The sequence below is a fragment of the Oncorhynchus masou genome, chromosome 12, assembly GCF_036934945.1.
Source record: "Oncorhynchus masou masou isolate Uvic2021 chromosome 12, UVic_Omas_1.1, whole genome shotgun sequence".
Taxonomy (NCBI): domain Eukaryota; kingdom Metazoa; phylum Chordata; class Actinopteri; order Salmoniformes; family Salmonidae; genus Oncorhynchus; species Oncorhynchus masou.
Window position 1 is genome coordinate 3,433,160 of NC_088223.1, and position 144,179 is coordinate 3,577,338.

Consider the following 144,179-nt stretch of genomic DNA (forward strand, 5'->3'; position numbering starts at 1 on the left):
CTCCTCTCCATTTCCTCTCTCTCCACTCATTCCTCTCTCCTCTTTCTCCACTCATTCCTCTCTCCTCTCCATTCATTCTTCTCTCTCCTCTCTCTCCTCTGTCTCTTCACTCTCTCCTCTCTCCTCTCCATTTCCGCTCTCTACTCTCTCTCCACTCATTCCTATCTCCTTTCCGTTGCCGCTCTCTCCACTCTCTCCTGTCTCCTCCCTCTCCATTCATTCTTCTCTCTCCTCTCTCTCATCTGTCTCTCCACTCTCTCCTCTCTACTCTCTCTCCACTCATTCCTCTCTCCTCTTTCTCCTCTCTCTCCTCTGTCTCCTCTCTCTCCTCTCTCTCCACTTATTCCTCTCTCCTCTCTCTCCTCCGTCTCCACACTCTCCTCTCTCTCCACTCATTCCTCTCTCCCCTCTCTCTCTCTCTGTCTCTTCACTCTCCGCTTCCTTTGGTTGTCTGTGGGCTACAATAACACATCTACAGATTAGACTTTAGTCTCATAAAAAAAGTGTTTATTGTATATCAGTTTTTCTTCTTCCACTGAAGCTAGTATTTGGGTTTAATTTTGTTCTCCTATTGTTGTGTGGTAGTGGGGCTGCATCAAAGTTAATCTAATGTACTGCTCCAACTGTGCAGACACAGTACAAACACACACAGAGGGGATTGGATGGAGAGATGGATGGATGAAAGAAAGACAGAGAGGGAGAGATGGAGGGAGGGGGAAGTGAGAAAGAGAGAGAGTGACAGAAAATTTGAGAATTGGAAAGAGAGAGAGAACGAGACAGAATAAGAGAGAGAGAATGAAGGGAGAGAGGTATAGAGAGAATGAGAACGATGGAATGAGAGAGAGAGAATGAAGGGAGAGAGGTATAGAGAGAAAGAGAATGATGGAATGAGAGAGAATAAGAGACAGAGAAAACGAGAGTCAGAGAGAATAAGAGAAAGATGGATGACGAATGATAGTTTAACATGGCCTCTATCCCTTCTCCTTCCCCTCCTCTCCCTCATCTTTCTCCTCTCTCCTCCTCATTTCCTCTCTCCCTCCATCCTGTGTGTGTTGTTCTTCTTGTGTTTGTTTTGACATGTTAGGGGGATGGCTGATGGACTGAAGCTCTGATCTAGGTGGAGAAGGTCGTGGGGTCACGGGGTCGAGAGGACGAGTAAAGTAGCCACCCTTTGCCTTGATGACAGCATTGCACACTCTTGGCATTCTCTCAACCAGCTTCACCTGGAATGCTTTTCCAAAAGTCTTGAAGGAGTTCCCACATATGCTGAGCACTTGTTGGCTGCTTTTCCTTCACTCTGTGGTGCGACTCATTCCAAAATATCTCAATTTGGTTGAGGACGGGTGATTGTGGAGGCCAGGTCATCTGATGCAGCACTCCATCACTCTCCTTCTTGGTCAAATAGCTCTAACACAGCCTGGAGGTGTGTTGGGTCATTGTCCTGTTTAAAAACAAATGATAGTCCCACTAAGCCCAAACCAGATGGGATGGCGTATCACTGCAGAATGCTGTGGTAGCCATGCTGGTTAACCTGTTAACCGGAAGGTTGCAAGTTCAAACCCCCGAGCTGACAACGTACAAATCTGTCGTTCTGCCCCTGAACAAGGCAGTTAACCCACTGTTCCTAGACCGTCATTGAAAATAAGAATTTGTTCTGAACTGACAGAGAGAGAGAGAGAGAGAGAGAGAGAGAGAGAGAGAGAAACTGGTTAAATAAGTGCCTAGTTAAATAAATGAAAAATATATATAATTTTTAGTTAAATATTATAAAGGTAAAAAAAATATTATTATTATTATTTTTTTTTAAATGTCTTCAGTGTTTAAAGCACAGCCATTTTCCAGTGAGATATAGCATTCACGAAAAGCAGAAATAGAGATAAAATTAATCACTAACCTTGAATTATCTTCATCAGATGATACTCATAGGACTTCATGTTACACAATATATGCATGTTTTGTTTGATAAAGTTCATATTTATATAAAAAAAATCAAAGTTTACATTGGCATATTAGAATCACCAGTTCCAAAAACATTAAGTGATTTTGCATAGCCACGTTTCAACAGAAATACTCATCATAAATGTAGATGATAATACAAGTTATACCCATGGCATTATAGATATACCTCTCCTTAATGCAACCGCTGTGTCAGATTTAATTTTTTTTTTACGGAGCTCAGAACAGAAGCCAAATTAGCCGCCGTGTTGGAGTCAACAGAAACCAGAAAATACATGATAATGGTTCCTTACCTTTGATGAACTTCATCAGAATGCAGTCCTAGGAATCCCAGGTCCACAATAAATGCTTGATTTGTTCGAAAATGTCCGTTATTTATGTCCAATTAGCTACTTTGGTTAGCGCGTTTGGTAAACAATTCCAAAGGCATAAAGCGGGTCGACTATAATGTGATGAAACGTCCAAAAGTTCCGTAACAGTCAGTAGAAACATGTCAAACAATGTACTGAATCAATCTTTAGAATGTTGTTTTACATATAGCTTGAATGACATTCCAACCAGAGAATTAGAATGACTTCAGATGACCGGTGGAACGCAGACAAAGTTCTATTGACTGTTGACATCTAGGGGAAGGCGTAGGAAGTGAAAACATATCCATTACTCATCCATATCTCGCTGTAATTTCTGAGACTGGGGAGCAGGCCGTTTACAATGGGCACCTTTTCATCCAAGCTACTCAATACTGCCCTGCAGCCAAAAATAGTTAAGTGTACCTTGAAATCGAAATAAATCACAGACAATGTCACCAGCAAAGCACCCCCACTCCATCGCACCTCCTTCTCCATGCATTACGGTGGGAACCCCACCTAAAATCTCCAATTTGGACTCATCAGACCAAAGGACAAATTTCCACCAGTCTAATGTCCATTGCTCGTGTTTCTTGGCCCAAGCAAGTCTCTTCTTCTTATTGGTGTCCTTTTGTAGTGGTTTCTTTGCAGTTTCTTTGAAGCAATTCAACCATGAATTCACTCAGTCTCCTCTGAACAGTGGATGTTGAGATGTTGTCTGTTACTTGAACTCTGTGAGCATTTATTTGGGCTGTAATTTCTGAGGCTGGTAAATCTAAAGTACTTACCCTCTGCAACAGAGGTAACTCTGGGTCTTCCTTTCCTGTGGTGGTCCTCATGAGAGCCAGTTTCAGCATAGAGCTTAATGTTTTTTTTTGTGACTGCACTTGAAGAAACATTCAAAGTTCTTGAAATGTTCTGTATTGACTGACCTTCATGGCTTGAAGTAATGATGGACTGTCGTTTCTTTTATCACATTTCAGCTGTTCTTGCCATAATATGGACTTGGTCTTTTACCAAATATATCTTCTGTATACCACACATACCTTGTCACGACACAACTGATTGACTCAAATGCATTAAGAAGGAAAGAAATCAACAAATCAACTTTTAAGAAAAAAGGAAGGGCTTGGATCGTAAAACCAGTTAGTATGTCGTGTGACACTCATGCAGCAAACCAACATTCTTTGGTTCCAAACCCTCAGTTGTCATGAGTAGTCTGGGTCTACTGATAGAGTCTATGCCTTCTACTGTAGTCTGCTCAGACCATCCTATATTGACATTCTTGCAGTCAGCAAGCTTATTACACTATAATCTATAGTAGTAACCATTGAGACCGAATGTAAATTAATTTCCAGGTGATTTTCAATCACATTGATTTGATTTCACACTACACTTATTAAATATATGTTCATGCCTGAGGCATGAAAACAGTAGACATACAACATAGACTGAACCAGCAGACCTCTCTCTCTCTCTGTCTCTCTCAATTCAATTCAAGGGCTTTATTGGCATGGGAAACATGTGTTAACATTGCCAAAGCAAGTAAGGTAGATAATATATAAAGTGAAATAAACAATAAAAATGAACAGTAGACATCACACATACAGAAGTTTCAAAACAATAAAGACGTTACAAATGTCATATTATATATATATATATATATATATATATACAGTGTTTTAACAATGTACAAATGGTAAAGGACACAAGATAAAATAAATAAGCATAGATATGGGTTGTATTTACAATGGTGCTTGTTCTTCACTGGTTGCCCTTTTCTCGTGGCAACAGGTCACAAATCTTGCTGCTTTGATGGCACACTGTGGAATTTCACCCAGTAGATATGGGAGTTTTTCAAAATTGGATTTGTTTTTGAATTCTTTGTGGATCTGTGTAATCTGAGGGAAATATGTCTCTCTAATATGGTCATACATTGGGCAGGAGGTTAGGAAGTGCAGCTCAGTTTCCACCTCATTTTGTGGGCAGTGAGCACATAGCCTGTCTTCTCTTGAGAGCCATGTCTGCCTACGGCGGCCTTTCTCAATAGCAAGGCTATGCTCGCTGAGTCTGTACATAGTCAAAGCTTTCCTTAATTTTTGGTCAGTCACAGTGGTCAGGTATTCTGCCGCTGTGTACTCTCTGTGTAGGGCCAAATAGCATTCTAGTTTGCTCTGTTTTTTTGTTAATTCTTTCCAATGTGTCAAGTAATTCTATTTTTGTTTTCTCATGATTTGGTTGGGTCTAATTGGGCTGCTGTCCTGGGGCTCTGTAGGGTGTGTTTGTGAACAGAGCCCCAGGACCAGCTTGCTTAGGGGACTCTTCTCCAGGTTCATCTCTTTGTAGGTGATGGCTTTGTTGTGGAAGGTTTGTGAATCGCTTCCTTTTAGGTGGTTATAGAATTTAACAGCTCTTTTCTGGATTTTGATAATTAGTGGGTATCGGCCTAATTCTGCTCTGCATGCATTATTTGGTGTTCTAAGTTGTACACGGAGGATATTTTTGCAGAATTCTGCGTGCAGAGTCTCAATTTGGTGTTTGTCCCATTTTGTGAAGTCTTGGTTGGTGAGCGTTCCCCAGACCTCACAACCATAAAGGGAAATGGGCTCTATGACTGATTCAAGTATTTTTAGCCAGATCCTAATTGGTATGTTGAAATTTATGTTCCTTTTGATGGCATAGAATGCCCTTCTTGCCTTGTCTCTCAGATCGTTTACAGCTTTGTGGAAGTTACCTGTGGCGCTGATGTTTAGGCCAAGGTATGTATAGTTTTTTTTTGTGCTCTAGGGAAACAGTGTCTAGATGGAATTTGTATTTGTGGTCCTGGTGACTGGACCTTTTTGGAACACCATTATTTTGGTCTTACTGAGATTTACTGTCAGGTCCCAGTTCTGACAGAATCTGTGCATAAGATCTAGGTGCTGCTGTAGGCCCTCCTTGGTTGGTGACAGAAGAACCAGATCATCAGCAAACAGCAGACATTTGACTTCGGATTCTAGTAGGGTGAGGCCGGGTGCTGCAGACTTTTCTAATCCCAGCGCCAGTTCGTTGATATATATGTTGAAGAGGGTGGGGCTTAAGCTGCATCCCTGTTTAACCCCACAACCCTGTGTGAAGAAATTTGTGTTTTTTGCCAATTTTAACCGCACACTTGTTGTTTGTGTACATGGATTTTATGATGTCGTATGTTTTACCCCCAACACCACTTTCCATCAGTTTGTATAGCAGACCCTCATGCCAAATTGAGTCGAAGGCTTTTTTGAAATCAACAAAGCATGAGAAGACTTTGCCTTTGTTTTGGTTTGTTTGGTTGCCAATTAGGGTGTGCAGGGTGAATACATGGTCTGTTGTACGGTAATTTGGTAAAAAGCCAATTTGACATTTGCTCAGTACATTGTTTTCAATGAGGAAGTGTACGAGTCTGCTGTTAATGATAATGCAGAGGATTTTCCCAAGGTTACTGTTGACGCATATTCCACGGTAGTTATTGGGGTCAAATTTGTCTCCATTTTTGTGGATTGGGGTGATCAGTCCTTGGTTCCAAATATTGGGGAAGATGCCAGAGCTAAGGATGATGTTAAAGAGTTTTAGTATAGCCAATTGAAATTTGTTGTCTGTATATTTGATCATTTCATTGAGGATACCATCAACACCACAGGCCTTTTTGGGTTGGAGGGTTTTTATTTTGTCCTGTATAACTCATTCAATGTAATTGGAGAATCCAGTGTGTTCTGGTAGTCTTTAATAGTTGATTCTAAGATCTGTATTTGATCATGTATATGTTTTTGCTCTTTATTCTTTGTTATAGAGCCAAAAAGATTGGAGAAGTGGTTTACCCATACATCTCCATTTTGGATAGATACTTCTTCGTGTTGTTGTTTGTTTAGTGTTTTCCAATTTTCCCAGAAGTGGTTAGAGTCTATGGATTCTTCAATTACATTGAGCTGATTTCTGACCTGCTGTTCCTTCTTTTTCCGTAGTGTATTTCTGTATTGTTTTAGTGATTCACCATAGTGAAGGCGTAGACTCAGGTTTTCCGGGTCTCTATGTTTTTGGTTGGACAGGTTTTTTTTTTGCATTCTTCATCAAACCATTTGTCATTTTTGTTAATTTTCTTCGGTTTTCTTTTTGAGATTTTTAGATTTGATAGGGAAGCTGAGAGGTCAAATATACTGTTAAAATTTTCTACTGCCAAGTTTACACCTTCACTATTACAGTGGAACGTTTTACCCAGGATATTGTCTAAAGGGGATTGAATTTGTTGTTGCCTAATTGTTTTTTGGTAGGTTTCCAAACTGCATTCCTTCCATCTATAGCATTTCTTAATGTTACTCAGTTCCTTTGGCTTTGATGCCTCATGATTGAGTATTGCTCTGTTTAGGTAGACTGTGATTTTGCTGTGGTCTGATAGGGGTGTCAGTGGGCTGACTGTGAACACTCTGAGAGACTCTGGGTTGAGGTCAGTGATAAAGTAGTCTACAGTACTACTGCCAAGAGATGAGCTATAGGTGTACCTACCATAGGAGTCCCCTCGAAGCCTACCATTGACTATGTACATACCCAGCATGCAACAGAGCTGCAGTTGTTGTTGGTTATGTTGTCATAGTTGTGCCTAGGGGGGCATATGTGGGAGGGAATGCTGTCACCTCCAGGCAGGTGTTTGTCCCCCTGTGTGCTGAGGGTGTCAGGTTCTTGTCCGGTTCTGGCATTTAGGTCGCCACAGACTAGTACTAGTACTCTCTGTCTCTCTCTCTCTCCACCTCCCTCCCTCCCTCCCTCCCTCCCTCCCTCCCTCCCTCCCTCCCTCCCTCCCTCCCTCCCTCCCTCCCTCCCTCCCTCCCTCCCTCCCTCCCTCCCTCCCTCCCTCCCTCTCCCCCTCCCTCTCCCCTCTCCCTCTCCCTCTCCCTCTCCCTCTCCCTCTCCCTCTCCCTCTCCCTCCCTCCCTCTCTCTCCCTCTCCCTCTCCCTCTGCCTCCCTCTCCCTCTCCCTCCCTCTCCCTCTCCTCTCTCTATCCCTCTTGCTCCCTCTCTCTCTCCCTCTCCCTCTCCCTCCCTCTCCCTTTCCCTTTCCCTTTCCCTCTCCCTCCCTCCCTCTCCCTCTCCCTCTCCCTCTCCCTCTCCCTCTCCCTCTCCCTTTCCCTCTCCCTCTCCCTCTCCCTCTCCCTCCCCCTCTCTCTCTCTCTGAAATATGTATGTATCTGTAACAGCACAGCTGTGTCTCAGTCTGTGTCTGTAAAGAGATATATTTTATACTGTGTGGAGAAACTGTAGTGTGACAAGATTCATCCTCCTCTGTAATTATTTATTTGTGTTAAGATCACTGTTCTGATGAAATAGAGGGGATCAAAGCACGGTGCTTATCGCTGGTGTTCCTCTCTGATGTGAGAGCAGGGAGATAGAAATCATCTGTAATTCACCGCCTGGTATTTCCTACCACACACTAGAGGAGAGAGGTATATGTGGAGAGGGAGGGAGAAGGAGAGAGCTGGTAATGGAAGCACCGCCTGGTATTTCCTACCACACACGAGAGGAGAGAGGGATATGTGGAGAGGGAGGGAGAAGGAGAGAGCTGGTAATGGAAGCACCGCATGCTTCTCCCTATCCTCTACTAACACATTTTCTCAAACAATAATTCCCACCCCTCTCTCTCTCTTTCTATAGGGAATAGGAGGAGAAAGAGGCGGTGCTTTCAGACAGGGATATCAATAGGGAAGAGGAAGAGAGACAGGCGGTGCTTTCAGACAGGGATATCAATAGGGAATAGGAAGAGAGACAGGCGGTGCTTTCAGACAGGGATATCAATAGGGAATAGGAGGAGAGACAGGCGGTGCTTTCAGACAGGGATATCAATAGGGAAGAGGAAGAGAGACAGGCGGTGCTTTCAGACAGGGATATCAATAGGGAATAGGAAGAGAGACAGGCGGTGCTTTCAGACAGGGATATCAATAGGGAAGAGGAAGAGAGACAGGCGGTGCTTTCAGACAGGGATATCAATAGGGAAGAGGAAGAGAGACAGGCCTTGTTTTCAGACAGGGATATCAATAGGGAATAGGAGGAGAGACAGGCGGTGCTTACAGACAGGGATATCAATAGGGAATAGGAAGAGAGACAGGCCTTGTTTTCAGACAGGGATATCAATAGGGAATAGGAGGAGAGACAGGCGGTGCTTTCAGACAGGGATATCAATAGGGAATAGGAAGAGAGACAGGCCTTGTTTTCAGACAGGGATATCAATAGGGAAGAGGAAGAGAGACAGGCGGTGCTTTCAGACAGGGATATCAATAGGGAAGAGGAAGAGAGACAGGCGGTGCTTTCAGACAGGGATATCAATAGGGAATAGGAGGAGAGACAGGCGGTGCTTTCAGACAGGGATATCAATAGGGAATAGGAGGAGAGACAGGCGGTGCTTTCAGACAGGGATATCAATAGGGAATAGGAAGAGAGACAGGCGGTGCTTTCAGACAGGGATATCAATAGGGAATAGGAAGAGAGACAGGCCTTGTTTTCAGACAGGGATATCAATAGGGAATAGGAGGAGAGACAGGCGGTGCTTTCAGACAGGGATATCAATAGGGAATAGGAGGAGAGACAGGCCTTGTTTTCAGACAGGGATATCAATAGGGAATAGGAGGAGAGACAGGCGGTGCTTTCAGACAGGGATATCAATAGGGAATAGGAGGAGAGACAGGCGGTGCTTTCAGACAGGGATATCAATAGGGAATAGGAGGAGAGACAGGCGGTGCTTTCAGACAGGGATATCAATAGGGAATAGGAGGAGAGACAGGCGGTGCTTTCAGACAGGGATATCAATAGGGAATAGGAAGAGAGACAGGCGGTGCTTTCAGACAGGGATATCAATAGGGAATAGGAGGAGAGACAGGCGGTGCTTTCAGACAGGGATATCAATAGGGAAGAGGAAGAGAGACAGGCGGTGCTTTCAGACAGGGATATCAATAGGGAATAGGAAGAGAGACAGGCGGTGCTTTCAGACAGGGATATCAATAGGGAATAGGAGGAGAGACAGGCGGTGCTTTCAGACAGGGATATCAATAGGGAATAGGAGGAGAGACAGGCGGTGCTTTCAGACAGGGATATCAATAGGGAATAGGAGGAGAGACAGGCGGTGCTTTCAGACAGGGATATCAATAGGGAATAGGAGGAGAGACAGGCGGTGCTTTCAGACAGGGATATCAATAGGGAATAGGAAGAGAGACAGGCGGTGCTTTCAGACAGGGATATCAATAGGGAATAGGAAGAGAGACAGGAGGTGCTTTCAGACAGGGATATCAATAGGGAATAGGAAGAGAGACAGGCGGTGCTTTCAGACAGGGATATCAATAGGGAATAGGAAGAGAGACAGGCGGTGCTTTCAGACAGGGATATCAATAGGGAAGAGGAAGAGAGACAGGCCTTGTTTTCAGACAGAGATATCAATAGGGAATAGGAGGAGAGACAGGCGGTGCTTTCAGACAGGGATATCAATAGGGAAGAGGAAGAGAGACAGGCGGTGCTTTCAGACAGGGATATCAATAGGGAATAGGAAGAGAGACAGGCGGTGCTTTCAGACAGAGAGAGAGAAAGAGAGCGAGGGGTGGAGTTATTGTTTGAGAGAATATGTTAATAAGGAATAGGGAGAGGCAGGCAGTGCTTTCATTACCAGCTCTCTCCTTCTCCCTCCCTCTCCACATATCCCTCTCTCCTCTAGTGTGCAGTAGGAAATACCAGGTGGTGAATTACAGATGATTTCTATCTCCCTGCTTTCACATCAGAGAGGAACACCAGCGATTAGCACCATGCTTTGATCCTCTGTATTTCATCAGAACAGTGATCTTGGCCTCCTTAGTGGCTCAGTTGTCTAAGGCTGTGCCTCTACAGATTCTGGGTTCGAGTCCAGGCTCTGTCGCAGCTGGCTGCGACTGGGAGACCAATGAGACGGCGCTCAATTGGCCCAATGTCGTCCGAGTTAGGGGAGGGTTTGGCCGGCAGGGATGACGTTGTCCCATCGTTCACTAGCGACTCCCGTGGCGGGCCTTGCACACTGCAAGCTGACACGGTTGCCAGGTGTACGGTGTTTCCTACAACACATTGGTGAGGCTGGCTTTCAAGTTAAGTGTGTATTGGGTCAAGAAGCAGTGAAGCTTGGTTGGGTTGTGTTTCAGAGGACGCATGGCTCTCGACCTTCACCTCTCCAGAGTCTGTACGGGAATTGCAGCGATGAGACTACCAATTGTATACCACGAGATTGGGGAGAAAAAGGAGTACATTTTTTAAAATCAATAGAACAGTGATTTTAACACAAATAAATCATGTATCTCTTCAGAGACTGAGAAACAGCTATGCAGTTACAGATATATACCTCTTCCAAAGCATTATTCTTTGAGAGAGAGAGAGAGAGAGAGAGAGAGAGAGAGATCCCCAGAGAGAGAGAGAGAGAGATAGATCCCCAGAGAGAGAGAGAGAGATCCACAGAGAGAGAGAGAGATCCACAGAGAGAGAGAGAGATCACAGAGAGAGAGAGAGAGATCCACAGAGAGATCCACAGAGAGAGAGTCAGAGAGATCCACAGAGAGAGAGTCAGAGAGATCCACAGAGAGAAAGAGAGATATAGAGAGAGAGAGTGAGATCAACAGAGAGAGAGAGATAGATCCACAGAGAGATCCACAGAGAGAGAGAGAGAGATCCACAGAGAGATCCACAGAGAGAGAGTCAGAGAGATCCACAGAGAGAGAGATATATCCACAGAGAGAGAGAGTGAGATCAACAGAGAGAGAGAGAGATCCACAGAGAGATCCACAGAGAGAGAGTCAGAGAGATCCACAGAGAGAGAGTCAGAGAGATCCACAGAGAGAAAGAGAGATATAGAGAGAGAGAGTGAGATCAACATAGATAGAGAGATAGATCCACAGAGAGATCCACAGAGAGAGAGAGAGAGATCCACAGAGAGAGAGTCAGAGAGATCCACAGAGAGAAAGAGAGATATCCACAGAGAGAGAGAGTGAGATCAACAGAGAGAGAGAGAGATAGATCCACAGAGAGATCCACAGAGAGAGAGAGACAGAGAGATCCACAGAGAGAAAGAGAGATATCCACAGAGAGAGAGATCCACTGAGAGAGAGCGAGATCGATCCATAGAGAGAGAGAGAGAGAGAGAGAGAGAGAGATAGAGAGAGAGAGAGAGAGAGAGAGAGAGAGAGAGAGAGAGAGAGAGAGAGAGAGATAGAGAGAGAGAGAGCGGTAACACTGACATCCTCCCCTATAGATGTCTCCTTTCCTGGATCGGTAACACTGACATCCTCCCCTATAGATGTCTCCCTGTCCTGGATCGGTAACACTGACATCATCCCCTATAGATGTCTCCCTGTCCTGGATCGGTAACACTGACATCCTCCCCTATAGATGTCTACCTGTCCTGGATCGGTAACACTATCATCCTCCCCTATAGATGTCTCCCTGTCCTGGATCGGTAACACTGACATCCTCCCCTATAGATATCTCCCTGTCCTGGATCGGTAACACTATCATCCTCCCCTATAGATGTCTCCCTGTCCTGGATCGGTAACACTGACATCCTCCCCTATAGATGTCTCCCTGTCCTGGATCGGTAACACTGACATCCTCCCCTATAGATGTCTACCTGTCCTGGATCGGTAACACTATCATCCTCCCCTATAGATGTCTCCCTGTCCTGGATCGGTAACACTATTATCCTCCCCTATAGATGTCTCCCTGTCCTGGATCGGTAACACTGACATCCTCCCCTATAGATGTCTACCTGTCCTGGATCGATAACACTATCATCCTCCCCTATAGATGTCTCCCTGTCCTGGATCGGTAACACTGACATCCTCCCCTATAGATGTCTCCCTGTCCTGGATCGGTAACACTATCATCCTCCCCTATAGATGTCTCCCTGTCCTGGATCGGTAACACTGACATCCTCCCCTATAGATGTCTCCCTGTCCTGGATCGGTAACACTATCATCCTCCCCTATAGATGTCTACCTGTCCTGGATCGGTAACACTATCATCCTCCCCTATAGATGTCTCCCTGTCCTGGATCGGTAACACTATCATCCTCCCCTATAGATGTCTCCCTGTCCTGGATCGGTAACACTGACGTCCTCCCCTATAGATGTCTCCCTGTCCTGGATCGGTAACACTGACATCTTCCCCTATAGATGTCTACCTGTCCTGGATCGGTAACACTATCATCCTCCCCTATAGATGTCCACCTGTCCTGGATCGGTAACACTAACATCCTCCCCTATAGATGTCTCCCTGTCCTGGATCGGTAACACTATCATCCTCCCCTATAGATGTCTCCCTGTCCTGGATTGGTAAAACTATCATCCTCCCCTATAGATGTCTCCCTGTCCTGGATCGGTAACACTGACATCCTCCCTTTTTGATGTCTCCCTGTCCTGGATCGGTAACACTGACATCCTCCCCTATAGATGTCTCCCTGTCCTGGATCGGTAACACTATCATCCTCCCCTATAGATGTCTCCCTGTCCTGGATCGGTAACACTGACATCCTCCCCTATAGATGTCTCCCTGTCCTGGATCGGTAACACTATCATCCTCCCCTATAGATGTCTACCTGTCCTGGATCGGTAACACTATCATCCTCCCCTATAGATGTCTCCCTGTCCTGGATCGGTAACACTGACATCCTCCCCTATAGATGTCTCCCTGTCCTGGATCGGTAACACTATCATCCTCCCCTATAGATGCCTCCCTGTCCTTAATCGGTAACACTATCATCCTCCCCTATAGATGTCTACCTGTCCTGGATCGGTAACACTATCATCCTCCCCTATAGATGTCTCCCTGTACTGGATCGGTAACACTATCATCCTCCCCTATAGATGTCTCCCTGTCCTGGATCGGTAACACTATCATCCTCCCCTATAGATGTCTCCCTGTCCTGGATTGGTAACACTATCATCCTCCCCTATAGATGTCTCCCTGTCCTGGATCGGTAACACTATCATCCTCCCCTATAGATGTCTCCCTGTCCTGGATCGGTAACACTGACATCCTCCCCTATAGATGTCTCCCTGTCTTGGATCGGTAACACTATCATCCTCCCCTATAGATGTCTCCCTGTCCTGGATCGGTAACACTGACATCCTCCCCTATAGATGTCTCCCTGTCTTGGATCGGTAACACTATCATCCTCCCCTATAGATGTCTCCCTGTCCTGGATCGGTAACACTGACATCCTCCCCTATCGATGTCTCCCTGTCCTGGATCGGTAACACTATCATCCTCCCCTATAGATGTCTACCTGTCCTGGATCGGTAACACTGACATCCTCCCCTATAGGTGTCTCCCTGTCCTGGATCGGTAACACTATCATCCTCCCCTATAGATGTCTACCTGTCCTGGATCGGTAACACTGACATCCTCCCCTATAGATGTCTCCCTGTCCTGGATCGGTAACACTGACTGACATCCTCCCCTATAGATGTCTCCCTGTCCTGGATCGGTAACACTGACTGACATCCTCCCCTATAGATGTCTCCCTGTCCTGGATCGGTAACACTATCATCCTCCCCTATAGATGTCTCCCTGTCCTGGATCGGTAACACTATCATCCTCCCCTATAGATGTCTCCCTGTCCTGGATCGGTAACACTATCATCCTCCCCTATAGATGTCTCCCTGTCCTGGATCGGTAACACTGACATCCTCCCCTATAGATGTCTACCTGTCCTGGATCGGTAACACTATCATCCTCCCCTATAGATGTCTACCTGTCCTGGATTGGTAACACTATCATCCTCCCCTATAGATGTCTCCCTGTCCTGGATCGGTAACACTGACATCCTCCCCTATAGATGTCTACCTGTCCTGGATCGGTAACACTATCATCCTCCCCTATAGATGTCTCCCTGTCCTGGATCGGTAACACTATCATCCTCCCCTATAGATGTCTCCCTGTCCTGGATCGGTAACACTGACTTCCTCCCCTATAGATGTCTCCCTGTCCTGGATCGGTAACACTATCATCCTCCCCTATAGATGTCTCCCTGTCCTGGATCGTTAACACTGACATCCTCCCCTATAGATGTCTACCTGTCCTGGATCGGTAACACTATCATCCTCCCCTATAGATGTGTACCTGTCCTGGATCGGTAACACTATCATCCTCCCCTATAGATGTCTCCCTTTCCTGGATCGGTAACACTGACATCCTCCCCTATAGATGTCTCCCTGTCCTGGATTGGTAACACTATCATCCTCCCCTATAGATGTCTACCTGTCCTGGATCGGTAACACTATCATCCTCCCCTATAGATGTCTCCCTGTCCTGGATGGGTAACACTATCATCCTCCCCTATAGATGTCTCCCTGTCCTGGATCGGTAACACTGACATCCTCCCCTATAGATGTCTCCCTGTGCTGGATCGGTAACACTATCATCCTCCCCTATAGATGTCTACCTGTCCTGGATCGGTAACACTGACATCCTCCCCTATAGATGTCTCCCTGTCTTGGATCGGTAACACTATCATCCTCCCCTATAGATGTCTCCCTGTCCTGGATCGGTAACACTGACATCCTCCCCTATAGATGTCTCCCTGTCCTGGATCGGTAACACTGACATCCTCCCCTATAGATGTCTCCCTGTCCTGGATCGGTAACACTATCATCCTCTCCTATAGATGTCTCCCTGTCCTGGATCGGTAACACTATCATCCTCCCCTATAGATGTCTCCCTGTCCTGGATCGGTAACACTATCATCCTCCCCTATAGATGTCTCCCTGTCCTGGATCGGTAACACTATCATCCTCCCCTATAGATGTCTCCCTGTCCTGGATCGGTAACACTGACATCCTCCCCTATAGATGTCTACCTGTCCTGGATCGGTAACACTATCATCCTCCCCTATAGATGTCTACCTGTCCTGGATTGGTAACACTATCATCCTCCCCTATAGATGTCTCCCTGTCCTGGATCGGTAACACTGACATCCTCCCCTATAGATGTCTACCTGTCCTGGATCGGTAACACTATCATCCTCCCCTATAGATGTCTCCCTGTCCTGGATCTGTAACACTGACATCCTCCCCTATAGATGTCTCCCTGTCCTGGATCGGTAACACTATCATCCTCCCCTATAGATGTCTCCCTGTCCTGGATCGGTAACACTGACATCCTCCCCTATAGATGTCTACCTGTCCTGGATCGGTAACACTATCATCCTCCCCTATACATGTCTACCTGTCCTGGATCGGTAACACTATCATCCTCCCCTATAGATGTCTCCCTGTCCTGGATCGGTAACACTGACATCCTCCCCTATAGATGTCTCCCTGTCCTGGATCGGTAACACTATCCTCCTCCCCTATAGATATCTCCCTGTCCTGGATCGGTAACACTGACATCCTCCCCTATAGATGTCTCCCTGTCCTGGATCGGTAACACTGACATCCTCCCCTATAGATGTCTCCCTGTCCTGGATCGGTAACACTATCATCCTCCCCTATAGATGTCTCCCTGTCCTGGATCGGTAACACTGACATCCTCCCCTATAGATGTCTCCCTGTCCTGGATCGGTAACACTGACATCCTCCCCTATAGATGTCTCCCTGTCCTGGATCGGTAACACTATCATCCTCACCTATAGATGTCTACCTGTCCTGGATCGGTAACACTATCATCCTCCCCTATAGATGTCTCCCTGTCCTGGATCGGTAACACTATCATTCTCCCCTATAGATGTCTCCCTGTCCTGGATCGGTAACACTATCATCCTCCCCTATAGATGTCTCCCTGTCCTGGATCGGTAACACTATCATCCTCCCCTATAGATGTCTCCCTGTCCTGGATCGGTAACACTATCATCCTCCCCTATAGATGTCTCCCTGTCCTGGATCGGTAACACTATCATCCTCCCCTATAGATGTCTCCCTGTCCTGGATCGGTAACACTATCATCCTCCCCTATAGATGTCTCCCTGTCCTGGATCGGTAACACTATCATCCTCCCCTATAGATGTCTCCCTGTCCTGGATCGGTAACACTATCATCCTCCCCTATAGATGTCTCCCTGTCCTGGATCGGTAACACTATCATCCTCCCCTATAGATGTCTCCCTGTCCTGGATCGGTAACACTGACATCCTCCCCTATAGATGTCTACCTGTCCTGGATCGGTAACACTATCATCCTCCCCTATAGATGTCTCCCTGTCCTGGATCGGTAACACTATCATCCTCCCCTATAGATGTCTCCCTGTCCTGGATCGGTAACACTATCATCCTCCCCTATAGATGGCTCCCTGTCCTGGATCGGTAACACTATCATCCTCCCCTATAGATGTCTCCCTGTCCTGGATCGGTAACACTATCATCCTCCCCTATAGATGTCTCCCTGTCCTGGATCGGTAACACTATCATCCTCCCCTATAGATGTCTCCCTGTCCTGGATCGGTAACACTATCATCCTCCCCTATAGATGTCTCCCTGTCCTGGATCGGTAACACTGACATCCTCCCCTATAGATGTCTACCTGTCCTGGATCGGTAACACTATCATCCTCCCCTATAGATGTCTCCATGTCCTGGATCGGTAACACTGACATCCTCCCCTATAGATGTCTCCCTGTCCTAGATCGGTAACACTATCATCCTCCCCTATAGATGTCTACCTGTCCTGGATCGGTAACACTATCATCCTTCCCTATAGATGTCTCCCTGTCCTAGATCGGTAACACTATCATCCTCCCCTATAGATGTCTCCCTGTCCTGGATCGGTAACACTGACATCCTCCCCTATAGATGTCTCCCTGTCCTGGATCGGTAACACTGACATCCTCCCCTATAGATGTCTACCTGTCCTGGATCGGTAACACTATCATCCTCCCCTATAGATGTCCACCTGTCCTGGATTGGTAACACTATCATCCTCCCCTATAGATGTCTCCCTGTCCTGGATCGGTAACACTGACATCCTCCCCTTTTGATGTCTCCCTGTCCTGGATCGGTAACACTGACATCCTCCCCTATAGATGTCTCCCTGTCCTGGATCGGTAACACTATCATCCTCCCCTATAGATGTCTCCCTGTCCTGGATCGGTAACACTGACATCCTCCCCTATAGATGTCTCCCTGTCCTGGATCGGTAACACTGACTGACATCCTCCCCTATAGATGTCTCCCTGTCCTGGATCGGTAACACTATCATCCTCCCCTATAGATGTCTCCCTGTCCTGGATCGGTAACACTACCATCCTCCCCTATAGATGTCTCCCTGTCCTGGATCGGTAACACTGACATCCTCCCCTATAGATGTCTCCCTGTCCTGGATCGGTAACACTATCATCCTCCCCTATAGATGTCTACCTGTCCTGGATCGGTAACACTGACATCCTCCCCTATAGATGTCTCCCTGTCCTGGATTGGTAACACTATCATCCTCCCCTATAGATGTCTACCTGTCCTGGATCGGTAACACTGACATCCTCCCCTATAGATGTCTCCCTGTCCTGGATCGGTAACACTGACTGACATCCTCCCCTATAGATGTCTACCTGTTCTGGATCGGTAACACTGACTGACATCCTCCCCTATAGATGTCTCCCTGTCCTGGATCGGTAACACTGACATCCTCCCCTATAGATGTCTACCTGTCCTGGATCAGTAACACTATCATCCTCCCCTATAGATGTCTACCTGTCCTGGATCGGTAACACTGACATCCTCCCCTACAGATGTCTCCCTGTCCTGGATCAGTAACACTATCATCCTCCCCTATAGATGTCTACCTGTCCTGGATTGTTAACACATCCTCCCCTATAGATGTCTCCCTGTCCTGGATCGGTAACACTGACATCCTCCCCTATAGATGTCTACCTGTCCTGGATCGGTAACACTGACGTCCTCCCCTATAGATGTCTCCCTGTCCTCGATCGGTAACACTATCATCCTCCCCTATAGATGTCCACCTGTCCTGGATCGGTAACACCATCATCCTCCCCTATAGATGTCTCCCTGTCCTGGATCGGTAACACTGACATCCTCCCCTATAGATGTCTACCTGTCCTGGATCGGTAACACTGACGTCCTCCCCTATAGATGTCTCCCTGTCCTGGATCGGTAACACCATCATCCTCCCCTATAGATGTCTCCCTGTCCTGGATCGGTAACACTGACATCCTCCCCTATAGACGTCTACCTGTCCTGGATCGGTAACACTGACGTCCTCCCCTATAGATGTCTACCTGTCCTGGATCGGTAACACTGACGTCCTCCCCTATAGATGTCTACCTGTCCTGGATCGGTAACACTGACGTCCTCCCCTATAGATGTCTCCCTGTCCTGGATCGGTAACACTATCATCCTCCCCTATAGATGTCTACCTGTCCTGGATCGGTAACACTGACTGACATCCTCCCCTATAGATGTCTCCCTGTCCTGGATCGGTAACACTGACGTCCTCCCCTATAGATGTCTCCCTGTCCTGGATCGGTAACACTGACATCCTCCCCTATAGATGTCTACCTGTCCTGGATCGGTAACACTTATCATCCTCCCCTATAGATGTCCACCTGTCCTGGATTGGTAACACTTATCATCCTCCCCTATAGATGTCCACCTGTCCTGGATTGGTAACACTATCATCCTCCCCTATAGATGTCTCCCTGTCCTGGATTGGTAACACTATCATCCTCCCCTATAGATGTCTCCCTGTCCTGGATCGGTAACACTGACATCCTCCCTTTTTGATGTCTCCCTGTCCTGGATCGGTAACACTGACATCCTCCCCTATAGATGTCTCCCTGTCCTGGATCGGTAACACTATCATCCTCCCCTATAGATGTCTCCCTGTCCTGGATCGGTAACACTGACATCCTCCCCTATAGATGTCTCCCTGTCCTGGATCGGTAACACTGACTGACATCCTCCCCTATAGATGTCTCCCTGTCCTGGATCGGTAACACTATCATCCTCCCCTATAGATGTCTCCCTGTCCTGGATCGGTAACACTGACATCCTCCCCTATAAATGTCTCCCTGTCCTGGATCGGTAACACTATCATCCTCCCCTATAGATGTCTACCTGTCCTGGATCGGTAACACTGACATCCTCCCCTATAGATGTCTCCCTGTCCTGGATCGGTAACACTATCATCCTCCCCTATAGATGTCTACCTGTCCTGGATCGGTAACACTGACATCCTCCCCTATAGATGTCTCCCTGTCCTGGATCGGTAACACTGACTGACATCCTCCCCTATAGATGTCTCCCTGTCCTGGATCGGTAACACTGACTGACATCCTCCCCTATAGATGTCTCCCTGTCCTGGATCGGTAACACTATCATCCTCCCCTATAGATGTCTCCCTGTCCTGGATCGGTAACACTATCATCCTCCCCTATAGATGTCTACCTGTTCTGGATCGGTAACACTATCATCCTCCCCTATAGATGTCTACCTGTCCTGGATCGGTAACACTGGCGTCCTCCCCTATAGATGTCTCCCTGTCCTGGATCGGTAACACTATCATCCTCCCCTATAGATGTCTCGCTGTCCTGGATCGGTAACACTGACATCCTCCCCTATAGATGTCTACCTGTCCTGGATCGGTAACACTGACATCCTCCCCTATAGATGTCTCCCTGTCCTGGATCAGTAACACTATCATCCTCCCCTATAGATGTCTCCCTGTCCTGGATCGGTAACACTGACATCCTCCCCTATAGATGTCTCCCTGTCCTGGATCAGTAACACTATCATCCTCCCCTATAGATGTCTACCTGTCCTGGATCGGTAACACTGACATCCTCCCCTATAGATGTCTCCCTGTCCTGGATCAGTAACACTATCATCCTCCCCTATAGATGTCTCCCTGTCCTGGATCGGTAACACTATCATCCTCCCCTATAGATGTCTACCTGTTCTGGATCGGTAACACTATCATCCTCCCCTATAGATGTCTCCCTGTCATGGATCGGTAACACTGACTGACATCCTCCCCTATAGATGTCTCCCTGTCCTGGATCGGTAACACTATCATCCTCCCCTATAGATGTCTCCCTGTCCTGGATCGGTAACACTATCATCCTCCCCTATAGATGTCTACCTGTTCTGGATCGGTAACACTATCATCCTCCCCTATAGATGTCTACCTGTCCTGGATCGGTAACACTGACGTCCTCCCCTATAGATGTCTACCTGTCCTGGATCGGTAACACTATCATCCTCCCCTATAGATGTCTACCTGTCCTGGATCGGTAACACTGACGTCCTCCCCTATAGATGTCTCCCTGTCCTGGATCGGTAACACTGACATCCTCCCCTATAGATGTCTACCTGTCCTGGATCGGTAACACTTATCATCCTCCCCTATAGATGTCTCCCTGTCCTGGATTGGTAACACTATCATCCTCCCCTATAGATGTCTCCCTGTCCTGGATCGGTAACACTGACATCCTCCCTTTTTGATGTCTCCCTGTCCTGGATCGGTAACACTGACATCCTCCCCTATAGATGTCTCCCTGTCCTGGATCGGTAACACTATCATCCTCCCCTATAGATGTCTCCCTGTCCTGGATCGGTAACACTGACATCCTCCCCTATAGATGTCTCCCTGTCCTGGATCGGTAACACTGACTGACATCCTCCCCTATAGATGTCTCCCTGTCCTGGATCGGTAACACTATCATCCTCCCCTATAGATGTCTCCCTGTCCTGGATCGGTAACACTATCATCCTCCCCTATAGATGTCTCCCTGTCCTGGATCGGTAACACTGACATCCTCCCCTATAGATGTCTCCCTGTCCTGGATCGGTAACACTATCATCCTCCCCTATAGATGTCTACCTGTCCTGGATCGGTAACACTGACATCCTCCCCTATAGATGTCTCCCTGTCCTGGATCGGTAACACTATCATCCTCCCCTATAGATGTCTACCTGTCCTGGATCTGTAACACTGACATCCTCCCCTATAGATGTCTCCCTGTCCTGGATCGGTAACACTGACTGAAATCCTCCCCTATAGATGTCTCCCTGTCCTGGATCGGTAACACTGACTGACATCCTCCCCTATAGATGTCTCCCTGTCCTGGATCGGTAACACTATCATCCTCCCCTATAGATGTCTCCCTGTCCTGGATCGGTAACACTATCATCCTCCCCTATAGATGTCTCCCTGTCCTGGATCGGTAACACTATCATCCTCCCCTATAGATGTCTCCCTGTCCTGGATCGGTAACACTATCATCCTCCCCTATAGATGTCTACCTGTTCTGGATCGGTAACACTATCATCCTCCCCTATAGATGTCTACCTGTCCTGGATCGGTAACACTGACGTCCTCCCCTATAGATGTCTCCCTGTCCTGGATCGGTAACACTATCATCCTCCCCTATAGATGTCTACCTGTCCTGGATCGGTAACACTATCATCCTCCCCTATAGATGTCTCCCTGTCCTGGATCGGTAACACTGACATCCTCCCCTATAGATGTCTCCCTTTCCTGGATTGGTAACACTGACGTCCTCCCCTATAGATGTCTCCCTGTCCTGGATCGGTAACACTGACATCCTCCCCTATAGATGTCTACCTGTCCTGGATCGGTAACACTGACGTCCTCCCCTATAGATGTCTCCCTGTCCTGGACCGGTAACACTATCATCCTCCCCTATAGATGTCTCCCTGTCCTGGATCGGTAACACTGACATCCTCCCCTATAGATGTCTACCTGTCCTGGATCGGTAACACTGACATCCTCCCCTATAGATGTCTCCCTGTCCTGGATCAGTAACACTATCATCCTCCCCTATAGATGTCTCCCTGTCCTGGATCGGTAACACTGACTGACATCCTCCCCTATAGATGTCTCCCTGTCCTGGATCGGTAACACTGACATCCTCCCCTATAGATGTCTACCTGTCCTGGATCGGTAACACTATCATCCTCCCCTATAGATGTCTCCCTGTCCTGGATCGGTAACACCATCATCCTCCCCTATAGATGTCTACCTGTTCTGGATCGGTAACACCATCATCCTCCCCTATAGATGTCTACCTGTCCTGGATCGGTAACACTATCATCCTCCCCTATAGATGTCTCCCTGTCCTGGATCGGTAACACTGACATCCTCCCCTATAGATGTCTACCTGTCCTGGATCGGTAACACTGACATCCTCCCCTATAGATGTCTCCCTGTCCTGGATCAGTAACACTATCATCCTCCCCTATAGATGTCTCCCTGTCCTGGATCGGTAACACTGACTGACATCCTCCCCTATAGACGTCTCCCTGTCATGGATCGGTAACACTGACTGACATCCTCCCCTATAGATGTCTCCCTGTCCTGGATCGGTAACACTATCATCCTCCCCTATAGATGTCTCCCTGTCCTGGATCGGTAACACCATCATCCTCCCCTATAGATGTCTACCTGTTCTGGATCGGTAACACCATCATCCTCCCCTATAGATGTCTACCTGTCCTGGATCGGTAACACTATCATCCTCCCCTATAGATGTCTCCCTGTCCTGGATCGGTAACACTGACATTCTCCCCTATAGATGTCTCCCTGTCCTGGATCGGTAACACTGACATCCTCCCCTATAGATGTATACCTGTCCTGGATCGGTAACACTGACTGACATCCTCCCCTATAGATGTCTCCCTGTCCTGGATCGGTAACACTGACTGACATCCTCCCCTATAGATGTCTCCCTGTCCTGGATCGGTAACACTGACATCCTCCCCTATAGATGTCTACCTGTCCTGGATCGGTAACACTATCATCCTCCCCTATAGATGTCTCCCTGTCCTGGATTGGTAACACTATCATCCTCCCCTATAGATGTCTCCCTGTCCTGGATTGGTAACACTGACATCCTCCCCTATAGATGTCTACCTGTCCTGGATTGGTAACACTATCATCCTCCCCTATAGATGTCTCCCTGTCCTGGATTGGTAACACTATCATCCTCCCCTATAGATGTCTACCTGTCCTGCAGCGGTAACACTGACTGAGCAACATTCAAATCAAATGTTCATTGTCAAATGCTTTGGAAACAACAGGTGAAATGTCTTCTTACGGGTAATTTTCCAACCATGCAGAGTTAAAGATAAATCTAGAAAATCTCAAATTGAACGAGTGACACGTGGAATGAATACACAGAGAATAACCAATAACAACACCAAGTGAAACAAAATGTACCAGGTATTATACAACAGGTGGTTCTAATCCTGAACGCTGATTTCTTAAAATCGCATTCTCGCCGGTGTCTATTCCACAAGTCACCACCGGCTAATGTTAAAATGCCTATTTACTCTGTTCCATCTGCCTGCGCAATATACCATCTCATCAGCCCAGCCAGGCAATTTATACTTGATCTCCACTATAAAAAGCATCTAGACATTATCTCACATGTCTTTTAGACTAACATTTCGTTTTCAATAGCGGACTTGTCCCATAGTAATGAACGTGTCGTGAGTCGGTGTCACGTTGTATAAATGATTGGAGGCAGGCGCAGGATTTTGTAATTTTGGGGTGTTGATACTCCACCCAAAATGTACAACATGCCATGAAAAGGCACCGGGACGAAGCCCAAAACAAACACGTATTCAAAAACAAAACACAGCGATGTAACCCAAACAAAAGAACGAGGTTAAACAATTAATATCAATACACAGGACGAGACCCGTAATGACAATACACGGGACGAGACCTGAAATGACAATACACGGGACGAGACCCGTAATGACAATACACGGGACGAGATCTGTTATGACAATACACGGGACGAGACCCGAAATGACAATACACGGGACGAGACCCGAAATGACAATACACGGGACGAGACCCGTAATATCAATACACGGGACGAGACCCGAAATGACAATACACGGGACGAGACCCGAAATGACAATACACGGGACGAGACCCGTAATAACAATACACGGGACGAGACCCATAATAACAACACACGGGACGAGACCCGAAATGACAATACACGGGACGAGTCCCATAAGAACAACACAAGGGACGAGCACCGTAAGAACAACACACGGGACGAGATTCGTAATGAGGAGTACACAATACACGCAGCGGGAAATCCTAAACAAGAAAGCACAGGTTCTCAGAAGACCAACGGATATGGGAACAATAACCGACAAGACAATAGTGAACAGAGGACACATATGAACAGTTACTAATTACAGAGAATGGGAACCAGGTGTGCGTAATGAGACAAGACAGTCCGGGGTTGGTGGTAATGAATCCATATCAGTGACGCCTAGAAGGCCGGTGACGTAGATCTCCGGAGATGGTGAACGGAATGAACAGCAGTACCGGGGGAATCCGTGACAGTCGGATGAGACAGACAGACAGACAGACAGACAGACAGACAGACAGACAGACAGACAGACAAGCAACGTTTCTCAGCCAGTCGAAATCATGCATCAGCTGGCATCATTTTTAAAGATACATACAAAAACCGGTAAAACGAAACGAAGTGCAGCTAGTTTGCAGTCTTTCCAGCTTCAGTTTGTTGTGATTGTGTTAGCTGTGTTGTCTTGCCCCTCTGTCCTAGCGAGAGAACACATTCTCTATGCCAGGTGAAATCACTCCTCATTAGCTCCTTCTTATGGATGTATCCAAATGAATGTCACTAGAAAACAGCTTGAACAAATGCAGTTGCAGCTGCTGTTGTTATTCTGGCTGCACTGTTTAACGTGACTGTAAGTTAGCCGTAGTTGGCTAGCTAGCAAAGGATTAGAACGTTGACAGCCAGTATGGAACATTTAGAAGGAACTTCCATTATTACACAGAACAAAAAGACTGAACTGCTGGGTCACGTCTCTTGCAACCAAACCGATGGAATGAACGACCATCCTAGCTTTGTGTCGGGACTATATCTTGTGTTCGGATGAAATAGTATGAATAAATTAATCAAAATAAGGTTAAAAAAAAAATTGGTCAATCATTATTTGAAAATGTTTGCAACCCGATGTAAAAAAGTGATATAGCTCTTGAAGCTGATCTTTGGAGGATATATTGAAACGGTTTGCCTACATTCCATTTCGTCTCAGGCATAACAACACCCGTGCCAATATATCCTCCAAACTCTGGCTTCTCTGGCATTATCACTTAAACAACATGGCTATACGGCAGGGTAGCAGGGTAGCCTAGTGGTTCGAGCGTTGGACTAGTAACCGGAAGATTGCAAGTTCAAACCCAAGAGCTGACAAGGTACAAATCTGTCGTTCTGCCCCTGAACAGGCAGTTAACCCACTGTTCCCAGGCCATCATTGAAAATAAGAATTTGTTCTTAACTGACAGGGAGTACCAGGTAATAACATGGCTATATACAGGGAGTACCAGGTAATAACATGGTTATATACAGGGAGTACCAGGTAATAACATGGGAGTACCAGGTAATAACATGGCTATACACAGGGAGTACCAGGTAATAACATGGTTATATACAGGGAGTACCAGGTAATAACATGGTTATATACAGGGAGTATCAGTTAATATAGTGGTTATATACAGGGATTACCAGGTAATAACATGGCTATATACAGGGAGGTAATAACATGGCTATATACAGGGAGTACCAGGTAATAACGTGGCTATATAGAGGGAGTACCAGGTAATATCATGGCTATATACAGGGAGTACCAGTGAGTAATATCATGGCTATATACAGGGAGTACCAGGTAATAACATGGTTATATACATGGAGTTCCAGGTAATAACATGGCTATATACAGGGAGGTAATAACATGGTTATATACAGGGAGGTAATAACATGGTTATATACAGGGAGTACCAGGTAATATCATGGCTATATACAGGGAGTACCAGGTAATAACATGGTTATATACAGGGAGTACCAGTGAGTAATATCATGGCTATATACAGGGAGTACCAGGTAATAACATGGTTATATACATGGAGTTCCAGGTAATAACATGGTTATATACAGGGAGTACCAGGTAATAACATGGTTATATACATGGAGTTCCAGGTAATAACATGGTTATATACATGGAGTTCCAGGTAATAACATGGTTATATACATGGAGTTCCAGGTAATAACATGGTTATACACAGGGAGTACCAGGTAATAACATGGGAGTACCTGGTAATAACATGGCTATACACAGGGAGTACCAGGTAATAACATGGTTATATACAGGAAGTACCAGGTAATAACATGGTTATATACATGGTTATATACAGGGAGTACCAGGTAATATCATGGCTATATACAGGGAGCACCAGGTAATAACATGGTTATATACAGAAAGTACCAGGTAATAACATGGTTATATACAGGGAGGTAATAACATGGTTATATACAGGGAGTACCAGGTAATAACATGGTTATATACAGGGAGTTCCAGGTAATAACATGATTATATACAGGGAGTTCCAGGTAATAACATGGTTATATACAGGGAGGTAATAACATGGTTATATACAGGGAGTACCAGGTAATAACATGGTTATATACAGAAAGTACCAGGTAATAACATGGTTATATACAGGGTGTACCAGGTAATAACATGGTTATATACAGGGAGCACCAGGTAATAACATGGTTATATACAGAAAGTACCAGGTAATAACATGGTTATATACAGGGTGTACCAGGTAATAACATGGTTATATACAGGGAGTACCAGGTAATAACATGGTTATATACAGAAAGTAACAGGTAATAACATGGTTATATACAGGGTGTACCAGGTAATAACATGGGTATATACAGAAAGTACCAGGTAATAACATGGTTATATACAGGGAGGTAATAACATGGTTATATACAGGGAGGTAATAACATGGTTATATACAGGGAGGTAATAACATGGTTATATACAGGCAGTACCAGGTAATAACATGGTTATATACAGGGAGTACCAGGTAATAACATGGCTTTCTACTGGGGTACCAGGTAATAACATGGTTATATACAGGGAGTACCAGGTAATAACATGGTTATATACAGTGAGTACCAGGTAATAACATGGCTATATACAGGTAGTACCAGGTAATAACATGGCTATATACAGGGGTACCAGGTAATAACATGGTTATATACAGGGAGTACCAGGTAATAACATTTCTATATACAGGGGTACCAGGTAATAACATGGCTATATACAGGGAGTATGAGGCAATAACATGGCTATATACAGGGAGGTAATAACATGGCTATATACAGGGAGGTAATAACATGGCTATATACAGGGAGTACCAGGTAATAACATGGCTATACACAGGGAGTACCAGGTAATAACATGGCTATATACAGGGAGTACCAGGTAATAACATGGTTATATACAGGGAGTACCAGGTAATAACATGGCTATATACAGGGAGGTAATAACATGGCTATATACAGGGAGGTAATAACATGGCTATATACAGGGAGGTAATAACATGGCTATACACAGGGAGTACCAGGTAATAACATGGCTATACACAGGGAGTACCAGGTAATAACATGGTTATATACAGGGAGTACCAGGTAATAACATGGCTATACACAGGGAGTACCAGGTAATAACATGGCTATATACAGGGAGTACCAGGTAATATCATGGCTATATACAAGGAGTACCAGGTAATAACATGGCTATATACAGGGAGTACCAGATTCCAAGAACACAGGAAGAGATGTTACTATCCTTTGTGCAAGCACTTCCAAGAGTTAATGAACAGTGAGTGTGGTGAAATTTGGGGAACGCATCGTCAGTAGTGTACCTTTGGTTCCTAGGGTGTTTCGGCCTTTCACACTATACACCCTCCCCAAAGGCGGCCAGCGACAGGGTGATCAATCCTACTCTTGCGTCCCATTCCCAATTAGTCATAGGAGGTGCCTTGTTGTTGATAGCCAACATCCCATGGGACTATGCATGGCAGGGGCGTCCCTCTCCCTGAGTCAAGCATTGTTGACCGCATACCTCCTGGCCCTCTCACTTCGGGGCCCAGCTGTGGTCTTTCCTCTTCATCCAGAGCCACTGACTGCTGCCTTCTGCTGCCTCTGATACAGCTTTGATTGCCGAACGCTGGCTCTGGCCCTTAATTCCCAGGTCTCTAAGCAGTCTGGTTGTAGATGTTGCCACAAAACCTCTGCAGCCCACCTCCACTGGTCGGACTTCTGTGTTCCAGCCATGATGCCGTGCTTCGGCAGCTAGATCAGCATAGCGCAGATGTTTTCGCTCATAAGCCTCATCTACTGAGGTTCCCAAGTTACTGTGAGCTCAATGATGAAGACCTTATTGAGTGAACGGGACCAGAGCACCATGTCAGGTCTTAGGGTGGTGGTTGCGATCTCCGGAGGAAACACAAGTTGCCGGCCAATGTCAGCTAGCATTTTCCAGTAGCGGGCCAAGCGCAGCTGGTCTCGCTCTAATGGTGTAGAGCCGCTCTAATGGTGTAGAGGTATTAACATGGCTATATACAGGGAGGTAATAACATGGTTATATACATCGATGTTATAACATGGCTATATACAGTGAGGTAATAACATGGTTATATACAGGGAGGTAATAACATGGCTATATACAGGGATGTAATAACATGGTTATATACAGGGAGTACCAGGTAATAACATGGCTATATACAGGGAGTACCAGGTAATAACATGGCTATATACAGGGAGGTAATAACATGATTATATACAGGAGGTAATAACATGGTTATATACAGGGTGTACCAGGTAATAACATGGTTATATACAGAAAGTACCAGGTAATAACATGGTTATATACAGGGAGTACCAGGTAATAACATGGTTATATACAGAAAGTACCAGGTAATAACATGGTTATATACAGGGTATACCAGGTAATAACATGGTTATATACAGGGAGTACCAGGTAATAACATGGTTATATACAGAAAGTACCAGGTAATAACATGGTTATATACAGAAAGTACCAGGTAATAACATGGTTATATACAGGGAGGTAATAACATGGTTATATACAGGGAGGTAATAACATGGTTATATACAGGGTGTACCAGGTAATAACATGGCTATATACAGGGAGGTAATAACATGATTATATACAGGGAGGTAATAACATGGTTATATACAGGGTGTACCAGGTAATAACATGGTTATATACAGAAAGTACCAGGTAATAACATGGTTATATACAGGGAGTACCAGGTAATAACATGGTTATATACAGAAAGTACCAGGTAATAACATGGTTATATACAGGGTATACCAGGTAATAACATGGTTATATACAGGCAGTACCAGGTAATAACATGGCTATACACAGGGAGTACCAGGTAATAACATGGCTATATACAGGAAGTGCCAGGTAATATCATGGTTATATACAGGGAGGTAATAACATGGTTATATACAGGGAGTACCAGGTAATAACATTGTTATAAACAGGGAGTACCAGGTAATAACATGGCTATATACAGGGAGGTAATAACATGGCTATATACAGGGAGGTAATAACATGGCTATATACAGGGAGGTAATAACATGGTTATATACAGGGAGTACCAGGTAATAACATGGCTATATACAGGTAGTGCCAGGTAATAACATGCCTATAAACAGGGAGGTAATAACATGGCTATAAACAGGGAGGTAATAACATGGCTATATACAGGTAGTACCAGGTAATAACATGGTTATATACAGGGAGTACCAGATAATAACATGGTTATATACAGGGAGTACCAGGTAATAACATGGCTATACACAGGGAGTACCAGGTAATAACATGGCTATACACAGGGAGTACCAGGTTATATCATGGCTATACACAGGGAGTACCAGGTAATAACATGGTTATATACAGAAAGTACCAGGTAATAACATGGTTATATACAGGGAGTACCAGGTAATAACATGATTATATACAGGGAGTACCAGGTAATAACATTGTTATATACAGAAAGTACCAGGTAATAACATGGTTATATACAGAAAGTACCAGGTAATAACATGGTTATATACATAAAGTACCAGGTAATAACATGGTTATATACAGGGAGGTAATAACATGGTTATATACAGGGAGGTAATAACATGGTTATATACAGGGAGGTAATAACATGGTTATATACAGGCAGTACCAGGTAATAACATGGTTATATACAGGGAGTACCAGGTAATAACATGGTTATATACAGGGTGTACCAGGTAATAACATGGTTATATACAGGGAGTACCAGGTAATAACATGGTTATATACAGAAAGTACCAGGTAATAACATGGTTATATACAGGGTGTACCAGGTAATAACATGGTTATATACAGGGAGTACCAGGTAATAACATGGTTATATACAGAAAGTAACAGGTAATAACATGGTTATATACAGGGTGTACCAGGTAATAACATGGGTATATACAGAAAGTACCAGGTAATAACATGGTTATATACAGGGAGGTAATAACATGGTTATATACAGGGTGTACCAGGTAATAACATGGCTATATACAGGGAGGTAATAACATGATTATATACAGGGAGGTAATAACATGGTTATATACAGGGTGTACCAGGTAATAACATGGTTATATACAGAAAGTACCAGGTAATAACATGGTTATATACAGGGAGTACCAGGTAATAACATGGTTATATACAGAAAGTACCAGGTAATAACATGGTTATATACAGGGTATACCAGGTAATAACATGGTTATATACAGGCAGTACCAGGTAATAACATGGCTATACACAGGGAGTACCAGGTAATAACATGGCTATATACAGGAAGTGCCAGGTAATATCATGGTTATATACAGGGAGGTAATAACATGGTTATATACAGGGAGTACCAGGTAATAACATTGTTATAAACAGGGAGTACCAGGTAATAACATGGCTATATACAGGGAGGTAATAACATGGCTATATACAGGAGGTAATAACATGGCTATATACAGGGAGGTAATAACATGGTTATATACAGGGAGTACCAGGTAATAACATGGCTATATACAGGTAGTGCCAGGTAATAACATGCCTATAAACAGGGAGGTAATAACATGGCTATAAACAGGGAGGTAATAACATGGCTATATACAGGTAGTACCAGGTAATAACATGGTTATATACAGGGAGTACCAGATAATAACATGGTTATATACAGGGAGTACCAGGTAATAACATGGCTATACACAGGGAGTACCAGGTAATAACATGGCTATACACAGGGAGTACCAGGTTATATCATGGCTATACACAGGGAGTACCAGGTAATAACATGGTTATATACAGAAAGTACCAGGTAATAACATGGTTATATACAGGGAGTACCAGGTAATAACATGATTATATACAGGGAGTACCAGGTAATAACATTGTTATATACAGAAAGTACCAGGTAATAACATGGTTATATACAGAAAGTACCAGGTAATAACATGGTTATATACATAAAGTACCAGGTAATAACATGGTTATATACAGGGAGGTAATAACATGGTTATATACAGGGAGGTAATAACATGGTTATATACAGGGAGGTAATAACATGGTTATATACAGGCAGTACCAGGTAATAACATGGTTATATACAGGGAGTACCAGGTAATAACATGGTTATATACAGGGTGTACCAGGTAATAACATGGTTATATACAGGGAGTACCAGGTAATAACATGGTTATATACAGAAAGTACCAGGTAATAACATGGTTATATACAGGGTGTACCAGGTAATAACATGGTTATATACAGGGAGTACCAGGTAATAACATGGTTATATACAGAAAGTAACAGGTAATAACATGGTTATATACAGGGTGTACCAGGTAATAACATGGGTATATACAGAAAGTACCAGGTAATAACATGGTTATATACAGGGAGGTAATAACATGGTTATATACAGGCAGTACCAGGTAATAACATGGTTATATACAGGGAGTACCAGGTAATAACATGGCTTTCTACTGGGGTACCAGGTAATAACATGGTTATATACAGGGAGTACCAGGTAATAACATGGTTATATACAGTGAGTACCAGGTAATAACATGGCTATATACAGGTAGTACCAGGTAATAACATGGCTATATACAGGGGTACCAGGTAATAACATGGTTATATACAGGGAGTACCAGGTAATAACATTTCTATATACAGGGGTACCAGGTAATAACATGGCTATATACAGGGAGTATGAGGCAATAACATGGCTATATACAGGGAGGTAATAACATGGCTATATACAGTGAGGTAATAACATGGCTATATACAGGGAGTACCAGGTAATAACATGGCTATACACAGGGAGTACCAGGTAATAACATGGCTATATACAGGGAGTACCAGGTAATAACATGGTTATATACAGGGAGTACCAGGTAATAACATGGCTATATACAGGGAGGTAATAACATGGCTATATACAGGGAGGTAATAACATGGCTATATACAAGGAGTACCAGGTAGTAACATGGCTATATACAGGGAGTACCAGATTCCAAGAACACAGGAAGAGATGTTACTATCCTTTGTGCAAGCACTTCCAAGAGTTAATGAACAGTGAGTATGGTGAAATTTGGGGAACGCATCGTCAGTAGTGTACCTTTGGTTCCTAGGGTGTTTCGGCCTTTCACACTATACACCCTCCCCAAAGGCGGCCAGCGACAGGGTGATCAATCCTACTCTTGCGTCCCATTCCCAATTAGTCATAGGAGGTGCCTTGTTGTTGATAGCCAACATCCCATGGGACTATGCATGGCAGGGGCGTCCCTCTCCCTGAGTCAAGCATTGTTGACCGCATACCTCCTGGCCCTCTCACTTCGGGGCCCAGCTGTGGTCTTTCCTCTTCATCCAGAGCCACTGACTGCTGCCTTCTGCTGCCTCTGATACAGCTTTGATTGCCGAACGCTGGCTCTGGCCCTTAATTCCCAGGTCTCTAAGCAGTCTGGTTGTAGATGTTGCCACAAAACCTCTGCAGCCCACCTCCACTGGTCGGACTTCTGTGTTCCAGCCATGATGCCGTGCTTCGGCAGCTAGATCAGCATAGCGCAGATGTTTTCGCTCATAAGCCTCATCTACTGAGTTTTCCCAAGTTACTGTGAGCTCAATGATGAAGACCTTATTGAGTGAACGGGACCAGAGCACCATGTCAGGTCTTAGGGTGGTGGTTGCGATCTCCGGAGGAAACACAAGTTGCCGGCCAATGTCAGCTAGCATTTTCCAGTAGCGGGCCAAGCGCAGCTGGTCTCGCTCTAATGGTGTAGAGCCGCTCTAATGGTGTAGAGGTATTAACATGGCTATATACAGGGAGGTAATAACATGGTTATATACAGCGATGTTATAACATGGCTATATACAGTGAGGTAATAACATGGTTATATACAGGGAGGTAATAACATGGCTATATACAGGGAGGTAATAACATGGTTATATACAGGGAGTACCAGGTAATAACATGGCTATATACAGGGAGTACCAGGTAATAACATGGCTATATACAGGGAGGTAATAACATGATTATATACAGGGAGGTAATAACATGGTTATATACAGGGTGTACCAGGTAATAACATGGTTATATACAGAAAGTACCAGGTAATAACATGGTTATATACAGGGAGTACCAGGTAATAACATGGTTATATACAGAAAGTACCAGGTAATAACATGGTTATATACAGGGTATACCAGGTAATAACATGGTTATATACAGGGAGTACCAGGTAATAACATGGTTATATACAGAAAGTACCAGGTAATAACATGGTTATATACAGAAAGTACCAGGTAATAACATGGTTATATACAGGGAGGTAATAACATGGTTATATACAGGGAGGTAATAACATGGTTATATACAGGCAGTACCAGGTAATAACATGGCTATACACAGGGAGTACCAGGTAATAACATGGCTATATACAGGAAGTGCCAGGTAATATCATGGTTATATACAGGGAGGTAATAACATGGTTATATACAGGGAGTACCAGGTAATAACATTGTTATAAACAGGGAGTACCAGGTAATAACATGGCTATATACAGGGAGGTAATAACATGGCTATATACAGGGAGGTAATAACATGGCTATATACAGGGAGGTAATAACATGATTATATACAGGGAGTACCAGGTAATAACATGGCTATATACAGGTAGTGCCAGGTAATAACATGCCTATAAACAGGGAGGTAATAACATGGCTATAAACAGGGAGGTAATAACATGGCTATATACAGGTAGTACCAGGTAATAACATGGTTATATACAGGGAGTACCAGATAATAACATGGTTATATACAGGGAGTACCAGGTAATAACATGGCTATACACAGGGAGTACCAGGTAATAACATGGCTATACACAGGGAGTACCAGGTTATATCATGGCTATACACAGGGAGTACCAGGTAATAACATGGTTATATACAGAAAGTACCAGGTAATAACATGGTTATATACAGGGAGTACCAGGTAATAACATGATTATATACAGGGAGTACCAGGTAATAACATTGTTATATACAGAAAGTACCAGGTAATAACATGGTTATATACAGAAAGTACCAGGTAATAACATGGTTACATACAGTGAGGTAATAACATGGTTACATACAGTGAGGTAATAACATGGTTATATACAGGGAGGTAATAACATGGTTATATACAGGCAGTACCAGGTAATAACATGGTTATATACAGGGAGTACCAGGTAATAACATGGCTATACACAGGGAGTACCAGGTAATAACATGGCTATATACAGGAAGTACCAGGTAATATCATGGTTATATACAGGGAGGTAATAACATGGTTATATACAGGGAGGTAATAACATGGTTATATACAGGGAGTACCAGGTAATAACATGGCTATATACAGGTAGTACCAGGTAATAACATGCCTATAAACAGGGAGGTAATAACATGGCTATATACAGGTAGTACCAGGTAATAACATGGTTATGTACAGGGCGTACCAGGTAATAACATGGTTATATACAGGGAGTACCAGGTAATAACATGGCTATACACAGGGAATACCAGGCAATAACATGTCTAGACACAGGGAGTACCAGGTAATATCATGGCTATACACAGGGAGTACCAGGTAATAACATGGTTATATACAGAAAGTACCAGGTAATAACATGGTTATATACAGGGAGTACCAGGTAATAACATGGTTATATACAGGGAGTACCAGGTAATAACATGGCTATAAACATCGAGGTAATAACATGGTTATATACAGGGAGGTAATAACATGGTTATATACTTCGAGGTAATAACATGGTTATATACAGGGAGTACCAGGTAATATCATGGCTATATACAGGGAGTACCAGGTAATAACATGACTATATACAGGGAGTACCAGGTAATAACATGGTTATATACAGGGTGTACCAGGTAATAACATGGCTATATACAGGAAGCACCAGGTAATATCATGTCTATATACAGGGTGTACCAGGTAATAACATGGCTATATACAGGGAGTACCAGGTATTAACATGGCTATATACAGGGAGTACCAGGTAATAACATGTCTATATACAGGGTGTACCAGGTAATAACATGGCTATATACAGGGAGTACCAGGTAATAACATGGTTATATACAGGGAGTACCAGGTAATAACATGGCTATATACAGGGAGTACCAGGTAATAGTATCGCTATAAACAGGGAGTACCAGGTAATAACATAACAGGTAATAACATAGCTTGAAAAACGCTGCTCCTTCTTCATGGGACCAAACTCTTTCAAAAACCTTTTTAATTTAAACCTTTTCAAATCTCAAAACATAGAGATCGGCCTGTAAATGGACGCAACTGAAGTATGAATCCCTTCAGGGTGAAAGAGTCAATTGACAGACTTTTTGGGGAATGTTTGGTGAGTAATCTGGCTAGCCTAGGTATGCATTTAGCTGGCTATCTACCTTGAACAGAAACACTCAGTATGGTATGGACCCAACAGAAACACTCATGTAAAGGGTATATATGGTATGGACCCAACAGAAACACTCATGTAAAGGGTATGTATGGTATGGACCCAACAGAAACACTCAAGTTAAAGGGTATGTATGGTATGGACCCAACAGAAACACTCATGTAAAGGGTATGTATGGTATGGACCCAACAGAAACACTCATGTTAAAGGGTATGTATGGTATGGACCCAACAGAAACACTTATGTAAAGGGTATGTATGGTATGGACCCAACAGAAACACTCATGTTAAAGGGTATGTATGGTATGGACCCAACAGAAACACTCAAGTTAAAGGGTATGTATGGTATGGACCCAACAGAAACACTCATGTTAAAGGGTATGTATGGTATAGACCCAACAGAAACACTCATGTTAAAGGGTATGTATGGTATGGACCCAACAGAAACACTCATGTGAAGGGTATGTATGGTATGGACCCAACAGAAACACTCATGTAAAGGGTATGTATGGTATGGACCCAACAGAAACACTCATGTGAAGGGTATGTATGGTATGGACCCAACAGAAACACTCATGTTAAAGGGTATGTATGGTATGGACCCAACAGAAACACTCATGTTAAAGGGTATGTATGGTATGGACCCAACAGAAACACTCATGTTAAAGGGTATGTATGGTATGGACCCAACAGAAACACTCATGTAAAGGGTATGTATGGTATGGACCCAACAGAAACACTCATGTAAAGGGTATGTATGGTATGGACCCAACAGAAACACTCATGTTAAAGGGTATGTATGGTATGGACCCAACAGAAACACTCATGTAAAGGGTATGTATGGTATGGACCCAACAGAAACACTCATGTTAAAGGGTATGTATGGTTTGGACCCAACAGAAACACTCAAGTTAAAGGGTATGTATGGTATGGACCGAACAGAAACAGGGCCTCTGGGGCAGTGGGAACATGTGTAAAGTCTGATGTGATGAAAGCTTACAACATTGAAATTATTTAGATATAGAAGAAATTATTGAACATAGGGAGTCAGATTATTGTTTTGTTGTCTTTTCATGCTATTTGCCACCTGAACAGTCCACATGGGGTAGAGATGCATCCTCCTTCTATAGCCATTTGTTTAGTCAGGTATATCTACACTACCGTTCCAAGGTTTGCGGTCACTCAGAAATGTTCTTGTTTTTTGAAAGAAAAGCAATTTTTCTGTCCATTAAAATAACATCAAAATGATCAGAAATACACTGTAGACGTGGTTCATGTTGTAAATGAATATTGTAGTTGGAAACGGATGATTTTTTATGGAACATCTACATAGATGTACAGAGGCCCATTATCAGCAACCGTCACTCCTGTGTTCCAATGGCACATTGTGTTAGATAATCCAAGTTGATAATTTTAATGGGCTAATTGATCTATAGATAACCCTTTGCAATTATGTAACACAGCTGAAAACTGTTGTTCTGATTAAATAAGCAATAAAACAGGCCTTCTTTAGACTAGTTGAGTATCTGGAGCATCAGAATTTGTGGGTTCGATTACAGGCTCAAATGGCCAGAATCAAAGCACTTTCTTCTGAAACTCGTCAGTCTATTCTTGTTCTGAGAAATGAAGGCTATTCCATGTGAGAAATTGCCAAGAAACGGAAGATCTCGTACAATGCTGTGTACCACTCCCTTCACAGAACAGTGTAAACTGGCTCGAACCAGAATAGAAAGAGGAGTGGGAGGCCCCGGTGCACAACTGAGCAAGAGGACAAGTACATTAGAGTGTCTAGTTCGAGAAACAGACGCCTCACAAGTCCTCAAATGGCAGCTTCATTAAATAGAACCCGCAAAACACCAGTCTCAACATCAACAGTGACGAGGCGATTCCGGGATGCAGATCTTCTAGACAGAGTTGCAAAGAAAAAGCCATATCTCAGACTGGCCAATAAAAATAAAATATTAAGATGGGCAAAAGAATACAGACACTGGACAGAGGAACTCTGCCTCGAAGGCCAGAATCGGGGGGGTCGCCACTTTACTGTTGACGTTGAGACTGGAAGGAGGAACTCTGCCTAGAAGGTCAGAATCCTGGAGTTGCCTCTTCACTATTGACATTGGTTAGAGCCAGTTTGCGCTGCTTCTGTGATAGTGATGGCGCCGGAGGGGAAGGCTGCCGTCTTATCCAACCGTATTCTTTTGTTTGGTTTATTCGTGTTGTTTCGCGTTGTTCGTAACTTGTTTTGTACGTAATGATGCTGCTACCGTCTCTTATGACCAGAAAAGAGCCTCTGGACATTAGAACTGCTCACCTCAAACTGGACGAAGAGTTCTTCAATGAGTCGGACGGGAGGGATATAATACAGACCCCGACCAGGCCCAGATCCGCGTTATTCAGTAGAGAAGGAAACTGAGATTTAATGGAAAAAAGATCAGGGTGCCTTGTGAGGATCAGGTGACGAGTGGCTAATCTGCCCTTGCCTTCTGTCATGCTAGCTAACGTTCAATCTCTGGAAAATACATTTGACGAATCCTACCAACGGCACACTAAAAACTGTAATATCTTATGTTTCTCCCAGTCGTGGCTAAACGACGACATTAAGAACGTACAACTGGTATCCATCGGCAGGACAGAACAGCAGGGGGATTATGAATTTATGGAAACAACATCTAGTGCATGATATCTAAGGAAGTTTCAAGGTTTTGCTCGCTTGAGCTAGAGTATCTCATGATAAGCTGTGGACCACACCATCTACATAAAGAGGTTTCATACTTTTCAGAGCTGTCTACATACCACCACAGACCGATGCTGGCACTAAAACCGCACTCAATGAGCTGTATAACGCCTCCATTACATTACATTCTCCATGACATTACATCCTCAAGGAGCTGTATAAGACCATAAGCAAACAGGAAAACGTTCATCCAGAGGTGGCGCTCCTAGTGGCCGGGGACTTTATTGCAGGGAAACTTAAATCCGTTTTACCTAATTTCTATCATCATGTTAAATGTGCAACCAGAGGGAAACAATTCTACACCACCTTTACTCCACACACAGAGACGCGCCCTCCATTTGGAAAATCTGACCACAATTCTATCCACCTGATTCCTGCTTACAAGCAAAAATTAAAGCAGGAAGCACCAGTGACTCGGTCTACAAAAAAGTGGTCAGAGAAAGCAGGTGCTAAACTACAGGACTGTTTTGCTAGCACAGACTGGAATATGTTCCGGGATTCTTCCGATGGCATTGAGGAGTACACCACATCAGTCACTGGCTTTATCAATAAGTGCATTGAGAACGTCGTCCCCACTGAGACTGTACGTACATATGTACATACCCCAACCATAAGCCATGGATTACAGGCAACATTCGCAATGAGAAAAAGGGTAGAGCTGCTGCTTTCAAGGAGCGGGACTCTAAGCCAGAAGCTTATAAGGACATGCCATCAATCAGGCAAAGCATCAATATAGGACTAAGATCGAATCACACTAACACGGCTCCGACGCTCATCTAATGTGGCAGGGCCTGCAAACTGTTTCAGACAACAAAGGGAAGCACAGCCGAGAGCTGCCCAGTAACACGAGCCTTCCAGACGAGCTAAATAACTTCTATGCTCGCTTCGAGGCAAGTAACACTGAAACATGCATGAGAGAATCAGCATCAGAAATAGCAATAAAATTAATCACTTACCTTTGATGAGCTTCATCTGGTTGCAATCACAAGAGTTCCTGTTAAACAATAAATGTTCGATTAGTTCGATAAAGTTCCTCTTTATGTCCCACAGCAACACCATTATCCCAGAAACCCTAGACCCACTCCAATTTGCATACCTCAGCAAAAGATGATGCACAGATGATGCAATCTCTATTGCACTCCACACTGCCCTTTCCCACCTGGACAAAAGGAACACCTATGTGAGAATGCTATTCATTGACTACGGCTAAGCGTTTAACACCATAGTGCCCACAAAGCTCATCACTAAGCTAAGGGCCCTGGGACTAAACACATCCCTCTGCAACTGGATCCTGGACTTTCTGACGGGCCGACCCCAGGTGGTAAGGAGAGGTAACAACACATCCACCACGCTCATCCTCAACCCAGGGGCCCCTCAGGGATGCATGCTCAGTCCCCTCCTGTACTCCCTGGTCACTCATGACTAAATGGCCAGGCACGACTCCAACACCATCATTACGTTTGCCGATGATAAAACGGTGGTAGGCCTGATAGATAAGTTAACGGAAAAAATGGGTGGAGGAGTTTAATCATAAACCCAAGTTGAGAACCTTTTGTTTGATTCAGGGTGAATTGGTGTGTGAGAGATATATTATGTATAACCTACCTAAAAGCAAGAGATTGCTATGTGCACAGGTACAGGTAAGAACAGGGTTATTGCCACTGCGTATTGAAACAGGTCGAGGTGAAATGGAAGTGGAAAGATGTAACTATTGTGACTTCGAAGAAATAGAGAATGAAACTCATTTCCGTTGCCCTTTACTACCATGATATACACTTGTTCCTATTCCAGATAGACACTGGCTTTATGTTGCTGAGCAATGAGGAGTAACTGAAATGTTTCTTGTTGTTGTCCATTGTGTATTTCCATTTGCGGAACATTTAAATGAAGTTTGGCATAAAAGAAAAAGGGCTACCTATAATTAAATTGTAAATAAACATAGCTTATATTTGGTAAATGGTACGTGTCTTGTCTCCTACATGAGTAGTCTCTATGTGCCAGACTGTTTTCAAATAACCTTCTCTGTCGTTTTTCTGTATCTATTTATCTGTATATGTTGTTTGTACCTATGTACAGTAACAGTCAAAATGTTTGGACACAGCTACTCATTCAATGTTTCTCTCTCTCTCTCTCCCTCTCTCTTTTTCAGCTCCCCTGATAGCTCTCTTGACAACCCCTCCACATTCACGGGGACACACAAAAGCCAGAGATTGTGCTCCTCATTGACTCATTCAAGGCAATAAACTTTTTCTGAAACACGAAGTGGTGCCCAAACACTAGGCATGTCCTGGAGCTGTTGTCAGAGGACAGACTAGAATCACTCAGCCACATCATAATTCACAGAGGCACAATGACCTGAGGGCCAAGAAGGAAAGGGTGGCCACAGCACTCAAGAGAGTGATTGAAAAAGCTTCTTTCACTTTCCACAATGCCCAAGTAGTTATCTCCACCCTGCTTCCAGGAAAATACTTTCCCCCTGCCACCATACAGCAGTGAATGCAAGCATTTCACTAGACTGTACCTCAAAACCTAATGTCTACCTGGCCCACCACTCCACCCTGGACTTGAACAACCTTTACAACCAGGTCCACCTGTACAAGACACCGATACCAACTTTTACCAGGACCCTGAAGGACGTCACCCTCAACCGCAGTCCCAGCACCTCACACAGGAGCAACAGAGCAACGGACACCCAGCCCTGACCAGCGAGACCCCCTCCCAGACCAGCGAGACCCCATCCCAGGCCAGTGAAACCCCCTCCTAGACCTGCAAGAGCCCCTCCTGAAGGAACTGCGCTGATTGAACCCACACCAAGAGGGTCTACACCCAGAACACGGCCACACCCCAACAGCCACAACAGCCACACCCCAACCAGCTAAGACCCTAAACAAACCCTGGTCACATATCAGACCTATGCCTCTTTTGCTCACCCGCTAACCCCCGCTCCTGTGGCAAGGACCTCAACATGACAGCAGGACATATGCACAGGCCGTGAGCAAAGCGGACAGGCCCAACCACTCCATTACACCCGCCCATTCTGCATCCTAAGAGGTATGCATCAGATGGTCAACATGCTCTGCTCACACCTACTGTGATGTTCCGGACCTAAACCACACAACAACAAGACTAGACACTAATACACGAAGTTGTCTGTGTGGGTGGACCATTTCAGTATGTCTGTGATGTGCACGCCAAGGAACTTAAAACTTTCCACCTTCTTCACTACTGTCCGTTCAATATGATGTTGAGTGTGAGGTTATTTTCCTGACACCACACGCCGAGGGCCCTCACCTCCTCCCTGCAGGCTGTCTCATCGTTGTTGGTAATCAAGCCTACCACTGTTGTGTCGTCCGCAAACTTGATGACTGAGTTGGAGGCGTGCGTGGCCACGCAGTCATGGGTGAACAGGGAGTACAGGAGAGGGCTGAGAATGCACCCTTGTGGGGCCCAAGTGTTGAGGATCAACGGGGTGGAAATTTCACTTGTACAGATGGGTTAGGGCAGTGTGCAGTGTGGTTGAGATTGCATCGTCTGTGGACCTATTTGGGCGGTAAGCAAATTGGAGTGGGTCTAGGGTGTCAGGTAGGGTGGAGGTGATATGGTCCTTGACTAGTCTCTCAAAGCACTTCATGATGACGGAAGTGAGTGCTACGGGGCGGTAGTCGTTTAGCTCAGTTACCTTAGCTTTCTTGGGAACAGGAACAATGGTGGCCCTCTTGAAGCATGTGGGAACAGCAGACTGGGATAGGGATAGATTGGATATGTCCGTAAAAACACCAGCCAGCTGGTCCCCGCATGCTCTGAGGGTGCGGCTGGGGATGCCGTCTGGGCTGGAAGACTTGCGACACGTTTAAATGTTTTACTGACGTTGGCTGCGTGTGCTACCTATTTCTCCCCACTAGAATCCCCAGACTTTAATGAAGACAGCTTCTCCATAATGGAGGGGGAGATCAACAATTTCCAGGCGCAGGGACATGTACTAGGTCTGTGTTGACCTAAATGCCAGAACTGGACAAGAACCTGACACCCTCAGCACACAGGGGGACAAACACCTGCCTGGAGGTGACAGCATTCCCTCCACCTTATGCCCCCATAGACACAACTACGACAACATAATCAACAAAAACGGGTCACAACTCCTGCAGCTCTGTCGCACGCTGGGTATGTACATAGTCAATGGTAGGCTTTGAAGGGACTCCTTTGGTAGGTACACCTATAGTTCATCTCTTGGCAGTAGGTCTGTAGACAACTTTTTCACTGACCTCAACCCAGAGTCTCTTAGAGCGTTCACAGTAAGTCCACTGACACACTAAGTACACTGACCTTTCAGATAAGATCACAGCAAAACTCTACTTGAACAGAGCTTTGGTCAATCATGAGGAATCAAAGCCAAAGAAACTGAATAATATTAAGAAATGCAATAGATGGAAGGAGAGTAGTGTGGTAGAACAATTACGCAACAACAAATTCAATCCCTTCAAGAAAATTCAATCGCTTCAAGGTGTAAACTTGGCAGTAGAAAAACTAAGCAGTATATTTGACCTCTCAGCTTTCAAGCAGACAACCTATGAAAATGAACAACATTGACAAATGGTTTCATGAAGAATGCAACAACCTAAGAAAGAAATTGAGAAACCTGTCCAACCAAAAACATAAAGACCCAGAAAAAACAAGTCTACGCCTTCACTATGGTGAATCACTAAAACAATACAGAAATATTCTACAGAAAAAGAAGGAACAGCATGTCAGAAATCAGCTCAATGCAATTGAAGAATCCATAGAATCAAACCACTTCTGGGAAAATTGGAAAACTCTAAACAAACAACAACGCAAACCGTTATCTATCCAAAATGGAGATGTGTGAATAAACCATTTCTCCAATCTTTTTGGCTCTACAACAAAGAACAAACTGAAAAAACACATACTTGATCAAATTTTAATATATATATATTTTTTTAACTTTTTTTAACCAAGCTAGTTGAGAACAAGTTCTCATTTACAACTGCGACCTTGCCAAGATAAAACAAAGCAGTTCGACACAAACAACAACACAGAGTTACACATGGAATAAACAAGTCAATAACACAATAGAAAACAATAAAGTCTATACACATTGTGTGTAAATGGTGTGAGGAGGTAAGGCAATAAATAGGTCATAGTAGCGAAGTAATTACAATGTAGCAGATTAACACTGGAGTGATAGATGTGCAGATGATGATGATGAGCAGATGAGGGTGAGTAGTGAAACTGGTGTGCAAAAGAGCAGCAAAGTAAATAAAAACAATATGGGGATGAGGTAGGTAGATTGGATGGGCTATTTACAGTTGTGCTATGTACAGCTTCAGCGATCGGTTAGCTGCAAATCTTAGAATCAACTATGAAAGTCTACCAGAACCCACTGGATTCTCCAATTACGTTGAATGAACTACAGGACAAAATACAAACCCTCCGACCCAAACAGGGTTGTGGGGTTTGTCACGCCCTGATCTGTTTCACCAGTCCTCGTTATTGTCTCCACCCCCTCAAAGTGTTGCTTGTTTTCCCCAGTGTATTTATCCCTGTGTTTCCTGTCTCTCTGTCCCAGTGTATTTATCCCTGTGTTTCCTGTCTCTCTGTCCCAGTGTATTTATCCTTGTGTTTCCTGTCTCTCTGTCCCAGTGTATTTATCCTTGTGTTTCCTGTCTCTCTGTCCCAGTGTATTTATCCCTGTGTTTCCTGTCTCTCTGTGCCAGTGTATTTATCCCTGTGTTTCCTGTCTCTCTGTGCCAGTGTATTTATCCTTGTGTTTCCTGTCTCTCTGTACCAGTGTATTTATCCTTGTGTTTCCTGTCTCTCTGTCCCAGTGTATTTATCCCTGTGTTTCCTGTCTCTCTGTACCAGTGTATTTATCCCTGTGTTTCCTGTCTCTCTGTACCAGTGTATTTATCCCTGTGTTTCCTGTCTCTCTGTACCAGTGTATTTATCCCTGTGTTTCATGTCTCTCTGTACCAGTGTATTTATCCCTGTGTTTCCTGTCTCTCTGTACCAGTGTATTTATCCCTGTGTTTCCTGTCTCTCTGTGCCAGTGTATTTATCCCTGTGTTTCCTGTCTCTCTGTACCAGTGTATTTATCCCTGTGTTTCCTGTCTCTCTGTACCAGTGTATTTATCCCTGTGTTTCCTGTCTCTCTGTACCAGTGTATTTATCCCTGTGTTTCCTGTCTCTCTGTACCAGTGTATTTATCCATGTGTTTCCTGTCTCTCTTTACCAGTGTATTTATCCCTGTGTTTCCTGTCTCTCTGTACCAGTGTATTTATCCCTGTGTTTCCTGTCTCTCTTTACCAGTGTATTTATCCCTGTGTTTCCTGTCTCTCTTTACCAGTGTATTTATCCATGTGTTTCCTGTCTATCTGTACCAGTGCATTTTCCCCTATGTTTTCTATCTCTCTGTGCCAGTTAGTCTTGTATGTTTCCAAGTCAACCAGTGGTTTTCCCGTTCTCCTGCTTTTTGCATTCTCCTTTTCCAATTGGCTGTACTTAAACTCTTTAACATCATCCTCAGCTCTGGCATCTTCTCCATTACTTGGAACCAAGGACTGATCCTGCCAATCCACAAAAGGGGAGACCAATTTGACCCCAAAAACTACCTTGGGATATGCGTCAACAGCAACCTTGGCGAAAATCCTATGCATTATCATTAACAGCAGACTCTTACATTTCTTCATCGAAAACAATACTGAGCAAATGTCACATTGGATATTTACCATACGACAGACCACGTACTCACCCTGCACACCCGAAAAAAACATTGAAAAACAATAATAATAATATATCCCATTTAGCAGACGCTTTTGTCCAAAGCGACTTACAAGTCGGCTGGGGCCACTACTTTTACATATGGGTGGTCCCAGCGGGAATCGAACCCACGACGCTTGGCGTTGCAAGCGCCATGCTCTACCGACTGAGCCACACAGGACCCAAACAACAAATCCTGAAAAAAAGGCAAAGTCTTCTCATGCTTTGTTGTTTTCAAAACTCTTTCGACTCAATTTGACTTGAGGACCTGCTATGCAAATGTATGGAAAGTGGTATTGTGGGAAAAACATTCAACATTATAAAATCCATGTCCACAAACAACAGGTTAAAATAGGCAAAAAACAAAAACATTTATTTCCACAGGGAGAGTGGTGGTGAGGCTAACTAGAGGAGGGGGAGATTGGTGTTCAGGCTAACTAGAAGAGGGTTAGGGGAGGAGGGGGGGAGTGGTGTTCAGTGTTGGCGGGTGAGACAGTGATGCAGTTTAAGCCCCACACTCTTCAACATATATATCAAAAAATTGGCGAGGGCACTAGAAAAGTCTGCAGCACCTGGCCTCACCTTACTAGAATCTGAAGTCAACTGTCTACTGTTTGCTTCTGTCACCAACCAAGGGCCTAAAGCAGCACCTAGATCTTCTGCACAGGCCCTGACAGACCTGGGCCCTGACAGACCTGGGCCCTGACAGACCCAGTAAGTCTCAGTAAGACAAAAAATAATGATGTTCCAAAAAAAGTCCAATTGCTCGGATCACAGATACAAATTCCATCTAGACACCATTGCCCTAGAGCACACAACAAACAATATATACTTTGGCTGTAACGATCGTCGTTGGAATGAGATCAAAGCGCAGTGTGGAAATTGGTCATATTTAATGTTCACAAAAAACACTCAAACACTCTAACATGACAAATGGAGAAAACGAAAGCGCACAGTTCTGTCTGGGAAACCTAAACCAAAAAAAAAAAAAGGGATCGGTGGTGGCTAGTAGGACGGTGACGACGACCACCGAGCGCCGCCCGAACAGGCAGGGGAGCCAACTTCTAGTTGGCCGGTGACGACGACCGCCGAGCGCCGCCCGAACAGGCAGGGGAGCCAACTTCTAGTAGGACGGTGACGACGACCGCCGAGCGCCGCCCGAACAGGCAGGGGAGCCAACTTCTAGTAGGACGGTGATGACGACCGCCGACCACCGCCCGAACAGGCAGGAGAGCCAACTTCTAGTAGGACGGTGACGACGACCGCCGACCACCGCCCGAACAGGCAGGAGAGCCAACTTCGGCGGAAGTCGTGACAGTACCCCCCAGTACCCCCCGCGAGGCACCTCACCTTCCTAAAAGGGACCAGCAGCCTGAGGAAAGACACATGAAACGAGGGGTTAATACGATAATACCTAGGAAGTTGTAACCTGTAACACACCTTGTTTATTCTCCTCATGACTTTAAATGGCCCCAGCTTCCGGCAGGGTAGGCGGAAGGGCAGGTTTCGGGTCGAGAGCCGGTGCGAACATGGGGGCCTCACTTGCGGTACTGGTCCGCGCTCCTCTTCTGCCGTCCCCCCGCCAGTCTCAGCGACTCCTGGACTGCTTTCCAGGTGTCCTTTGACCGCTGTACCCATTCCTCTACCGCAGGAGCCTCGGTCTGGCTCTGATGCCATGGGGCCAGGACCGGCTGGTAGTCCAACACACACTGAAAAGGGGACATGTTCATTGAGGAGTGGCAGAGGGATTTCTGAGCGAGCTCAGCCCAAGGAACGGCAGGGTAGCTCAGCCCTGGGGCGGCAGGGTAGCCTAGTGGTTAGAGCGTTGGACTTGTACCCGCAAGGTTGCAAGTTCAAGCCCCCGAGCTGATAATCAGTCGTTCTGCCCCTGAACAGGCAGTTAACCCACTGTTCCTAGGCCATCATTGAAAATAAGAATTTGTTCTTAACTGACTTGCCTAGTAAAATAAAGGTAAAATAAAAAAAAAAAAAAAAATACCTCGCCCACTCACCTGGCTGGTCCCGGCAATATGACACCATAACACCAGTACTGCGCTTCTTACGGTAAGCATGAGGAGTGGGCTCAGGTCTCCAACTTGACTCTGCCATACTCCCCGTGTGCCCCCTTCCCAAAATCCCTTGCCTGTCGCGCTGCCGTGCTGCCTCCTCATATCGCCGCCGCTCAGCTTTCGCTGCCTCCAGCTCTGCCTTGGGGCGGCGATATTCCCCAGGCTGTGCCCAGGGTCATTTTCCGTCCAAAATCTCCTCCCATGTCCATGAGTCCGGAGATCGCTGCCCGATACCACGCCGCTTGGTCCTTGGTTGGTGGGTGATTCTGTAACGATCGTCATTGGAATGAGACCAAAAAATACTCAAACAAAATGACAAACGGAGAAAACGAAAGCGCACGGTTCTGTCTGGGAAACAACCTAAACAGAAAACAAAAAAAGGGATCGGTGACGATGACCACCGAGCGCGAACAGGCCAACTTCGGCGGATGTCGTGACATTGGCCTAAATATCGGGGCCACAGTTACCTTCCACAAAGCTGTGAAAGATCTGATAGACAAGACAAGAAGGGCATTCTATGCACCAAAAGGAACATAAAATTCGACATACCAATTAAGATGAGGCTAAAAATACTTGAATCAGTTAAAGAACCCATTGCTCTTTATGGTTGTGAGGTCTGGGGTCCACTCACCAACAAAACAAATCACAAAATGGGACAAACACCAAATTGAGACTGCATGCAGAATTCTGCAAACATTATCCTCAGTGTGCAATGAAAAACACCAAATAATGCATGCAGAGCAGAATTAGGCCGATACACGCTAATGATCAAAATCCGGAAAAGAGCCGTTAAATTCTACATCCACCTAAAAGGAAGTGATTCCCAAGCCTTCCATAACAAGGCCATCATCTACAGAGAAATTAACCTGTAGAAGATTCCCCTATGCAAGCTGGTCCTGGGGGCTCTGTTCACAAACACAAACTGACCCCACAGAGCCCCAGGACATCAACACAATTAGACCCAACCAAATCATGAGAAAACAAAAAGATAATTACTTGACACATTGGGAAAGAATTTACAAAACAACTGAACAAACTAGAATGTTATTTGGCCCTAAACAGAGAGTACACAGTGGCAGAACACCTGACCACTTTGACTGACCCAAAATGAACGAAAGCTTTGACTATGTACAGACTCAGTGAGCATAGCCTTGCTATTGAGAAAGGCAGGTGAAAACAGACTTGGCTTTCAAGAAAAGACAGGCTATGTGCACACTGCCCACAAAATTAGATGGAAACTGAGCTACACATCCTAACCATCCGGCCCAATGTATGACCATGTTGTAGACAAACATTTCCCTCAGATTACACAGACCCAAAAAATAATTAGAAAACAAACCAAATTTGGATAAACTCCCATATATACTGTGTGAAATACCACAGTGTGAATCACAGCAGCAAGATGTGTGACCTGTTGCCACAAGAAAATGGCAACCAGTGAAGAACAATACCATTGTAAATACAACCAATATTTATGCTTATTTATTTTCCCTTTTGTATTTTAACAAGATTTGCGAATTGTGACAACAAAAGGGCAACCAGTGAATAGTGTACATAGTGTAAAAACAACCTATATTTGTTTTTTTATTTTCCTTTTTGTACTTGAGCAATTTGCACATAATATGACATTTGAAATGTCCTTATTCTTTTCAAACTTTGTGAGTGTAATGCTTACTGTAAATTTTGTATTGTTTATTTCACTTTTGTTCATGACCTATTTCACTTGCTTTGGTAATGTAAACATACATTTCCCTTGCCAATGAAGCCCTTTGAAATGCATTGAATTGAGAAAGATGAGGGGAGGAAGAGAGAGCGACCAAGGAGAGCGAGAGAGAAACAAGGGAGAGCGAGAGAATAGGGAGAGAGAGAGAAGGGAGAGCGAGAGAATAGGGAGAGCGAGAGACTAGGGAGAGAGAGACAAGGGAGAGCGAGAGAATAGGGAGAGAGAGAGACTAGGGAGAGAGAGACTAGGGAGAGCGAGAGAATAGGGAGAGAGAGAGACTAGGGAGAGAGAGACTAGGGAGAGCGAGAGATTAGGGAGAGAGAGAGATAGAGAGAGAGAGAGACTAGGGAGAGCGAGAGAATAGGGAGAGAGAGAGATAGAGAGAGAGACTAGGGAGAGCGAGAGAGAGACAAGAGAGAGGGAGAGCGAGAGAATAGGGAGAGAGAGAGAATAGGGAGAGAGAGAGATAGAGAGAGAGAGACTAGGGAGAGCGAGAGAATAGGGAGAGAGAGAGAGAGACAAGGGTGAGAGAGAGAGAGAATAGGGAGAGCGAGAGAGAGACAAGAGAGAGGGAGAGCGAGAGATTAGGGAGAGAGAGAGATAGAGAGAGAGAGACTAGGGAGAGAGAGTGATAGAGAGAGAGAGACTAGGGAGAGATAGACTAGGGAGAGCGAGAAAATAGGGAGAGAGAGAGACTAGGGAGAGAGAGACTAGGGAGAGCGAGAGAATATGGAGAGAGAGATAGAGAGAGAGAGACTAGGGAGAGCGAGAGAATAGGGAGAGAGAGATAGAGAGAGAGAGAGACTAGGCAGAGTGAGAGAATAGGGAGAGAGAGAGATAGAGAGAGAGAGACTAGGGAGAGCGAGAGAATAGGGAGAGAGAGAGATAGAGAGAGAGAGAGACTATTGAGAGAGAGACTAGGGAGAGCATGAGAATAGGGAGAGAGAGAGATAGAGAGAGAGACTAGGGAGAGCGAGAGAATAGGGAGAGGGAGAGATAGAGAGAGAGAGAGATAGAGACTAGGGAGAGAGAGAGAATAGGGAGAGAGAGATAGAGAGAGAGAGACTAGGGAGAGCGAGAGAATAGGGAGAGGGAGAGATAGAGAGAGAGAGAGATAGAGACTAGGGAGAGGGAGAGAATAGGGAGAGCGAGAGAATAGGGAGAGAGAGAGACTAGGGAGTGAGAGAGACTAGGGAGAGAGAGACTAGGGAGAGCGAGAGAATAAGGAGAGAGAGACTAGGGAGAGCGAGAGAATAGAGAGAGAGAGAGATAGAGAGAGAGAGACTAGGGAGAGCGAGAGAATAGGGAGAGCAATAGAATAGGGAGAGAGAGAGAGGTAGAGAGAGAGACTAAGGAGAGCGAGAGACTAGGGAGAGAGAGACTAGGGAGAGCGAGAGAATATTGAGAGAGAGAGACTTAGAGAGAGAGAGAGACTAGGGAGAGAGAGAGACTAGGGAGAGAGACTAGGGAAAGAGGGAGAGAGAGACTAGAGAGACTCGGGAGAGAAAGAGAAAAACTAGGGAGGGAGATAGAGAGACTAGGGAGAGAGGGAGAGTTAGCGCGAGAAAGGGAGGGAGGGAGTGCACTACCATAGGGTGGGCCCTTGTCTAAAGTAGTGCACTACCCTATGGGCCTTGTCTAAAGTAGTGCACTACCCTATGGGCTGCTAATGTTAACATGCATGAAACCAAGGCTATTACGGTTACAGAAGTCATCAAAAGAGAGCGCCTGGGAATAGGAGTGGAACTAGGGACTGCACCTTTACATCACCAGAGGAACAGGGGAGGAGTAGGATATGGGTACGGCTAAAAGCAATGAGAATTGGTCGTCTAGAATGTCTGGAACAAAGAGTAAAAGGAGCAGGTTTCTGGGGGCGATATAATGTACAGACAAAGGTATGGTAGGATGTGAATACAGTGGTAAACCTAGGTATTGAGTGATGATGAGAGGGATATTGTATTGATATCTACTGAAACTTTTGTTGAATGTTCTGGTGTGGGTGTGACAGATGTTAGGAGAACATTCCAAGGATATTTCATTAAAAAAACGTATCATTGAAATAAAATAATTAAGTCAAAAAGGGTCATCATTCACTAAATGTTGGATAAAACCCAAACTAGAACTTAATGGGAGCCTTAGCTAACGTTCTGGCAATGTTCTGAGTGTGCTGGTTAGCATACAGTGTGTATCACCACCTTACAGCCCTGTCTAATCCCACACCCCATTACCATAGTAAAGGTGTACGTATTGTTACCGTGGGAACATGTAAATGAGAGCATCAGTGGGAGGCGACAGCAACTAAACGAGTGGCATTAGTACTGTTAAAACATGCACAGAGATTCACCTGTGAGACACAACGGATTATCAGGCTTGTTGGCTGGCTGTTTGGTTGGCTGACTGGATGGATGGATGACTGTCTAGCTGTTTGGTTGGCTGACTGGATGGATGGATGACTGTCTGGCTGGTTGGTTGGCTGACTAGATGGATGGATGGATGACTGTCTGGTTGGTTGGCTGACTGGCTGGTTGGCTGACTGGATGGATGGATGACTGTCTGGCTGTTTGGTTGGCTGACTGGATGGATGGATGACTGTCTGGCTGTTTGGTTGGCTGACTGGATGGATGGATGACTGTCTGGCTGGTTGGTTGGCTGACTGGATGGATGGATGGATGGATGACTGTCTGGCTGGATGACTGTCTGGCTGGTTGGCTGACTGGCTGGTTGGTTGGCTGACTGGATGGATGACTGTCTGGCTGGTTGGTTGGCTAACTGGTTGGCTGTGTGGCTGGTTGGTTGGCTGGTAAGGAAGGGTATTCAGATTGCTCTGTGCTTCGGCAGGATTGATTGTCGTCCTCGTAGCTCATTGCAACATGACCCTTCATTTGTGTGATTAACAGGCAGATTCACAGACGAGCATGTCTCATTCTGTCTCAGTCAATCTTACCCTGCCCAGCGCCCTTGTGATATTCTCTCTCCTCCCTCCCTCTGGTCTCTATCCATCCATCCATCCATCCATCTCTCTTTCCTTCTCTTTCCCCCTCTCTCTCTCTTCTCTCTTCTCTTCTCTCTCTCTCTGCAACCGGCCAATCTGCTGTCTTCATCTTTATGAAAGATTGTCATATGGGTGGGATAGGTCCATATCAAACTGTGTGATTTAATTGGTCTCATGTGGAGATGACAGGCATATGTCTGTCTGTCTGTCTGTCTGTCTGTCTGTCTGTCTGTCTGTCTGTCTGTCTGTCTGTCTGTCTGTCTCTGTCTGTCTGTCTGTCTGTCTGTCTGTCTGTCTGTTGGTATTCTACTCATGTTGTGTTGGGTAACAACAGTAGGTATGGATGTCTGGGTAAATACGGTATGGATGAGGTCTGGATGTGTGGGTAACAACAGTATGGATGAGGTCTGGATGTGTGGGTAACAACAGTATGGATGAGGTCTGGGTATGTTGGTAACTATAGAATGGATGAGGTCTGTATTTCTGGATAAATACGGTATGGATGAGGTCTGGATGTGTTGGAAACTATAATAGGGATGAGGTCTGGATGTCTGGGTAAATATGGTATGGACGAGGTCTGGATGTGTTGGTAACTGTAGTATGGATGAGGTCTGTATATCTGCGTTATTACGGTACGGATGAGGTCTGGATGTGTTGGTAACTATAGTATGGATGAGGTCTGGATGTGTTAGGTAACAACAGTATGGATGAGGTCTGGATGTGTGGGTAAATACGGTATGGATGAGGTCTGGATGTGTGTGTAACAACAGTATGGATGAGGTCTGGATGTCTGGGTAACAACAGTATGGATGAGGTCTGGATGTGTGGGTACAGCAGTATGGATGAGGTCTGGATGTGTGGGTAACAACAGCATGGATGAGGTCTGGGTATGTTGGTAACTATAGAATGGATGAGGTCTGGATTTCTGGGTAAATACGGAATGGATGAGGTCTGGATGTGTTGGAAACTATAATAGGGATGAGGTCTGGATGTCTGGTGAAATATGGTATGGACGAGGTCTGGATGTGTTGGTAACTGTAGTATGGATGAGGTCTGGATGTCTGGGTAAATATGGTATGGATGAGGTCTGGATGTGTTGGTAACTATAGTATGGATGAGGTCTGAATGTCTGGGTAACAAATGTATGGATGAGGTCTGGATGTCTGGGTAAATACAGTATGGATGAGGTCTGGATGTGTGGGTAACAACAGTATGGATGAGGTCTGGATGTGTGGGTAACAACAGTATGGATGAGGTCTGGATGTCTTTGTAAATAAGGTATGGATGAGGTCTGGATGTCTTTGTAAATACGGTATGGATGAGGTCTGGATGTCTTGGTAACAACAGTATGGCTGAGGTCTGGATGTCTGGTGAAAAACATTATGGATGAGGTCTGGATGTGTTGGTAACTATAGTATGGATGAGGTCTGGATGTCTGGTGAAAAACTTTATGGATGAGGTCTGGATGTGTTGGTAACTATAGTATTGATGAGTTCTTGATTTCTATGTAAATATGGTATGGATGAGGTCTGGATGTCTGGGTAAATATTGTATGGATGAGGTCTGGATGTGTTGGTAACTAGAGTATGGATGAGGTCTGGATGTCTTGGTAACAACAGTATGGGTGAGGTCTGGATGTCTTGGTAACAACAGTATGGGTGAGGTCTGGATGTCTTGGTAACAACAGTATGGATGAGGTCTGGATGTCTGGTGAAAAACCTTATGGATGAGGTCTGGATGTGTTGGTAACTATAGTACTGATGAGTTCTTGATTTCTAGGTAAATATGGTATGGATGAGGTCTGGATGTCTGGGTAAATATTGTATGGATGAGGTCTGGATGTGTTGGTAACAATAGTACGGATGAGGTCTGGATGTGTTGGTAACAATAGTACGGATGAGGTCTGGATGTGTTGGTAACAATAGTATAGATGAGGTCTGGATGTGTGGGTAACAATAGTATGGATGAGGTCTGGATGTGTTGGTAACTATAGTATGGATGAGGTCTGGATGTGTTGGTAACTATAGTATGGATGAGGTCTGGATGTGTTGGTAACTATAGTATGGATGAGGTCTGGATGTGTTAGTAACTATAGTATGGATGAGGTCTGCATGTCTACCGTGGATTCAGAGACTCAGTCCTCTCTCTGCTAGTATTCTGTTCAGGTCCACCACTACCGTAGATTCAGAGACTCAGTCCTCTCTCTGCTAGTATTCTGTTCAGCGTGACCACTACCGTGGATTCAGAGACTCAGTCCTCTCTCTGCTAGTATTCTGTTCAGGTCGACCACTACCGTGGATTCAGAGACTCAGTCCTCTCTCTGATAGTATTCTGTTCAGGTCGACCACTACCTAGTAGCCTTGTCACCTGCTGTGTTGTGTGCTATGGGTTGTTTTTATAGCAGCATTGCCGGCCATACCATACTGTGATAATAATGTGGCCCTCCACAGCCACTGTAGCCCACCCCTTTGGTGCTGTTATGAATGAGATCACACTAACAAGCACAGAGTCAGTTAGCGCACATAACAGTGTCCCGTATCACACCCTATTTCCTGTCTAGTACACTACTTCTGAACAGAGTGGACCCTGGTTAAAAGTATTGTACTAAATAGGGAATAGGGTGCCATGTTGGCCATTCCAGAGACTGTAGACTATAGCTCTTTAACCCAGTCTCCACTGAGCCCATACCAGAGACTGTAGACTATAGCTCTTTAACCCAGTCTCCACTGAGCCCATACCAGAGACTGTAGACTATAGCTCTTTAACCCAGTCTCCACTGAGCCCATACCAGAGACTGTAGACTATAGCTCTTTAACCCAGTCTCCACTGAGCCCATACCAGAGACTGTAGACTATAGCTCTTTAACCCAGTCTCCACTGAGCCCATACCAGAGACTGTAGACTATAGCTCTTTAACCCAGTCTCCACTGAGCCCATACCAGAGACTGTAGACTATAGCTCTTTATCCCAGTCTCCACTGAGCCCATACCAGAGACTGTAGACTATAGCTCTTTATCCCAGTCTCCACTGAGCCCATACCAGAGACTGTAGACTATAGCTCTTTATCCCAGTCTCCACTGAGCCCATACCAGAGACTGTAGACTATAGCTCTTTAACCCAGTCTCCACTGAGCCCATACCAGAGACTGTAGACTATAGCTCTTTAACCCAGTCTCCACTGAGCCCATACCAGAGACTGTAGACTATAGCTCTTTAACCCAGTCTCCACTGAGCCCATACCAGAGACTGTAGACTATAGCTCTTTATCCCAGTCTCCACTGAGCCCATACCAGAGACTGTAGACTATAGCTCTTTAACCCAGTCTCCACTGAGCCCATACCAGAGACTGTAGACTATAGCTCTTTAACCCAGTCTCCACTGAGCCCATACCAGAGACTGTAGACCAGGTATTCCCATACTGGGGTATGCCAAATAAAAATGTCATTCACATTTTTAAAAATAAAAAATAAAAAAACATTGTAATTTGTTTTTGAGAAAAAAAATTCTTCACATTTTCAAACAGTACATTTCAATTTTCCAAAGGGGCTATATATTTGTCTGAGGAATTTTTTTCCGCCTCGTTTCACTGCCCCAAAATACAATTTTACCATCTAGTGTTCAGCAAAATAACAAGACAATTTTTTTATTTTATTTCACCTTTATTTAACCAGGTAGTCTAGTTGAGAACAAGTTCTCATTTACAACTGCGACCTGGCCAAGATAAAGCATAGCAGTGTGAACAGACAACACAGAGTTACACATGGAGTAAACAATTAACAAGTCAATAACACAGTAGAAAAAAGTCTATATACAATGTGTGCAAAAGGCATGAGGAGGTAGGCGAATAATTACAATATTGCAGATTAACACTGGATTGATAAATGATCATGTACAGGTAGAGATATTGGTGTGCAAAAGAGCAGAAAAGTAAATAAATAAAAACTGTGGGGATGAGGTAGGTGAAAATGGGTGGGCTATTTACCAATAGATTATGTACAGCTGCAGCGATCGGTTAGCTGCTCAGATAGCTGATGTTTGAAGTTGGTGAGGGAGATAAAGGTCTCCAACTTCAGCGATTTTTGCAATTCGTTCCAGTCACAGGCAGCAGAGTACTGGAACGAAAGGCGGCCGAATGAGGTGTTGGCTTTAGGGATGATCAGTGAGATACACCTGCTGGAGCGCGTGCTACGGATGGGTGTTGCCATCGTGACCAGTGAACTGAGATAAGGCGTAGCTTTACCTAGCATGGCCTTGTAGACGACCTGGAGCCAGTGGGTCTTGCGACGAATATGTAGCGAGGGCCAGCCGACTAGAGCATACAAGTCGCAGTGGTGGGTAGTATAAGGTGCTTTAGTGACAAAACGGATTCCACTGTGATAAACTGCATCCAGTTTGCTGAGAAGAGTGTTGGAAGCAATTTTGTAGATGACATCGCCGAAGTCGAGGATCGGTAGGATAGTCAGTTTTACTAGGGTAAGCTTGGCAGCGTGAGTGAAGGAGGCTTTGTTACGGAATAGAAAGCCGACTCTTGATTTGATTTTCGATTGGAGATGTTTGATATGGGTCTGGAAGGAGAGTTTGCAGTCTAGCCAGACACCTAGGTACTTATAGGTGTCCACATATTCAAGGTCGGAACCATCCAGTGTGGTGATGCTAGTCGGGCATGCGGGTGCAGGCAGCGATCGGTTGAAAAGCATGCATTTGGTTTTACTAGCGTTTAAGAGCAGTTGGAGGCCACGGAAGGAGTGTTGTATGGCATTGAAGCTCGTTTGGAGGTTAGATAGCACAGTGTCCAATGACGGGCCGAAAGTATATAGAATGGTGTTGTCTGCGTAGAGGTGGATCAGGGAATCGCCCGCAGCAAGAGCAACATCATTGATATATACAGAGAAAAGAGTCGGCCTGAGAATTGAACCCTGTGGCACCCCCATAGAGACTGCCAGAGGACCGGACAGCATGCCCTCCGATTTGACACACTGAACTCTGTCTGCAAAGTAATTGGTGAACCAGGCAAGGCAGTCATCCGAAAAACCGAGGCTACTGAGTCTGCCGTTAAGAATATGGTGATTGACAGAGTCGAAAGCCTTGGCAAGGTCGATGAAGACGGCTGCACAGTACTGTCTTTTATCGATGGCAGTTATGATGTTGTTTAGTACCTTGAGTGTGGCTGCGGTGCACCCGTGACCGGCTCGGAAACCAGATTGCATAGCGGAGAAGGTACCGTGGGATTCGATATGGTCAGTGAGCTGTTTGTTGACTTGGCTTTCGAAGACCTTAGATAGGCAAGGCAGAATGGATATAGGTCTGTAACAGTTTGGGTCCAGGGTGTCACCCCCTTTGAAGAGGGGGATGACTGCGGCAGCTTTTCAATCCTTGGGGATCTCAGACGATATGAAAGAGAGGTTGAACAGGCTGGTAATAGGGGTTGCACAATGGCGGCGGATAGTTTCAGAAATAGAGGGTCCAGATTGTCAAATCCAGCTGATTTATACGGGTCCAGGTTTTGCAGCTCTTTCAGAACATCTGCAATCTGGATTTGGGTAAAGGAGAACCTGGAGAGGCTTGGGCGAGGAGCTGCGGGGGGGCCGGAGCTGTTGGTCGAGGTTGGAGTAGCCAGGCGGAAGGCATGGCCAGCCGTTGAGAAATGCTTGTTGAAGTTTTCAATAATCAAGGATTTGTCGGTGGTGACCGTGTTCCCTAGCCTCATTGCAGTGGGCAGCTGGGAGGAGGTGCTCTTGTTCTCCATGGACTTCACAGTGTCCCAGAACTTTTTGGAGTGTCAAATACAGGTAGCCTAGTCAAATAATTAACATCTAATCACATTAATTATCACTCTCTTGCGGTAAACCTTCACTCTTGTGCAGACATTTAGAAACGAAACATGACAATGGGAGTTTTTTGAGTGAGAATTAAGATGACTTTTGAGTAGTAAGACATGTATATAATCAACAGATAACATTAATAAGAAGGGGCTAGAAGCGTCTTATTTGGTGAGCTACCGAGTGGCTGGGACAGGCAAGCCCCATACTATTGTGGAGGACTTAATTATTTCTGCTGGCAACGGATATGGCTGGGACAATGCTGGGGGAAAAGGCCAAAAAAACTATACAGACAATTTCTTCATCAAACACTGTTTCACAACGCATCAGTGACATGGCAGGAGATGTTTTGAAACAATTACTTTTTCACACAAGCCAGTGAAATATTACATTACAGCTGAATGAGTCAACAGATGTGGCAGGCCTGGCACAGCTCCTGGTATATGTCCGTTACGTTTATAGGGGGTCAATTAAGAAATACATCCTCTTCTGCAAACCACTGGAACCAGGACAACACGAGACAATATTTTTAAAAGTACTGGACAGCTTTGTGACATTAACCTCTTGATGCTATGGGGGCGCTATTTCATTTTTGGATGAAAAACGTTCCCGTTTTAAACAAGATATTTTGTCACAAAAAGATGCTCGACTATGCATATAATTGATAGCTTTCGAAAGAAAACACTCTGACATGTCCAGAACTACAAAGATATTTTCTGTGCGTGCCCTAGAACGTGAGCTTCAGGCAAAACCAAGATGAGACGGCATCCAGGAAATGAGCAGGATTTTTGAGGCTCTGTTTTCCATTGTCTCCTTATATGGCTGTGAATGCGAGAGGAGTAAGTCTGCCCTTTCTGTCGTTTCCCCAAGGTGTCTGCAGCATTGTGACGTATTTGTAGGCATATCATTGGAAGATTGACCATAAGAGACCACATTTACCAGGTGTCCGCCCGGTGTCCTGCGCCGAAATTGGTGCGCAAAAGTCAGCTGCAAGTATTTTTCCATGGAATTTAGAGAAGAATGCAAGCTTCCACGAATGATATATCAATGAAGAGATATGTGAAAAAACACCTTGAGGATTGATTCCAAACAACGTTTGCCATGTTTCGGTCGATATTATGGAGTTAATTCGGAAAAAGTTTGACGTTGTAGGTGACTGAATTTTCGGGTTCGTTTCGGTAGCCAAATGCGATGTACAAAACGGAACGATTTTTCCTACACACAGACGCTTTCAGGAAAAACTGCGCATTTGGTATGTAACTGAGAGTCTCCTCATTGAAAACATCCGAAGCTCTTCAAAGGTAAATGATTTTATTTATTTGGTTATCTGGTTTTTGTGAAAATGTTGCGTGCTAAATGCTACTCAAAATGCTAAGCTAGCTTAGCATACTCTTACACAAATTAGTCAATTTCTATGGTTCAAAAGCATATTTTGAAAATCTGAGATGACAGTGTTGTTAAGAAAAGGCTAAGCTTGAGAGCAGGCGCATTATTTTCATTTTATTTGCGATTTTCAGAAATCGTTAACGTTGCGTTATGCTAATGAGCCTGAGGCTTTAGTCACGATCCCGGATCCGGGATGGGGAGTTTCAACAGGTTAATGGACTTTGTTGGTCAAGATGTGTTGGTATCTGTACTGATGGTGCAAAAGCCATGACAGGGAGACATAGTGGAGTGGTAACGCGCGTGCAAGCATTTGCTCCCGACGCCACTTGGGTTCACTGCAGCATCCACCGAGAGGCTCTTGGGTCCACTGCAGCATCCACCGAGAGGCTCTTGCTGCCAAGGGAATGCCTGAAAGCTTGAAAGACATTTTGGACACTACAGTGAAAATGGTTAATTTTGTTAATTAAAGCCCCTGAACTCTCGTGTATTTTCTGCATTGTGTAATGATATGGGCTGCAACCACGTAATGCTTTTACAATTGAGAGACGAGCTTAAAGTTGTCTTTACTGACCATAATTTTCACTTGTCTGACCGCTTGCATGATGATGATGAGTTTCTCACACGACTGGCCTATCTGGGTGATGTTTTTTCTCGCTTGAAGGATCTTACTGTCTGCATTAACAAGGACAACACGCAGATATTTCCATCATTGTATGATATTTTGTGTGCAAATGAACTCAAGCTTACGTACAGTGTCAAATGTGATACAGCAAAGCACCTTAGTGAGTTGGGTGCGCAATTACACATGTACTTTTCCGAAACGGACGACACAAACAACTGGATTCATTATCCCTTTCATGCCCTGCCTCCAGTCCACTTACCGATATCTGAACAAGAGAACCTCATCAAAATTGCAACAAGCAGTTCTGTGAAAATGTAATTTAATCAGAATCCACTGCCAGATTTCTGGCTGCGCTCAGAGTTTCTTGTCTTAGCAAATCACGCTGTATAGACACTGATGCCGTTTGCAACCACACACCACTGTGAGAGTGGATTCTCTGCCCTCTCTAGCATGACAACTAAACACAGGCACAGACTGTGTGTGGGACAGGATTAAAGACTCAAACTGTCTCCAATACAACCCAACATTGCAGAGTTATGTGCATCCTCTCAAGAACCCCATTCTCATTAACCTGTGGTTAGTTATTCATCATTTTTGATGAACAAATAAGGCTTTATATGTAAGGTGGTTAAATAAATAGCAAAATTATTCATTATTATTATATTATTATTTGTGACCTGGTTCTATAAGAGCTCTTTGTCACTTCCCACGAGCCGTGTTGTTACAAAAACTCATTCACTTATTCTTATATTTAATAAATGTATTGTATATTGTGTGTGTGGCAGGCTAACAATGACAGAAAAAAAGAACATTTGAGAGTACGCTGGTGCTAGAGGGGGTACAGCTGGAGATTGAATGTTTGAAGGGGTACGAGACTATACAAACTTTGGGAACCACTGCAGTAGACTATTCCATTCTTGTGGCCTGGCTAAGCAGTCTCTGAGGGGCCTTTGGCCAGGTTTGTGAACTACCTCAAAAAGTGCAGTGTATATAGGCAGAACATCCTCTGTCTCAGCTACTGCCTGTCACCAAGGGAGTACCCCAAGACTCAATCCTAGGCCCCACGCTCTTCTTAATTCACATCAACAACATAGCTCAGGCAGTAGGAATATCTCTAATCCATTTATATGCAGATGATACAGTCTTATACTCAACTGTCCCCTCCCCAGATTTTGTGTTACACTCTCAACAACAAAGTGACCCAACCCAAACCATCCCGTTAGCGGGATCATTTTCGTCAACATCCGCTGAATTGCAGAGCACCAAATTCAAATTAAATTACTAAAAATATTTAATTTTCATGAAATCACAAGTGCAATATAGCAAAACACAGTTTAGCTTGTTGTTAATCCACCTGGCGTATCAGATTTCAAAAAAGCTTCACAGCAAAAACTATCCAAGCGCTTGTTGCTCCCTGCCTACAGACAAAAGCTAAAACAAGAAGCTCCCACGCTGAGGTCTATTCAACACTGGTCCGACCAATCTGATTCCACGCTCCAAGAGTGCTTCCATCACGTGGACTGGGATATGTTTCGTATTGCGTCAAACAACAACATTGATGAATACGCTGATTCGGTGAGCGAGTTCATTAGAACGTGCGTTGAAGATTTTGTTCCCATAGCAACGATTAAAACATTCCCAAACCAGAAACCGTGGATTGATGGCAGCATTCGCGTGAAACTGAAAGCGCGAACCATTGCTTTTAATAAGGGCAAGGTGACCGGAAACATGACCGAATACAAACAGTGTAGCTATTCCCTCCGCAAGGCAATCAAACAAGCTAAGCATCAGTATAGAGACATAGTAGAATCGCAACTCAACGGCTCAGACACAAGAGGTATGTGGCAGAGTCTACAGTCAATCACGGATTACAAAAAAGAAAACAAGCCCATTCACGGACCAGGATGCCTTGCTCCCAGGCAGACTAAATAACTTTTTTGCCCGCTTTGAGGACAATACAGTGCCACTGACACGGCCCGCAACCAAAATATGCGGACTCTCCTTCACAGAGGTGAGTAAAACATTTAAACGTGTCAACCCACTCAAGGCTGCAGGCCCAGACGGCATCCCCAGCCGCGCCCTCAGAGCATGCGCAGACCAGCTGGCTGGTGTGTTTACGGACATATTCAATCAATCCCTATTCCAGTCTGCTGTTCCCACATGCTTCAAGAGGGCCACCATTGTTCCTGTTCCCAAGAAAGCTAAGGTAACTGAGCTAAACGACTACCGCCCCGTAGCACTCACTTTTGTCATCATGAAGTACTTTGAGAGACTAGTCAAGGACCATATCACCTCCACCCTAACTGACACCCTAGACCCACTCCAATTGGCTTACCGCCCAAATAGGTCCACAGACGATGCAATCTCAACCACACTGCACACTGCCCTAACCCATCTGGACATGCTGTTCATCGACTACAGCTCAGCATTTAACACCATAGTACCCTCCAAACACATCATCAAACTCGAGACCCTGGGTCTCGACCCCGTCCTGTGCAACTGGGTACTGGACTTCCTGACGGGCCGCCCCCAGGTGGTGAGGGTAGGTAACAACATCTCTACCCCGCTGATCCTCAACACTGGGGCCCCACAAGGGTGCGTTCTGAGCCCTCTCCTGTACTCCCTGTTCACCCACGACTGCATGGCCACGCACGCCTCCAACTCAATCATCAAGTTTGCGGACGACACAACAGTGGTAGGCTTGATTACCAACAATGACGAGACGGCCTACAGGGAGGAGGTGAGGGACCTCGGAGTGTGGTGTCGGGGAAATAACCTCACACTCAACGTCAACAAAACTAAGGAGATGATTGTGGACTTCAGGAAACAGCAGATGGAACACCCCCCTATACACATTGATGGAACAGTAGTGGAGAGGGTAGTAAGTTCCTCGGCGTACACATCACAGACAAACTGAATTGGTCCACCCACACAGACAGCATCGTGAAGAAGGCGCAGCAGCACCTCTTCAACCTCAGGAGGCTGAAGAAATTTGGCTTGTCACCAAAAGCACTCACAAACTTCTACAGATGCACAATCGAGAGCAGCCTGTCGGGCTGTATCACTGCCTGATACGGCAACTGCTCCGCCCACAACCGTAAGGCTCTCCAGAGGGTTGTGAGGTCTGCACAACGCATGACCGGGGGCAAACTACCTGCCCTCCAGGACACCTACACCACCCGATGTCACAGGAAGGCCATAAAGATCATCAAGGATAACAACCACCCGAGCCACTGCCTGTTCACCCCGCTATCTTCCAGAAGGCGAGGTCAGGACAGGTGCATCAAAGCTGGGACCGAGAGACTGAAAAACAGCTTCTATCTCAAGGCCATCAGACTGTTGCACAGCCACCACTAACATTGAGTGGCTGCTGCCAACACACTGACTCAACTCCAGCCACTTTAATAATGTGTATTGATGTAAAATATATCACAAGCCACTTTAAACTATGCTACTTAATATAATGTTTACATACCCTACATTATTTATCTCATATGTATACATATATACTGTACTCTATATCATCTACTGCATCTTTATGTAATACATGTATCACTAGCCACTTTAAACAATGCCACTTTGTTTACATGCTCATCTCATTTGTACATACAAATACAAAGATGCGGCATACTGCATCTTGCCTATGCCGCTCTGTACCATCACTCATTCATATATCTTTATGTACATATTCTTTATCCCTTTACACTTATGTGTATAAGGTCGTAGTTTTGGAATTGTTAGCTAGATTACTCGTTGGTTATTACTGCATTGTCGGAACTAGAAGCACAAGCATTTCGCTACACTCGCATTAACATCTGCTAACCATGTGTATGTGACAAATAAAATTTGATTTGATTTGAAAAGCTTTACAGCAAAAACTATCCAAGCGCTGTTAGGACATCTCTCTTAGCAGATAAAACATTACATTACAAATAGCTAGCAGCAAAGTAGGTCACTCAAGTCAGAAAAGCAATAAAATGAATATCTTACCTTTGATGATCTTCGGATGTTTGCACTCACGAGACTCCCAGTTACACAATACATGTTTTAAAACTATGTCTAAAAACTGTTCACACCATGTGAAAGCCATAGGGAAAGGAATATGGTTGATATTCCTTTAAATGGAGGGAAGGCAATGGAACAGGGAGATTAGTTTCTCTTAGGCACTTCCTTGTTGGATTTTCCTTAGGTTTTTGCCTGCAATATCAGTTATGTTATACTCACAGACAATATTTTGACAGTTTTGGAAACTTTGAGTGTTTTCTATCATAATCTGACAATTAAATGCATATTCTAGATTGGGCCTGAGAAATAGACAGTTTTTATTGGGCACGTTTTTCATCCAAACATCAAAATACTGCCCTCTACACTCAACAGGTTAAAGAAACTAACTTTGGCCTTCCGGATATACCTGAGTGCACTTACAGTATTTCTCATGTGCCTGAACGTCAGCCTGAGTATGCGTGTGTCGAGCCTTTTGCCAAATGGAATTCTTGAGGTGGAGAAACTCTGCAAGATCACGGTCGAACCAGGAGCAGAACCTGTTTTTATTTCTCATTTTCTCTATGGTGGCATGTTTGTTAACAATACCACTGAAAATTAAAAAAAAACAAGGTCCAAGCGTCTTCGACAGAGGGGATCAAGCTGATTCTATACCATTTTACAGAGGCCAGTTCATGAAGAAGGGCTTGCTCATTAGTTTTTTAGCAAGAGCCTATGACAAACCAGGACAGGTCGTTTAACTGAGCAGCCATTACGAACACAGGCTGTAAAACAGCGATCACTAAGGTCATTACAGAAAACACCAGACTGATACCTATCAGGATAATTTGTGAGGAAAACAACGAGTGAAACATTTTGTCCAGGAAGTTGTCTAGAAGATAATGAATTTGTTGTTGCATAATAGTTTTTTGGTAGATTTCCACACTACTTTCCTTCCATCTGTCGCATTTCTTAATATTATTCAGTCCCTTTGGATTTGATGCCTCATGATTGAGCAAAGCTCTGTTCAAGTAGAGTGTGATTTTGCTGTGCTCTGGTAGGGGTGTCAGTTGACTGACTCTGAACGCTCTGAGAGACTCTGGGTTGAGGTCAGTGATAAAGTAGTCTACAGTACTACTGCCAAGAGATGAGCTATAGGTGTACCTACCATAGAAGTCTCCTCGAAGCCTACCATTGACAATGTATATGAAGCATTCGACAGAGCTGCAGGAGTTGCCACCCATTTTTGTTGGTTATGTTGTCGTAGTTGTGTCTAGGGGGGCATATGGGGGAGGGAATGCTGTCACCTCCAGGTAGGTGTTTGTCCCCGTGAGTGCTGAGGGTGTCAGGTTCTTGTCACATTCCTCCAGGATGGAGAAGCTGTCTTCATTAAGGTATGGGGATTCTATTGAGAGTGTATGTACCACACAGGAGGACATTTTTCTCTGTTTCCTTATTAATTTCTTGCCAAATGTCAAATGTTCCTCTTTTGACTAATGTAATACAGTGGGTTAGATCTGCTCTATACCAAATTAGCATACCCCCTGAGTCCCTTCCCTGTTTCACACCTGGTAGTGTGGTGGATGGGACGACCAGCTCTCTGTAACCTAGAGGGCAACCAGTGGGCTCGTCTCCTTTATACCCTGTTTCTTGTAGGATGACAATGTCTGTATTTCCAATTTCTTTGATGAAGTCTGGGTTCCTGCAATTCAGGCCAAAGGCAGATGACCTCAGACCTTGTATATTCCAGGATGAGATAATAAAAGCTGCGTGTTCCATAGTGTTTAGTGTTGTTGTTGTGTGGTTTAGGTCCGGAACATCACAGTAGGTGTGAGCAGAGCATGTTGACCATCTGATGCATACCACTTAGGTCGCAAATGCTACTTGGGCGTGTGTAATAGAGGGGTTGGGCCTGTTGCTATGCTCACATTCTGGGCATATCTCCTGCGGTCATGTTGAGGTCCTTGCCACAAGGGCGGGGGACATGGTGTGGGCAGAAGGGGCATAGGTCTGATATGGGACTGGGTGTGGCAAGGGTTTGTTTGGGGGTAAAGGTGTGGCTGTTGATGATGGGGTCTGGGTGTAGGTCCTCTTGGTGTGGGTTCTCTCGTTGCAGGTCCTTCAGGAGGGTGTCTCACTGTTCTGGGCGGGGAGTCTGTTGCTCTGTTGCTCTTGTGTGAGGTGCTGGGGCTACGGTTGAGGGTGAAGTCCTTCAGGGTCCTGGAACAATTTGGGATTGTTGCCTTGTAAAGGTGTATCTGGTCGTAAAGGCTGTTCAAGTCCAGGGTGGAGGGCCAGGTAGACATTAGGTTTTGAGGCACAGTCTCACGAAATGCTTGCATTCACCCGTTGTATGGTGGCCTGTTAACAATTCAAACCCCTCTCTCTCCCATTCTGTCCTTCTCAATCTCTCTACCCTTCTCTCTCTCTATCTCTCTTTCTCTGTCCTCCTCAATCTCTCTACCCTTCTCTCTCTCTATCTCTCTTTCTCTGTCCTCCTCAATCTCTCTACCCTTCTCTCTCTCTATCTCTCTTTCTCTGTCCTCCTCAATCTCTCTACCCTTCTCTCTCTCTATCTCACTTTCTCTGTCCTCCTCAATCTCTCTACCCTTCTCTCTCTCTATCTCTCTTTCTCTGTCCTCCTCAATCTCTCTACCCTTCTCTCTCTCTACCTCTCTTTCTCTGTCTTTCTCTGTCTTTCTCTGTCTTTCTCAACCTGGGTGACTAAAGCCTCTTCTCCCCAGGAGTTAAACATTCTCCCTCCCTCCCCCTCCCTCCCTCCCTCCCTCCCTCCCTCCCTCCCTCCCTCCCTCCCTCCCTCCCTCCCTCCCTCCCTCCCTCCCTCCCTCCCTCCCTCCCTCCCTCCCTCCCTCCCTCCCTCCCTCCCTCCCTCCCTCCCTCCACTCCTCAGTCTCCCACTACCTTTCTACCTTTCTCTCTCTCTCCCTCCCCCTCTCAATCCATCTCCTCCTCTCCCGTTGGGACTAAATTATTCTTCGCAGGAGGTAAACCTTCCGCAGCTCCCTGCTGCCAGCAGTAGAAGTCGTGACTGGTTTAACATATCAAAGGTGCTGCCTGACTATAAAGCTCTATCATTACTCCAACTTCAAAAGCAGGCCCAGCATGTCATCTTAACAGAGAGAAGAAAGAGGGCCTGTCAGTAAGGCTGAGACCTCCCAGTAACTACGGTAGAACTCTGGTTAGTGTTCCGGAATGTAGTATAGCGGAACCATTCTTTACTCATCACCATCACGGCAACGTGGCGATAATCATCCATCTTTATTCTCCTGTCAGTCTGGGACACACGGAGTGAAGATTCTTGAAAGATGATCTGAGTGTTTCTTGACTCAGATACTGTCCCAGATACTGTCCCAGATATCCATTTGAGAAGTAACAGTGCTGTGATCTGAGTGATTTCACTTTTAAACTTTAAATGTATAAAATGGCATGATAGTTTCTACTCCCCCTTTCTCCTAATATATAATAATATAAAATAATAATACAAATAACAATATATAATATATAATAATAATATATAATAATAACAATATATAATAATATTTAATAATAATATACATAATATATAATAGTAACAATGATATATAATATATAATAACAATAATAATAGAATATAAAATAACAATATATAATAATAATGCCATTTAATATATAATAATATATAATATATAATAACAACATGTACTGTAATAATAATATATAATATCCAATAATAACAATATATAATATATAATAACATATCATAATAAAATATAATATATAATAACACCATATAATAATGATATATAATATCCAATAATAACAGTAGATAATATATAATAACATATCATATATAATATATAATAACAACATAAAATAATAATATATAATATATAATAACAACATACAATAATACTAATGTATAAGAGAGATTAACTTTCAGGGCCCGTGTCTGACAGAATCGCTGCAAAAGATCTAGGTGCTGCTATTGGCCCTCCTTGGTTGAGGACAGAGGCACCAGATCATCAGCAAACAGTAGACATTTGACTTCAGATTCTTGTTGGTTGAGGTCGGTTGCTGCAGACTGTCCTAAAACCAATTCATTGATATAAACGTTGAAGAGGGTGGGTCTTAAGCTGCATCCCTGTCTCACCCCACGCCCCTGTGGAAAGAAATGTGTGGGTTTATTTGCTCATTTGAACCACGCACTTGTTGTTGGTGTACATGGATTTTATAATGGTGTATGTTTTCCCAACACTTTCCATCAGTTTTTATAGCAGACCCTCATCGACAATTTGAATCAAAGGCTTTTTTGACATCAACATAGCATGAGACTACTGCCTTTTTGTTTGTTTTTCAATTAGGGTGTGCAGAGTGAATATATGGTCTGTCGTAGGGTAATTTGGTTAAAAGACAAACTTGACATTTGCCCAGTACATTGCTTTCACTGAGGAATTTTGCAGTCTACTGTTATTGATAATGCAGACGATTTTCCCAAGGTTGCTGTTGACACATATCCCGTGGTTGTTATTGGGGTCAAATGTTGATCCACTTTTGTGGATTGTTGTGATCAGATATTGGTTCCAAATATTGGGAAAGATACCAGACCTGAGAATGATATTAAAGAGTTTAAGCCCATCCAACTGGAATTTCTGGTCTGTATATTTTATAATTTCATTTAGGGTAACATCAACACCACATGCCTTTTTGTGCTTTTGGGTTTGTATTTTGTCCTGTAGTTCATTCAATGTAATTGGAGAATCCAGTGGGTTCTGGTCGTCTTTAATAGTTGATTCTAAGATTTGTATTTGATCATGTAGTATAGGGTAAAATCAACCTCAAAAGATATTTGGGGTTAGTATTTTGTCCTGTAGTTCATTATGTGTAATTGGATAATCTAGTTGGTTCTGGTAGGTTTTGCTAACTTTTTTTGTTATAAGCCCAAAATTTGGAGAAGTGGTTTATTGATACATCTTCATTTTGGATAGATAACTTGTCATGTTGTTGTTAGTTTCATGTGTTTAAATTTTCCTAGAAGTGGTTAGTGTCTATGGATTCTTCAATTCCATTGAGCTGATTTCTGACGTGCTGTTCCTTTTTTCCGTAGTGTATTTCTGTATTGTTTTAGTGATTCACCAAAGTGAAGGCGTAGACTCAGGTTTTCCGTAGTGTATTTCTGTATTGTTTTAGTGATTCACCAAAGTGAAGGCGTAGACTCAGGTTTTCCGTAGTGTATTTCTGTATTGTTTTAGTGATTCACCAAAGTGAAGGCGTAGACTCAGGTTTTCCGTAGTGTATTTCTGTATTGTTTTAGTGATTCACCAAAGTGAAGGCGTAGACTCAGGTTTTCCGTAGTGTATTTCTGTATTGTTTTAGTGATTCACCAAAGTGAAGGCGTAGACTCAGGTGTTCTGGGCTTCTGGGCCTTTTTGGTTGGACAGGTTTCTTAGTTTCTTTCTTTGGTTTTTGTTGATCAAACCATTTATCATTGTTGCTAATTTTCTTAGGTTGTCTGCTTGCTTTTGTTTTGATTTGATAGGGATGCTGAGAGGTCAAATACTGTATACTTTTCTACTGCTAAGTTTACACCTTCACTATTACAGTGAAACATTTTGTCCAGGACATGTTCTAGAAAGGATTGATTTTGATGTTTCCTAAAAGTTTTTTGGTAGATTTCCACACTTCTTTCCTTCCATCTGTAAGGGTTTTCCTGTGGTGAAGTAGAGGAGGACCAAAACGCGTCGTGGTTATATTGATTCATGTTTAATTAAAACAGATAAATATGAACACTACAAAACAACAAACGTGGAAAACCAAAACAGCCCTATCTGGTGCAAAACACAGAGACAGGAACAATCACCCACAAACACACAGTGAAACCCAGGCTACCTAAATATGATTCCCAATCAGAGACAATGACTAACACCTGCCTCTGATTGAGAACCATATCAGGCCTAACATAGAAATGGACAAACCAGACACACAACATAGAATGCCCACCCAGCTCACGTCCTGACCAACACTAAAACAAGGAAAACACACACGAACGATGGTCAGAACGTGACACCATCTATAGCATTTCTTAATATTATTCAGTTCCTTTGGCTTTGATGTCTCATGATTGAGCGTAGCTCTATTCAACGAGGTTGTGATTTTGCTGTGATCTGATAGGGGTGTCAGTGGACTGACGGTGAACTCTGAGAGACTCTGGGTTGAGGTCAGTGATAAAGTAGTCTACAGTACTACTATATAGATGCACCTACCAAAGGAGTCCCTTCGAAACCTACCATTGACTATGAACCCAGCATCTGACAGAGCTGCAGGAGTTGTGATCCATTTTTATTGGCAGTGAAACGAGGCTACTCATGCGAGAGAAAAAACTCACCCAAATGTAGTTGGAAAACCTAAATGTACTGTTTGACAATGTGAAGAAAAAAAAGTTTATTTTTTTTTAAACGTGAATAATTGTATCTGCCGTTTGGGAATACGAGAGAAAACTAGAGCAAACAAAAAACATACCTCGGCCTAAACATCAGCGCCACTTCTAAAAAGCTGTGAACGAACTGAGAGACAAGGCACGAAGGGGATTCTATGCCACCAATTAGGATCTGGCTAAAAATACTTCATTCAGAACACATTGCCCTTTATGGTTGTGAGCTCTGGGGTCCACTCACCAACCAAGAATTCACAAGATGGGACAAACACCAAATTGAGAGTCTGCATGCAGAATTCTACAATAAATATCCTCTGTGTACAACAATGTAAAACAACAAATAATGCATGCAGAGCAGAGTTAGTCCGATTTCCGCTAATTATCAAAACCCAGAAATGAGCCGTTAAATTTTAGAACCACCTAAAAGGAAGCAATTCCCAAAACGTCCATAGCAAAGCTGACAGAGAGCTGAACCTGGAGTGATACCAGAACCTTCCACAACAAAGCCATCACCTACAGAGAGATGAACCTGGAGAAGAGTCCCCTAAGCAAGCTGGTCCTGGGGGTCTGTTCACAAACACACCCCACAGAGAGATGAACCTGGAGAAGGGTTCCCTAAGCAAGCTGGTCCTGGGGCTCTGTTCACAAACACAAACACACCCTACAGAGAGATGAACCTGGAGAAGGGTTCCCTAAGCAAGCTGGTCCTGGGGCTCTGTTCACAAACACACCCCACAGAGAGATGAACCTGGAGAAGGGTTCCCTAAGCAAGCTGGTCCTGGGGCTCTGTTCACAAACACACCCCACAGAGCCCCAGGACATTAACTTGAGTGAAGCAGCGGTATAATGCACTGCAATTCAGTTTATTGGTCACATACACGTGATTAGCAGATGTTATTGCTGGTGTAGCAAAATGCTTGTGCTTCTAGCTCGGACAGTGCAGTAATATCTAACAAGTAATATCTACCAAACTACACAACATATACAACATATACACAAAACACACAAATATAAGTAGCAATGAATGAAGACTATATACATATGTCAGAGCGGAACGGACTAAGATACAGAATACAGCATATACATAAGAGATGAGTAACGCAAGATATGTAAACATTATTAAGTGACTAAGAGCAGCATAGACTGAGATACAGTAGAATAGTATAGAAAACAGGATATACATATGAGATGAGTAATGATAGATATGTAAACATTATTAAGTGAATGAGATACAGTAGAATAGTATAGAAAACAGTATATACATATGAGATGAGTAATGCCAGATAAGCAAACATTAAGTGACTAAGATACAATAGAATAGCAATAGAGCAAAGAATACAGTTTAGATACATACAGTTGAAGTCAGACGTTTACATACACCTTAGCCATTTAAACTCCGTTTTTCACAATTCCTGACATTTAATCCTAGTAAACATTCCCTATCTTATCTCAGTTATCATCACCACTTTATTTTAAGAATGTTTAATGTCAGAATATTAGAAGAGAGAATGATTTATTTCAGCTTTTATTTCTTTCATCACTTTCCCAGTGGGTCAGAAGTTTACATACACTCAATTAGTATTTGGTAACATTGCCTTTAAATTGTTTAACTTGGGTCAAACGTTTCGGGAAGCCTTCCACAAGCTACACACAATACGTTGGGGGAATTTTGGTCCATTCCTCCTGACAGAGCTGGTGTAACTGAGTCAGGTTTGTAGGCCTCCTTGCTCACACACGCATTTTCAGTTCTGACCACAAATTTTCTATAGAATTGAGATCAGGGCTTTGTGATGGCCACTCCAACACCTTGACTTTGTTGTCCTGAAGCCATTTTGCCACAACTTTGGTAGTATGCTTGGGATCATTGTCCATTTGGAAAACCCATTTGTGAGGAAGCTTTAACTTCCTGACTGATGTCTTGAGATGCTGCTTCAATATATCCACAAAATTTCCCTCCCTTATGATGCCATCTATGTTGTGAAGTGCACCAGTCCCTCCTGCAGCAAAGCACCCCCACAACATGATGCTGCCACCCCCTTGCTTCACGGTTGGGATGGTGTCTTCGTCTTGCAAGCCTACCCCTTTTTCCTCCAAACATAACGATGGTCATTATGGCCAAACAGTTCTATTTTTGTTTCATTATTTGGAGAAAAAAAAATTACGACCTTAGTCCCCATGTGCCGTTATTTATGGTGGTTTTGGAGCAGTGGCTTCTTCCTTGCTGAGCCTTTCAGGTTATGTCGATACAGGACTCGTTTTACTGTAAATATAGATACTTTTGTATCTGTTTCCTCCAGCATCTTCACAAGGTCCTTTGCTGTTGTTCTGGGATTGATTCCCACTTTTCACACCAAAGTAAGTTCATCTCTAGGAGACAGAGCGCATCTCCTTCCTGAGCGGTGTGACGGCTGCGTGGTCCCATGGTGTTTATAGTTGCGTACTATTGGTTGTACAGATGAATGTGGTACCTTCAGGCGTTTGGAAATTGCTCCCAAGGATGAACCAGACTTGTGGAGGTCTCCAATTTTTTTTTTTTCTTAGCTGATACCTTTTGATTTTCCCATCATGTCAAGCAAAGATTCACTGAGTTTGAAGGTAGGTCTTGAAATACATCCACAGGTACACCTCCATTTGACTCAAATGATGTCATTTAGCCCCAGAAGCTTCTAAAGCCATGACATCAGTTTCTGGAATTTCCCAAGATGTTTAAAGGCAGAGTCAATTTAGTGTATGTAAACTTCTGACCCACTGACCCATTATGTGAAATAATCTGTCTGTAAACAATTGTTTGAAAAATGACTTGTCAAGCACAACGAGATGTCCTAACCAACTTGCAAAAACTATAATTTGTTAACAAGAAATTTGTGGTGTGGTTGAAAAACGAGTTTTAATGACTTTTAATGATTCCAACCTAAGTGTATGTAAACGAGTTTTAATGACTCCAACCTAAGTGTATGTAAACTTCTGACTTCAACTGTATGAAAAAAACATTATTAAAGTGACTAGTGTTCCATTTCTTAAAGTGGCCAATGATTCCTTGCCTATTGTCAGCAACCTCTAATGTGCAAGTGATGGCTGTTTAACAGTCTGATGGCTTTGAGATAGAAGCTGTTTTTCAGTCTCTCTCGGTTCCAGCTTTGATGCACCTTAAATGACCATGCCTTCTGGATGATAGCGGGGTGAACAGGCAAGTGTTTCGGGTGGTTGTTGTCCTTGAGGTTCTTTTTGGCCTTCCTGTGACATCAGGTGGTGTAGGTGTCCTGGAGGGCAGGTAGTTTGCCCCCGGTGATGCGTTGTGCAGACCTCACTACCCTCTGGAGAGCCCTGCGGATGCAGGCGGTGCAGTTGCCGTACCAGGCGGTGAAACAGCCCGACAGGATGCTTTCAATTGTTCTTCTGTAAAAATGTGTCTGGGTTTTGGGTGACGAGCCAAATTTCATTTGCCTCCTGAGGTCGAAGAGGCTCTGTTGCGCCTTCTTCACGACAGTGTGTGGGTGGTCTATTTCAGTTTGTCAGTGATGTGTACCAAGTGTACACCAAGAAACTCAAAGCCTTCCACCTTGCATCTTCTTCCAGCCCACTGTCAGACTCCAAACTGACAGAGACGTGAACTTTATATTCAGCAGAAAAACTATTTATTTTTTGTGTCCCTCCCCAATTTGCACCTGGCTGGGATAGAGTCTGGGAAAATATAGTTTTGTTTGTACAATGTATCTAAATAATGTATTGTAATAACATTGTGCAGGTTCCCGCAAGACATTGTGTAGTTTCAGACACTACAAAGGGTTAAGACTGTGAGAAAAGTGGGAGACAGGCAGACAGGCAGACAGGCAGGGACACAGACAGGTTCTTGGTGCTGTGTTGAAACAGCAGGCCCAGGGAGGAGGAAGACAGTGAAGGAACACAGCAAACCTTTGTTTCATTTGAACTTGTTTTCACCTACACACACACTTTCCCACACTTTTATTACCCTCAGGCCCAGTGGACCAGAACACCACATATATAATATAAATGTATAGGGGGTCCAGACCAGAACACCACATATATAATATAAATGTATAGGGGGTCCAGACCAGAACACCACATATATAATATAAATGTATAGGGGGTCCAGACCAGAACACCACATATATAATATAAATGTATAGGGGGTCCAGACCAGAACACCACATATATAATATTAATGTGTAGGGAGGGGGAAGGGGGGGGTGCACAGTGTGTTAATGGAAATGGAAATGTGTTATTTTACATGTTCTTCACAAGGCCAATGAATCTCACATTGAAAAAATAATGAATTGTGTCATTTTTCTTTCAGTAAATATTGTAAATGTGTCCCACAGACCCGAACACCACACTAGGTTTAAATTTTCCGTTTAACTATAGTTGACGACTGGCCATCGGATCAATTCAACATGAGCAGAGAGAATTTGACCCCCTCAGCAACGGTGAAAACAAATCCGACTCCGGGTCAAACGGAAGAAAGAAGACAATAATAATAAATAATAAATAATAAGTAAATAAATAAACTATGTGTGATAGATTATTGAACTGTTTAGGCTATTGAAATAAGGTGAAGACTATTACACCCCACCACATCAGAGACACTAAAGAGAAAAGTATTTGTTGTTAATGCCTATTGAAAAGACAATCCCCAGCACCACTCAGGCCATCTGTCTAAATGAATAATGTTTTAATGACTATTGGCTATGTAGCCTTAATGACAAACCTTTTAATTGGTAGGCTATAGCCACACTCTAAAACATGCCGACTTTAAAAACATTATAACGCAAATAAATACATAGTATAAGAAAATAAATTGGTAAGTGGTGGAAAGAACAGACGTTGGGTATTTGACAGTATAGTCACTAGTTAAGTTGGGTTATTGAGCTACGATCAAAAGACTGGAGACTTAGTAGTGGCTTTCAAATGATTTTCTTTCTGTCCCTTTTAAGTATACAGAAATGACTAACGCAAATTGACGTTTTATAATGTAAAAAGGAAACCTGGCACAAAGTTACTATACTCATTTACTATTTACACCCGATTGAAATTCGGGTGATTTGTAATTTGTAATTTGTCCATGTTGATTAGGGGTGAAGTGACTATGCATAGATAATAGACAGCGAAGAGCAGCAGTGTACAAAACAAATGGAGGGGTGGGTCAATGTAAATATTCCAGGTGGACATTTGATTAATTGTTCAGCAGTCTTAAGGCTTGTGTGTAGAAGCATTTTGGTCCTAGATTGACGCCCAGGTACCGTTTGCAGAGACAACAGTCTATGACTTGGGTGACTGGAGTCTTTGACAAATTGTTGGGCCTTCCTCTGACACTGCCTAGTATAGAGGTCCTGGATGGCAGGAAGCTTGGCCCCAGTGATGTACTGGTCAGATGCCGAGCCGTTAACATACCAGGCGGTGATGGTGCAGCTGTAGACATTTTTGAGGATCTTGAGACCCATAACAAATCTTTTCAGTTTGCTGAGGGGGTAAAGGTGCTGTCTTGCCCCCTTCAGACTGTCTTGGTGTGTTTGGACCGTGATAATTTGCTGGTGTGGTAGACACCAAGGAACTTGAAACTGTTGAGATAGAAACATCCAACTGAAATAGACTCCTACAAATCTTACTGTTACGGATACAGTTATCCTGTGTGTGTGTGTGTATCCTGTGTGTGTGTTTCTTTTCTCTCCTTCTCCCCTCACAGGTGAAAATCATCACTCCCCAATCAGTCAACAATCAATCATCAATCAGAAGACACACCTCCTCATATTTCCTGACCTATCACAGTTCCTTCCCCATGGTTTAAAAACCCCATCATTTGTTTGTTCTGGAGCCCAGCTCAGCTCAGCTCAATCTCTCTGTAAATGCCATGTCTGTAGGTCTCTGTGTTTCACTCTCGCTTTGTGTCTTAACCTCTCTTTTGTTTAAGCACCTCATAGCACTTTGTCATCACCTGTGAGTATTGTTTTTGGTTATGGTGTTTGTGTTTGATTGCTGGTGGAAAAGGGGGAAACCAAGACAAGTCGCATACACTACCCGTAGGTGAACTTTGTTAAATACACTAGTTAGAACTGGGCGGACCACCCACTGTATTTTTGGTTAGTTAGTTAGCTGTTGTTAAAGTAGGCTAGTCTAGCTTAGGGGTGTTTTGAATACTTATTGTTTCTTTCCTTGGGTCCAGCTCAGCCCCTTTTCCTGCTCCCCCCCATTACCGTGTGTTTATAAATAAACCTGGAGTTTGACGGTAGATTTCAGTTGTCGTGCTTATTTCGTTCACACTTTTCCTTTGTCACAATAATAATTTGCATGAGTTATGTTACGAGTCTCATTACCATCCCCCCTAGACTGTCGGGCCAAAAGGGATTCGTAACACTTACGTCCACAACTCATAAATGTTAGATGTGTTTCCGAATGTAAATATCAAAATCAAATCAAATGTATTTGTCACATACGCATGGTTAGCAGATGTTAAATGCGAGTGTAGCGAAATGCTTGTGCTTCTAGTTCCGACCGTGCAGTAATATCTAACAAGAAATCTAACCTAACAATTTCACAACAACTACCTTCTACACACAAGTGTAAAGGAATGAATACGAATATGTACATAAAAATATATGAATGAGTGATGGCCGAACGGCATAGGCAAGATGCAGTAGGTGGTATAGAGTACAGTATAGACATATGAGATGAGTAATTTAGGGTATGAAAACATTATATAAAGTGGCATTGTTTAAAAAGGCTAAGTGCCTACGGAAAGTATTCAGACCTAAAAGTGATTCAATCATTTTTTCCCACTTTTTCCCTCATCACCTCATCCCTCAATAGAACCTGAAATAACATGACATTTACGTAAGTATTCAGACCCTTTACTCGGTACTTTGTTGAAGCACCTTTGACAGCGATTACAGCCTCTAGTCTTCTTGGGTATGACGCTACAAGCTTGGCACACCTGTATTTGGGGAGTTTCTCCCATTCTTCTCTGCAGATCCTCTTAAGCTCTGTCAGGTTTGATGTGGAGCATCGCTACACAGCTATTTTCAGGTTTTTCCAGAGATTTTTGATCTGGTTCACCCGGGCTCTGGCTGGGCCACTCAAGGGCATTCAGAGACTTGTCCTGAAGCCACTCCTGCATTGTCTTGGCTGTGTGCTTATGGTCATTGTCCTGTTGGAAGGTGAACCTTTGCCCCCAGTCTGAGGTCCTGAGTACTCTGGAGCAGGTTTTCATCAACGATCTCTCTGTATTTTGCTCCGTTCATCTTTACCTGGATCCTAAATCTTGATTAGTCTCCCAGTCTCTGAAACACATCCCCACAGCATGATGACGCCACCACCGTGCTTCACAGCATGACGACGCCACCACCGTGCTTCACAGTAGGAATGGTGCCAAAGAGTTCAATCTTGGTTTCATCGGACCAGAGACTCCTGTATCACATGGTCTGAGAGACTTTAGGTGCCTTTTGGCAAACTCCAAGTGGGTTTCATGTGCCTTTTACTGAAGAGTGGCTTTAGTCTGGCCACTCTACCAGAAAGGCCTGATTGGTGGAGTGCTGCAGAGATGGTTGTCCTTCTGGAAGGTTCTCCATCTCCACCGAGGAACTCTGGAGCTCTATCAGAGACCATCGGGTTCTTTGTCACCTCCCTTACCAAGGCCCATCTCCCCTGATTGCTTAGTTTGACTGGGCGGCCAGCTCTAGGAAGAGCCTTGGTGGTTCCAAACTTCTTCCATTTAAGATGGAGGCGACTGTGTCCTTGAGGAACTTCGATGCTGCAGACATGTTTTGGTTCCCTTCCCCAGATGTGTGCCTCGACGCAATGCTATCTCAGCAAGCAGACTCAATCCTGTCTCGGAGCTCTACGGACAATTCCTTTCAACCTTATGGCTTGGTTTTTGCTCTGACACTAACATTCAACTGTGGGACCTTATATACAGTGGGTCAAAAAAGTATTTAGTCAGCCACCAATTGTGCAAGTTCTCCCACTTAAAAAGATGAGAGAGGCCTGTAATTTTCCTCATAGGTACACTTTAACTATGACAGACAAAATGAAAAAAAAAAAATCCAGAAAATCACATTGTAGGATTTTTTATGAATTTATTTGGTCTGAATGCACTGTATGATGTATTATACCATTCACAGCATTGCAACCCTAGATGATAGCATAACTATGGATATTTTTTAAATGAACTGTCTTTAAAACATTTTGTCACAAACTGTATCGATCTGGAAACAAATGTTCAAAGAGAGATATGGATAATTTCGTTAATAAGCCAATTGAACAATTTACCAATTTACCAATTTGAACCAAAGAAAAATGGATATGGATAGAAACAGTGAGCTGTTGGAGGTCATTAATAATCCACAAAATGGGAAATCTCTGGGTAATGATGAATTCCCAGTGGAATTTAACAGATACTTTCATCCCAAATAACTAAAGCCTACGCTACTTATACTCACAGCAGCTTTAGAAGACAAATAACTAAAGCCTACGCTACTTATACTCACAGCAGCTTTAGAAGACAAATAACTAAAGCCTACGCTACTTATACTCACAGCAGCTTTAGAAGACAAATAACTTCGCCAAACTCTGTTTGGCTACAATAAACCTACTTAAAAATAAATATTACTACTATTACTAGTACTACTTTGAATGTGGATTATAAAATCATTTGCTAAGGTATTGGCTTTTCAAATAGAAAGAGTAATACGAAAGTTGATTCACATTGATCAAACAGGGTTGATACGGAATAAGATATCTTCAGCCAATCACCCGCTGATGGTCCATTATACCAGGAAGTTGAACATTCTAAAAGGGGCAGTATCATTAGATGATGATTGGGTGGATTGGGATTTAGTGGCTGTTTTAACAAAACATGGGTCACGTCTCAATCTGGGGGAGAAGAAGATGTAATGGAGATGTATGGGGATGACATTTTACAACAGTTGGAAACAAATGGTGCTGTATCAGGAATGAAATAACGCCCATTTCAAATGATGACTTTTCATGCTTGGAAAGAAGATTTCGGTGGAAATGGGCAAAGACACATGAGATGTGTCAGAGATGGAGATCTCTCCCTATTTCTATGTTAGGTACGGTCAACATAATCAGGACAGGCAGAGTGGGTCAGGACAGGCAGAGTGGGTCAGGACAGGCAGAGTGGGTCAGGACAGGCAGAGTGGGTCAGGACAGGCAGAGTGGTCAGGACAGGCAGAGTGGGTCAGGACAGGCAGAGTGAGTCAGGACAGGCAGAGTGGTCAGGTAAAGGGTCAGGACAGGTAGAGTGGTCAGGTAAAGGGTCAGGACAGGTAGAGTGGTCAGGTGGTCAGGTAAAGGGTCAGGACAGGCAGAGTGGTCAAGTGGGCAGGTAAAGGGTCAGGACAGGTAGTGTGGTCAGGTGGTCAGGTAAAGGGTCAGGACAGGCAGAGTGGTCAGGTAAAGGGTCAGGACAGGTAGTGCGGTCAGGTGGGCAGGTAAAGGGTCAGGACAGGCAGAGTGATCAGGTAAAGGGTCAGGACAGGCAGAGTGGTCAGGTGGTCAGGTAAAGGGTCAGGACAGGCAGAGTGGTCAGGTGGGCAGGTAAAGGGTCAGGACAGGCAGAGTGGTCAGGTGGGCAGGTAAAGGGTCAGGACAGGCAGAGTGGGCAGGTAAAGGGTCAGGACAGGTAGAGTGGTCAGGTAAAGGGTCAGGACAGGTAGAGTGGTCAGGTGGGCAGGTAAAGGGTCAGGACAGGCAGAGTGGTCAGGTGGGCAGGTAAAGGGTCAGGACAGGCAGAGTGGTCAGGTAAAGGGTCAGGACAGGTAGAGTGGTCAGGTGGGCAGGTAAAGGGTCAGGACAGGCAGAGTGGTCAGGTGGGCAGGTAAAGGGTCAGGACAGGTAGAGTGGTCAGGTGGGCAGGTAAAGGGTCAGGACAGGTAGAGTGGTCAGGTGGGCAGGTAAAGGTTCAGGACAGGTAGAGTGGTCAGGTAAAGGGTCAGTACAGGCAGAGTGGTCAGGTAAAGGGTCAGGACAGGCAGAGTGGTCAGGTAAAGGGTCAGTACAGGCAGAGTGGTCAGGTAAAGGGTCAGGACAGGCAGAGTGGTCAGGTGGGCAGGTAAAGGGTCAGGACAGGCAGAGTGGTCAGGTGGGCAGGTAAAGGGTCAGGACAGGCAGAGTGGTCAGGTAAAGGGTCAGGACAGGCAGAGTGGTCAGGTAAAGGGTCAGGACAGGCAGAGTGGTCAGGTGGGCAGGTAAAGGGTCAGGACAGGCAGAGTGGTCAGGTGGGCAGGTAAAGGGTCAGGACAGGCAGAGTGGTCAGGTAAAGGGTCAGGACAGGCAGAGTGGTCAGTTGGGCAGGTAAAGGGTCAGGACAAGCAGAGTGGTCAGTTGGGCAGGTAAAGGGTCAGGACAGGCAGAGTGGTCAGGTAAAGGGTCAGGACAGGCAGAGTGGTCAGGTGGTCAGGTAAAGGGTCAGGACAGGCAGAGTGGTCAGGTGGTCAGGTAAAGGGTCAGGACAGGTAGAGTGGTCAGGTGGGCAGGTAAAGGGTCAGGACAGGCAGAGTGGTTAGGTAAAGGGTCAGGACAGGCAGAGTGGTCAGGTGGGCAGGTAAAGGGTCAGGACAGGTAGAGTGGTCAGGTAAAGGGTCAGGACAGGTAGAGTGGTCAGGTGGTTAGGTAAAGGGTCAGGACAGGTAGAGTGGTCAGGTAAAGGGTCAGGACAGGTAGAGTGGTCAGGTGGTTAGGTAAAGGGTCAGGACAGGCAGAGTGGTCAGGTAAAGGGTCAGGACAGGTAGAGTGGTCAGGTGGGCAGGTAAAGGGTCAGGACAGGCAGAGTGGTCAGGTAAAGGGTCAGGACAGGCAGAGTGGTCAGGTAAAGGGTCAGGACAGGCAGAGTGGTCAGGTGGGCAGGTAAAGGGTCAGGACAGGCAGAGTGGTCAGGTAAAGGGTCAGGACAGGTAGAGTGGTCAGGTGGGCAGGTAAAGGGTCAGGACAGGTAGAGTGATCAGGTGGGCAGGTAAAGGGTCAGAACAGGTAGAGTGGTCAGGTGGGCAGGTAAAGGGTCAGGACAGGCAGAGTGGTCAGGTAAAGGGTCAGGACAGGCAGAGTGGTTAGGTAAAGGTTCAGGACAGGTAGAGTGGTCAGGTAAAGGGTCAGTACAGGTAGAGTGGTCAGGTGGGCAGGTAAAGGGTCAGGACAGGCAGAGTGGTTAGGTAAAGGGTCAGGACAGGCAGAGTGGTCAGGTGGGCAGGTAAAGGGTCAGGACAGGTAGAGTGGTCAGGTGGGCAGGTAAAGGGTCAGGACAGGCAGAGTGGTCAGGTAAAGGGTCAGGACAGGTAGAGTGGTCAGGTGGTTAGGTAAAGGGTCAGGACAGGTAGAGTGGTCAGGTAAAGGGTCAGGACAGGTAGAGTGGTCAGGTGGTTAGGTAAAGGGTCAGGACAGGCAGAGTGGTCAGGTAAAGGGTCAGGACAGGTAGAGTGGTCAGGTGGGCAGGTAAAGGGTCAGGACAGGCAGAGTGATCAGGTAAAGGGTCAGGACAGGCAGAGTGGTCAGGTGGTCAGGTAAAGGGTCAGGACAGGCAGAGTGGTCAGGTGGGCAGGTAAAGGGTCAGGACAGGCAGAGTGGTTAGGTAAAGGGTCAGGACAGGCAGAGTGGTCAGGTGGGCAGGTAAAGGGTCAGGACAGGTAGAGTGGTCAGGTGGGCAGGTAAAGGGTCAGGACAGGTAGAGTGATCAGGTGGGCAGGTAAAGGGTCAGAACAGGTAGAGTGGTCAGGTGGGCAGGTAAAGGGTCAGGACAGGCAGAGTGGTCAGGTAAAGGGTCAGGACAGGCAGAGTGGTTAGGTAAAGGTTCAGGACAGGTAGAGTGGTCAGGTAAAGGGTCAGTACAGGCAGAGTGGTCAGGTGGGCAGGTAAAGGGTCAGGACAGGCAGAGTGGTCAGGTAAAGGGTCAGGACAGGCAGAGTGGTCAGGTGGGCAGGTAAAGGGTCAGGACAGGCAGAGTGGTCAGGTGGTCAGGTAAAGGGTCAGGACAGGCAGAGTGGTCAGGTAAAGGGTCAGGACAGGCAGAGTGGTCAGGTGGGCAGGTAAAGGGTCAGGACAGGTAGAGTGGTCAGGTGGGCAGGTAAAGGGTCAGGACAGGCAGAGTGGTCAGGTAAAGGGTCAGGACAGGCAGAGTGGTCAGGTGGGCAGGTAAAGGGTCAGGACAGGTAGAGTGGTCAGGTGGGCAGGTAAAGGGTCAGGACAGGCAGAGTGGTCAGGTAAAGGGTCAGGACAGGCAGAGTGGTTAGGTAAAGGTTCAGGACAGGTAGAGTGGTCAGGTAAAGGGTCAGTACAGGTAGAGTGGTCAGGTGGGCAGGTAAAGGGTCAGGACAGGCAGAGTGGTTAGGTAAAGGGTCAGGACAGGCAGAGTGGTCAGGTGGGCAGGTAAAGGGTCAGGACAGGTAGAGTGGTCAGGTGGGCAGGTAAAGGGTCAGGACAGGCAGAGTGGTCAGGTAAAGGGTCAGGACAGGTAGAGTGGTCAGGTGGTTAGGTAAAGGGTCAGGACAGGTAGAGTGGTCAGGTAAAGGGTCAGGACAGGTAGAGTGGTCAGGTGGTTAGGTAAAGGGTCAGGACAGGCAGAGTGGTCAGGTAAAGGGTCAGGACAGGTAGAGTGGTCAGGTGGGCAGGTAAAGGGTCAGGACAGGCAGAGTGATCAGGTAAAGGGTCAGGACAGGCAGAGTGGTCAGGTGGTCAGGTAAAGGGTCAGGACAGGCAGAGTGGTCAGGTGGGCAGGTAAAGGGTCAGGACAGGCAGAGTGGTTAGGTAAAGGGTCAGGACAGGCAGAGTGGTCAGGTGGGCAGGTAAAGGGTCAGGACAGGTAGAGTGGTCAGGTGGGCAGGTAAAGGGTCAGGACAGGTAGAGTGATCAGGTGGGCAGGTAAAGGGTCAGAACAGGTAGAGTGGTCAGGTGGGCAGGTAAAGGGTCAGGACAGGCAGAGTGGTCAGGTAAAGGGTCAGGACAGGCAGAGTGGTTAGGTAAAGGTTCAGGACAGGTAGAGTGGTCAGGTAAAGGGTCAGTACAGGCAGAGTGGTCAGGTGGGCAGGTAAAGGGTCAGGACAGGCAGAGTGGTCAGGTAAAGGGTCAGGACAGGCAGAGTGGTCAGGTGGGCAGGTAAAGGGTCAGGACAGGCAGAGTGGTCAGGTGGTCAGGTAAAGGGTCAGGACAGGCAGAGTGGTCAGGTAAAGGGTCAGGACAGGCAGAGTGGTCAGGTGGGCAGGTAAAGGGTCAGGACAGGTAGAGTGGTCAGGTGGGCAGGTAAAGGGTCAGGACAGGCAGAGTGGTCAGGTAAAGGGTCAGGACAGGCAGAGTGGTCAGGTGGGCAGGTAAAGGGTCAGGACAGGTAGAGTGGTCAGGTGGGCAGGTAAAGGGTCAGGACAGGCAGAGTGGTCAGGTGGGCAGGTAAAGGGTCAGGACAGGCAGAGTGGTCAGGTAAAGGGTCAGGACAGGCAGAGTGGTCAGGTGGGCAGGTAAAGGGTCAGGACAGGCAGAGTGGTCAGGTAAAGGGTCAGGACAGGCAGAGTGGTCAGGTGGGCAGGTAAAGGGTCAGGACAGGCAGAGTGGTCAGGTGGGCAGGTAAAGGGTCAGGACAGGCAGAGTGGTCAGGTAAAGGGTCAGGACAGGCAGAGTGGTCAGGTGGGCAGGTAAAGGGTCAGGACAGGTAGAGTGGTCAGGTGGGCAGGTAAAGGGTCAGGACAGGCAGAGTGGTCAGGTGGTCAGGTAAAGGGTCAGGACAGGCAGAGTGGTCAGGTGGGCAGGTAAAGGGTCAGGACAGGCAGAGTGGTCAGGTAAAGGGTCAGGACAGGCAGAGTGGTCAGGTAAAGGGTCAGGACAGGCAGAGTGGTCAGGTGGGCAGGTAAAGGGTCAGGACAGGCAGAGTGGTCAGGTAAAGGGTCAGGACAGGCAGAGTGATCAGGTAAAGGGTCAGGACAGGCAGAGTGGTCAGGTGGTCAGGTAAAGGGTCAGGACAGGCAGTGGTCAGGTAAAGGGTCAGGACAGGTAGAGTGGTCAGGTGGGCAGGTAAAGGGTCAGGACAGGCAGAGTGGTTAGGTAAAGGGTCAGGACAGGCAGAGTGGTCAGGTGGGCAGGTAAAGGGTCAGGACAGGTAGAGTGGTCAGGTGGGCAGGTAAAGGGTCAGGACAGGTAGAGTGATCAGGTGGGCAGGTAAAGGGTCAGAACAGGTAGAGTGGTCAGGTGGGCAGGTAAAGGGTCAGGACAGGCAGAGTGGTCAGGTAAAGGGTCAGGACAGGCAGAGTGGTTAGGTAAAGGTTCAGGACAGGTAGTGGTCAGGTAAAGGGTCAGGACAGGCAGAGTGGTCAGGTGGGCAGGTAAAGGGTCAGGACAGGCAGAGTGGTCAGGTAAAGGGTCAGGACAGGCAGAGTGGTCAGGTGGGCAGGTAAAGGGTCAGGACAGGCAGAGTGGTTAGGTAAAGGGTCAGGACAGGCAGAGTGGTCAGGTGGGCAGGTAAAGGGTCAGGACAGGTAGAGTGGTCAGGTGGGCAGGTAAAGGGTCAGGACAGGCAGAGTGGTCAGGTGGTCAGGTAAAGGGTCAGGACAGGCAGAGTGGTCAGGTAAAGGGTCAGGACAGGTAGAGTGGTCAGGTGGTTAGGTAAAGGGTCAGGACAGGTAGAGTGGTCAGGTGGGCAGGTAAAGGTTCAGGACAGGTAGAGTGGTCAGGTAAAGGGTCAGGACAGGCAGAGTGGTCAGGTGGGCAGGTAAAGGGTCAGGACAGGCAGATTGGTCAGGTAAAGGGTCAGGACAGGCAGAGTGGTCAGGTGGTCAGGTAAAGGGTCAGGACAGGCAGAGTGGTCAGGTAAAGGGTCAGGACAGGCAGAGTGGTCAGGTGGGCAGGTAAAGGGTCAGGACAGGCAGAGTGGTCAGGTGGGCAGGTAAAGGGTCAGGACAGGCAGAGTGGTCAGGTAAAGGGTCAGGACAGGCTGAGTGGTCAGGTAAAGGGTCAGGACAGGCAGAGTGGTCAGGTGGGTAGGTAAAGGGTCAGGACAGGCAGAGTGGTCAGGTGGGCAGGTAAAGGGTCAGGACAGGTAGAGTGGTCAGGTAAAGGGTCAGGACAGGCAGAGTGGTCAGGTAAAGGGTCAGGACAGGCTGAGTGGTCAGGTAAAGGGTCAGGACAGGCAGAGTGGTCAGGTGGGTAGGTAAAGGGTCAGGACAGGCAGAGTGGTCAGGTGGGCAGGTAAAGGGTCAGGACAGGTAGAGTGGTCAGGTAAAGGGTCAGGACAGGCAGAGTGGTCAGGTAAAGGGTCAGGACAGGCAGAGTGGTCAGGTAAAGGGTCAGGACAGGTAGAGTGGTCAGGTGGGCAGGTAAAGGGTCAGGACAGGCAGAGTGGTCAGGTGGACAGGTAAAGGGTCAGGACAGGCAGAGTGGTCAGGTAAAGGGTCAGGACAGGCAGAGTGGTCAGGTGGGCAGGTAAAGGGTCAGGACAGGTAGAGTGGTCAGGTAAAGGGTCAAGACAGGCAGAGTGGTCAGGTGGGCAGGTAAAGGGTCAGGACAGGCAGAGTGGTCAGGTGGTCAGGTAAAGGGTCAGGACAGGCAGAGTGGTCAGGTGGGCAGGTAAAGGGTCAGGACAGGTAGAGTGGTCAGGTAAAGGGTCAGGACAGGCAGAGTGGTCAGGTGGGCAGGTAAAGGGTCAGGACAGGCAGAGTGGTCAGGTGGTCAGGTAAAGGGTCAGGACAGGCAGAGTGGTCAGGTGGTCAGGTAAAGGGTCAGGACAGGCAGAGTGGTCAGGTAAAGGGTCAGGACAGGTAGAGTGGTCAGGTAAAGGGTCAGGACAGGCAGAGTGGTCAGGTGGGCAGGTAAAGGGTCAGGACAGGCAGAGTGGTCAGTTGGGCAGGTAAAGGGTCAGGACAGGCAGAGTGGTCAGGTAAAGGGTCAGGACAGGCAGAGTGGTCAGGTGGGCAGGTAAAGGGTCAGGACAAGCAGAGTGGTCAGGTGGTCAGGTAAAGGGTCAGGACAGGCAGAGTGGTCAGGTAAAGGGTCAGGACAGGCAGAGTGGTCAGGTAAAGGGTCAGGACAGGCAGAGTGGTCAGGTGGGCAGGTAAAGGGTCAGGACAGGTAGTGTGGTCAGGTGGGCAGGTAAAGGGTCAGGACAGGCAGAGTGGTCAGGTGGGCAGGTAAAGGGTCAGGACAGGTAGAGTGGTCAGGTAAAGGGTCAGGACAGGCAGAGTAGTCAGGTGGGCAGGTAAAGGGTCAGGACAGGTAGAGTGGTCAGGTAAAGGGTCAGGACAGGCAGAGTGGGCAGGTAAAGGGTCAGGACAGGTAGAGTGGGCAGGTAAAGGGTCAGGACAGGTAGAGTGGTCAGGTGGGCAGGTAAAGGGTCAGGACAGGTAGAGTGGTCAGGTAAAGGGTCAGGACAGGCAGAGTAGTCAGGTGGGCAGGTAAAGGGTCAGGACAGGCAGAGTAGTCAGGTGGGCAGGTAAAGGGTCAGGACAGGCAGAGTGGTCAGGTGGGCAGGTAAAGGGTCAGGACAGGTAGAGTGGTCAGGTGGGCAGGTAAAGGGTCAGCACCGGCAGAGTGGTCAGGTGGGCAGGTAAAGGGTCAGGACAGGTAGAGTGGTCAGATGGGCAGGTAAAGGGTCAGGACAGGTTGAGTGGTCAGGTGGGCAGGTAAAGGGTCAGATCAGGCAAATGTCAAAACCAGGATGACGAGGAAAGAGAGCCTTGGACAAGATAGGCACTGACAGGAGAAACACTGGCGAACAAGATGAACTGGCAACAGACAGACAACACAAGAATAAATACCCAGGTGATAATTGGGGAAGAGGGGCGACACCTGGAGGCGGGTGGAGACAAACACAAGGACAGGTGAAACAGATCAACCCACATGTTTCTTGTAATTGATTGCATGACAGTATAGAAGCACTATAATACATGAGCTCAAAATTCATGATGCCACTTTGGAACCAGGAGTTAACGGTATTGTCATTAAATGCTGAAGGTTGTTGGGTTGTTCCAAATAGAGGTTCCTTGTAATATGGGTTTCTTCCAGTTCTTGAATTCATGTACATTTCCCCAAATACAAATTGAATTGAAAATCATTGGAGTGTCATTTTTTTTAGATTACGAGCCCAGTTGGTTAAGCCACAGAAAAAGTCAACCATGATTGGCTGAGATTATGAGTGGGCTGGACATCCCAAGTGATGAGTTTGGATTGGTCTGCCATATAGCATGCTTCTATCTATTTGAGCTGGTCAGTAATTCATTTTTTAAATGTTATTTTACCAGGTATGTTAACCTCTCTGGGATATGTGAGACGGTAGCGTCCCACCTGGCCAAAAGCCAGAGAACGTGCAGAACACCCAAATTCAAATAAATTATAAATATAAAATATAAAAATCTAACTTTCATGAAATCACACATATAAGATACCAAGATACCAAATTAAAGCTACACGTGTTGTGAATCCAGCCAACATCTCATATAAGTTTTTTTTGGCGAAAGCAAACGATGTTATTATCTGAGGATAGCAACTCCGTAAACAAAGAGAGAGACGCATATTTCAAAGCTGCAGGCGCGACACAAAACGCAGAAATAAAACTAAAAATCATGCCTTACCTTTGACGAGCTTCATCTGTTGGCACTCCAATATGTCCCTGAAACATCACCAATGGTCATTTTTGCTTGATTAATTCCGTCGATATATATCCAAAAAGTACATTTATTTGGTGCGTTTGATCCAGAAAAACACTGGTTCCAACTTGCGCAACGTGACTACAAAATATCTCGAAAGTTACCTGTAAACTTTGCCAAAACATTTCAAACTTCTTTTGTAATACAACGTTAGGTATTTTTAAAAAAATCGATAAAATTGAAGACGGGATGATCTGTGTTCAATACAGGAAGAAAACACTGACGCTACCTTTCTGTTCACGCGCCTATAACAAAAAGTACACTTGATGTGACCCTCGTTTTGAACAGGGCTACTTCTTCATTACACAAAGGAAAAACCTCAACCAATTTCTAAAGACTGGTGACATCCAGTGGAAGCAGTAGGAACTGCAAGAAGGTCCCTTAGAAATCTGGATTCCAAAGGAAACACCATTGAAAAGAGAGTGACCTCAAAACTCCAATCTGAATGGTTTTTCCTCAGGGTTTATCCCTGCTACGTAATCTGTTATACTCACAGAAATGATTCAAACAGTTTTAGAAACTTCAGAGTGTTTTCTATCCAAATCTACTAATAATAAGCATATCTTATCTTCTGGGGATGAGTAGCAGGCAGTTGAATCCGGACATGCGCCCTGCCACCAAGAAGTTAACATCCCATCCGAAAGACGGTACCCGACACAGGGCAATGTCCCCAAAACTGCCCTGGGGCATTGGGATGTTTTTTTTGACCTGAGGAAAGAGTGCATCCTACTGGCCCTCCAACACCACTTCCAGCAGCATCTGGTCTCCCATCTAGGGACCGACCAGGATCATCCATGCTTAGCTTCAGAGGCAAGCCAGCAGTGGGATGCAGGGTGGACTGCTGTCTAACACTGCTTTTAAAAAATGTATCGCATTGTAAAACTGCATATGTGTTGCGCTACACTTTCTGGAGGACAATTTTGAATTCAGTGGAATTTGAGTATGATAGCTAAGGAGATTAAACACCTGTCTCCAGATTACATCTTCAAACTAAGGGCAACCATGGCATCCGTGACAGGATGTAAGATAGTCTAGCTAGCTACATTTTAAAATATTACATGTTTCTAATTTTGATAGAAATTGGTTTCATATCAAGTTAAAGTGTATTGTTAGCTAGCTAGTGTATTGTTGACTAGTTATAGCCTACTGTTAGCTAGCTAACATTGCACCTGGTTGGTTAGCTACCTGCCCGATTCATGCAGCGTAGTAACATTATGGGTTGGGATTATGGTTCGTTGTTTAGCTAGCTAGCTATCTAGCATATTCCACACGGAGAGTGGAAGGAAGGAAGCATTTAAAAATAATAAAATCACTTCAGTGTGCAACAGATTTATTTATTTATTTTATATCTAGCTTGATAAGGTTAGCTAGCTGGATTGCTAGCTAACATTACATTATTATTCGTATCTCAGAGCCATTTGCTTGACTAGTTATAGCCTACTGTTAGCTAGCTAACATGGAACCTGGTTGGTTAGCTACCTGCAGATTTGTGCAGGGCAGTAATGTCATGAGTTGGGACTCAATTAATTAATTGTAATAATTGTTGTGTTTATTGTTTAGCCATTTTCTAAAATGTTCATCAACTTCCAAAGCATAATTACTCTCCCCTTGTTCCTCAACTGTAGTGTATGATATATCATTGTGTAGCTCTGTGTCTATGCTTTTATCCAATGTAAAAAATAAAATAAAAACATTTCAAATTTTGCAACGTTTGACAGAATCAAGGTGATTGGTCACTATTGATCCGAGATATGTGCAAATGCTCATATTTGCTCTTACAACCTTAAACATATGTTATAAACGAACATACACTCTTGCCAGACATGTGTATCAGTTTGAGATGCAACAAACTGTGCTATCATATTGAGTTTATTGAGTTTATTTTATTTTTAAAGGGACAGTGCACATTAATCAACATTAATCACCGTTTCAGTAAAAGTGAAGGTTTTAGCCAGCCGGCTAATTTTCAACCGCAGTCCCTGGGCAGGTTATTAAAAACAATTACAATATAGACAATCATTGAGCAGTGAGCAACATAGGACAAGCAAGACACAGCATACACACAGAGCAACATAGGACAAACAAGACGTAGCATACAGACAGAGCAACATATGACAAGCAAGAAGTAGCATACAGACAGAGCAACATAGGACAAAGAGTAGCAAGACAAAATTCATAAAAGCAACAAAGTGTTTCCACACCTCACAAGTTACAGACAACAGACAACATGGAAAGCGGCAACACACAGCTAGGGATTATGATCACAAATCTGATTGACCATATCTGGCGCCGACAGAGATGGCCGCCTCACTTCGCGCTCCTAGGAAACTCTGCAGTTTTTTGTTTTTTTACGTGTTATTTCTTACATTGGTACCCCAGGTTATCTTAGGTTTCATTAAATACAGTCGAGAGCAGTTGCCGTACCAGGCGGTGATACAGCCCGCCAGGATGCTCTTGATTGTGCATCTGTAGAAGTTTGTGAGTGCTTTTGCCTTGCGGAGGGAATAGCTACACAGTTTGTATTCGGTCATGCGTTGAAGATGTCGTTCCCATAGCAACGATTAAAACATTCCCAAACCAGAAACCGTGGATTGATGGCAGCATTCGCGTGAAACTGAAAGCGCGAACCACCGCTTTTAATCAGGGCAAGGTGACCGGAAACATGACCGAATACAAACTGTGTAGCTATTCCCTCCGCAAGACAAAAGCACTCACAAACTTCTACAGATGCACAATCAAGAGCATCATGGCGGGCTGTATCACCGCCTGGTACGGCAACTGCTCCGGCCACAACCGTAAGGCTCTCCAGAGGGTAGTGAGGTCTGCACAACGTATCACCGGGGGCAAACTACCTGCCCTCCAGGACACCTACACCACCCGATGTCACAGGAAGGCCATAAAGATCATCAAGGACAACAACCACCCGAGCCACTGCCTGTTCACCCCGCTATCATCCAGAAGGCGAGGTCAGTACAGGTGCATCAAAGCTGGGACCGAGAGACTGAAAAACAGCTTCTATCTCAAGGCCATCAGACTGTTAAACAGCCACCACTAACATTGAGTGGCTGCTGCCAGCACACTGACTCAACTCCAGCCACTTTAATAATGAGAATTGATGGGAATGATGTAAAATATATCACTAGCCACTTTAAACAATGCTACCTAATATAATGTTTACATACCCTACATTATTCATCTCATATGTATACGTATAGAGTGTACTCTATATCATCTACTGCATCTTTATGTAATACATGTATCACTAGCCACTTTAACTATGCCACTTTGTTTACATACTCATCTCATATGTATATACTGTACTCGATACCATCTACAGCATCTTGCCTATGCCGCTCTGTACCATCACTCATTCATATATCTTTATGTACATATTCTGTATCCCCTTACACTTGTGTCTATAAGGTAGTAGTTTTGGAATTGTTAGCTAGATTACTTGTTGGTTATTACTGCATTGTTGGAACTAGAAGCACAAGCATTTCGCTACACTCGCATTAACATCTGCTAACCATGTGTATGTGACAAATAACATTTGATTTGATTTGATTTAGCTTCAAGCATTTTGTGAAAGTGTGATTCAGTATGTGGTGCAGTTATGTGTGTCTGATGGCAGTGCATTCCAGACATGGGAAGCTCTCACAGAGAAAACAGATTTACTAAAGGTGCTTTTCCTTAATAAAAAGACTATCCAGTCACCTCTCATGGCAGACCTTGTGGATCTGCCGCCATATTTGTGTTTTCTGTTTAACAAAAATACTGAGTGGAGGGGGAGGAGCCAGGCCATTTAGGATCTTGAATACAAGACATGCATCGGTGTATTGCACAAGATTTTCCCAACTCAATATCATTGTGTCTCATCCGATTATGTCTGTTGAGGGATGAAAATATTGGTGACCAATATCACTTCGGTCTAATTGCCGCATAAAAACGATGTATAGCTGAAAAGCATCAGACTTACCATCAGTAACAAACTGAAACAAACAAGCTGAAATATATTACATTCCATCAGATTCTGTGTTCTATAAAATTAAGCAAAAAAAAGAAGTCTTGTTTGCTTAAATCTTAAAAACTTAATTGACAATCTTGAGGAGTGTGTAATTTCCCAACAGAGATGATCATGTTGGAATTTGTATTGAAAGGGTAGGCTATTGTGTGTTTTTGTGCGTTGGTGGATAGGGTTGGGCATGTTGTGGTGTGTATCTGGTGTGGTGGTCGTGTTGTTTCTGTTGGTTCGTGTTTATCAAAAATAAAAAGATGAAGGTGGAGTCCGAACGACAAGGACGCACAAAATCTCACAGCTGGTGAAGGAGTGCAAGAGAAGTGAAGTGAAATATGGAGAGAGAGAAAGAGGTCAGATAGATAGACAGACACAGCTGTCCCCTGGAGAGAGGAGAGGGAGAGCAGAGCTCTAGAATTCACAGCATGACAGTACACATTACCATCCCTCTATATCCCTATCTCAACTCGGAACCCAGTCTCCTCGTGGATGTTTGACACCACCATGGGCCTATCCCAACCTATCCTGCTTTTGAGATGTTAGCCAATCACCTCCAGGCCATCAGGCATAGACCCACCTTCCCCGAGGACTCTGCGAGATGGAAGATGTGGAGGTTGTATCCGTAGCTCTGCCTAAGCAGATAAAGACTCTCTGGAGTTTTGACACAGAGAGAGCAGTGTTTTGGGGGTCATTTAACATGGAGGGTTATTAACACAGAGTACACAAAGCCTTACCCCGGGACACCTAGCCCTAAGAGGTTTAATAACCTCTTGAAGCTAGGGGGCACTATTTTTATGTTTGGAAAAATAACGTTCCCAAAGTAAACAGCCTATTTCTCAGGACCAGATGATAGAATATGCATATCATTGACAGCTTAGGATAGAAAACACTCTAAAGTTTCCAAAACTGTCAAAATATTGTCTGTGAGATTATAACAGAACTGATATTGCAGGCGAAATCATGAGAAAAATCCAATCAGGAAGTGACTCTTATTTTGAAACCTCTGTCTTTCTATGCATCCCTATTGCCCATTGAAAGGGATATCACCAGATTCCGTTTTCTGTGGCTTCCCTAAGGTGTCTACAGCCTTTAGATGTAGTTTCAGGCCTTTATTTTGAAGAATGAGCTTAAACGTCCACATTGGTCTGTTGTTGGCTCTCAGTGTAATTTTTGTTCAACACAGAGAGGTAGCCATTTTTCCTCCCATCCTAGTGAAAAGCCAACTGTCGCAGTTGATACATTATCGAATAGATATTTGAAAAACACCTTGAGGATTGATTATAAAAAAACGTTTGCCATGTTTCTGTCGATATTATGGATATAATTTGGAATTTTTGTCTGCGTTGTTGTAACCTCTATTTCCGGTGAATTCCTAGGATCAAACTAACGGAGGTATTTGGATGTAAAAAATATCTTTATGGAACATTTGCTGTCTAATTGGGAGTCTTGTGAGTGAAAACATCCGAAGCTCATCAAAGGTAAACAAGTAATTTGATTGCTTTTCTGATTTTCGTGACCAAGCTTCCTGATGCCAAGTGTACATAATGCTATGCTAGGCTATGGATTAACTTACACAAACGCTTGTATTGCTTTCGCTGTAAAGCATAATTTCAAAATCTGAGACGACAGGGTGATTAACAAAAGGCTAAGCTGTGTTTCTCTATATTTCACTTGTGATTTCATGAATATTTTCTAGTAATATGTTTTGACTGTTGCGCTATGCTATTCAGCGTTGCTGATGCCAAATATACCGCATCCGGGATGGGTAGTTCTAAGAATGAGCATTAATGACCATTTCTTCCCCCATGAGAAATCACAGTAATGATGATGTTACGGCTTAGTGTACTCTGTGTTAATAACCCTCCCTGTTAAACCTCTTAGGGCGAGGTGTCCCGGGGTAAGGCTTAGTGTACTCTGTGTTAATAACCATCCCTGTTAAACCTCTTAGGGCGAGGTGTCCCGGGGTAAGGCTTAGTGTACTCTGTGTTAATAACCATCCCTGTTAAACCTCTTAGGGCGAGGTGTCCCGGGGTAAGGCTTAGTGTACTCTGTGTTAATAATCATCCCTGTTAAACCTCTTAGGCGAGGTGTCCCGGGGTAAGGCTTAGTGTACTCTGTGTTAATAACCATCCCTGTTAAACCTCTTAGGGCGAGGTGTCCCGGGGTAAGGCTTAGTGTACTCTGTGTTAATAACCATCCCTGTTAAACCTCTTAGGGCGAGGTGTCCCGGGGTAAGGCTTAGTGTACTCTGTGTTAATAACCATCCCTGTTAAACCTCTTAGGGCGAGGTGTCCCGGGGTAAGGCTTAGTGTACTCTGTGTTAATAACCATCCCTGTTAAACCTCTTAGGCGAGGTGTCCCGGGGTAAGGCTTAGTGTACTCTGTGTTAATAACCATCCCTGTTAAACCTCTTAGGGCGAGGTGTCCCGGGGTAAGGCTTAGTGTACTCTGTGTTAATAACCATCCCTGTTAAACCTCTTAGGGCGAGGTGTCCCGGGGTAAGGCTTAGTGTACTCTGTGTTAATAACCATCCCTGTTAAACCTCTTAGGGCGAGGTGTCCCGGGGTAAGGCTTAGTGTACTCTGTGTTAATAACCATCCCTGTTAAACCTCTTAGGGCGAGGTGTCCCGGGGTAAGGCTTAGTGTACTCTGTGTTAATAACCCTCCCTGTTAAACCTCTTAGGGCGAGGTGTCCCGGGGTAAGGCTTAGTGTACTCTGTGTTAATAACCATCCCTGTTAAACCTCTTAGGGCGAGGTGTCCCGGGGTAAGGCTTAGTGTACTCTGTGTTAATAACCATCCATGTTAAACCTCTTAGGGCGAGGTGTCCCGGGGTAAGGCTTAGTGTACTCTGTGTTAATAACCATCCCTGTTAAACCTCTTAGGGCGAGGTGTCCCGGGTAAGGCTTAGTGTACTCTGTGTTAATAACCATCCCTGTTAAACCTCTTAGGGCGAGGTGTCCCGGGTAAGGCTTAGTGTACTCTGTGTTAATAACCATCCCTGTTAAACCTCTTAGGGCGAGGTGTCCCGGGGTAAGGCTTAGTGTACTCTGTGTTAATAACCCTCCCTGTTAAACCTCTTAGGGCGAGGTGTCCCGGGGTAACGCGTTGTGGACTCTGTGTTAATAACCATCCCTGTTAAACCTCTTAGGGCGAGGTGTCCCGGGGTAAGGCTTAGTGTACTCTGTGTTAATAACCCTCCCTGTTAAACCTCTTAGGGCGAGGTGTCCCGGGGTAACGCGTTGTGGACTCTGTGTTAATAACCATCCCTGTTAAACCTCTTAGGGCGAGGTGTCCCGGGGTAAGGCTTAGTGTACTCTGTGTTAATAACCATCCCTGTTAAACCTCTTAGGGCGAGGTGTCCCGGGGTAACGCGTTGTGGACTCTGTGTTAATAACCATCCCTGTTAAACCTCTTAGGGCGAGGTGTCCCGGGGTAACGCGTTGTGGATTCTGTGTTAATAACCATCCCTGTTAAACCTCTTAGGGCGAGGTGTCCCGGGGTAACGCGTTGTGGACTCTGTGTTAATAACCATCCCTGTTAAACCTCTTAGGGCGAGGTGTCCCGGGTAACGCGTTGTGGACTCTGTGTTAATAACCATCCCTGTTAAACCTCTTTGGGCGAGGTGTCCCGGGGTAAGGCTTAGTGTACTCTGTGTTAATAACCCTCCCTGTTAAACCTCTTAGGGCGAGGTGTCCCGGGGTAACGCGTTGTGGACTCTGTGTTAATAACCATCCCTGTTAAACCTCTTAGGGCGAGGTGTCCCGGGGTAAGGCTTAGTGTACTCTGTGTTAATAACCATCCCTGTTAAACCTCTTAGGGCGAGGTGTCCCGGGGTAACGCGTTGTGGACTCTGTGTTAATAACCATCCCTGTTAAACCTCTTAGGGCGAGGTGTCCCGGGTAACGCGTTGTGGATTCTGTGTTAATAACCATCCCTGTTAAACCTCTTAGGGCGAGGTGTCCCGGGGTAACGCGTTGTGGACTCTGTGTTAATAACCATCCCTGTTAAACCTCTTAGGGCGAGGTGTCCCGGGGTAATGCGTTGTGGACTCTGTGTTAATAACCATCCCTGTTAAACCTCTTAGGGCGAGGTGTCCCGGGGTAAGGCTTAGTGTACTCTGTGTTAATAACCATCCCTGTTAAACCTCTTAGGGCGAGGTGTCCCGGGGTAATGCGTTGTGGATTCTGTGTTAATAACCATCCCTGTTAAACCTCTTAGGGCGAGGTGTCCCGGGGTAACGCGTTGTGGATTCTGTGTTAATAACCATCCCTGTTAAACCTCTTAGGGCGAGGTGTCCCGGGGTAACGCGTTGTGGATTCTGTGTTAATAACCATCCCTGTTAAACCTCTTAGGGCGAGGTGTCCCGGGGTAACGCGTTGTGGATTCTGTGTTAATAACCATCCCTGTTAAACCTCTTAGGGCGAGGTGTCCCGGGGTAAGGCTTAGTGTACTCTGTGTTAATAACCATCCCTGTTAAACCTCTTAGGGCGAGGTGTCCCGGGGTAAGGCTTAGTGTACTCTGTGTTAATAACCATCCCTGTTAAACCTCTTAGGGCGAGGTGTCCCGGGGTAACGCGTTGTGGACTCTGTGTTAATAACCATCCCTGTTAAACCTCTTAGGGCGAGGTGTCCCGGGGTAACGCGTTGTGGACTCTGTGTTAATAACCATCCCTGTTAAACCTCTTAGGCGAGGTGTCCCGGGGTAAGGCTTAGTGTACTCTGTGTTAATAACCATCCCTGTTAAACCTCTTAGGGCGAGGTGTCCCGGGGTAAGGCTTAGTGTACTCTGTGTTAATAACCATCCCTGTTAAACCTCTTAGGGCGAGGTGTCCCGGGTAAGGCTTAGTGTACTCTGTGTTAATAACCATCCCTGTTAAACCTCTTAGGGCGAGGTGTCCCGGGGTAACGCGTTGTGGACTCTGTGTTAATAACCATCCCTGTTAAACCTCTTAGGCGAGGTGTCCCGGGGTAACACGTTGTGGATTCTGTGTTAATAACCATCCCTGTTAAACCTCTTAGGCGAGGTGTCCCGGGGTAACGCGTTGTGGACTCTGTGTTAATAACCATCCCTGTTAAACCTCTTAGGGCGAGGTGTCCCGGGGTAACGCGTTGTGGACTCTGTGTTAATAACCATCCCTGTTAAACCTCTTAGGCGAGGTGTCCCGGGTAACGCGTTGTGGACTCTGTGTTAATAACCATCCCTGTTAAACCTCTTAGGGCGAGGTGTCCCGGGGTAACGCGTTGTGGATTCTGTGTTAATAACCATCCCTGTTAAACCTCTTAGGCGAGGTGTCCCGGGGTAAGGCTTAGTGTACTCTGTGTTAATAACCATCCCTGTTAAACCTCTTAGGGCGAGGTGTCCCGGGTAAGGCTTAGTGTACTCTGTGTTAATAACCATCCCTGTTAAACCTCTTAGGCGAGGTGTCCCGGGTAAGGCTTAGTGTACTCTGTGTTAATAACCATCCCTGTTAAACCTCTTAGGCGAGGTGTCCCGGGGTAACGCGTTGTGGATTCTGTGTTAATAACCATCCCTGTTAAACCTCTTAGGGCGAGGTGTCCCGGGGTAACGCGTTGTGGATTCTGTGTTAATAACCATCCCTGTTAAACCTCTTAGGGCGAGGTGTCCCGGGTAACGCATTGTGGATTCTGTGTTAATAACCATCCCTGTTAAACCTCTTAGGGCGAGGTGTCCCGGGGTAACGCGTTGTGGATTCTGTGTTAATAACCATCCCTGTTAAACCTCTTAGGGCGAGGTGTCCCGGGGTAAGGCTTAGTGTACTCTGTGTTAATAACCATCCCTGTTAAACCTCTTAGGCGAGGTGTCCCGGGGTAAGGCTTAGTGTACTCTGTGTTAATAACCATCCCTGTTAAACCTCTTAGGCGAGGTGTCCCGGGGTAAGGCTTAGTGTACTCTGTGTTAATAACCATCCCTGTTAAACCTCTTAGGCGAGGTGTCCCGGGTAAGGCTTAGTGTACTCTGTGTTAATAACCATCCCTGTTAAACCTCTTAGGGCGAGGTGTCCCGGGGTAAGGCTTAGTGTACTCTGTGTTAATAACCATCCCTGTTTAACCTCTTAGGGCGAGGTGTCCCGGGGTAAGGCTTAGTGTACTCTGTGTTAATAACCCTCCCTGTTAAACCTCTTAGGGCGAGGTGTCCCGGGGTAAGGCTTAGTGTACTCTGTGTTATTAACCCTCCCTGTTAAAACTCTTAGGGCGAGGTGTCCCGGGGTAAGGCTTAGTGTACTCTGTGTTAATAACCATCCCTGTTAAACCTCTTAGAGCGAGGTGTCCCGGGGTAAGGCTTAGTGTACTCTGTGTTAATAACCATCCCTGTTAAACCTCTTAGGGCGAGGTGTCCCGGGGTAAGGCTTAGTGTACTCTGTGTTAATAACCATCCCTGTTAAACCTCTTAGGGCGAGGTGTCCCGGGGTAAGGCTTAGTGTACTCTGTGTTAATAACCATCCCTGTTAAACCTCTTAGGGCGAGGTGTCCCGGGTAAGGCTTAGTGTACTCTGTGTTAATAACCATCCCTGTTAAACCTCTTAGGGCGAGGTGTCCCGGGGTAAGGCTTAGTGTACTCTGTGTTAATAACCCTCCCTGTTAAACCTCTTAGGGCGAGGTGTCCCGGGGTAAGGCTTAGTGTACTCTGTGTTAATAACCATCCCTGTTAAACCTCTTAGGGCGAGGTGTCCCGGGGTAAGGCTTAGTGTACTCTGTGTTAATAACCATCCCTGTTAAACCTCTTAGGGCGAGGTGTCCCGGGGTAAGGCTTAGTGTACTCTGTGTTAATAACCCTCCCTGTTAAACCTCTTAGGGCGAGGTGTCCCGGGGTAAGGCTTAGTGTACTCTGTGTTAATAACCATCCCTGTTAAACCTCTTAGGGCGAGGTGTCCCGGGGTAAGGCTTAGTGTACTCTGTGTTAATAACCATCCATGTTAAACCTCTTAGGGCGAGGTGTCCCGGGGTAAGGCTTAGTGTACTCTGTGTTAATAACCATCCCTGTTAAACCTCTTAGGCGAGGTGTCCCGGGGTAAGGCTTAGTGTACTCTGTGTTAATAACCATCCCTGTTAAACCTCTTAGGGCGAGGTGTCCCGGGGTAAGGCTTAGTGTACTCTGTGTTAATAACCATCCCTGTTAAACCTCTTAGGGCGAGGTGTCCCGGGGTAAGGCTTAGTGTACTCTGTGTTAATAACCCTCCCTGTTAAACCTCTTAGGGCGAGGTGTCCCGGGGTAACGCGTTGTGGACTCTGTGTTAATAACCATCCCTGTTAAACCTCTTAGGGCGAGGTGTCCCGGGGTAAGGCTTAGTGTACTCTGTGTTAATAACCCTCCCTGTTAAACCTCTTAGGGCGAGGTGTCCCGGGGTAACGCGTTGTGGACTCTGTGTTAATAACCATCCCTGTTAAACCTCTTAGGGCGAGGTGTCCCGGGGTAACGCGTTGTGGATTCTGTGTTAATAACCATCCCTGTTAAACCTCTTAGGGCGAGGTGTCCCGGGGTAACGCGTTGTGGATTCTGTGTTAATAACCATCCCTGTTAAACCTCTTAGGCGAGGTGTCCCGGGGTAAGGCTTAGTGTACTCTGTGTTAATAACCATCCCTGTTAAACCTCTTAGGGCGAGGTGTCCCGGGGTAACGCGTTGTGGACTCTGTGTTAATAACCATCCCTGTTAAACCTCTTAGGGCGAGGTGTCCCGGGGTAACGCGTTGTGGACTCTGTGTTAATAACCATCCCTGTTAAACCTCTTAGGGCGAGGTGTCCCGGGGTAACGCGTTGTGGACTCTGTGTTAATAACCATCCCTGTTAAACCTCTTAGGGCGAGGTGTCCCGGGGTAAGGCTTAGTGTACTCTCTGTTAATAACCATCCCTGTTAAACCTCTTAGGGCGAGGTGTCCCGGGGTAACGCGTTGTGGACTCTGTGTTAATAACCATCCCTGTTAAACCTCTTAGGGCGAGGTGTCCCGGGGTAACGCGTTGTGGATTCTGTGTTAATAACCATCCCTGTTAAACCTCTTAGGGCGAGGTGTCCCGGGGTAACGCGTTGTGGACTCTGTGTTAATAACCATCCCTGTTAAACCTCTTAGGGCGAGGTGTCCCGGGGTAACGCGTTGTGGACTCTGTGTTAATAACCATCCCTGTTAAACCTCTTAGGCGAGGTGTCCCGGGGTAAGGCTTAGTGTACTCTGTGTTAATAACCATCCCTGTTAAACCTCTTAGGCGAGGTGTCCCGGGGTAATGCGTTGTGGATTCTGTGTTAATAACCATCCCTGTTAAACCTCTTAGGCGAGGTGTCCCGGGGTAAGGCTTAGTGTACTCTGTGTTAATAACCATCCCTGTTAAACCTCTTAGGGCGAGGTGTCCCGGGGTAAGGCTTAGTGTACTCTGTGTTAATAACCATCCCTGTTAAACCTCTTAGGGCGAGGTGTCCCGGGGTAAGGCTTAGTGTACTCTGTGTTAATAACCATCCCTGTTAAACCTCTTAGGGCGAGGTGTCCCGGGGTAACGCGTTGTGGATTCTGTGTTAATAACCATCCCTGTTAAACCTCTTAGGGCGAGGTGTCCCGGGGTAACGCGTTGTGGATTCTGTGTTAATAACCATCCCTGTTAAACCTCTTAGGGCGAGGTGTCCCGGGGTAACGCAGCGTTGTGGATTCTGTGTTAATAACCATCCCTGTTAAACCTCTTAGGCGAGGTGTCCCGGGGTAACGCGTTGTGGATTCTGTGTTAATAACCATCCCTGTTAAACCTCTTAGGGCGAGGTGTCCCGGGGTAAGGCTTAGTGTACTCTGTGTTAATAACCATCCCTGTTAAACCTCTTAGGGCGAGGTGTCCCGGGGTAAGGCTTAGTGTACTCTGTGTTGTTAACCATCCCTGTTAAACCTCTTAGGGCGAGGTGTCCCGGGTAACGCGTTGTGGACTCTGTGTTAATAACCATCCCTGTTAAACCTCTTAGGGCGAGGTGTCCCGGGGAAACGCGTTGTGGACTCTGTGTTAATAACCATCCCTGTTAAACCTCTTAGGGCGAGGTGTCCCGGGGTAAGGCTTAGTGTACTCTGTGTTAATAACCATCCCTGTTAAACCTCTTAGGGCGAGGTGTCCCGGGGTAAGGCTTAGTGTACTCTGTGTTAATAACCATCCCTGTTAAACCTCTTAGGGCGAGGTGTCCCGGGGTAAGGCTTAGTGTACTCTGTGTTAATAACCATCCCTGTTAAACCTCTTAGGGCGAGGTGTCCCGGGGTAACGCGTTGTGGACTCTGTGTTAATAACCATCCCTGTTAAACCTCTTAGGGCGAGGTGTCCCGGGGTAACACGTTGTGGATTCTGTGTTAATAACCATCCCTGTTAAACCTCTTAGGGCGAGGTGTCCCGGGGTAACGCGTTGTGGACTCTGTGTTAATAACCATCCCTGTTAAACCTCTTAGGGCGAGGTGTCCCGGGGTAACGCGTTGTGGACTCTGTGTTAATAACCATCCCTGTTAAACCTCTTAGGGCGAGGTGTCCCGGGGTAACGCGTTGTGGACTCTGTGTTAATAACCATCCCTGTTAAACCTCTTAGGGCGAGGTGTCCCGGGGTAACGCGTTGTGGATTCTGTGTTAATAACCATCCCTGTTAAACCTCTTAGGGCGAGGTGTCCCGGGGTAAGGCTTAGTGTACTCTGTGTTAATAACCATCCCTGTTAAACCTCTTAGGGCGAGGTGTCCCGGGGTAAGGCTTAGTGTACTCTGTGTTAATAACCATCCCTGTTAAACCTCTTAGGGCGAGGTGTCCCGGGGTAAGGCTTAGTGTACTCTGTGTTAATAACCATCCCTGTTAAACCTCTTAGGGCGAGGTGTCCCGGGGTAACGCGTTGTGGATTCTGTGTTAATAACCATCCCTGTTAAACCTCTTAGGGCGAGGTGTCCCGGGGAAACGCGTTGTGGATTCTGTGTTAATAACCATCCCTGTTAAACCTCTTAGGGCGAGGTGTCCCGGGGTAACGCATTGTGGATTCTGTGTTAATAACCATCCCTGTTAAACCTCTTAGGCGAGGTGTCCCGGGGTAACGCGTTGTGGATTCTGTGTTAATAACCATCCCTGTTAAACCTCTTAGGGCGAGGTGTCCCGGGGTAAGGCTTAGTGTACTCTGTGTTAATAACCATCCCTGTTAAACCTCTTAGGCGAGGTGTCCCGGGGTAAGGCTTAGTGTACTCTGTGTTAATAACCATCCCTGTTAAACCTCTTAGGGCGAGGTGTCCCGGGGTAAGGCTTAGTGTACTCTGTGTTAATAACCATCCCTGTTAAACCTCTTAGGGCGAGGTGTCCCGGGGTAAGGCTTAGTGTACTCTGTGTTAATAACCATCCCTGTTAAACCTCTTAGGGCGAGGTGTCCCGGGGTAAGGCTTAGTGTACTCTGTGTTAATAACCATCCCTGTTAAACCTCTTAGGGCGAGGTGTCCCGGGGTAACGCGTTGTGGATTCTGTGTTAATAACCATCCCTGTTAAACCTCTTAGGGCGAGGTGTCCCGGGGTAATGCGTTGTGGATTCTGTGTTAATAACCATCCCTGTTAAACCTCTTAGGGCGAGGTGTCCCGGGGTAATGTGTTGTGGATTCTGTGTTAATAACCATCCCTGTTAAACCTCTTAGGGCGAGGTGTCCCGGGGTAATGCGTTGTGGATTCTGTGTTAATAACCATCCCTGTTAAACCTCTTAGGGCGAGGTGTCCCGGGGTAACGCGTTGTGGATTCTGTGTTAATAACCATCCCTTTTAAACCTCTTAGGGCGAGGTGTCCCGGGGTAAGGCTTAGTGTACTCTGTGTTAATAACCATCCCTGTTAAACCTCTTAGGGCGAGGTGTCCCGGGGTAAGGCTTAGTGTACTCTGTGTTAATAACCATCCCTGTTAAACCTCTTAGGGCGAGGTGTCCCGGGGTAACGCGTTGTGGATTCTGTGTTAATAACCATCCCTGTTAAACCTCTTAGGGCGAGGTGTCCCGGGGTAACGCGTTGTGGATTCTGAGTTAATAACCATCCCTGTTAAACCTCTTAGGGCGAGGTGTCCCGGGGTAACGCGTTGTGGATTCTGTGTTAATAACCATCCCTGTTAAACCTCTTAGGGCGAGGTGTCCCGGGGTAACGCGTTGTGGATTCTGTGTTAATAACCATCCCTGTTAAACCTCTTAGGGCGAGGTGTCCCGGGGTAAGGCTTTGTGAAGTCTGTGTTAACAACCCTCCATGTTATTAATGTATTATGGCAGTTTCTTGGTCTAGAGGTAAATACTGTATATATATTTTTAATGGCGATATAAAAGATAACAAATCCCACAGACTCTCTCATATAGAGTACATCTAGACAATAGACACCTCTCATATAGAGTACATCTAGACAATAGACACCTCTCATATAGAGTACATCTAGACAATAGACACCCCTCATATAGTGTACATCTAGACAATAGACACCCCTCATATAGAGTACATCTAGACAATAGACACCTCTCATATAGAGTACATCTAGACAATAGACACCTCTCATATAGAGTACATCTAGACAATAGACACCTCTCATATAGAGTACATCTAGACAATAGACACCTCTCATATAGAGTACATTGATGTGGCAGTTTTTCAGACTTGTAAAGTGTGAATGGTATAGACACAGAACTAAAGTAACAACAGATAATGAATGGTAAAGACATACAGAACTAAGTAACAACAGACTAACATATTGATGTTGCACTATTGTCTCTTCCCAGATCTAAGGCCTACTAGGCTTCTTCTTCCTCCCATCTCTCTTTGAAGCATTAATGTGGAGACCTTGCAGTGAGAGTTGTCCTGGGACAGAATCTAGCTCTACTCTTCTTCTAGTTGGCACCTCAGTCTTTTGTCTTGCCCTTTCACCCTCTGAATAGCACACATACGCAATCAATGTCTCAAGGCTTAAACTCTCTCTCTCTCTCTCTCTCTCTCTCTCTCTCTCTCTCTCTCTCTCTCTCTCTCTCTCTCTCTCTCTCTCTCTCTCTCTCTCTCTCATATGCTGACCTCTGCCAGCTTGAGAGAACTGGGTTCTCTACGTTGGGTGACCTGCAAGAGGAAATGTGCCACTGCTGCAGTACCGGGCTCTTTCAGAGAGCTGCTGGGGAGTAGTCAGAGACTGGACCGTGCTGGGGAGTAGTCAGAGACTGGACCGTGCTGGGGAGTAGTCAGAGACTGGACCGTGCTGGGGAGTAGTCAGAGACTGGACCGTGCTGGGGAGTAGTCAGAGACTGGACCGTGCTGGGGAGTAGTCAGAGACTGGACCGTGCTGGGGAGTAGTCAGAGACTGGACCGTGCTGGGGAGTAGTCAGAGACTGGACCGTGCTGGGGAGTAGTCAGAGACTGGACCGTGCTGGGGAGTAGTCAGAGACTGGACCGTGCTGGGGAGTAGGTAGAGACTGGACCGTGCTGGGGAGTAGGTAGAGACTGGACCGTGCTGGGGAGTAGGTAGAGACTGGACCGTGCTGGGGAGTAGGTAGAGACTGGACCGTGCTGGGGAGTAGGCAGAGACTGGACCGTACTGGGGAGTAGGTAGAGACTGGACCGTACTGGGGAGTAGGTAGAGACTGGACCGTGTTGGGGAGTAGTCAGAGACTGGACCGTGCTGGGGAGTAGTCAGAGACTGGACCGTGCTGGGGAGTAGGTAGAGACTGGACCGTGCTGGGGAGTAGGTAGAGACTGGACCGTACTGGGGAGTAGTCAGAGACTGGACCGTGCTGGGGAGTAGGTAGAGACTGGACCGTGCTGGGGAGTAGGTAGAGACTGGACCGTGCTGGGGAGTAGGTAGAGACTGGACCGTGCTGGGGAGTAGGCAGAGACTGGACCGTGCTGGGGAGTAGTCAGAGACTGGACCGTGCTGGGGAGTAGGTAGAGACTGGACCGTGCTGGGGAGTAGGTAAAGACTGGACCGTGCTGGTGAGTAGGTAGAGACTGGACCGTGCTGGGGAGTAGGCAGAGACTGGACCGTACTGGGGAGTAGGTAGAGACTGGACCGTACTGGGGAGTAGGTAGAGACTGGACCGTGCTGGGGAGTAGGTAGAGACTGGACCGTGCTGGGGAGTAGGTAGAGACTGGACCGTGCTGGGGAGTAGTCAGAGACTGGACCGTGCTGGGGAGTAGGTAGAGACTGGACCGTGCTGGGGAGTAGGCAGAGACTGGACCGTACTGGGGAGTAGGTAGAGACTGGACCGTGCTGGGGAGTAGTCAGAGACTGGACCGTGCTGGGGAGTAGTCAGAGACTGGACCGTGCTGGGGAGTAGTCAGAGACTGGACCGTGCTGGGGAGTAGTCAGAGACTGGACCGTGCTGGGGAGTAGTCAGAGACTGGACCGTGCTGGGGAGTAGGTAAAGACTGGACCGTGCTGGTGAGTAGGTAGAGACTGGACCGTGCTGGGGAGTAGGTAGAGACTGGACCGTGCTGGGGAGTAGTCAGAGACTGGACCGTGCTGGGGAGTAGTCAGAGACTGGACCGTGCTGGGGAGTAGGTAGAGACTGGACCGTGCTGGGGAGTAGTCAGAGACTGGACCGTGCTGGGGAGTAGTCAGAGACTGGACCGTGCTGGGGAGTAGTCAGAGACTGGACCATGCTGGGGAGTAGGTAGAGACTGGACCGTGCTGGGGAGTAGGTAGAGACTGGACCGTGCTGGGGAGTAGGTAAAGACTGGACCGTGCTGGGGAGTAGGTAGAGACTGGACCATGCTGGGGAGTAGGTAGAGACTGGACCGTGCTGGGGAGTAGTCAGAGACTGGACCGTGCTGGGGAGTAGGTAGAGACTGGACCGTGCTGGGGAGTAGTCAGAGACTGGACCGTGCTGGGGAGTAGTCAGAGACTGGACCGTACTGGGGAGTAGTAAGAGACTGGACCGTGCTGGGGAGTAGGTAGAGACTGGACCGTGCTGGGGAGTAGGTAGAGACTGGACCGTGCTGGGGAGTAGGTAGAGACTGGACCGTGCTGGGGAGTAGGTAGAGACTGGACCGTGCTGGGGAGTAGGTAGAGACTGGACCGTGCTGGGGAGTAGGTAGAGACTGGACCGTGCTGGGGAGTAGTCAGAGACTGGACCGTGCTGGGGAGTAGTCAGAGACTGGACCGTGCTGGGGAGTAGGTAGAGACTGGACCGTGCTGGGGAGTAGGTAGAGACTGGACCGTGCTGGGGAGTAGGTAGAGACTGGACCGTGCTGGGGAGTAGGTAGAGACTGGACCGTGCTGGGGAGTAGTCAGAGACTGGACCGTGCTGGGGAGTAGGTAGAGACTGGACCGTGCTGGGGAGTAGTCAGAGACTGGACCGTGCTGGGGAGTAGGTAGAGACTGGACCGTGCTGGGGAGTAGGTAGAGACTGGACCGTGCTGGGGAGTAGGTAGAGACTGGACCGTGCTGGGGAGTAGGTAGAGACTGGACCGTACTGGGGAGTAGTCAGAGACTGGACCGTGCTGGGGAGTAGGTAGAGACTGGACCGTGCTGGGGAGTAGTCAGAGACTGGACCGTGCTGGGGAGTAGGTAGAGACTGGACCGTGCTGGGGAGTAGGTAGAGACTGGACCGTGCTGGGGAGTAGTCAGAGACTGGACCGTGCTGGGGAGTAGGTAGAGACTGGACCGTACTGGGGAGTAGGTAGAGACTGGACCGTGCTGGGGAGTAGTCAGAGACTGGACCGTGTTGGGGAGTAGGTAGAGACTGGACCGTGCTGGGGAGTAGTCAGAGACTGGACCGTGCTGGGGAGTAGGTAGAGACTGGACCGTGCTGGGGAGTAGGTAGAGACTGGACCGTACTGGTGAGTAGGTAGAGACTGGACCGTGCTGGGGAGTAGGTAGAGACTGGACCGTGCTGGGGAGTAGTCAGAGACTGGACCGTGCTGGGGAGTAGGTAGAGACTGGACCGTGCTGGGGAGTAGGTAGAGACTGGACCGTTCTGGGGAGTAGTCAGAGACTGGACCGTGCTGGGGAGTAGGTAGAGACTGGACCGTGCTGGGGAGTAGTCAGAGACTGGACCGTGCTGGGGAGTAGGTAGAGACTGGACCGTGCTGGGGAGTAGGTAGAGACTGGACCGTACTGGGGAGTAGGTAGAGACTGGACCGTGCTGGGGAGTAGTCAGAGACTGGACCGTGTTGGGGAGTAGGTAGAGACTGGACCGTGCTGGGGAGTAGTCAGAGACTGGACCGTGCTGGGGAGTAGGTAGAGACTGGACCGTGCTGGGGAGTAGGTAGAGACTTGACCGTGCTGGGGAGTAGTCAGAGACTGGACCGTGCTGGGGAGTAGGTAGAGACTGGACCGTGCTGGGGAGTAGGTAGAGACTGGACCGTGCTGGGGAGTAGTCAGAGACTGGACCGTGCTAGGGAGTAGGTAGAGACTGGACCGTGCTGGGGAGTAGTCAGAGACTGGACCGTGTAACAACAAATGACACTGACCTACCTTCTTTCACCATCGCTTCCTCTGCAAGGGAACATCAGGAGGGAGAGGGATTGGTCCTATTTGTCAAGACTCCAGAGCTGGGGGCCTTTTCCACAGACAGCAAAAAGGCTCTTTACGTTGTGGCTCAGAACGATCATCTGATGGGCTGAGGGCAACGGAGTGGTTGGGGTCATTAGTAACAGGGTTTTCTCTGAGAGGATATTGGCGCTCCCTGTATAAGCCTCCCGTAGAGAAGCGTACATGCAGTTATTTTCTTGTTCCAGGCTGGTAGGGTTGTCTGTCTGTCTGTCTGTCTGTCTGTCTGTCTGTCTGTCTGTCTGTCTGTCTGTCTGTCTGTCTGTCTCTTTCTGTGTCTCTGTCTGTGTCTCTGTCTGTGTCTCTGTGTCTCTGTCTGTGTCTCTGTCTCTGTCTGTGTCTCTGTGTCTCTGTCTGTGTCTGTCTCTGTCTGTGTCTCTGTCTGTGTCTCTGTGTCTCTGTCTGTGTCTCTGTCTGTGTCTCTGTCTGTGTCTCTGTGTCTCTGTCTGTGTCTCTGTCTGTGTCTCTGTCTGTGTCTCTGTGTCTCTGTCTGTCTCTGTCTGTGTCTCTGTCTGTGTCTCTGTGTCTCTGTCTGTGTCTCTGTCTGTGTCTCTGTCTGTGTCTCTGTGTCTGTCTCTGTGTCTCTGTCTGTGTCTCTGTCTGTGTCTCTGTCTGTCTCTGTCTGTGTCTCTGTGTCTCTGTCTGTGTCTCTGTCTGTGTCTCTGTCTGTGTCTCTGTGTCTCTGTCTGTGTCTGTCTCTGTCTGTGTCTCTGTCTGTGTCTCTGTGTCTCTGTCTGTGTCTCTGTCTGTGTCTCTGTGTCTCTGTCTGTGTCTCTGTCTGTGTCTCTGTGTCTCTGTCTGTGTCTCTGTCTGTGTCTCTGTGTCTCTGTCTGTCTCTGTCTGTGTCTCTGTCTGTGTCTCTGTCTGTGTCTCTGTCTGTGTCTGTGTCTCTGTCTGTGTCTCTGTGTCTCTGTCTGTGTCTCTGTCTGTGTCTCTGTCTGTGTCTCTGTGTCTCTGTCTGTGTCTCTGTGTCTCTGTCTGTGTCTCTGTCTGTGTCTCTGTGTCTCTGTCTGTCTGTGTCTGTGTCTCTGTCTGTGTCTCTGTCTGTGTCTCTGTCTGTGTCTCTGTCTGTGTCTCTGTGTCTCTGTGTCTCTGTCTGTGTCTCTGTCTGTGTCTCTGTGTCTCTGTCTGTGTCTCTGTCTGTGTCTCTGTGTCTCTGTCTGTCTCTGTCTGTGTCTCTGTCTGTGTCTCTGTGTCTCTGTCTGTCTCTGTCTGTGTCTCTGTCTGTGTCTCTGTGTCTCTGTCTGTGTCTCTGTCTGTGTCTCTGTCTGTGTCTCTGTCTGTGTCTCTGTCTGTGTCTCTGTCTGTGTCTCTGTGTCTCTGTCTGTCTCTGTCTGTGTCTCTGTCTGTGTCTCTGTCTGTGTCTCTGTCTGTGTCTCTGTGTCTCTGTCTGTGTCTCTGTCTGTGTCTCTGTATGTGTCTCTGTCTGTGTCTCTGTCTGTCTCTGTCTGTGTCTCTGTCTGTGTCTCTGTCTGTGTCTCTGTCTGTGTCTCTGTCTGTCTCTGTCTGTGTCTCTGTCTGTGTCTCTGTCTGTGTCTCTGTGTCTGTGTCTGTGTCTGTGTCTGTGTCTGTGTCTGTGTCTGTGTCTGTGTCTGTGTCTGTCCTGACTAGTGGAATGTACCTGCTGGAGCGCGTGCTACAGGTGGGTTTGCTATGGTGACCATTGAGCTGAAATAAGGCAGGGCTTTATACCTAGAAAATACTTATAGATGACCTGGAGCCAGTGGGTTTGGCGACGAATATGTAGCGAGGACCAGCCAACGAGATCACACAGGTTGCAGTGGTGAGTAGTTTATGGGGCGTTGGTGACAAAACCAATGGTAATGTGATAGACTGCATCCAATTTGCTGAGTAGAGTGTTGGAGGCTATTTTGTAAATGACATTGCTGAAGTCAAGGATCGGTAGGATATTAATTTTAACGAGGATATGTTTGGCAGCATGAGTGAATGATGCTTTTTTGCAAAATAGGAAGCCAATTCTACATTTAACTTTGAATTGGAGATGTTTGATGTGAGTCTGGAAGGAGAGTTTACAGTCTAGCCAGAAACCTAGGTATTTGTAGTTGTCCACATATTGTAAGTCAGAACCATAGTAGTGATGCCATTCAGGCGGGGCGGGTGCAGGCAGCGATCGATTGAAGAGAATGTATTTTGTTTCACTAACATTTAAGAGTAGTTGGAGACCACAGAAGGGTGTTGAAGGAGTGTTGTATGGCGTTGAAGCTCGTTTGGAGGTTTGTTAACACAGTGTCCAAAGAAGGGCCAGATGTATACAGAATGGTGTCGTCTGCGTAGAGGTGGATCAGAGAATCACCCGCAGCAAGAACGACATGATTGATCTATAAAGAGAAAAGAGTCGGGCCGAGAATTGAACCCTGTGGCACCCCCACAGAAACTGCCAGAGGTCCGGGACAACTTTTGCTGCAAGTGGTGCAGAGCTGTTGATTGGGGTTGGGGTAGCCATGTGGAAAGCATGGCCAGCCGTAGAGAACTGCTTGTTGAAATTCTCAATTATTGTGGATTTATCAGTGGTGACAGTGTTTCCTAGTCTCAATGCAGTGGGCAGCTGGGAGGAGGTACTCTTATTACAGTGTCCCAAAACTTTTTGGAATTAATGCTGTGTCCTGACCCTAAGACTGTCCTGACCCTGAGTCTACCTGTCCTGACCCTGAGTCTACTTGTCCATTTTTATTTATTTTACCTTTATTTTACTAGGCAAGTCAGTTAAGAACAAATTCTTATTTTCAATGACGGCCTAGGAACAGTGGGTTAACTGCCTGTTCAGGGGCAGAACGACAGATTTGTACCTTGTCAGCTCGGGGGTTTGAACTTGCAACCTTCCGGTCACTAGTCCAACACTAGTCCAACGCTCTAACCACTAGGCTACCCTGCCGTCCTGACCCTGAGCCTGAGCCTGTCCTGACCCTGAGCCTGTCCTGACCCTGAGCCTGTCCTGACCCGAGGCCTACCTGTCCTGACCCTGAGCCTGTCCTGACCCTGAGTGTGTCCTGACCCTGAGCCTGTCCTGACCCTGAGCCTGAGCCTGTCCTGACCCTGAGCCTGTCTGTCCTGACCCTGTCTGTCCTGACCCTGAGCCTGTCTGTCCTGACCCTGAGCCTGTCTGTCCTGACCCTGAGCCTGTCTGTCCTGACCCTGAGCCTGTCCTGACCCTAGGCCTACCTGTCCTGACCCTGAGCCTGTCCTGACCCTGAGCCTGTCTGTCCTGACCCTGAGCCTGTCCTGACCCTAGGCCTACCTGTCCTGACCCTGAGCCTGTCCTGACCCTGAGCCTGTCTGTCCTGACCCTGAGCCTGTCCTGACCCTGAGCCTGTCCTGACCCTGAGCCTGTCCTGACCCTGAGCCTGTCTGTCCTGACCCTGAGCCTGAGCCTGTCCTGACACCGTGCCTGTCCTGACCCCGAGCCTGTCCTGACACCGTGCCTGTCCTGACCTGACCCTGAGCCTGTCCTGACCCCGAGCCTGAGCCTGTCCCAGGTAATGGCCATCCTGTACCTGCCTGACTGGATTACGAACCTCTGCCTGCCCTCAACCTGCCGTATGCCTGTCCCCTGTGTTACTAAAAATACCAGAGATCGGAACTATCCACCTCCTGTGTCTGCATCTGGTTCTTCTCATAAGGTCCAATGTAGTGTACTATAGAGAGAATAGGTATGTGATTTGGGATGCATCCTTAGACTGAAGATGAATTAGCTTGAACAGCAGCCATGACATAACGTCATAATGCGGGTTGAATTCCAAATTGCACTTTAGTCCCTACATATTGCTCTATGTAGGGCCCTGGTCCAAAATAGTGCATTGCAGGGACAAGGGTGCCATTTGGGAGACAGCCTGTCTGTAGTGAACTGATGAGCTAATAAACAGTGGGACAGCTCCTCTTGTCCCCAGGCCAACATCAGAGTGGATGAGTATATATATATGTGTGTGTGTGTGTGTGTGTGTGTGTGTGTGTGTGTGTGTGTGTGTGTGTGTGTGTGTGTGTGTGTGTGTGTGTGTGTGTGTGTGTGTGTGTGTGTGTGTGAGTGAGTGAATGACTTGAGGCTGGGTTTATTACTATTGGTGATGAGATGGGCTTGATCATGTCAATCTCTCTGAACAAAACACATTGGAGGAGGAAGGCACAGGACCGCTGTGTGTGTGAGCGCATGTATGCATGTTTATAAGTGTGTGTAAAATAACAAAGAATGTTGACGCATACCTGTGAAACATCTCATTCCAAAATCAGCGGCATTAACATAGAATTTGTCCACCTCCTACTGCTATAACAGCCTCGACTCTTCTGGGAAGACTTTCCACTAGATGTTGGAACAATGTTGTCTTGCTTCCATTCAGCCACAAGAGCATTACTGAGATAACTCCAGGTCCATAGGGATATGTAACTCCAGGTCCATAGAGATATGTATCTCCAGGTCCATAACTCCAGGTCCATAGGGATATGTATCTCCAGGTCCATAGAGATATGTAACTCCAGGTCCATAGGGATATATATCTCCAGGTCCATAGGGATATGTATCTCCAGGTCCATAGGGATATGTATCTCCAGGTCCATAACTCCAGGTCCATAGGGATATGTATCTCCAGGTCCATAGGGATATGTATCTCCAGGTCCATAGGGATATGTATCTCCAGGTCCATAGAGATATGTATCTCCAGGTCCATAGAGATATGTATCTCCAGGTCCATAGGGATATGTATCTCCAGGTCCATAGGGATATGTATCTCCAGGTCCATAGGGATATGTATCTCCAGGTCCATAGGGATATGTATCTCCAGGTCCACAGGGATATGTATCTCCAGGTCCATAGGGATATGTATCTCCAGGTCCATAGGGATATGTATCTCCAGGTCCATAGGGATATGTATCTCCAGGTCCATAGGGATATGTATCTCCAGGTCTATAGGGATATGTATCTCCAGGTCCATAGGGATATGTATCTCCAGGTCTATAGGGATATGTATCTCCAGGTCCACAGGGATATGTATCTCCAGGTCCATAGGGATATGTATCTCCAGGTCCATAGGGATATGTATCTCCAGGTCCATAGGGATATGTATCTCCAGGTCTATAGGGATATGTATCTCCAGGTCCACAGGGATATGTATCTCCAGGTCTATAGGGATATGTATCTCCAGGTCCACAGGGATATGTATCTCCAGGTCTATAGGGATATGTATCTCCAGGTCCATAGGGATATGTATCTCCAGGTCCATAGGGATATGTATCTCCAGGTCCATAGAGATATGTATCTCCAGGTCCATAGGGATATGTATCTCCAGGTCCATAGGGATATGTATCTCCAGGTCCATAGGGATATGTATCTCCAGGTCCATAACTCCCGGTCCATAGGGATATGCATCTCCAGGTCCATAGGGATATGTATCTCCAGGTCCACAGGGATATGTATCTCCAGGTCTATAGGGATATGTATCTCCAGGTCTATAGGGATATGTATCTCCAGGTCCACAGGGATATGTATCTCCAGGTCCATAACTCCAGGTCCATAGGGATATGTATCTCCAGGTCCATAGAGATATGTAACTCTGTTAAGTGTGCGAGTCGGGAGCAAGTTCAGGGAGTGAATCATTTAATAAATAAATGAAAACATAATACAAAACAAGAAACACGAAACACAAATTGCACAGAGACATGAAACAGAAACAATAATGCCTCTGGGGAAGGAGCCAAAGGCAGTGACAAAAATAGGGCAGGTAATCAAAGAGGTGATGGAGTCCAGGTGAGTGTCATTTTCACAGCAGAACTTCTGCATCACAAAGAGGTGTGAGACAATGGGGGACGGCAGGATAGAACCAGAGGAGATCTGAATGGCTGAGATGGCAGGATAGAACCAGAGGAGATCTGAATGGCTGAGATGGTAGGATAGAACCAGAGGAGATCTGAATGGCTGAGATGGTAGGATAGAACCAGAGGAGATCTGAATGGCTGAGATGGTAGGATAGAACCAGAGGAGATCTGAATGGCTGAGATGGTAGGATAGAACCAGAGGAGATCTGAATGGTTGAGATGGTAGGATAGAACCAGAGGAGGTCTGAATGGCTGAGATGGTAGGATAGAACCAGAGGAGATCTGAATGGTTGAGATGGTAGGATAGAACCAGAGGAGATCTGAATGGCTGAGATGGTAGGATAGAACCAGAGGAGATCTGAATGGCTGAGATGGTAGGATAGAAACAGAGGAGATCTGAATGGCTGAGATGGTAGGATAGAAACAGAGGAGATCTGAATGGCTGAGATGGTAGGATAGAACCAGAGGAGATCTGAATGGCTGAGATGGTAGGATAGAACCAGAGGAGATCTGAATGGCTGAGATGGTAGGATAGAACCAGAGGAGATCTGAATGGCTGAGATGGTAGGATAGAACCAGAGGAGATCTGAATGGCTGAGATGGTAGGATAGAACCAGAGGAGATCTGAATGGCTGAGATGGTAGGATAGAACCAGAGGAGATCTGAATGGTTGAGATGGTAGGATAGAACCAGAGGAGATCTGAATGGTTGAGATGGTAGGATAGAAACAGAGGAGATCTGAATGGCTGAGATGGTAGGATAGAACCAGAGGAGATCTGAATGGCTGAGATGGTAGGATAGAACCAGAGGAGATCTGAATGGCTGAGATGGTAGGATAGAACCAGAGGAGATCTGAATGGCTGAGATGGTAGGATAGAACCAGAGGAGATCTGAATGGTTGAGATGGTAGGATAGAAACAGAGGAGATCTGAATGGCTGAGATGGTAGGATAGAACCAGAGGAGATCTGAATGGCTGCGACGTGAAACCTTTTGAATAGAGTGTTGATCAATGATCGGTTGAGGTTGGGGCCACAGGCTCGGTAACTCCTCCATTACTTCAGGTGAACCTGAGGAGACCCACAAAGACACAGAGGCACAGATGTGGAGGTCGGCGCTACATGACGTTACCCTGCAGCTGACGGAAGGAGTTACCCTACCCACACTACACAGGAGATGTCTCTACCATCACACTACACAGGAGAGGTCTCTACCATCACACTATACAGGAGAGGTCTCTACCATCACACTACACAGGAGAGGTCTCTACCATCACAATATACAGGAGATGTCTCTACCATCACACTACACAGGAGAGGTCTCTACCATCACACTATACAGGAGAGGTCTCTACCATCACACTACACAGGAGATGTCTCTACCATCACACTATACAGGAGATGTCTCTACCATCACACTACACAGGAGAGGTCTCTACCATCACACTACACAGGAGATGTCTCTACCATCACACTATACAGGAGATGTCTCTACCATCACACTATACAGGAGATGTCTCTACCATCACACTACACAGGAGATGGCTCTACCATCACACTACACAGGAGATCACACTAACTCTCTCCGTCTTCTCCTTATCTCTCTCCCTCTTCTCCCTATCCCTCTCTCCTCTCCTATCTCTCTCCCTCTTCTCCCTATCCCTCTCTCCTCTCCTATCTCTCTCCCTCTTCTCCTTATCTCTCTCCCTCTTTCCCTATCTCTCTCTCCTCTCTTATCTCTCTCCCTATCTCTCTCTCCTCTCTTATCTCTCTACATCTTCTCCCTCTCTCTCCTCTCCTTATCTCTCTCTCTCTTATCCTTATATTTCTCCCTCTTCTCCTTATATATCTCCCTCTTCTCCCTATCTCTCTCTCCTCTCCATATCTCCCTCCCGCTTCTCCTTACCCCTCTCCCTCTTTCCCTATCTCTCTCTCCTCTCTTATCTCTCTCCCTATCTCTCTCTCCTCTCTTATCTCTCTACATCTTCTTCCTCTCTCTCCTCTCCTTATCTCTCTCTCTCTTATCCTTATATTTCTCCCTCTTCTCCTTATATATCTCCCTCTTCTCCCTATCTCTCTCTCCTCTCCATATCTCCCTCCCGCTTCTCCTTACCCCTCTCCCTCTTCTCCCTATCTCTCTCTCCTCTCCTTATCTCTCTCCCTCTTTCCCTATCTCTCTCTCCTCTCTTATCTCTCTCCCTATCTCTCTCTCCTCTCTTATCTCTCTACATCTTCTCCCTCTCTCTCCTCTCCTTATCTCTCTCTCTCTTATCCTTATATTTCTCCCTCTTCTCCTTATATATCTCCCTCTTCTCCCTATCTCTCTCTCCTCTCCATATCTCCCTCCCGCTTCTCCTTACCCCTCTCCCTCTTTCCCTATCTCTCTCTCTCTCTTATCTCTCTCCCTATCTCTCTCTCCTCTCTTATCTCTCTACATCTTCTCCCTCTCTCTCCTCTCCTTATCTCTCTCTTATCCTTATATTTCTCCCTCTTCTCCTTATATATCTCCCTCTTCTCCCTATCTCTCTCTCCTCTCCATATCTCCCTCCCGCTTCTCCTTACCCCTCTCCCTCTTCTCCCTATCTCTCTCTCCTCTCCTTATCTCTCTCCCTCTTCTCCCTGTCTCTCCTCTCCTTTTCTCCCTCCATCCTCTCCTTTTCTCCCTCCATCCTCTCCTTATCTCTCTCTCCTCTCCTTATAACCCTCCCTCTTCTCCTTATCTCTCTCCCTCTTCTCCCTATCTCTCTCTCCTCTCCATATCTCCCTCCCGCTTCTCCTTACCCCTCTCCCTCTTCTCCCTATCTCTCTCTCCTCTCCTTATCTCTCTCCCTCTTCTCCCTGTCTCTCCTCTCCTTTTCTCCCTCCATCCTCTCCTTTTCTCCCTCCATCCTCTCCTTATCTCTCTCTCCTCTCCTTATAACCCTCCCTCTTCTCCTTATCTCTCTCCCTCTTCTCCCTATCTCTCTCTCCTCTCCTTATAACCCTCCCTCTTCTCCCTATCTCTCTCTCCTCTCCTCTCTCTCTCCCTCTTCTCCCTATCTCTCTCTCCTCTCCTTATAACCCTCCCTCTTCTCCCTATCTCTCTCCTCTCCTTATAACCCTCCCTCTTCTCCCTATCTCTCTCTCCTCTCCTCTCTCTCTCCCTCTTCTCCCTATCTCTCTCTCCTCTCCTTATAACCCTCCCTCTTCTCCCTATCTCTCTCTCCTCTCCTTATAACCCTCCCTCTTCTCCTTATCTCTCTCCCTCTTCTCCCTATCTCTCTCTCCTCTCCTCTCTCTCTCCCTCTTCTCCCTGTCTCTCTCTCCTCTCCTTATAACCCTCCCTCTTCTCCTTATCTCTCTCTTTCTTGTCCGTATCTCTCTCCATCCTCTCCCTTTGTTTCTCACTCTCTTCTGATCTCTCCCCCTTTCCCTATCCCCCCCTCTCCACTTCTCTCCCTACCTCTCTCCCCCTTTCCCTATTATCCCCCTCTACACTTCTCTCCCCTATCTCTCCCTACCTCTCTCCCCCTTTTCCCTACCCCCCCTCTCTACTTCTCTCCCCTCTCTCCCCCCCTGTTCCTTTCTCTCCATATCTCTTCCCCCAGTCTCTATGGGGTGTAATGAGATTTTGTGAATGGGCCATTTGTGGTCCCACAGAGTCTAGATGAATCACACTACATATGTTCCACAGAGTGAAGGCGGTGACCAAACAGCGTTACGTAATGCCTGGGGATGTGGCTGCAAAACACACAGGCACACACAAACATGCACGTACACACACAGACACACACACACACACACACACACTCATACACACGCACGCACACACACACACATGCACGCACACACACACACATGCACGTACACACACAGACACACACACACACACAGGCACACACAAACATGCACGCACACACACACACACACACACACACACACACACACACACACACACACACACACACACACACACACACACACACACACACACACACACACACACACACACACACTCATACACACACTAGGTAGGTGATATATGAACTGGAGAACGAGATAGCATAGAAAGGCTATTGGTTCTGACGGCTAATAAACGTTTCTGGATGGGGAGGGATGGAGAGAGAGAGATAACTTTGTCCTTGGCTCATAACCTCTTCAGAATCACTCAATGAATCTGCCATTGCCATTCCTCAGCCACTATGATACTGTTTTCAAATAGCTTTGGAGGCGCCTTCTTGAGAGAGAAGCACTTCAGAGAAAATGGAGTAAAATCTCTCTCTCTCTGTGTGTCTCTCTCTCTCTCTCTCTCTCTCTCTCTGTGTCTCTCTGTGTCTCTCTCTCTGTGTCTCTCTGTCTCTCTCTCTCTCTCTCTGTGTCTCTCTGTGTCTCTCTCTCTGTGTCTCTCTCTCTGTGTCTCTCTCTGTGTCTCTCTCTCTGTCTCTCGCTGTGTCTCTCTCTCTCTCTCTGTCTCTCTCTCTCTCTCTCTCTCTCTCCGTGTCTCTCTCTGTGTGTCTCTCTATCTCTCTCTCTCTGTGTCTCTCTCTCTATCTCTCTATCTCTGTCTCTCTCTCTCTCTCTCCGTGTCTCTCTATCTATCTCTCTAACTCTCTTTGTCTCTCTCTGTCTCTCTCTCTGTGTCTCTCTATCTATCTCTCTATCTCTCTTTGTCTCTCTCTGTCTCTCTCTCTGTCTCTCTCTGTGTCTCTCTCTCTGTCTCTGTCTCTCTATATCTCTCTCTCTGTCTCTCTCTGTGTCTCTCTCTGTGTCTCTCTCTCTCTATCTCTCTCTCTGTCTCTCTCTGTGTCTCAATTCAATTCAAGGGCTTTATTGGCATGGGAAACATGTGTTAACATTGCCAAAGCAAGTAAGGTAGATAATATATCAAGTGAATATATAAAGTGAAATAAACAATAACAATTAACAGTAAACATCACACATACAGAAGTTTCAAAACAATAAAGACATTACAAATGTCATATTATAAATATATATACAGTATTTTAACAATGTACAAATGGTAAAGGACACAAGATAAAATAAATAAGCCTAGATATGGGTTGTATTTACAATGGTGTGTGTTCTTCACTGGGTGCCCTTTTCTCGTGGCAACAGGTCACAAATCTTGCTGCTCTGATGGCACACTGTGGAATTTCACCCAGTAGATATGGGAGTTTATCAAAATTGGATTTGTTTTCGAAATCTTTGTGGATCTGTGTAATCTGAGGGAAATATGTCTCTCTAATATGGTCATACATTGGGCAGGAGGTTAGGAAGTGCAGCTCAGTTTCTCTCTCTGTCTCTCTCTCTCTCTCTCTCTCTCTCTCTGTCTCTCTCTCTCTATCTCTCAGAGACAGAGAGAGAGAGAGAGAGAGAGAGAGAGAGAGAGAGAGAGAGGAGAGAGAGAGAGAGAGAGAGAGAGAGAGAGAGAGAGAGAGAGAGAGAGAGAGAGAGAGAGAGAGAGAGAGAGAGAGAGAGAGAGAGAGAGAGAGAGAGAGAGATAAGTGCACAATATAGTGAATAGGGTGCCATAGGGCTCTGGTCTAAAGTAGTGCACTATATTGGGAATAGGGTGCCATAGGGCTCTGGTCTAAAGTAGTGCACTATATAGGGAATAGGGTGCCATAGGGCTCTGGTCTAAAGTAGTGCACTATATAGGGAATAGGGTGCCATAGGGGTCTGGTCTAAAGTAGTGCACTATATAGGGAAAAGGGTTCTATAGGGCTCTGGTCTAAAGTAGTGCACTATATAGGGAATAGGGTTCCATTTGGAAGGCTCCCGCTGACTTTAATAGTGACAATCCTCTTCCACTTGGATCAGTGCTCCATTATTAATGCCTTGCTCAGTAAAAGGAGCTGTCTCCAGTACACATCAGGGTCCCATCAGGCATGAGCAGTCACTCATTTATTGATAAGATGTGTACCGATCAATGGTCATTTTCACTGGTTATAAATGTGGCCCAGATTGAGTAATTCCTCCTATAGACAGTCCAGAACATGTCCTGTGAGTGGTGATGGTTGACTAAGTGTAATTGATGTGTAATTGCTAGCTAGTTAGCGGTGATGCGTGCTAATAGTGTTTCAATCGATGACGTCACTCGGGTCTGAGACCTTGCAGTAGTTGTTGTGGAGCGATGGGAAACGATGCTTGGTGAGTGGCTGTTGTTGATGTGTGCAGAGGGTCCCTGGTTCGAGCCCAGGTAGGGGCGAGGAGAGGGACGGAAGCTATACTGTTACACACGTTGGTTGAAAGTAACTAACAGACGGTTCCAGAAGACAGAACAGAGGGTTCCAGAAGACAGAACAGACGGTTCCAGAGAACAGAACAGACGGTTCCAGAAGACAGAACAGACGGTTCCAGAAGACAGAACAGACGGTTCTAGAAGACAGAACAGACGGTTCCAGAGGACAGAACAGACGGTTCCAGAGGACAGAACAGACGGTTCCAGAGGACAGAACAGAGGTTTCCAGAGGACAGAACAGACGGTTCCAGAAGACAGAACAGACGGTTCCAGAAGACAGAACAGACGGTTCCAGAAGACAGAACAGACGGTTCTAGAAGACAGAACAGACGGTTCCAGAGGACAGAACAGACGGTTCCAGAGGACAGAACAGACGGTTCCAGAGGACAGAACAGAGGTTTCCAGAGGACAGAACAGACGGTTCCAGAGGACAGAACAGACGGTTCCAGAAGACAGAACAGACGGTTCCAGAGGACAGAACAGACGGTTCCAGAGGACAGAACAGACGGTTCCAGAGGACAGAACAGAGGGTTCCAGAAGACAGAACAGACGGTTCCAGAAGACAGAACAGACGGTTCCAGAAGTAGAAATAGATGCTATGAAAGGGATAGAATTCTATAAATACCTTTTGTTTATTACCGTACTTTACCTTATGTTACCTTATGATAGCTTAATATTACATTCTGTTACCTTATATTACCTAATATCATTTTGTATCACCTTGTGTTAACTTTTATTACATTATGTTACCTTATTTTACCTTATGTTACCTTATTACCATGTTACATTACCTTGTTACATTACCATGTTACATTACCATGTTACATTGCCATGTTACATTACCATGCTACATTACTATGTTACATTACCTTGTTACATTACCATGTTAAAACATTACCATGTTACATTACCATGTTACATTACCTTGTTGCATTACCTTGTTACATTACCATGTTACATTACCTCGTTACATTACCTTGTTACATTACCATGTTACATTACCTTGTTACATTACCTTGTTACCTTTCGTTACCAACAAAAAAAGAGACGTCCTCTCACTGTCAACTGCATATACTTTCAGCAAACGTAACATCTGTAAATATTTGTATGAACATAACAAGATTCAACAACTGAGACATAAACTGAACAGGTTCCACAGACATGTGACTAACAGAAATGGAATAATGTGTCCCTGAACAAAGGTGGGGGTCAAAATCAAAAGTAAAAGTCAGTATCTGGTGTGGCCACCAGCTGCATTAAGTACTGCAGTGCATCTCCTCCTTGTGGACTGCACAAGATTTGCCAGTTCTTGCTGTTAGATGTTACCCCACTCTTCCACCAAGGCACCTGCAAGTTCCTGGACATTTCTGGGGGGAATGGCCCTAGCCCTCACCCTCCGATCCAACAGGTCCCAGACTTGCTCAATGGGATTGAGATCCGGGCTCTTCGCTAGCCATGGCAGAACACTGACATCCCTGTCTTGCAGGAAATCACGCACAGAACGAGCAGTATGGCTGGTGGCATTGTCATGCTGGAGGGTCATGTCAGGATGAGCCTGCAGGAAGGATACCACATGAGGGAGGAGGATGTCTTCCCTGTAACATACAGCGTTGAGACTGCCTGGAATGACAACAAGCTCAGTCCTATGATACTGTGACACACCGCCCCAGACCATGACGGACCCTCCACCTCCAAATCGATCCCCCTCCAGAGTATAGGCCTCAGTGTAACGCTCATTCCTTCAACGATAAACGCGCATCCGACCATCACCCCTGGTGAGACAAAACCGCGACTCGTCAGTGAAGAGCACTTTTTGCCAGTCCTGTCTGGTCCAGCGACGGTGGATTTGTGCCCATAGGCGATGTTGTTGCCGGTGATGTCTGGTGAGGACCTGCCTTACAACAGGCCTACAAGCCCTCAGTCCAGCCTCTCTCAGTCTATTGCGGACAGTCTGAGCACTGATGGAGGGATCTCGCTCTCAGTTTCTGTGTCTGTTCCCTGCTCTTCTCTCACTCTGTTTTCTTTGTCTTTTCTGTCATCTACCAGACCTGAAGGAGGAAGACGAATCAATTTCCTGTGTGATCCAGATGATAAAGCCAGTCTACCTTTTCCTCTTGTCCAGGTGCAGTTCAGAAAATTATGCAAATGTGTTACAAATTAAAAATAGAAATACCTTATTTACATAAGTACTCAGACCTTTTGCTATGAGACTCGAAAATGAGCTCAGGTGATGTTTCTGTGGTAAATTCAGTTGATTGGATGGGATTTGGAAAGGCACACACACACCTGTCTATATAATGTCCCACAGCTGACAGTGCTTGTCAGAGCAAAAACAAAGCCGTGAGGTCGAAGGAATTGTCCGTAATTGAACTTGGACAGTTTTGTGACGGGAACCTCATGGTTAACTGTACCAAAAGCTTTCCTTAGGTCTAGAAATGCAGCCCCAACAACATCCCCTTTGTCCATCTTGGACATCACATTTTCCAGAAGAAAGAGGTTGTCAGTTTCTCTGAAGCCAAACTGCATGGAGTGTAATATGAAGGGGCTTTTGTTGTGGTAGGCAGTTGCTCTGCTACCCACTTTTCAGCAACCTTAAACACTACAGGTAGTATACTAAAGGACCTGTAGTTACTCACGCCAGCAGGGTCACAGTCACGCCCTGACCATAGATTGCTTTGTATGTTTCAAATTTTTAGTTTGGTCAGGGTGTGATGTGGGTGGGTATTCTATGTTGTATGTCTAGGTGTTGTGTTTCTATGTTTAGGCCTGGTATGGTTCCCAATCAGAGGCAGCTGGTTATCGTTGTCTCAGATTGAGAACCATACTTAGGCAGCCTGTTTTTCCCACTATGGGTTGTGGGTAGTTGGTTTCTGTTGTTGTGTGTCTGCACCAGCCAGAACTGTTTCGGTCATTGTCGTTGTTATTTTTGTTATTTCTGTGTTCATTTAATAAATATGGACACATAACACGCTGCCCCTTGGTCCTGTCCTTCCAACAGCCGTTACAGTCACCTGATTTAAAGGCTGTTAACTCTTGAAACTCCCCATCCCGGATCCGGGATTGTGACTAAGCCTCAGGCTCATTAGCATAACGCAATGTTAACGATTTCTGAAAATCGCAAATAAAATTAAAATAATGCGTTTGCTCTCAAGCTTAGCCTTTTCTTAACAACACTGTCATCTCAGATTTTCAAAATATGCTTTTGAACCATAGAAATTGACTAATTTGTGTAAGAGTATGCAAAGCTAGCATAGCATTTTGTGTAGCATGTAGCACGCAACATTTTCACAAAAGCCAGATAACCAAATAAATAAAATCATTTACCTTTGAAGAGCTTCTGATGTTTTCAATGAGGAGACTCCCAGCCACATACCAAATGCGCAGTGTTTCCTGAAAGCGTCTGTGTGTAGGAGAAATCGTTCCGTTTTCTACATTGCGCCTGGCTACCGAAACGAACCGAAAATGCAGTCACCTACAACGTGAAACTTTTTCCGGATTAAATACATAATATCGACCGAAACATGGCAAACGTTGTTTGGAATCAATCCTCAAGGTGTTTTTTCACATATCTCTTCATTGACATGCAGTTCATGGAAGCTTGCTTCTCTCTCTGTGCCCCATGGAAAAATACTGGCAGGTGACTTTTGCGCACCAATTTCGGCGCAGGACACCGGGCGGACACGTGGTAAATGTGGTCTCTTATGGTCAATCTTCCAACGATCTGCCTACAAATACGTCACAATGCTGCAGACACCTTGGGGAAACGACAGAAAGGGCAGACTCATTCCTCTTGCGTTCACAGCCATATAAGGAGATCATGAAAGACAGAGCCTCAAAAATCCTTGTCATTTCCTGGATGCCAAGTCATCTTGGTTTTGCCTGAAGCTCACGTTAAAGGGCACGCACAGAGAAGATATTTGTATTTCTGGACACGTCAGAGTGTTTTCTTTCGAACAGTAGCAATTATATGCATAGTCGAGCATCTTTTTGTGACAAAATATCTTGTTTTAAACGGGAACGTTTTTCTTCCAAAAATGAAATAGCGCCACCATAAGTGTAAGAGGTTAATTATGGCTGATCAGGCTTTCTAACAGTAGAGAGTTTAAACCTGCTCTTAGACAGCTTTCTAGCAATAAGTGTCAGGTTATGATCAGATAGCCCAGTAACCATATTGAAGGATTGAGTCACTCTCTCTGGTTTATAACTGAACACCAAATCAATCTGTGTTTTAGAGCAACAAGTCACCCTGGTTGGCCCTTTAACTAGCTGTGTGAGTTCAAAGGTATTAGTGATCCGTTTGAGGATTTTCCTACAATGCTTGTCTTCATAATTAATGTTGTGAAGACCACCTTCCCAAAATCACGTTCAATAAGCTATTATTATTATTATTATTATTAAACTGATGAAAAAAAAACTTTTGGTGGAAGGTGGTCGATGCATTACAATACGGGTGGAAGGTGGTCTATGCATTACAATAAGGGTGGAAGGTGGTCTATGCATTACAATAAGGGTGGAAGGTGGTCTATGCATTACAATAAGGGTGGAAGGTGGTCTATGCATTCCATAAGGGTGGAAGGTGGTCTATGCATTACAATAAGGGTGGAAGGTGGTCTATGCATTACAATAAGGGTGGAAGGTGGTCTATGCATTCCATAAGGGTGGAAGGTGGTCTATGCATTACAATAAGGGTGGAAGGTGGTCTATGCATTACAATAAGGGTGGAAGGTGGTCTATGCATTACAATAAGGGTGGAAGGTGGTCTATGCATTACAATACGGGCGGAAGGTGGTCTATGCATTACAATACGGGTGGAAGGTGGTCTATGCATTACAATAAGGGTAGAAGGTGGTCTATGCATTACAATAAGGGTGGAAGGTGGTCTATGCATTACAATAAGGGTGGAAGGTGGTCTATGCATTACAATACGGGTGGAAGGTGGTCTATGCATTACAATACGGGTGGAAGGTGGTCTATACATTACAATACGGGTGGAAGGTGGTCTATACATTCCATAAGGGTGGAAGGTGGTCTATACATTACAATAAGGGTGGAAGGTGGTCTATACATTACAATACGGGTGGAAGGTGGTCTATGCATTACAATACGGGTGGAAGGTGTTCTATGCATTACAATACGGGTGGAAGGTGGTCTATGCATTACAATAAGGGTGGAAGGTGGTCTACACATTCCAATACGGGTGGAAGGTGGTCTATGCATTACAATACGGGTGGAAGGTGGTCTATGCATTACAATACGGGTGGAAGGTGGTCTATGCATTACAATAGGGTGGAAGGTGGTCTATGCATTACAATACGGGTGGAAAGTGGTCTATGCATTCCATAAGGGTGGAAGGTGGTCTATACATTACAATAAGGGTGGAAGGTGGTCTGTACATTACAATAATGGTGGAAGGTAGTCTATGCATTACAATACGGGTGGAAGGTGGTCTATGCATTACAATACGGGTGGAAGGTGGTCTATGCATTACAATAAGGGTGGAAGGTGGTCTATGCATTCCACAAGGGTGGAAGGTGGTCTATGCATTACAATACGGGTGGAAGGTGGTCTATGCATTACAATACGGGTGGAAGGTGGTCTATGCATTACAATACGGGTGGAAGGTGGTCTATGCATTACAATACGGGTGGAAGGTGGTCTATACATTACAATACGGGTGGAAGGTGGTCTATACATTACAATACGGGTGGAAGGTGGTCTATGCATTACAATAAGGGTGGAAGGTGGTCTATGCATTACAATAAGGGTGGAAGGTAGTCTGTACATTACAATAAGGGTGGAAGACATTTGGGAAGTTGTTTAGTCCAATACATTCTAGTTCATGATCACATGACCACTCACTTTAGTCCAAAACATTCTAGTTCATGATCACATGACCACTCACTTGGTTTACATCGGATATGTTCTTTAATGTAAATGGTCACACCCCCTCCTCCTCCTTCAATCTCTTCTCTCCGGAAGACATTGTAGCCAGGCACATTCAAAGCAGCAGACGGAGAGTTATTGAGCCGTGTACAACCACCGAACAGGAAGTGACTCTCAGACCTTCCACAACAAAGCCATCAACTAAAGATCAATTCAACTGGAGAAGAGCCCCCTAAGCAAGCTGGTCCTGGGGCTCAGTTCACAAACACAGAGCACCACAGATCCCCAGGAGAGCAACACAAATAGACCCAACCAAATCATGAGAAAGCAAAAATATAATTACTTGACACATTGGAAAGAATTAACAAAAATACTGCACAAACTAGGACGCTATTTGGCCCTAAACGGAGAGTACACAGTGACAGAATACTTGTCCACTGTGACTGACCCAAACTTAAGGAAAGCTTTGACTATGTACAGACTCAGTGAGCATAGCCTTGCTATTGAGAAAGGCCGCCGTAGGCAGACATGGCTCTCAAGAGAAGACAGGCTATGTGCACACTGCCCTCAAAATTAGATGGAAACTGAGCTGCACTTCCTAACCTCCTGCCAAATGTATGACCATATTAGAGACACATATTACCCTCCGATTACACAGATCCACAAAGAATTTTGAAAACAAACCCAATTTTGATAAACTTCCATATCTACTGGGTGAAATACCACAGTGGGAATCACAGCATCAAGATGTGTGACCTGTTGCCACAAGAAAAGGTCAACCAGTGAAGAACAAACACCATTGTAAATACAACCAATGTTTATGCTTATTTATTTTCTCTTTTGTACACTAACTATTTGCATATCTTTACAACACTGTAAATAGACATAATATGACATTTGAAATGCCTCTATTATTTTGGATATGTTGTGAGTGTAATGATTACTGTTACAGGTTTTCTCAGTCACTTTGGTGCATTTCTTAGATAAAACGTACAATTCTTGATACTACTTGTACAAATTCCACATCATCTAGTTACTTGTGCACATCATTAAAGCAATTTCCTATTCCTTTGAACAAATTGCAATTGAAGATGTACAAGTGTCAGCTTTTTTCCACATTATCAATCGCTCATGTCAAGTTGATCAAAATATAGTAGATGGTTCTCTGTTGAATAGTCTTACCCCTCAAAACATCTAGGCATTGGTTCCTTACATAAGCCATTACATGCAAAATTGTTGAACTATTTGTCATAAACTGTCAAGCATAGTTTTACACATTTCTATTAGACCTTTTGTACAAAAACGTGAATTGATGAATCGTGCAGGTGAAATTGACCCTCACTCATGAAGGAATGTAAAGTGTTAGTTCAACCAACAATCAACCAGTTGGCTAAATTACTCAAAGGTGCATCTCATGAAGAATCAATTGGCAAACATATATATAGACAGACCACAACACTGAGTTGCAATTTTCCAATATTGGATGGACCAGGAAATGAACAGGTTCAACAGCCAAGAGGAGGAAGAAGAGGAGCAAGGATGCATGGTGGAAGGCAAAACAGAGGAAGAGGCAGAAGAGGACATAAGCGCATATCTGATGACATAAGGGCCACTATTGTAGACCATGTTGTCAATCATGGCCTTACAATGGCTGAGGTGGGTCCAAGGGTGCAGCCGAATATTGGGAGATGAACCGTTTCCTCAATAGTTCAAACGTTTCCAAGAGAGAACAGGTATGTCCTCCAATGTACAGTGCACTGTTACTGTATCTAAGCAGTATACTGTATACTTCCTACAATGCTTCATATTACAGTAGTCCACTTGTATTTCACAGCATACAGAAATATACTCTATACAGATACATACTGCACCTTACATGCACCCACCTGTATGTTTTACAGTACATATCTTCCGGCGCCGACAGAGATGGCCGCCTCGCTTCGCGTTCCTAGGAAACTATGCGGTTTTTTGTTTTTTTTACGTGTTATTTCTTACATTAGTACCCCAGGTCATCTTAGGTTTCATTACATACAGTCGAGAAGAACTACTGTATATAAGATCAGCGTCAACTCACCATCAGTACGACCAAGAATATGTTTTTCGCGACGCGGATCCTGTGTTCTGCCTTACAAACAGGACAACGGAATGGATCGCATGCAGCGACCCAAAAACGACTCCGAAAAAGAGGGAAACGAGGCGGTCTTCTGGTCAGACTACGGAGACGGGCACATCGTGCCCCAATTCCTAGCATTCTTCTTGCCAATGTCCAGTCTCTTGACAACAAGGTTGATGAAATCCGAGCAAGGGTAGCATTCCAGAGGGACATCAGAGACTGTAACGTTCTGTGCTTCACGGAAACATGGCTCACTGGAGAGACTCTATCCGAAGCGGTGCAGCCAACGGGTTTCTCCACGCATCGCGCCAACAGAAACAAACACCTTTCTGGTAAGAAGAGGGGTGGGGGTGTATGCCTTATGGCTAACGAGGCATGGTGCAATGAAAGAAACATACAGGAACTCAAATCCTTCTGTTCACCTGATTTAGAATTCCTCACAATCAAATGTGGACCGCATTATCTACCAAGAGAATTCTCTTCGATTATAATCACAGCCGTATATATCCCCCCCAAGCAGACACATCGATGGCTCTGAACGAACTTTATTTAACTCTTTGCAAACTGGAAACCATTTATCCGGAGGCTGCATTCATTGTTGCTGGGGATTTTAACAAGGCTAATCTGAAAACAAGACTCCCTAAATTTTATCAGCATATCGATTGCGCAACCAGGGGCGGAAAAACCTTGGATCACTGTTACTCTATCTTTCGCGACGCATATAAGGCCCTGCCTTGCCCCCCTTTCGGAAAAGCTGACCACGACTCCATTTTGCTGATACCTGCCTACAGACAAAAACTAAAAAAAGAAGCTCCCACACTGAGGTCTGTCCAAAGCTGGTCCGACCAAGCTGACTCCACACTCCAAGACTGCTTCCATCACGTGAACTGGGACATGTTTCGTATTGCGTCAGATAACAACATTGACGAATACGCTGATTCGGTGTGCGAGTTCATTAGAACGTGCGTTGAAGATGTCGTTCCCATAGCAATGATTAAAACATTCCCTAACCAGAAACCGTGGATTGATGGCAGCATTCGCGTGAAACTGAAAGCGCGAACCACTGCTTTCAATCAGGGCAAGGTGTCTGGTAACATGACTGAATACAAACAGTGCAGCTATTCCCTCCGTAAGGCTATCAAACAAGCTAAGCGTCAGTACAGAGACAAAGTAGAATCTCATTTCAACGGCTCAGACACAAGAGGCATGTGGCAGGGTCTACAGTCAATCACGGATTACAGGAAGAAATCCAGCCCAGTCATGGACCAGGATGTCTTGCTCCCAGGCAGACTAAATAACTTTTTTGCCCGCTTTGAGGACAATACAGTGCCACTGACACGGCCTGCAACGGAAACATGCGGTCTCTCCTTCACTGCAGCCAAGGTGAGTAAAACATTTAAACGTGTTAACCCTCGCAAGGCTGCAGGCCCAGACGGCATCCCCAGCCGCGCCCTCAGAGCATGCGCAGACCAGCTGGTTGGTGTGTTTACGGACATATTCAATCATTCCCTATACCAGTCTGCTGTTCCCACATGCTTCAAGAGGGCCACCATTGTTCCTGTTCCCAAGAAAGCTAAGGTAACTGAGCTAAACGATTACCGCCCCGTAGCACTCACTTCCGTCATCATGAAGTGCTTTGAGAGACTAGTCAAGGACCATATCACCTCCACCCTACCTGACACCCTAGACCCACTCCAATTTGCTTACCGCCCAAATAGGTCCACAGACGATGCAATCTCAACCACACTGCACACTGCCCTAACCCATCTGGACAAGAGGAATACCTATGTGAGAATGCTGTTCATCGACTACAGCTCGGCATTCAACACCATAGTACCCTCGTCATCAAGCTTGAGACCCTGGGTCTCGACCCCGCCCTGTGCAACTGGGTACTGGACTTCCTGACGGGCCGCCCCCAGGTGGTGAGGGTAGGTAACAACATTTCCTCCCCGCTGATCCTCAACACTGGGGCCCCACAAGGGTGCGTTCTGAGCCCTCTCCTGTACTCCCTGTTCACCCACGACTGCGTGGCCACGCACGCCTCCAACTCAATCATCAAGTTTGCGGACGACACAACTGTGGTAGGCTTGATTACCAACAACGACGAGACGGCCTACAGGGAGGAGGTGAGGGCCCTCGGAGTGTGGTGTCAGGAAAATAACCTCACACTCAAGGTCAACAAAACTAAGGAGATGATTGTGGACTTCAGGAAACAGCAGAGGGAACACCCCCCTATCCACATCGATGGAACAGTAGTGGAGAGAGTAGCAAGTTTTAAGTTCCTCGGCATACACATCACAGACAAACTGAATTGGTCCACTCACACAGACAGCATCGTGAAGAAGGCGCAGCAGCGCCTCTTCAACCTCAGGAGGCTGAAGAAATTCGGCTTGTCACCAAAAGCACTCACAAACTTCTACAGATGCACAATCGAGAGCATCCTGGCGGGCTGTATCACCGCCTGGTACGGCAACTGCTCCGCCCTCAACCGTAAGGCTCTCCAGAGGGTAGTGAGGTCTGCACAACGCATCACCGGGGGCAAACTACCTGCCCTCCAGGACACCTACACCGCCCGATGTTACAGGAAAGCCATAAAGATCATCAAGGACAACACCCACCCGAGCCACTGCCTGTTCACCCCGCTATCATCCAGAAGGCGAGGTCAGTACAGGTGCATCAAAGCTGGGACCGAGAGACTGAAAAACAGCTTCTATCTCAAGGCCATCAGACTGTTAAACAGCCACCACTAACATTGAGTGGCTGCTGCCAACACACTAACACTGACTCAACTCCAGCCACTTTAATAATGGGAATTGATGGGAAATGATGTAAATATATCACTAGCCACTTTAAACAATGCTACCTTATATAATGTTACTTACCCTACATTATTCATCTCATATGCATACCTATATACTGTACTCTATATCATCTACTGCATCTTTATGTAATACATGTATCACTAGCCACTTAAACTATGCCACTTTGTTTACATACTCATCTCATATGTATATACTGTACTCGATACCATCTACTGTATCTTGCCTATGCTGCTCAGTACCATCACTCATTCATATATCCTTATGTACATATTCTTTATCCCCTTACACTGTGTATAAGACAGTAGTTTAGGAATTGTTAGTTAGATTACTTGTTGGTTATTACTGCATTGTCGGAACTAGTAGCACAAGCATTTCGCTACACTCGCATTAACATCTGCTAACCATGTGTAAAAATTTGATTTGATTTGATTTAAAATGTGTTTTCGCATAGTTTTTGTCTATGTGAAAGTGTGCGATGCATCACTGCATTTTTCCCCACATAGGACTGCAAGATGACCTCAAACCGGTGGCAGAGGACGCCTTTTCACACCTCAACAGGAGGAGGCTATTTGGACTATGGTCCGAGCAAACAATGCCATGAGACTCAGGGAAATACAAAGGATCATTATAGAAGACAACGATGTCTTTGAAAACATCCGTACTGTTAGCATCTCAACCATCGACAGGGTGCTGCATAGAAACCAGATGAGTATGAAACAGCTGTACCGTGTACCATTCCAAAGGAATGAGGACAGAGTTAAGGAGCTACGGTACCAGTATGTACAGGTAAAACATATATCTATGTAACTACTTTACAGCAACACTTTATAGTGATACATAGTACAGTAAGCATAAACTGCACACATTTCCATTGCTGTGGAAGGATCATGCAATATATGTACATTTTATGTCACTCTTACCAAAACGAATTCAACTGTGTGTTCTGGGATATAGAGTATAATGGAGTTGGAATCAAGTGAACCCTCTCACAACTTTGTATACGTGGATGAGGCTGGCTTCAACCTGACCAAATGCAGAAGGCGGGGTCGGGAATATCATCGGTCACAGCGCTACTGTGGATTTGCCAACGGGGAGGAAATATCACCATGTGTGCTGCTATTTCGGAGCATGGTGTCCTAACCCATATCCCCCTTATAGGGCCATACAACACCCAGCATCTACTCAACGTTTTAGAGACTCTCTACAGGGCTCTCATCCCTGATGATGAGAGGGGTCTGTATAGAGAGGATTTGCCAAAGTATGTGGTCGTTTGTGATAATGTGAGTTTCCATCGATCAAACATCATAAGGCAATGGTTTGTGACCCACCCGATGATGCTCGTAGAATTCCTCCCACCTTATTCACCATTCCTTAACCCAATGGAGGTGTTCTTTTCAGCATGGAGGTGGAAGCTGTACGATCGTCAGCCACACACACAGATGACCCTGCTGGCTGCAATGGAAGCAGCATGTGAGGACATCCCAGTAGAAGCCTGCAGAGGATGGATAAGGCATTCCAAAAGATCCTTTCCGCGTTGCATTGGAAGGGAAAATATCCGGTGTGATGTGGATGAGAACATGTGGGCCGACAGACAGGAACGTCTGAATGTGTAGAGACAGCACAACAGTGCTGCGGGCAAAGTTGTGCCTTAGGGGTGGTTTCCTGTGTTCATTGGCATGAATATTTACTTTTGAGAGGATTAAGGATTTTTAGTGACTGACTAGCTTTAGAAACATATCTATTGTATATTGCAGTTTGTACAAATTGTTCTGAGAAATGCACTATTTTGCACATGTTAGGATGTTAGGGATGATGTGAAAAATGCACCAAAGCGACTGAGAGAAACTGTCATTTGTATCTAGAGACACAGAGAGAGAGAGCCAGATAGAGACAGATAGAAAGAGAGAGCGAGACAGATAGAAAGAGAGAGCGAGAGAGATTGAGAGAGAGGGAGAGACAGAGAGAGAGAGAGAGCGAGAGCGAGAGTGAGAGAGAGCGAGAGAGCGAGAGAGCGAGAGAGAGAGAGAGAGAGAGAGCGAGAGAGTGAGAGAGCGAGAGAGCGAGAGAGAGAAAGCAAGCGAGAGCAGTGTGATTTGGGGTGGGCATTCTATGTTTTGTTTTCTATGATTTTGTATTTCTATGTTTTGGACGGGTGTGGTTCTCAATCAAGGATCAATTGTCTCTGATTGGGAACCATACTTAGGTACCTTTTTCCCTCCTTTCAGTGTGGGAAGTTTGTTTGTGGCACAACGCCCTTAAGCGTCATGATTGTTTTGTATTGTGTATTGTGTATTGTGTATTGTTTATTGTGTATTGTGTATTGTGTATTGTGTATTGTGTATTGTGTATTGTGTATTGCGTATTGCTTATTGCGTATTGCGTATAGTGTATTGTGTATTGTTTATTGTGTATTGTGTATTGTGTATTGTGTATTGTGTATTGTTTATTGTGTATTGTTTATTGTGTATTGTTTATTGTGTATTGTGTATTGTGTATTGTGTAGTGTGTATTGTGTATTGTGTATTGTGTATTGTGTATTGTGTATTGTGTATTGTGTATTGTGTATTGTGTATTGCGTATTGTTTATTGTGTATTGTGTATTGTGTATTGTGTATTGTTTATTGTGTATTGTGTATTGTGTATTGTTTATTGTGTATTGTTTATTGTGTATTGTGTATTGTTTATTGTGTATTGTTTTTGTCAGCGTCATTTCTAATGAAGGGAATATGCACGCTGACCACGCTGCGCCTTGGTCCTCTTCATTGAACGGTCGTGATAAGAACAGCTTCTCTGTGTTATCTGAATCAGAGTTTTCAGTTTGTTTGATCACGTGAAGCTGATAGTTTTGCCCACTTGGGTGGGCCGTAAATCACTGATTGGAATGGTGTTATTTTAACCAGTTTTACTTGTATTTGTTTCATTGCCAACTGGATCTGTGTGTGTCACTGTCTGCTTGGCCATCTAAACCAATGTCTCTTCTCTATTGAGCTCTAAACCAATGTCTCATCTCTATTGAGCTCTAAACCAATGTCTCATCTCTATTGAGCTCTAAACCAATGTCTCCTCTTTATTGAGTTCTAAACCAATATCTCATCTCTATTGAGCTCTAAACCAATGTCTCCTCTTTATTGAGTTCTAAACCAATGTCTCATCTCTATTGAGCTCTAAACCAATGTCTCCTCTTTATTGAGCTCTAAACCAATGTCTCATCTCTATTGAGCTCTAAACCAATGTCTCATCTCTATTGAGCTCTAAACCAATGTCTCCTCTCTATTGAGCTCTAAACCAATGTCTCATCTCTATTGAGCTCTAAACCAATGTCTCCTCTCTATTGAGCTCTAAACCAATGTCTCATCTTTATTGAATTCTAAACCAATGTCTCCTCTTTATTGAATTTTAAACCAATGTCTCCTCTTTATTGAGCTCTAAACCAATGACCCCTCTTTATTGAGCTCTAAACCAATGTCTCATCTTTATTGAATTCTAAACCAATGTCTCCTCTTTATTGAGCTCTAAACCAATGACTCCTCTTTATTGAGCTCTAAACCAATGTCTCCTCTCTATTGAATTCTCAGAAGGTAAGTCATAGTCACAGTTTGTCAAAGTGAGTGGGAGTTTACCTTGACACCATTCTCTTCCAACTCCTCTGCACCTGCGTTTGATGGTCACCAATAAAAATGATTTTCATGTTGTCAAAACAGTGATTTTTTCAGCCATAGTCCTTGATCTTTCTCTCTGAGAAAAGCAAGCAGCAGGATATACTGTAATGCTAACGATAATATGCATTCATGTTTTCCTGCTGTGAGACCTATGATTCAATGGAACAGATACTAGCTCTAGCTAGCACAGTACCAGGGTAAGTCTCTAGCGACAGTGGAAGTATAACCATTGGGAAATTAAAACAGAGCAGATCTTTTTGTGGTTGTGGTGGGGGGGTGGGGTGGGGTGGGGGGGGGGGTCTTGGATTCACAGACTTCTGAAAAAAATGATGAATAATGCATTCATGTTTTAAATCACTGAGAAGACAGAAAGGCCTGCAGGTCTGTAGACATTAACAGTCATTACATCTTACTGATCACTGCTAATTCCTTTCAGAAGAGCAAGCCTGCTTTTATCATGTTCAACAATGAAAAGTAATGAAATTAGTCCTAAACGCCATCTATCTATTCACTGTATCTCTCCCCCCCCTCTCTCTCTGTCACCGTCTTTTCTCTCTCCTCCTTGTACAGGGTTCAGGGGGCAGGATGAGGATAAGGGGTCTTTTTTGAAGAAATAACAAATTTAATATATTATGCTAATTGTCATCAGTAGGTAATAAAAATAAAATAAATCATGCTCTCTACTGTTATTCTGACATTTCACAGTCTTGAAATAAAGTGGTGATCCTAACTGACCTAAAACAGGGAATGTTTACTAGGATTAAATGTCAGGAATTGTGAAAAACTGAGTTTAAATGTATTTGGCTAAGGTGAAGGTAAACTTCCGACTTCAAATCCCTTTGGTTCTTTCCTGAGGCGTTATTGTTTCATATCTACTCCTGTTTCTTCTTTTGTACCTTGTGTTATTAATTATTAAAAATTGCTCCCTGAACTTGCTTCCCGACACCCACCGTTACATGGTACAGTCTATTTGTGTTTGTGAACAGAGCCCCAGGACCAGCTTGCTTAGGGAACTCTTCTCCAGGTTCATCTCTCTGTAGGTGATGGCTTTGTTATGGAAGGTTTGGGAATCGCTTCCTTTTAGGTGTTTGTTGAATTTAACAGCTTTTCTGGATTTTGATAATTAGTGGGTATCGGCCTAATTCTGCTCTGCATTCATTATTTGGTGTTCTACGTTGTACACGGAGGATATTTTTGCAGAATTCTGCGTGCAGTCTCAATTTGGTGTTTGTCCCATTTTGTGAAGTCTTGGTTGGTGAGCGGACCCCAGACCTCACAACCATAAAGGGCAATGGGCTCTATGACTGATTCAAGTATTTTTTGCCAGATCCTGGTTGGTATGTTGAAATGTATGTTCCTTTTGACTGCATAGAAGGCCCTTCTTGACTTGTCTCTCAGATGGTTCACATCTTTGTGGAAGTTACCTGTGGTGCTGATGTCTAGGCTGAGGTATGTATAGTGTTTTGTGTGCTCCAGAGCAACGATGCCTAAATGGAATTTGTATTCATGGGAACTGGATCTTTTTCTGCAACACCATTATTTTTTGTCTTACTGAGATTTACTGTCAAGGGCCCAGGTCTGACAGAATCTGTGCAGAAGATCTAGGTGCTGCTGTAGGCCCTCCTGCCTCTCACCCCACCGGGATGAAACGTGATGGATGGGATTGTGTTGATTGACTACTTTGTATGACGTCAAATCAGATGAAACGGTCTCTATCGTGTCATAAATCACCCACTGAGATACGGAGGAATATGTATTCACTTTCTACAATAAATCACTATTATCCTTCATCTAAGAGTCATTATATCTAATGCGCAACAAATGGCTCTGGCTACAATCCTTGAGGACAGGGGATCCACTCAGAGAGACCGGCCTGGGAACCGTTTAAATCATTAGAATGAACAAACCCTAGTTTTGTGTAATTAACATGTAATGTTACCTTTATTTAGACAGGGAGTCAATGCTGAGACCGAGGTGTCTTTATTTAGACAGGGAGTCAATGCTGAGACCAAGGTGTCTTTATTTAGACAGGGAGTCAATGCCGAGACCAGGGAGTCAATGCTGAGACCAAGGTGTCTTTATTTAGACAGGGAGTCAAAGCTGAGACCAAGGTGTCTTTATTTAGACAGGGAGTCAATGCTGAGACCGAGGTGTCTTTATTTAGACAGGGAGTCAATGCTGAGACCGAGGTGTCTTTATTTAGACAGGGAGTCAATGTCGAGACTAAGGTGTCTTTATTCAGACAGGGAGTCAAAGCTGAGACCAAGGTGTCTTTATTTAGACAGGGAGTCAATGCTGAGACCGAGGTGTCTTTATTTAGACAGAGAGTCAATGCTGAGACCGAGGTGTCTTTATTTAGACAGGGAGTCAATGCTGAGACCAGGTGTCTTTATTTAGACAGGGAGTCAATGCTGAGACCAGGTGTCTTTATTTGACAGGGAGTCAATGCTGAGACCAAGGTGTCTTTATTTAGACAGAGAGTCAATGCTGAGACCGAGGTGTCTTTATTTAGACAGAGAGTCAATGCTGAGACCAAGGTGTCTTTATTTAGACAGAGAGTCAATGCTGAGACCAGGTGTCTTTATTTGACAGGGAGTCAATGCTGAGACCAAGGTGTCTTTATTTAGACAGGGAGTCAATGCTGAGACCGAGCTGTCTTTATTTAGACAGGGAGTCAATGCTGAGACCAGGGTGTCTTTATTTAGACAGAGAGTCAATGCTGAGACCAAGGTGTCTTTATTTAGACAGGGAGTCAATGCTGAGACCAGGTGTCTTTATTTGACAGGGAGTCAATGCTGAGACCAAGGTGTCTTTATTTAGACAGGGAGTCAATGCTGAGACTGAGGTGTCTTTATTTAGACAGGGAGTCAATGCTGAGACCAAGGTGTCTTTATTTAGACAGGGAGTCAATGCTGAGACCGAGGTGTGTTTATTCAGACAGGGAGTCAATGCTGGGACCAAGGTGTCTTTATTTAGTAAGCGATTACCCCCCTGAAATGGACAAAAATGAATGGGAAAACATTGGCATTGGACAAACCATATACACAGTGTCCAATACCACCCATTTCGGCGTTGATTCATGCAACGTGTATTGCAAATGCCATATTGCAAATGCCAGTTGTAACACATTAAAAATCCAACAGGTGGCGTGTGCGCTCCACCGTGGTTTTTCATATTGTTCCTTTCCATCACTCATTGTGTTGATTTCATCATGTAGATGTGGTGATGTTTATTTCACTATTGAATCATATTGCAAATGCACGTGCATTTGCAATATGTTTCAATGGGCATTTACCATCACGAATGTGGCATGCTCAAAAATCCTGCAGAAATGCAAAATTGACTGGCCTGATGAACACAGGATGGCCTGGCAGTGATAGTTGCTCCTTTCCATCGCTTGTTGTGTTGATTTCATTATGTCCATTTGTTTATGTTTTCTCACTTTTGCAAAGTCACTGTGCATTTGCAATATGGTTCAATGGGCATTTACCATCACAAATTTGTCATGCTATAAAAATCGTGCAGGAATGCGAAATTGACTGGCCCGATGAACTTGGGATGGCTGGGCAGTGATTCTGGTACCTCTCCATCGCTCGTTAGGGTTGATTTCGGAATGTCACTTTGGTGATGGTACACCACTGTTTAAACATATTGCAAATGGACAAGAGTCACCATCAAGTCACCGTCTATCAGTCAATTAGATATCATTCTGACACCAAACTGATCCAAACTGACACCAAACCCACGTTTTCCAACTCGTTTAGTAGCCAACTATCACATACTGATAGAGTCAATGCTGAGACCAAGGTGTCTTTATTTAGACAGGGAGTTAGGATATTGTTCCGAAAAAAAAAATCTGCGGTTCCCATAGGATAACCATTTTTGGTTCCGTATAGAACACTCTGGGGAAAGGGTCCTACATGGAACCAAAAAGGGTTATATTTTGTGCACAGACAAAATAACCATTTTAGGTTCTAGATAGCACCTCGGTTTCCAAAGGGTCTACAGATTTAGACGCACATTACAGGATGAACCAGTTTAAAGAAAATCCAGAACAATTACACAAAGAACCAGGTTGAATCGAGAACAGTTACATGATGAGCCAGTTTGACTCCAGAACAGTTACATGATGAACCAGTTTGAATCCATAACAGTTACATGATGAACCAGTTTGAATCCAGAACAGTTACATGATGAACCAGTTTGAATCCAGAACAGTTACATGATGAACCAGTTTAAAGAGAATCCAGAACATTTACTTGATGAACCAGTTTAAAGAGAATCCAGAACAGTGACTTGATGAACCAGTTTAAATAGAATCCAGAACAGTTACATGATGAACCAGTTTAAAGAGAATCCAGAACAGTGACTTGATGAACCAGTTTAAATAGAATCCAGAACAGTTACACGATGAACCAGTTTAAAGAGAATCCAGAACAGTTACATGATGAACCAGTTTAAAGAGAATCCAGAACAGTTACATGATGAACCAGTTTAAAGAGAATCCAGAACATTTACTTGATGAACCAGTTTAAATAGAATCCAGAACAGTTACATGATGAACCAGTTTAAAGAGAATCCAGAACAGTTACATGATGAACCAGTTTAAAGAGAATCCAGAACAGTTACAGGATGAACCAGTTTAAAGAGAATCCAGAACAGTTACATGAGGAACCAGTTTAAATAGAATCCAGAACAGTTACAGGATTAACCAGTTTAAAGAGAATCCAGAACAGTTACATGATGAACCAGTTTGAATCCAGAACAGTTACAGGATGAACCAGTTTGAATCCAGAACAGTTACAGGATGAACCAGTATAAATACAGAACAGTTACATGATGAACCAGTTTAAAGAGAATCCAGAACAGTTACTTGATGAACGAGTATAAATACAGAACAGTTACATGATGAAGCAGTTTAAATCCAGAACAGTTACAGGATGAACCAGTTTGAATCCAGAACAGTTACATGAGGAACCAGTTGAATTAAATCCAGAACAGTTACTTGATGAACCAGTTGAAAGAGCCTTCAGAAGACACAGTAGTCTGGGATGCTGTAGGTCTGGACAACCAGACTATATAATAATGTAACCTAAAGTGCATCCCAACATGGCACTATTTGTTCCCTAAATTCTGCACTACTCTGGTCAAAAGTTGTTCAGGGACCTGTTCATAGGTAGTGCACTATATAGGGTATAGGGTGCCATAGGGCTCTGGTCTAAAGTAGTGCACTATATAGGGAATAGAGTGCCATAGGGCTCTGGTCTAAAGTAGTGCACTATATAGGGTATAGGGTGCCATAGGGCTCTGGTCTAAAGTAGTGCACTATATAGGGATTAGGGTGCCATAGGGCTCTGACCTAAAGTAGTGCACTATATAGGGAATAGGGTGCCATAGGGCTCTGACCTAAAGTAGTGCACTATATAGGGAATAGGGTGCCATAGGGCTCTGGTCTAAAGTAGTGCACTATATAGGGAATAGGGTGCCATAGGGCTCTGACCTAAAGTAGTGCACTATATAGGGAATAGAGTGCCATAGGGCTCTGGTCTAAAGTAGTGCACTATATAGGGATTAGGGTGCCATAGGGCTCTGACCTAAAGTAGTGCACTATATAGGGAATAGGGTGCCATAGGGCTCTGACCTAAAGTACTGCACTATATAGGGAATAGGGTGCCATAGGGCTCTGGTCTAAAGTAGTGCACTATATAGGGAATAGGGTGCCATAGGGCTCTGACCTAAAGTAGTGCACTATATAGGGAATAGAGTGCCATAGGGCTCTGGTCTAAAGTAGTGCACTATATAGGGTATAGGGTGCCATAGGGCTCTGGTCTAAAGTAATGCACTATATAGGGATTAGGGTGCCATAGGGCTCTGACCTAAAGTAGTGCACTATATAGGGAATAGAGTGCCATAGGGCTCTGGTCTAAAGTAGTGCACTATATAGGGAATAGGGTTCCATAGGGCTCTGGTCTAAAGTAGTGCACTATATAGGGAATAGAGTGCAATATGGCTCTGGTCTAAAGTAGTGCACTATATAGGGAATAGAGTGCAATATGGCTCTGGTCTAAAGTAGTGCACTATATAGGGAATAGGGTTCTATAGGGCTCTGGTTTAAAGTAGTGCACTATATAGGGAATAGGGTTCTATAGGGCTCTGGTCTAAAGTAGTGCACTATATAGGGAATAGGGTTTCATTTGGGATGCTGCCCAAGTCTCTTGTTATTATGGAACACTACTAAGAAGAGACTCATCTGTAATTAACTTTCTTACTTTAATTTTTTGTATTTTTGTTGTTGTTTTGCATTTGTACCATTGTGGTCCTTAGAATTGCTAACATATGAAAGGTGTCAAGGGGAATTGGCCTTGTTAGAAGTCTGCTGACAGTCCCTGAATATAATTGGAGGTTTAAGGGCCGAGGTACTTCAGAGGAACTGAGACTTAACGAGCCCAGATGGAAAAGCACAGAGTCAACAGACATGAGTCCCAAATGGCACCCTATTCCCTGTGTGTTCTCTGGTCAAAAGTAGTGCCATTCATATAGCAAATAGGGTTACATTTGGAATGAGTCTCATCTCAGATAAACTATTCTATTCCTAGTCATAAATATTTAGTTTGGTCGTAAAATATGTGGAAGTTTGAGGAACTGTGTGTAATCATAGTGTTCTTTATTCTTTGAATATATTCAAATAATTATGGACCGTGTCTGGATTGAACGTTAACCCTCCTGCTGTGTTCCGCTCGAATTGGAACGATTTACAAGTTTTCTCTCTGAAAAATGTAGTTAATTTAATCTGATTGTCATAAGGTTCCATGACTTTGTCCACACAGGGCATCTGAACACACACAATACATGTTGATGATTTTCATTACATTTTGAGTGTTTTATTTAACTTTTGTACGCCTGTGGTGTTCCCATCAAAAATGACCGGTCATTAGAAATGAATGGGTGAGACTACAATTAGTGTATAAAACTGAGTTCAGGTACATGCCCATTCATCAGATGGACACACTTCCTCTCCCAGACCCCCTCATGCATGTATGTATGAGCGCGCACACACACACACACGCACGCACGCACGCACGCACGCACGCACGCACGCACGCACACACACACACACACACACACACACACACACACACACACACACACACACACACACACACACACACACACACACACACACACACACACACACACACACACACACACACACACCTCACTCCACTTCTTGGCTTCCATGGCAACCCCCACGGGAACCATTCCCCAATAGAATCTTTCCCCCACGGGAACCAAACCTGTTGGAATTCTCACAAACAATCGCTACATTGTTTCAATAATATATAGAACTTTTCTCACAGCTCTGGTATATAAAGCTTTTTTGAGGCCTTGATCACAATTCATTCTGTGGCAGCACAATGACCAAACCATATACTGTATGTGAGGCCTTGATCACAATTCATTCTGTGGCAGCACAATGACCAAACCATATACTGTATGTGAGGCCTTGATCACAATTCATTCTGTGGCAGCACAATGACCAAACCATATACTGTATGTGAGGCCTTGATCACAATTCATTCTGTGGCACAATGACCAAACCATATACTGTATGTGAGGCTCTTGATCACAATTCATTCTGTGGCAGCAAAATGACCAAACCATATACTGTATGTGAGGCCTTGATCACAATTCATTCTGTGGCAGCACAATGACCAAACCATATACTGTATGTGAGGCCTTGATCACAATTCATTCTGTGGCAGCACAATGACCAAACCATATACTGTATGTGAGGCTCTTGTTCACAATTCATTCTGTGGCAGCACAATGACCAAACCATATACTGTATGTGAGGCCTTGATCACAATTCATTATGTGGCAGCACAATGACCAAACCATATACTGTATGTGAGGCTCTTGATCACAATTCATTCTGTGGCAGCACAATGACCAAACCATATACTGTGTGTGAGGCTCTTGATCACAATTCATTCTGTGGCAGCACAATGACCAAACCATATACTGTATGTGAGGCTCTTGATCACAATTCATTCTGTGGCAGCACAATGACCAAACCATATACTGTATGTGAGGCTCTTTATCATATCTTTGATCATGACACTGGTGAGGAGGAGAGAGTCCTTGTTAAACTTTGACACAAAGTAGTCTGTGATAAACAGCACAATATGTTTCATCTGAGTATTTGTTATAGTCAAAATAATTCATACAATTCATGCTTTTTCTACTCAAAAACGAGTTGCATGAGCTCAGGTCTACAGGCCATAAATAGCAAATAGAAGTTGTAAACTTGTAATGTTCAGAAGAACTTAAGTTGGTAAAAAGATCTAATACAACATTAGGTGATAATATATGTATTATTATGGATTTATAATCAGCTGTAAAGGGGGCGGCCATTTTGGACCGGGAACACAGAATCAATTAACATGAAACACACACAACAGGAGGGTTAAGATCACAGATCATATTAGCTCATTGTTATTTGTCTTATTTAATATCCCTAAAATGAAAAACAAACAGTATATCAAACAACATCTCGAGAAATGTCTTCAGACATGACAGTTGAGATAACTAATTAACGGTACAAAATGTGTATGACTAGTGATTTAAATTTGACATGACAATTGGAACTCGGGGTAACTGGGAACCGTGTTCTGGAACCATGGAATGCCAAAAAGACAGTGTACTGTAGATTCAGTGGTAACCCCAGAAAATACCCCACACAGTCTCCCAGACTGTCTCCCAGACAGTCTCCCAGACAGTCTCACAGATAGTCTCCCAGACAGTCTCACAGACAGTCTCCCTGACAGTCTCCCAGACAGTCTCACAGACAGTCTCCCTGACAGTCTCCAAGACAGTCTTCCTAACAGTCTCCAAGACAGTCTCCCTAACTGTCTCCCAGATAGTCTTCCAGACAGTCTCCAAGACAGTCTCCCAGATAGTCTCCCAGACAGTCTCCAAGACAGTCTCCCAGACAGTCTCCCTAACAGTCTCCAAGACAGTCTCCCTAACTGTCTCCCAGACAGTCTCCCAGACAGTCTCCCAGATAGTCTCCCAGACAGTCTCACAGACAGTCTCCCTGACAGTCTCCAAGACAGTCTCCCAGACAGTCTCCCAGATAGTCTTCCAGACAGTCTCACAGACAGTCTCCCTGACAGTCTCCAAGACAGTCTCGCAGACAGTCTCCAAGACAGTCTCCCAGACGGGTGTCCCAGACAGTCTCCCTGACAGTCTCCAAGACAGTCTCCCTGACAGTCTCCCAGACAGTCTCCCAGATAGTCTTCCAGACAGTCTCACAGACAGTCTCCCTGACAGTCTCCAAGACAGTCTCGCAGACAGTCTCCAAGACAGTCTCCCAGACGGGTGTCCCAGACAGTCTCCCTGACAGTCTCCCTGACAGTCTCCAAGACAGTCTCCCAGACGGGTGTCCTAGACAGTCTCGCAGACAGTCTCCCAGACAGTCTCCAAGACAGTCTCCCAGATAGTCTCCCAGATAGTCTCCAAGACAGTCTCCCAGACAGTCTCCAAGACAGTCTCCCTAACAGTCTCCAAGACAGTCTCCCTAACTGTCTCCCAGACAGTCTCCCAGATAGTCTCCCAGATAGTCTCCAAGACAGTCTCCCAGACAGTCTCCAAGACAGTCTCCCTAACAGTCTCCAAGACAGTCTCCCTAACTGTCTCCCAGATAGTCTTCCAGACAGTCTCCAAGACAGTCTCCCAGATAGTCTCCCAGACAGTCTCCAAGACAGT